The 137,693-nt window shown below is 53.3% G+C and overlaps 6 protein-coding genes and 1 long non-coding RNA gene across 26 annotated transcripts in view; 2 read left to right on the forward strand and 5 right to left on the reverse strand.

The window, feature by feature from the left end:
• Positions 1-6,091: 6,091 nt before the first annotated feature.
• Positions 6,092-17,172, reverse strand: LOC101683400. 13 transcript variants are annotated; one of them, XR_006603536.1, is made up of 7 exons: positions 16,968-17,172; positions 14,435-15,643; positions 11,135-12,730; positions 10,587-10,700; positions 9,926-10,218; positions 9,677-9,824; positions 6,092-8,658 (listed from the first exon to the last, which is right to left on the reverse strand). It is a non-coding gene; the product is annotated as an uncharacterized LOC101683400 (long non-coding RNA). The 13 variants fall into 13 exon arrangements; XR_006603534.1 differs by having other exon boundaries at positions 14,435-15,739; XR_006603533.1 differs by having other exon boundaries at positions 16,827-17,172.
• Positions 17,173-17,379: 207 nt separating this feature from the next.
• Positions 17,380-38,767, forward strand: SRP9 (signal recognition particle 9). Of its 2 annotated transcripts, none has more exons than XM_045069524.1 (3): positions 17,380-17,513; positions 22,300-22,368; positions 37,613-38,767. In XM_045069524.1, the coding sequence occupies exons 1-3, from the start codon at positions 17,442-17,444 to the stop codon at positions 37,715-37,717; spliced, it is 246 nt and encodes an 81-aa protein (XP_044925459.1). In that variant the 5' UTR covers positions 17,380-17,441; the 3' UTR covers positions 37,718-38,767. The 2 variants fall into 2 exon arrangements, with proteins under 2 accessions (XP_044925459.1, XP_004761960.1); XM_004761903.3 differs by lacking the exon at positions 37,613-38,767 and adding an exon at positions 26,315-28,575.
• Positions 38,768-39,804: 1,037 nt separating this feature from the next.
• On the forward strand, positions 39,805-74,209 carry EPHX1 (epoxide hydrolase 1). Of its 3 annotated transcripts, none has more exons than XM_013061139.2 (9): positions 39,805-39,900; positions 58,990-59,177; positions 61,506-61,686; positions 68,733-68,960; positions 69,480-69,609; positions 70,064-70,269; positions 70,981-71,089; positions 73,342-73,467; positions 73,796-74,209. In XM_013061139.2, exons 2-9 carry the CDS (start codon positions 58,995-58,997, stop codon positions 73,995-73,997), a joined length of 1,365 nt encoding a protein of 454 aa, XP_012916593.1. In that variant the 5' UTR covers positions 39,805-39,900; positions 58,990-58,994; the 3' UTR covers positions 73,998-74,209. The 3 variants fall into 3 exon arrangements, with proteins under 3 accessions (XP_012916593.1, XP_004761959.1, XP_004761958.2); XM_004761902.3 differs by lacking the exon at positions 39,805-39,900 and adding an exon at positions 46,097-46,240; XM_004761901.3 differs by lacking the exon at positions 39,805-39,900 and adding an exon at positions 46,114-46,232.
• Positions 74,181-100,878, reverse strand: TMEM63A (transmembrane protein 63A). Of its 4 annotated transcripts, none has more exons than XM_013061138.2 (24): positions 100,606-100,876; positions 97,520-97,702; positions 94,632-94,831; positions 92,959-93,038; positions 91,827-91,893; positions 90,922-90,959; positions 88,844-88,986; positions 87,530-87,581; positions 87,206-87,314; positions 86,687-86,757; positions 84,603-84,683; positions 84,282-84,405; positions 84,059-84,192; positions 82,569-82,706; positions 81,341-81,494; positions 79,353-79,459; positions 79,142-79,228; positions 78,653-78,715; positions 78,083-78,245; positions 77,635-77,740; positions 77,034-77,201; positions 76,302-76,417; positions 75,929-75,991; positions 74,181-75,277 (listed from the first exon to the last, which is right to left on the reverse strand). In XM_013061138.2, the coding sequence occupies exons 3-24, from the start codon at positions 94,815-94,817 to the stop codon at positions 75,152-75,154; spliced, it is 2,376 nt and encodes a 791-aa protein (XP_012916592.2). In that variant the 5' UTR covers positions 94,818-94,831; positions 97,520-97,702; positions 100,606-100,876; the 3' UTR covers positions 74,181-75,151. The 4 variants fall into 4 exon arrangements, with proteins under 4 accessions (XP_012916592.2, XP_012916591.2, XP_044925458.1 ...); XM_013061137.2 differs by having other exon boundaries at positions 94,632-94,844; XM_045069522.1 differs by lacking the exons at positions 74,181-75,277; positions 75,929-75,991 and having other exon boundaries at positions 76,313-76,443; positions 94,632-94,844; positions 100,606-100,878.
• A 2,430-nt stretch (positions 100,879-103,308) lies between these two features.
• LOC101689643 (left-right determination factor 1) lies at positions 103,309-105,333 on the reverse strand. The gene is given in 5 exon segments (XM_013061140.2): positions 103,309-103,492; positions 103,495-103,684; positions 103,995-104,082; positions 104,085-104,280; positions 105,187-105,333. Coding segments are annotated over 5 exon segments (687 nt in total). The 3' UTR covers positions 103,309-103,426.
• Positions 105,334-125,268: 19,935 nt separating this feature from the next.
• PYCR2 (pyrroline-5-carboxylate reductase 2) lies at positions 125,269-128,577 on the reverse strand. The gene is made up of 7 exons (XM_004761910.3): positions 128,335-128,577; positions 128,041-128,111; positions 127,405-127,584; positions 127,072-127,293; positions 126,782-126,874; positions 126,467-126,630; positions 125,269-125,975 (listed from the first exon to the last, which is right to left on the reverse strand). Exons 1-7 carry the CDS (start codon positions 128,399-128,401, stop codon positions 125,810-125,812), a joined length of 963 nt encoding a protein of 320 aa, XP_004761967.1. The 5' UTR covers positions 128,402-128,577; the 3' UTR covers positions 125,269-125,809.
• A 6,099-nt stretch (positions 128,578-134,676) lies between these two features.
• Positions 134,677-137,693, reverse strand: part of LOC101686117 (left-right determination factor 1-like) — a 3,530-nt gene continuing 513 nt past the window's right edge. Inside the window, exons 2-5 of one of the 2 annotated variants that reach the window (XM_004761913.3) lie at positions 136,806-136,848; positions 136,602-136,703; positions 136,119-136,361; positions 134,677-135,825 (exon numbers count right to left, since the gene is read on the reverse strand). In XM_004761913.3, coding sequence (XP_004761970.1) covers positions 135,462-135,825; positions 136,119-136,361; positions 136,602-136,703; positions 136,806-136,848 — 752 coding nt within the window. In that variant the 3' untranslated portion in view covers positions 134,677-135,461. Of the gene's footprint in view, positions 135,826-136,118; positions 136,362-136,601; positions 136,849-137,693 lie in introns of both variants that reach the window. The other variant, XM_004761912.3, reaches the window with a different exon arrangement.

The raw sequence follows: 137,693 nt of genomic DNA on the forward strand, positions 1-137,693 counted from the left end.
AAGATTTTCTTTATTTATTTGAGAGAGAGAGCACGCAAGTCAGGGAGAAGGAGAGGTGAAGGAGAAGCAGATTCCCCGCCAAGCAGAGAGCCTGACGAGGGGCTCGATCCCAGGACCCTGAGATCATGACCTGAGCTGAAGGCAGGCGCATTACCTACTGAGCCATCCAGGCACCCCCCATCACTGATCTTAAGCATGTCCTACACTTGGTCACTGAGTGAAGAGAGAACATGGCCAGTGCGTGGAGAGGCAGACTTCAAGGACAGCCCAGAAAACTGGCCCCAGACATTGTTTATCTCTTCTGACATCTCAGGGTCCTTTAAAAATCTCAACTTATCCATTTTCGCAGGAGTTCCTGGACCTGGAAGGAATCCCATATAATTACCCCGAGAGAGTGAGTGACCTCCTCAAGGTCACTCGCCAGGGTCAAGCGCAGGCTGAAAATAGAAGTTGGCTCCACGGTTACCTCTTTGTCTCAGCAGCTTCCTCTCTGTGTGGTTTTGGCAGAGACAGATCCCCCAGGCGTGACGCAGCAAGGGCAGCAGTCAGAGCGGCCTCCTTGGTCAGTGAAGCCTTGACCGGGGACTTTGGTCCCCTTGGCCTCCCACGGGCAGCTGATAGTTCTAGCAGCTGCCGGGCCCTCTCAGAGCGCTCAAAATTGTACTCCCTGACCTGCCTCCACCAGGCTGCTGGAGGGAGAGGAGACTGCAAACCCAGAGCAGCACGGCTCCCGAACCTCAGCCCTTCCTGCACCAACACACGCTTCTCCTCGCCGCCCCCCTGCACGCACACCAGCTCCTGGGAAGGAGCCCATCATTCCCTTGCCGCTTCCATAAGCAGGAACAGTCCTCTGCAGCCAGCCCCCAGCTCAGGCAAGCGTCCAGGGACCGAGCTGGCCACCGCCCTGTGTGTGACAGCGAGCACTCCCGTCAGGAGAAGAGCGTGTAACGAATCGCTAAGAAAACTCATCCTGTGTGCGTGTGCGTGCACGTGTGTGCAGACACCTCTCTGCTCTGCCTTTCTGGTTACAGAGCTCCTGGCTTTTACAACGATCACAGCTAATCATTTACAGAGGAGCCCCCACCCCCATCCCCACCCCCAGCCAGGTTGTCCTCACAGGGCGTTTGCCACCTCAGGCCCTCAGACGGGATGGGCAAGGCATGTATAAGTGGATGGGTAAGGCACAGCGACCTAAGTTGGGGTCCTCTCCTCCCTGAAGAGTGGTCTGAGGCGGGAGCACCAAAAGATGGGCGAGTCCGGACCGCCAGACTCCTCGCAGGGAGAGATGCAGAGCCAAGTGGGACTCAGATCAGGAAAGGACAAAAGGATAAACAATGAATTCCAGACCAAACTCAGGCAACTCCTATTGTCACAACACGCGTCTGGGGGGACAGTTTGATGAGCCAGCCTTTCTCCTCCTGGTGGCCAGAGGTCCCGGAGGTGAGATGGGAGGGCGGCCATCTCCCCAGGACTGAGGCCGGGAGCCCCAGGCTCAATTCCTAAGCCTCCATGTGTTGTGTTCTCTCCGCGCCATCAATCAGCCGCTGCCTCTATAGAAACTTCTGGCTCACACTTCCTGCTCGCAGGGCTTCATGTCCACTCATTATTACCTTCGTGCAGAGAATACTAAGCTCCATCTCCCTCTGGGTCTCTGCCCTCTTCTTCACAAACTTTGGCAGGACAGAGAAGACAAGTACATGGTGCTGCTTCCGGGAGAGAATGTACTGGACCACTGCTCTTTAAGTGTGCCTGCCTCTGGGTACCCTGGCTGGCTTTGTCAGCAGGGCGTGTAACTGGATCTCCACACCCCGAGTTAAAGCCCCACAAGGGGCTTCAAGCTTACTTAAAAAAAGAAGAGACGATTATGGAGAGGGTGGTTGGGTTATGGACCTTGGGGATGGTATATGCTATGGTGAGTGCTGTGAAGTGTGTAAGCCTCACAGACCTGTTAACCCTGGGGCAAATAATACATTATATGTTAATAAAATAATTAATTTTTTAAAAGATTTTTTTTTAAATCTTGGAAAAAAATAAAATTTTTTAAATTAAAAAAAAAAAAGGAAAAGAAAAATAAGAGACGAGAGATCGAAGTGGGCATGCCTAGTATTCCAGGATATGATTTTTAAACACTGGTTATTAATATTTATATCAAATAATAAGAGCTATTTACTTGCATTTTATATGCATTTTTTAAAGATTTATTTATTTTAGAGAGAGAGTGCACAAGCAGGAAAGGGCAGGGAGTGAGAATCTCGAGCAGACACCGGCTGAGCCAACTCTGAGGTCTCAACCTGAGCCAAAATCAAGAGTCAGACGCTTAACTGACTATACCACCCAGGTGCCCCATCCGTATTTTACATGACCTTCCCCTGTACCTTATTTCATCCAGTTACAGACACCATCTGTATAGGAAGCACTTTATTTTTGTAAACCACCCAGGGAAAACAAAACAAAACAAAAAAACTCGCATTGATTGTGAAATGCATCCTGATTTCAGAGACATTAAAATGTGAAAATAGGGGACTCCTGGAGGGCACAGAGGAGAAAATGGAGTCCGGGTTCTGGGAAAAGTTGAGAAGCAGAAGGGAACAACCTGAAGAAATTGTTTTATTTTTTTTTCTAACATTTTATTTATGTATTTGACAGACAGAGATCACAAGCAGGCAGAGAGGCAGGCAGAGAGAGAGGAGGAAGCAGGCTCCCTGCTGAGCAGAGAGCCCGATGCGGGGGCTCGATTCCAGGACCCTGAAGGCAGAGGCTTAACCCAGGTGTCCCCTGAAGAAATTGTTTTCTAAGCTACCAAGTATTTGAAGCATGCAGAGTGGTACAGAAAACAACGTATCCATCCACTGCCTGAGCTCTACCATCCTTTTGCTTTGTGGCCCTTCTAATTATTTTTTAAAAGATTTTATTTATTTATCTGATAGAGATCACAAGTAGGCAGAGAGGCAGGCAGAGAAAGAGGAAGGGAAGCAGGCTCCCTGCTGAGCAGAGAGCCCGATGTGGGGCTTGATCCCAGGACCCTGGGATCATGACCTGAGCTGAAGGCAGAGACTTTAACCCACTGAGCCACCCAGGCACCCTGTCATATATAGAGACCTAAAAATATTATGTAGGGATTTTAAATTGTTTATACACATGGTATAATAACATACATATCCCTTCATAATTTTCTTTTATTTCATTTAATATTCATATTATGTTTGGGAAATTCAACCATAATTATACATATATATTAGTATGTATTGTATTTATCTTGATGTCTATGTAGTATGTCCATATATGACTATGTCATTAATTATTTCCCCATTTTGGGGGGTTTCAGCTATTCCAAACAACACAGTAATGGGCATCTACTGTGTGATCAAATCTGTATAGGGTACCAGCCCGAGACTTTTTTATTTCTTTATTCTTAGTAATCTCTATACCCAACGTGGGGCTCAAACTCACAACCCTGAGATCACGAGCTGCCCACACTTCCTACTGAGCCCTCCAGGGACCCCACCCAAGATTTTTTTGAGGGTTGTACACTGAGAAGTAGACTCCTAGGTTGTAAGACATACAGGTTTCTAACAGACATTGCCAAGTCGCTTCCTAAGTATATGTTTTAAACTCTACATCTCCCCCATACTTCATATTGCCAGACTTTCAAATGCCTGCCCATCTATGGCCATTACTGTCTTATTCTCTACTTGGTATTTTCCGGATTACCTAGGAGGCGAGACATTGGCCATTCAAGTTTCTCCTTTGGGGAATGAAACTGGTTTGTCTACTTATTTTAAAATTTTATTTGTTTACTTTTTTTTTTTTTGGAAAGAGAGAGGTGGGGGAGGGCAGTGGGAGAGGGAGAATCTTAAGCAGGCTTCATGCATAGCAAGGAGCCCAAGGGAGGGCTCAGTCTCACGACTTTCAAACCAGGACCCAAGCCAAAATCAAGAGTCAGATGCTTAACCAACTGAGCCACCAAGGGGCCCCTGAAATTGCTTTTTATAATCTATGTCTTTTTCCTATGTGTTGGAAGGTTTGTTTTTTTTTTCTTTTTTAACTATTTTGTGGGAGTTGTTTATACATTTCGGGTAGAAATCCCTTGTCAGTTACATGTGTTCTAAATATCTTCTCCCGTCTGTGGTTTGTCTTTTAACACTAGTCACAGTGTCTTTAATTTTTCTTCTAATTATGAACATGTTCAATCTACCACACAAGTTGAGAAAACTGTAAAATGAAACCATATTATCCATCACCCAGACTCAAGTGTTAAAAGGTTTTGTCTCAGGTGTTTACCTCTTTTCTTTTTCTTACGTTTCTGCTAACATATTTATTATTTTCTTAAAGATTTTATCTCAAGGGGCGCCAGGGTGGCTCAGTCGGTTAACTCTCTGCCTTCCACTCAGGTCATGATCCCAGGGTCCCGGGATCAAGCCCTGAATCCAGCTCCCTGCTTGGCGGGAAGCCTGCTTCTCCCTCCCCCACTCCCCCTTTTTGTGTTCCCTTTCTCACTGTGTCTCTTTTTGTAAAATAAGTAAATAAATTAAATCTTTTTAAAAATTTTTATCTTTAAGTCATCTCCACACCCAACTTGGGGCTCAAACTCACGACCCCGAGATGAAGAGTTCTCCGCTACTCTGACTGAGCTGGCCAGGCGCCCCACCACTAAAGTATTTTCAGGTCAGTCCCAGACTGTAGGTCCTGTCCCTCCCACTTATGTCAGTGCCATCAGCAGAGCAGCAGATGGTTGGTAGTGATCAAACCACAATGACACCTGTTAACACTTACTCTTCGTATTACCTACTACACAGCGATTGTGGATATGTGGACCTTTTTTACTGGGCTTTAAATTTTTTGCTGCCAGACACAGATGTCCCATTGCCCAGCCTGCAGTGACGAGAGCTGTCCTTCTATGTGAGGACAACCCTGGGGGGAATTCTGTCTTGGACCCATCAGACTCTCCTTTTCCGAGAAGCAGCAGCCTTTCTACACCTGAAGGGACACGTGGGCCACTTGAGTCGCTATTTGTCTGACACTTCTGTTAGAAAGTAACTCTCAGGGGCGCCTGGGGGGGCTCAGTCAATGAAGCGTCTGCCTTCGACTCAGGTCATGATCTCGGGGTCCTGGGATCGAATCCCGCATCGGGCTCCCTGTTCGGCAGGCTTCTCCCTCTCCTGCCGCTCCCCCTGCTCATGCTCGCTCTCAAATAAAAACCTTTAAAGAGAGAGAGAGAGAGCCATCGACCTCGGAGAGGGGTCTGCCTGCTACTATTATTTTCCCACGCCTGAGGAGGAGGCCGTTGTGAGCTCACACAGGAAACTCTTCATACCCCTCCAGGAAGAGGGGAGCCAGAGAAGCCCCTGAGACTGCTCACTACGTGGGGTAGGCTGGGCTGAATCCCTCTGCCGTGTTTCCAGAATGAAAAAAACAGATGTTTACAGGGAGGGGGGGCGGTGGAGAGAAGGGCTTGAGTACAAATACTAGAACAGGGCTTCTCAAACATGTGTGTTCTGCGATTCCCTTGACTCGGCGGAAGTCTATGGAGTTCTCCCCATCCTGCTTAACACGGGAAAAGACCCCAAGTCACAGGAGCGGCCTTGGATAAGACACCAGTGAGGTAATGTCTGGTTTTCGTTAAATCTCCCCAATAGATTACTCACTCTTGTTAGATAAAAGGTAAAGAAACTATCGGGTTATAAACACAAATCCTGCGGAAAACAAGGCCCCCGCCCACGCCCCCCCCCCATCCTGCATTGGGGAGTCTTGGAGCTGTCCTAAGACCACTGGGGAACCCTCCTGACCTTTGCAAGCTCCTTTTCCCTGGGACCCAGGCCACCAAGGAGAAAGGGTATGCTCGTTCCCCACATGATCCCCTCTCAGTACAGGGGAAGTGCTAGCTTGCGGGGCCAGAGTCTTACCCTCTGGGCCTTCGATCTGGTGTCTGGCAGCAATTCCTCCCACCTAGAAAGTACTTTGCAAATTTTTAATTTTTTTTTTTTTAAGATTTTATTCTTTTGAGAAGGAGGAGCACAAGCGGGGGAGCAGCAGGAGAGGGAGAAGCAGTCTCCCCACTGAGCAGATAGCCCGATGTGGGACTCGATCCCCAGACCCCGAGATCATGACCTGAGCTGGAGGCAGACGCTTCACCAACTGAGCCCCCAGGCGCCCCTCTTTTTTCTCCCCTATGGAGCTCATATTAATCTGGCCCCAGCAGTGGGTCCAAGCCTGCACCACCCCCACCGTCCTGCCCAGGGACCGTTCATCCCGTCCACAGCTGCCCAGGGCTGGCCTGGCCCGAGCTTCTGTTCTGCAGAGAGTCTAACCAAGTGCCAGGGCAACCGACGACTTCCCGAAGGGTCCTCACTCACTGCCAAGTCCACCCACACGCTCTCTGACTCTCTGCGGTGGGGTCTTCGAAATGTCATTTCACAATGTCCTGGCCGACCTCGCCAGGACCTCGGGGCCGAGGCCGGTGATCCCATTAGCGTTGGCCCGGCTCCCCGAACGGGGCTCTGCAGCAGACTTCCTCCTCCCCCACATTGTTGCCAGGCCGGCTGGTCTGGAACCCAGCGGCAGCTCCAGACGGTGCAAAGAAGCTTCTCTGGGACGTGCTAAGGCAGCCCGTGAGGGGGAGCAAGCAGCGGGCTGACGCTTGGGCCTTCCCACCCCCCCCACCTCTTCCCCCTCCCCCTACACAAGCCGGCTGTGTACAGGGCAAGGGGGCCCTGCCACCCCAAGGGGCTGCTCTGGGGAGTGTTCCCTCAACCTCTGTGAGCACCCCGTTCCCAAGTCCCCTCCCCCACGAGGCTCCACAAGGCTCTCCCTGCTCCTTGGGGGTCCCAGACCCTCCACTGAGACAATTGACAGCCTCCCAAGGGGGCAAGAGGCTTTAGTAACCCGGCTAAACAGCAGGGAAATGCAGTGAATCCCCAGAGTACTGAGGGTCTGAAACCTGAGCAGACTACCTCCATCACCCCTGCTGGGAGCAGGGGTGCTGTGGCCAGGAGCTCGGCAGAGCTGAAAGTCACAATTAACTGGGGGTTGCACTGCGCAGGTGACAAGGTGATGGTTTTTTACATCCATTCTTTCCTATTGTCGGCCTGCGACTGCATCTGGAACACAGTGGATAGTGTTGCTTTCTCTTGCTCTCTCCCACTGAGGCTGGAAGGGAGAACACAATCTCCATTTGACAAAGGAACCAGCTGAGGCTGTAACCGTTTAAGGTTAAATAGGCACAGAAGGGGACCCCAGACTCAGAGCCAGCGCTCCTGGCCACACACATCCAGCCCCAGGATCCAGGACGCCTCTCAAGCCCTTCCTCCCACCCATCCTCCTAAACCTCTCCGCTGTACACCATCCTCACTGCTCCTAACCCCGGGGCGGGGCACTTGGCATCTGTTAGCCAGCCGGGTCCTCACAAAGCAGGAAGGAAGGTAGCCTGTTCTCACTCTGCGCAGGAGAAACCAGATGCCTATGGGGGCGGAGTGATTTCCCCAAAGGGTGCAGGGGCCGTCTTGCTCCCAGGTCCAAAGGGTGGGGGTCCCTCGAAGGCACTGTGTCTAGCACCCTGTATGTGCTCAGCAGGGTGAGTAAGCATCAGACACCGGGAAGGAGAGAGGCCGCAGAAGGCTGCTCCGCTGACCCGAGGCTTTCGAGCTCTACCCTGGCAGGAACTCCCTCCTCTGCTTTTCCCAAGACACGAAACAGCCACAGAACAGTCCACCCTCTGGGGCGCCCGGGTGGCCCGGTCGGCTAAGCGTCAGACTCTTGGTTTCGGCTCAGGTCACGATCTCGGGGTTGTGAGACTGAACCCCGCATGGGACTCCATGCTCAGTGCGGAATCTGCTTGGAATTCTCTCTCCCTCTCCCTCTGCCTCTCCCAATCATGCTTTCATGTTCTCACTTTCCAAAATACACAGACAAATTATAAAGAAAACAAAACCTCAAACGGTCTGGCCTCTGCCAGACTCTGAGCAACCAGCCCCTCAGAAAGCAGTACCAGGTCTGCAGACCTAACGCAGGGCTCCCGTAGTCCCAGCCCAAGGTCTGACTTTGGTCCCCGGGGTACACACTTCTGCGTCTGGGCCTAGAAGCAATGTGCTCCCCACAAAAGCTGGAAATGGGACGCACAGCTTCTATGCTGACGAGCTGAGGTGTAATCAATCTGGGGAGGCCTTCCCAGAAGGTCCTGGTGAATCAGCTGCTCAGGCTGGGACAAATCCAGAACATGCTCCCACAAAGGGCAGCGAGTTGCACACTGAGATCTAATATGAGCCATCTGGTCCGGAGGGACAGGGGCCTGGAAACCACCCCAAGAGCAAACTTCTCTGGGGGAAATGATGAGGCAGCTCTGCCCGGAGACAGAACCCTTCACTCAAGCCCTCTGCTGTGGACCCTGCTGGAGCTCCTCTGGGGAAGGGGCCAGAGTTGGGGAAATCCCGCTACAAAGGACCCCGCAGATTCGAAGCCCTAAGCTGTCTGGTCCCAGGCTTGGCCAGGACATGGGTGAGCAGGGCCTGGGGGGTAGGAGGGGGGTACGGAGGAACTGGTCACACCAGACACATGCGCCAGGCAAGATAGGACAGGATGGCGGGCCCTGATGGGGACGGCTCAGCCTTGGTCCTGGAGAACTTTCTTCTGTGTGTTCCTCTCTCATCCACAGTCCCTGCTGCCCTGTAAGGAAGCAGAAAGCCAACCGATTACCAGGTCTAATTATCTCCCTTCTGCCTCCTTCTGGCAGCCACCACCAAGGTTCTTGCCAAAACTTTGCTTCACCAACACCCTTAATCCGAAAGGTTCCAAGTCGCCGAGACAAGGCTCCGCAGGCTCAGGCCAGCTGCAAGATTTCCCTGACGCGGGAGAGGCCACAGGGGCTCGCTTCTGTCCCTCGAGTACCTTGGCCCCTGCATCGAGCCCCAGGAGAGGTGAAGGCGCTGGCCCCCTGGAACTGCAGGGGGCGGGGGGATGACACAGCAGTGATGATGGTCAGGAAGGGAGGAGGCATTCAGAGGCCTGTTTCTGCTTGCAGCGGTCAGGGCCTGCCGAGGGCTGCACCCAGGCCTCGGGGCGCCAGACGGCTGGGAGATGGGCCAGTGTTCTCCAGAGGACATTGGGAAGCTCTCTGGGTGCTGTACCATGGCATGGCCACATTTCCTTGCCCTTCCAAAGCAGCTGTCCCACCTCTGCCCTGTCAGTCTCTTCCTGCCCAGCTCAGGTGACCACTCACCCCTGAAGGAGGCCCCGCACCCTGCTCCAAGTTGCCCTCCAAATGGCCTGACAGTGGGGGTCAGCCTCCAACCCCAGCGGCATTGGGGGCCATGTGGTGGCAGGTGAGAGCAGGGAGTGAGGGAGAAGGTGGCCATCGCCTTAGCCCCCAACCCTGCAGCTCAGGGGACCTGGACCCGGTGCCCATCGCAGCGCAGTTCTGAAACCAGAGAAGCAGCAGGAGTGACTTGGGGCCACTGCTCAGAGAGCAGCAGGTACTTCGTGCTCGGGTACAGAAGGCTCTGTGGACCTGTTCTGTGCAGGCCCTGCATGGAGGGACAGAGGCCCACCAGCAGCCTGGGAGGCCCGCCATCAAACCCCAATGGGAGGAGGGAGTCTACACCTGGGACATGCTGGTGATTCGTCCCTGGAAGAAAGGTCTAGAAGCCAAGACGGACATGTTTCCCAGCCCTGACCCCCTGCGTACAAAAACTTAGCCATGCCGTGTCGACACATGGGCCTGAGAGGTCTCTGGGGATACAGAAATCTTCCTACTAACTGTGGTGGGTGGTAGTTTCTCCAGAGATCATCACGCTGGTCATGAAGGTCAGCACCTGCTGCCCAACCCCTGCATCCTGGAGAGAGACCACAAAGGCCAGCAAAGCTTAGCAGGAGCCTGAGCAACCGGATACCCCCGCCTTGCACCTGATCACAAGCAGGGACATTCTACACTCACCTTTGCACACTTCATCCCTTTCCTCTTTGGCGGGGATTGGAAGGCTGGGTCGGTTGGGAACGGGGGAGAGTGTGCCCGAGTGAGAGCAGGGAGCTGAGGGACACGGCTCCTAGATCTGCACCAGGAAGGGAACAGGACAGGCACAACTTCTCCTGGGCCTGAGCTTATCTTCTCCGTCTGTCCCTCTGGAGCTCTGCCCTCGGGGGGGGGGGGGTGTCTCTTTCGTCGCCCTCACTGTTGTAAAGGCTTCGGTTATCAGTGCCCTGCATCCTGCAGCCCCATGCGAAGATCCTCTAAAACAAGACACAGTCAAGAAGGGGTGAAATGGGACAGGAGCATGTTGCCCGCCGTGACGCCAGTGGTCACTACCCACTTCAGCACACTCTCTCCCAAGTGGCCATTCTGGGTGACTCTGCTGCTAAGCTCACTAAATTCCAGGTACCCTGACCTCCCCCTGGGGAAGGGCTGCACTTGCTCCCCGACAGCTCATCTCTGTGCCTTTGCTCACACCCTCTACATCCAAAAGCCTGGCCCTTCCATCTATAATCATCTGACCTTTGTCCTTGAACTCCAGCACCGCTGTCAGCTTTTTCAGAATCCCAGCTGCAGTGAATCGAGGTCTTGCCTGCTCAGCACCATTGTGTGACTGGATTATACATACCCCTCATTAGAGCCAGCCCTGAGTCCAGATGCTGCTGTTTCCGGGCTCATTCCTCACAAAACAGCAGTAAGTAGCCGTAGGCGCTCAAGAGTGTGGACTGACGGGACGGAAGGACTGAGGACAGACAGACACAACAGCTGGGATCAATCAGGAGGCCGCGGCCACCATCTCCCGGGCCACCCAGACAGTCTCCGAGGCACAGCTCGCTGCCGAGTGGAGATGTCATCTGATTTATTAATTAATACAAACACAGTTCATCCAAATGCTCCAGGGCATGGTTAGACAAAAAAAAAAAAAAAAACCCAGAACATTTTTAAAATGATAAAAATAACATTTACCAGCCTAGAAATAACTCCCCGTCCTTTCTTTCCAGCGCTGGTCCCCCTCCTGGCCTCTGGGGGGGCCCCTCCACCCCCACCAGCTGGTCGTCCCCTTTATCCACCGCCCTTCTTTGGTGATTAACAAACTCCTGCCGGTGCTTGCTAACTGGGTTAACGTGGTGGCTCTCCCGGCAGCCCAGCCCACCACACTGGCCACTTTCCCAATACCTGCCTCTCATCTGTTCCAGGCTCCCGAATTTGCAACAACAACCTCCATTGTCCCCCACATCTGGGACTTCGGGGTTTCAAGTGAATCTCCCTAAGGCAGAGAACAGAAGATGCTGCTATTTCTGTTTGTCTCACGGACAATGGGGCCATTCTCTGGGCCTTGGGCAGTGCAGCGGAACCTGAGCAGTGATGGGACTCGGGCCAGCAAGGGGAGCACACAGGGCTAAAATTCTGACCTTTTCTTCCCAGCTACTTGGGTTTGCATTTCATTCCAGTCAATTTCAGATGCAACTGACCAGCCAGGATCCTGGAGATCTTGAGGACGCGCCTTTGGCCTCCACCTCTAGAGCAGCCAGCAGAGGGCCTGGGCAGGTCTGACCCCGCCTGACCCAGGTTCCCCCAGAGAATTTAACATTGAGGGTGGTCTTCCCCAACCCCAGGGCTCAGTCAGTCATTGCCAACACCCAGGGTTGGGGGGAAGGCTTTTCTACCCTGTTGTTTGTGAGATGTTTTCATTCTGCTTGGCTGGCTGCTCTTGATCTCAGGGTAGCAAGTTCAAGCCCCACGGTTGGGCGTGGAGCCTACTTAGAGAGAGAAAGAGATCATTACCTACCCAATGGAAGGGCAGTGTCAGCGTTCTTGGACTGGGATGCACCTGGGATACCCAGAGCTGACCCGGGGTCCGTTAACCCTTAACTGTAACTGGGTTACAGATCTCACACTATCTGTAGTCTCTGAGCCCCTTCAGCCTGGCTCCTGGGAAGGAGTTTCATCCCTTAGAGAACCTCTCTATCTTTGCCACTCCAAGCCTGCAGGTCATCCTGCTGTCCCCGGGCCGCTCCCAGGACTTCGGACTACAGGCTCAGAGAGTGCAGAAGGTGGGCCCCTGGGGCCGCCCCGGGCTCCTCCCACGGACACTCCCGGGGAGTCTTGGCATTTTATACAGTCACACCTTCTATTGTTCTGTCCCGACCTCTGAGCCCTGGCCCCACCCACCCCGGAGGGAGGGAGTGCCTAGACCTGCCCAGCTCCACAGGGCGCCTCATGGTCCCCACTGCAGGGGCTCCAGGAAAGCCTTCAGCTCTCACGACTCGCCCACTCGCCCCATCCCGTCCCCTTTGCTCTCGCACTCAGCTCTGGGCTCACTGCAGCACTGGAGAGGTGCTCCTTGTCCTTAACAGATTCAGCTGGGGTTGGAAGTTCCTGGCGAGCACTTCCGTGCCTGGGTTGTCTCCCCAAAGGAAGTGTCGATTGAGCAACAGGCACCCAGAGGCACCCGCCACTCCCCCGCAATGCTGGGAGTCCGGCTGGCTCCCCGAGGGTGGGAGGGCCCTTCCTGCAGAGGCGTCTCCCGTGACTGTCTGAACACCACTGCCCCCCACTGGACACTGAGGGACGCGGCCGCCCTCGGGGCTCCTTCCTTCCTGGTTCTGTCCCCGGCTCCCAGCCTAACCCACTTCTCCGTTTCTCAGCAGCATCCTCTCCACTGATCGGTTTCTCGCCCAGATGTGTTGCTGAGACTTCCCGTCCCCCAAGAAGGTACGAGTGAACAAGGCTGCTTGAGTCCTGGCACACTGCAGGTCCCGTGAATACTGCCTGAAAACCAAGGCGACCCCAAGTCACTGGCAAGCCAACCACACCGTAGCCTGTTACTGAGATGATCAACACTTTTCCTTTGGGGAAAGATCAAGGGAAGGGAAAGCCCTCACATGCACCATAGGCCAGACTGCTCTCTCCTTCCCCATGACACTCTTCCTCTCTTCGATTATGGGGACTCCTTAATTTGCCTTACTATTTCTGCCCTGACCCCGTTAGCTTGTAAGTACTTTGTCCAGATCAATGACGGACTCATCTGTAAAGCACAGGTCCTCAACTCCAGGTAACAGGACAGGAGTGGCTTAATTTGCCAATAGCGACGGTAAAATAAACAAAAAAGAAGGTATCACACATATGGCCTATCCATTGCTTCGGTTTGCCGAGAAGTTAGGCTCATCTCCACAGATGGAACTGGGGTTAGCCCAGGGCCTGGCAGGCATTTAGTCACAGGAATCAGGCTTAGGGAGGAAGGTGACACTCAACAGAAATCTGGGAGTGGCACAGCATGGCCCAGGGATGAACTGGGGGTCGGGAGGTGAGCTTGAAGTCTAGCTCCTCAGGACCGCTGCTGGAGGAGCTGGGGAGCCCTTGGGGCCAGAACAGAGCCAGAGCAGTAAAGCCACATGGGGAGAGGGAGGACAAGGGAGAATGAGGTCAGACAAGCCAGGGCCCTGTTTTCAGGACGATGGGGTGGCCAGTGGCCTCAAGGTGAGTAATATAGTAAGTAATGTAGTCACTGCTGGTGAGTAATGTAGTCAAGAAAGGCTTGAGAGTCTGCAGGAGGGGTGACATGAAGGGAGATGGGGACCATCTCGGGCTGCCAGGGGGCCAAGCTCCGCTGCCAACGGGATCGATGGGGGATGGGGGGGACCCCCTCCCAGGACAGGAGAGCAACTGGGGAAGCAACCAGAAGCAGGCCAAAGGATAAAGGCTTTTGGTTTTGACCTTGCACCGAGCTTGGCCCCACCAACCCAGCTCCCCTACTTCACCAGTTGCAATTTCTAAAAACCAAAAGGAATCATATCAACTTCCTGTTGTGATTAACACATCCGCTGGCCTGCCACTTGACGGCCAATGAGGAGCAAAGTTCTGTGCCAATCTGGAGGGTATAATTTATTCTCCAATTTTTTTTTTTTAAAGATTTTATTTTTTAAGTCCTCTCTGCACCCAAACCCTAGATCTAGAGTCGCAAGCTCGATGGACTAAGCCGGCCAGGCGCCCCTCAGACTCAGTGTCTTTGTCACCTAGAAGGGAGGGTTGCACAGATCCATGACCCCTTGTCCAAAATCCTTGGCGGCCACGTGTTTTGGGGACGTCACAGCTTGCTGGAGTCCACAAAGGGAGGACGGCCATGTGGTACCCTGAGCTCCAGCCTGTCTTCAAACACACCAGGAGGGACAGAGACTCCACCATCCAATAGGTCGGGTCGTCTTCTACCAACGCAGTTACTAAGATACTTCGGTTTTTGTGAGCTTCTCCAATGTTCAGAATTGTGCTAAGGGTTTGAGAACCACCCTCTCGGGATCGTTCGAACGCCTAAACAAGACACGTGTGTGTGAAAAGGAGGCCAAGTGCAATGTAGAAAGGGTGCTCTCAGGGAACCTTTCTGAAGCCATTCCTCTACAGCTGGAAAAATAACCTGCTTTAGAGAATGCATGGAGCATAGCTGGGGATGCTGGAATGTTCCAGCACAGGTCCACTAACCTCTTGCTCATCCTGGGCTGTCTGTCTTCAGGCACCAGAGCTGGGCTGAGCAGAAGGGTGCAGGAACCCCCTCACCACGATAATCCCTGCTCGTGAAGCCATGGTCTCTAGGATACAGGGTCGAGGTCAGCCTTGCTCTTGCCCCGGAGAGGCACGTGACATAGGAATGTTCCTCACTAGGACAGAAGGCGAAGATGGCACTGTCTCATGTCCTACAGGCAAAAACCCTTCCTCCCAGAGGGTCTTTGGTCCACACTCTGCCCTCCGTCCCCTCACTGCTGTCCTGCGTGGCTCCTCCACCCCATTCTCAGTACCTGGGCCCCTGGCTCCCAGTCCTCTTCTTCACCCTATCCTCTGCCTGACTCATAGACGACGTTGACAACGAGCAGACAAAGTCAGCCTCCCCAGGAGCTACCGCTCCTCTCAAATCAGCTCTTCTTTTCTGGTTTATAAGCCTCAGACGCCCTCGACACCTGCTCCCTTCACCTCTCTCTTTTGACCCAATTCAAGACCCACCTACTTAGCCCAGCTCCTGTGATGTAACCCTTCCCACGCTGATGTATCCCTTCCCATGCCAGTACCTTCAACATTTCTGTTCCCTTGTCCTTCTGCCGCATCCACCCTACAAATCCCTACTACCTGTCTTTCGCACTGCAAGACCCAGGGTTCGGGATGGTGCTGGACATGGACCCCAAAACACACAGATCAGGGCTCTTCCAGGAGTAGGATCTCCAACTTCAACTGGGCCTTTGGCTCTGTTTGACATGCTATCTGCGTTTCCGGTCTGCTTCTTTCCATCATTTCTCAGTCCGGCTTTTCCACATCCTCTCCTCAAAGCTCCGAATCCATTTGCCCTCCTACAGACATCTGCACCTCCACATCACTCCCCTTTTCCTCCTTCCCCACCACCTCCAAGGCAGCCAGGAACCTCCTCCCATTCACACATCTCTGCCTTTGGTCGTCCCCTTTCTGTTCTCCCTGAGATCTTGCTTTCCCCTTTCCTTCTAGTTTTAATCCCTCCAGCTCTTATGATTCCTTCTCTGAAAGTTACCAACAGGCACAAACTCTTTCCATCTTAAAAAATAACTCTCTTTCGGGGCGCCTGGGTGGCTCAGTCGGGTAAGCATCTAACTTTTGATCTCAGTTCAGGTCTCAACCTCAGGCTTGTGAGTTCAAGCCCCTTGCTGGGCTCTACACTGGGCGGGGAGCCTACAAGAAAAAAAAAGAAAAGAAAAGAAAAAGAATACTCATGCTTCACCATTGTCTTCAGACCGTGTTCTGATCTCTTCCGTTTCCGACTGAGCTCTATCAAGAAGAGTATAAAGTAACTGGCTCTGCTTTTCTGCCCCTCCTGCATCTTTTCATCAATTCTACCCAGATCCCAGTCCAACTGTGGGGCTCTTCTGGCCCAGGTCACCAACGACCACAATCTACTGACTCCTTTCAGTTCTTTGTAATTGTGTACCCATCTCTCTGCCCCCTGAGATCACTGACAGTTCCTCCTTGGAACCTGCTCCTCCCCTCTCATCACAGACCCTCCTGCCCTCCTTTTATCCCTCTGATAACTTCTGTCTGCCTCTCTCTCACCCTTGTTCGTGTCGCTGTTCCCAGGGCTTGTGTTAGTCTCCTCCTCCCTGGAAGAAGGCTCCGTGATGCCCTCCCTATCTGCTGATGACTCCTATGTCTGACCTCTGTTGGAGTTTCCTATAGAGACAGAGGGCTCTACCCGCACGGTCTTCCCCAGCTTCCCTCGAGGCTGTTCCCTTTTCTTTGCCCTGTGCCCCCATCAGTGGCACCACAACTGCTTCCAGGCTTGGGCATCCCTCCGCTCTCTCCTGCATACCCCACCGGACTCACCAGTTCCATCCCTAATCTGTAAGCTCCTCTCCAGCCCCAGGTGAGTGCCCTAACTCAGATCCAAATTCCTATACCTGTAACTAGGCACCAGCACATTAAGGGGCCTCCCCTACCTTTGGATTTGCCCTATTTTCCTTCAGTCCGATAAAAGGCAGTGGACAGAACTCTAGAGTTGCAGAAAGCAACTCTAGATGGGTGATCATCCAGGATCAGGGGTGTGGGGGGGTTAAATATAAAGTAGCATAAGGGGTGGGGGGCGGGTTAAATATAAAGTAGCATAAGGGAACTTTTTGGCATTGGGCATACTGGTATGTGACTGCTGGGTCTACACACATGCCTGTCAAAATGCATCAGGCTGTACATTTAAAACCAGTGTGTTTGATTGTATGTAAAGTATACCTAAATAAAGGTGATTAAAGTCAGATACCCTTCCATGTCACCGCAGTGCCTGGAGAGCCAAGTTAAAATTTCTGACCCCTGCACAGGTAATTATGGGACCTCTTCCTCTTCCCCTAAACACCAGCCCACTGCGTACCCCTGAGACCTGGAAGGGGCCTCTCCGTCCCCGCCCTTCCGCGGAACATCCGCTGCTATCCTCGACACTAGGCTTGAGCCTCCGGGCGCAAAGGCTTCCCATGGGGTCCCGCGAACAGACATAAATGCCCATCGCACACACTTTCCGGTGGCGTCCTGGCGTTTCTGTCCCCTCCGCCCCGCTTTGGCTGCGGGCGTGTCAGCTGGAACCAGCCGGCTCCAGGGTTGCGTCTCCAGCACCTCCCATCCAGCCGCTGCGTCCTGGGCCTTTCAGGAAGGACCCCCGGGACAGCACCGTCGACTCGCTCCTCCAGACCTGAAGGGGGCACTGTAGCAATGTCGCGCCTGTCTCCCTCCTCTTGACTTCTCCCTGCGCGCTCCCAGAGCGGCTCGCTCGGGGCTCCGCCCCTCCTTGCAGCATCTCTCCTTCCCATTGGGCAAGGGCGGGCCAGGCCGTCCAATGGGACGAGGCGTTGGTGCGAGGAGGTGCCGCCATCTTCGGGCCGCTAGGCCCCCCGCACCGGTCTCTGGCCGTCAGAAGTAGGTGGTAGGTGGGCTGGGTCGCGCTGCCTGCGGTCCCCGGCCTCGTCCCCTCACTCTCCGCTGCGGAGCCACGATGCCGCAGTACCAGACCTGGGAGGAGTTCAGTCGCGCGGCCGAGAAACTCTACCTCGCCGACCCTATGAAGGTAAATCCCCGCGGGGCCGCTGTATCGGCCCCGGGTCAGGATGTCATCCCTTTGGTCCGCGCGGCCTGCGGAGCTTCTCCAGCCCCGCCGGGAGGTGCTAGGTGTGAGCGGAGACGGACCCTGCCAGGTGTCGTGGCTCCCACTGCCTCCTCCCGGAGGAGCGGCCGGACGAGTCCTGGAAACCGGGTCGTCGCCGGCCCCAAAGCGGCCCTGCTCTGCCTTCCCCGCCCCCAAGCCCTGTGGCCGCGGTAGGTTTACGTGTCTCTAAGGGCAGGGCTCCTCCCCCTGCGGCTGCGGCTTCCTGACCCTCGGTGGTTTCGGTGCCCTTTTCCTGTCCCGCTGTGGCGTATATGAGAAGGCTTGCACCCTTTTCTCGGGAGAATACTCTTAAAACGTAAAATGTTGGCGGACAGTTTAGGGGGCTCATTCGTGGTCCCCACAAAAATTATGGTGAGTAGATGCCAGAGGTTAGCTCCTTATTAAAGAGCAAAGAGGGCCCCATGACGGGAACTGGAGCATTCAGGTCTTCATTTTTCTTCCTCCCGAGTTTCTATTAATTTTGTTGTTCTATCCAGAGACTGTTTAAGTCGCTCCTTGTTAATTAAAAGTTTCGGTAGGTTTTTAGACCTAGATACCTAACAAGAAGCTGTGAAAGTGTTTGTCCATTCTTTACAGTAACATAATAGGTGATGACATGAGTTAGGTATTTTTGAAATCGAGTGTTTTGTGTATGACACGATTTCTAGCTCCTCCATTTGGTTGACGTCCTGTGTGTGCTGGGACATTTGTTTCTCCGTGCAGTGTACTGTGAGAACGATACAGGATTTTTGTCCAGAGGTACCCACACAGTACACAAAATATCTGAAAACATAGTGAAGAGTATAGAAGTTCACGTCAAGAGTAATCGTATTTTAATTAGTTAAATTTAATAGGGAAATGAACACGAGATAGTAATGACAGCATATTGCCATGAACAGAGCTTGTCTAGAATACGCAGGATCGGGAGAGAGCTTTTCCTCTCTTCACCTCACAGAAAAGTCCAGGGCATGAAAACTTCTACTGGTTTTCAACTCTTGATTTTTTGATAGGTGAGGGGCGCTTGACTAACAGTTTTTTTTTTTTTTTTAAAGATTTTATTTATTTATTTGACAGAGAGAAATCACAAGTAGTCGGAGAGGCAGGCAGAGAGAGAGAGAGGAGGAAGCAGGCTCCCTGCTGAGCAGAGAGCCCGATGCGGGACTCGATCCCAGGACCCCGAGATCATGACCTGAGCCGAAGGCAGCGGCTTATCCCACTGAGCCACCCAGGCGCCTTTGACTAACAGTTTTGTGGAGTGCCTTCTATGTGACATTCTACACTACGTATCCTCAGGTGTATAATTCATGTGAACAGTCAAAACAATCCCTTGAGGCAAATGAATAAATGGTCTTTGATACTTTAAATGGATTGCCTGGTCTCCAAGCGATGAAGCTAGAATTTGAACCCCATTCTCTAAACGCCAAGTCTCTGCTGTCTCTGCTAGAACTAAAGAAGAGGACTTTTGTCAAGACTCCTCGGAATCCATTTTGGAGAATTTTCTGTCCTCTCTCCCACCCTCTGAGCCTCCTGAGTACACCTGCCACCTTTTACTGTTCTCTTGCATTGCTCTCACTGGAGATGGTGTTCCTGCTGGACCATGTGATAACCTCTCAATCAGTCTTTCTGCCTTTTTAATCCCTCTTTTTACTCGTGCCACACTTGTCTAAAACAAAAATGGAATTCTCTCAGTTTTCTACTTAAATACTGGCTTTTCGTTGATTGCCAGGTAAAATCCAGACTCCCAGTCCACAGTCTGACCCTCTCCAATCTTTCTGGCTTTGTCTTCCCACCATATCCACCATCGTCTGTTCTAGTCTCATGAGGTTACAGAATTTAAATATTCATTCACACTGCTCCTTCAGTTTCTCTCCTACCCTTTTCCCTAAAAGAAAAAGGCGTGCATTGACAAAGCCATCTTTAGCAAGCTTTTTTACACTTCCCCTTCCCCCAGTTATAATGACTTGTTTTCTCTTTTAGCATTTTACCTGTGTATGCCTCTATAAAAGGACTTCATTCATGCTGTCTTGTGCTTGGTTATTTTGGTTGATGGAATTCAGAGTTCCTAAGAGAGCAAGAATCTTGATTGCTTTTTCTCCTTTTGTGGCGTCAGATAACATAGGTGCCCCCTCAGTTACAAAATAGACTCTCTTACAGTGTCATAGAGCTTTTAACTCCCACTTCCCCTCATGAAGCCAGCCATTATTCTTTCAACCGAGACTAAAGAGTTTACGTAGTTGTCATGCTTAACACATTTTTTTAAAAAGATTTTATTTATTTATTCGAGAGAGGGAGTGAGTGAGAGCACAAGTGGATGGAGGCAGAGGTAGAAGCAGACTCCCCACTGAGCAGGGAGCCTTAGGCGGCGGGCTCCATCCCAAAACCCTGAGATCCTGACCTGAGCAGAGGGGAAGTCAGAAGCTTAGTCGACTGAGCCACCCAGGCACCCCCATGGTTAATTAGCACATTTTAAAATTTCTGTTTGTTTCTGGAGAACTGAATTTTTTTTAACATGTAGAATTAAATAACCCAATATATAGAATCTGGTGTCTAAAGATAATCTAGTTGTAATTTATATAAGTGCTTTCTGAGTTCCTTTTTCTCCTTCACCAAAACAAATCTCTGACTGGTGTCCCCCCCACCACACACACACACCCAGTCCCAGGAGAGCAGAGACATAATGGGGAAAGCTGGAGAGTACAGCTCTTCATAAGCCCTTTTTCTTCAGTTTCCAGAATTGTCTCGAGGCTTATGGTTCTACATTGTGACCATTTTATTTTATTATTTTTTTTTAAGATTTTATTTATTTATTTGACAGACAGAGATCACAAGTAGGCAGAGAGGCAGGCAGAGAGAGAGAGAGAAGGAAGCAGGCTCCCTGCTGAGTAGAGAGCCCAACATGGGGCTCCATCCCAGGACCCTGGGATCATGACCTGAGCCGAAGGCAGAGGCTTTAACCCACTGAGCCACTCAGGTGCCCCATGACCATTTTAAAATTATGTTCCTGTTTTGGCTTTTAGATACTTCACATCTTTTGAAACAGCTGGTTATTGTTGTAGGTCAGCAAAAAATGGACTCTGCTGCACTATACTATTTTGAATCCATTATTTTAAAAAAATAAAATTGATGTTCCCAGAAGTGGTAAACCTACTGGGAGATGTTCTGTTCTAGATAAATCATTTTCTTGGCTCCCTAACTGGAATGCCGAACAGTGGAAGGTGTGTAGCACGGTGTTCAGTATAGGGATTGTTTTTGGAAAAGTCGTTGATGGAGACTTCTTTCCAGGACAGAATCCTGTTTTTCTGTCCTAATGCGTTGTGTGGTGCCGTGATTTTGCTGAATGCTTGAGTCCGATTCTACCTCCTGAGAGCCACAGGGAGGGGACAGCATGAACTGTGACTGCCGTACTTCCTGCCACAGAGATTTGGACTTGCACAGCGTAGTCTGCTGTTTTTCCTCCTACTTTTCCTTTCATTCTTCCGTGGTGGGTTGATATTGTAGGGAAGGAAAACCTCTTTTACCCTCTTAGATTTCATAGCTGGGGCCCTGCAAATTAAACTGATAAGGGACAGAGTAACAAGAAAGAAAACTCAACACATGTATGCAGTGTGCACGGAGTTTACAAAGTATTTGACTTGAGGAGATAGTTAGAATTGGGGCCTATGTACCGTGATCAGCAATACTGATGGAGTGTGGGAAGGAGGGTGGACTAAGGACAAGGGATTTGGAGATACTGTGGAGGGGAAGGTGATTAGTAGGGATTGTTCTGCAGATACGAGTCCTCCTTTTCCCAGGAAGGGAGAAAGGAGCACCTTTATTACTAGAAATTTTATGTCACCTTTACGAAGGTTAATTTATGTCCTGTTCTTTAGCCAGAAAGGGCAGAGAGCTAATCTCTGCTCAGAACAGTCCTTATGCCAAAGTGACATGTTTTGAGGAAACATGTTGTGATCCCCTTCAGTATATAGGTGGTCCCCAACTTACAATGCTTGGACTTTAGTTTTTTGACTTTTGGTACTGCAAAAGCAATATAAATTCAGTTGAAATTGTACTATGAATTTGAATTCTGATCTTTCCTCGGGCCACAAAGTAATTTCTACACCCAGTGAAGGGCTTGAACGAATAACCCTGAGATCCAGAATTGGATGCTCTACCTACTGAGCTGGCAGTGGGTTCATTGGGGGAATAACCCCATCATGAGTTGAGGAAGATCTGTATATTTGTGTCAGGGTGGGCAGAAGGAGAGAGAGAATCCCAAGCAGGCTCCATTCCCAGCACAGAGCCCGACATGGGGTTCAGTCTCACAACCCTGAGATCATGGCCTGAGCCAAAATCAAGAGTCGGATGCTTAACCGATTGAGCCACCCAGGTGCCCTGAGATCTGTATATTCTTAATGCCAAACCACCTTAAGAGTCTCACGGATATTCCCTGAATGTGGATGTGTTTTGGGGAATTTTCAGGATATCTCTTCAAACTGGCTGCAAATAAATATTGAACTTTTTAGTAAGTCCTTTTAAAAAGTGAATTATAGTAATAGGAAGGAACTAAAATACTATTCTCTACCTCATTTCAATAATGATGTTTACAGTAAAGATGTATGTAGATGTTTTGGCTATTCTAGAGGGATCCTCTTTAGCATACCTGAAGACTAATTATTTATGAGAAATGTCTTCTGACTTCACTGTTTCTAAATGTGTATTTTTATTTCAGGCCCGTGTGGTTCTCAAATATAGGCATTCTGATGGGAGTTTGTGTATTAAAGTAACAGATGATTTAGTTGTAAGTATACATTTTTATTTGTTGCATATTTCCAGATTCGTTTGTTTGAAATTGTTTACATAGAATTTATGCAGATTGCCCATTAGGATGCTTATTTTGCATTTCATTCCAAAGTCAGAAATCTCATTCTAGAAGCTACTTTTATAGACTCTTGGAGAAATAATGTAGTACGTCAAGTGTCATTTAGTAATTACTTCAGACCTTAAACAAAAGGAGTATACAGACTAAAACTAAAACTGGGGATGAGGGGATAGAGGTCTCCTTATGAGTGTATGGGGAGGAAATGGTGTTCGAACACAGCTTCATAGCTGCCTCCCTCCTTCCCGCCCTGCTCAGTCTTGTCCCTTCCGCACACCCCGTTACTTCCGGGACCCTCTGCCGCCTGATCTCCACACAGCGGCAGTTGTCCGCTGAACGAGTCTCCCGGCCAGCCCAGCAGCAGCCCTGTGCTTCCAAACCTAATGGTCTCAGCAGTCTGCACCTTACTGGACCTCCTGGCTGCTTCTCATACATAAAACCACTCTGGGGGAAATTGTTTTGGCATCTGTGGCTCCGTTTTATCTTCGTTTTCTTTTTCTGTGCTTGTCTTAGTGCTCTTTGCTAATAAATACCGGTTTCTCCAGAATTCTATCCTGGATCAGCTTTTGATACTGCTTCTGGAGCAGTCCATTCAGCCACAGTGCCCAGGACTGCTGCAGTCTGCTACAATCTGGAGACAAAATCTGTCTTCAGATTTGTACATTTAGGTCACATTTTTCTTTTGACTTCCTGACTAGCTCCCTGTTCAGCGTCCTTTCCTCGATGCTCCTCAGAATTAGCCTGTCCAGGATGGAACTCCTCATCACTTCTGAAACTGCCACCTCCTGTTTTCTAGTGCAATAGAGTCCGCCGTTTCCCGTTCTCACGTCCACTGGCCCCTCACGTGAAGAGCTTGTCTTCGATCCTCTGACATGCTCCGTGCTCTTTCCCAGGCACTTGGGAATTGCTGACTCAAGCACCCTGGTCTCATTTCCTGTCACAAGCATTCTGTCTCCACTGTGCCTCCCCTGAATTTAGGGTGTCATCCTCACTTGGCTGGCTGGCTAGATCCATCTCCCAAATGTGTCCCTGCTTCCAGTTCACCCTTTAGTTGTCTGGAGAGATTTCTAAAAGGCAGGTTTGGTTTAGACCCTGCTTAAAACCTTAGTGGCTCCTCGTCACTGCTAGTGTGACTGCAACCTCACATGCCCTCCATCTTCTGCCTTTCCTGCGTTACTGCGGGGCTCCTGTGACCGGGCGGGCTGTCTTGGGCCTCTGTGCCTCTGAGTGTCCTCTTCCCGTCTTTGCGGCATTGAATCCACGGCCGCCCCAGTATGGTGAGATGGGTGCTTATCTTTCAAAATCCAGCTGAAAGGAGTGCTTCTCTTGCTTTTCTTTTTGGCTCTTTCTGTGCTGTATTATAATTGTTTTATCATATTTGTCTTCTTAGTAGATTGTGAGCTTCAAGACAGTAGAGAGCAATAAAGTTCTTACCTAATGTCCAGTGACTAGCATGGTATCCAGACCCGGAGGTTACTTAGATAAATTCTTTAAAAAATTTCAGAGTGACCTTTTGTCTTTGCTCATATATTAGCTTTTTATATATTTGCGTTCCACGTTCTGTTGTGAGGTTGCGTGAATTCAGACTTTTAATGATTATCGTGTCTTCCAGGCACCAGTTAAGTTGGGAGTAACTGAAAACGTGAAAAATGGTGTCGTGTACTAGACTTAGAGTCAAGAGATTGGAATCGGAGTTTAGCCATTTACCACTGTCTCAGCCTTGGAAAAGTTCAGACCAAAGTTTGGCTTTCTGGGGCCCCGTTTCCTTATCTGTAAACTGCGGAGTGATGATCTGCTCCCCTGATCAGGGGGTGGGACATAAACCCCACACAGGAAGGTACTTAGCATTAGTGCTTGCCTCCCAGTACATCCGCGCATGCGCTTGAGTCTGGGGTGTTCACAGTGATGATTGTCTCCATCATCTCCATTGTGATGGGCACAGAGTGGGGAGGTTTATCTACTGAAGACAAGTTGGCGTGCCCTATTTTTAAGTTAGGAAAAAATGCAGAACTGATTTTAATACAAAAGGCTTTAACTCAAAATGATGACTTTTTGCCTCCAGTAATGATTAAACATAATTAAGGATGCATGGATGCCAGTATTGGGAGGAACTTTATGTCACACTGATGATTCCTGTGACAAGATCGAAATGTGAAAAATGCCTTCTGTGTTCTTTCTTAAATCTACTGAGAATTAGTCCATGTTTGGAAGGGGCCAAAGACACAACCAAATCCATTCTCCTAAATAATAAATTATCTGACTCAACTCTGACAGAAAAAAATCTGTTTCCTAATGACTCTTAAAAAATGTGTGCACTCCCCTTGCCAGTTCATCTTAATAGTTACTACTTCCTTCAGAAACTCAGTCTTAGGCTACATTTATTATTATCACTGTCTTTGACTTTTTTATAATCCCATTTATGCTTCATTTTTTTCTGATCCCACGACTGATTTATAATATTTTCTAGGACTTTGAAATCTTTTCTGTCAAACCATAGTGACAAGGTAGATAGATTCTCCCACAGCACATATACCGAAATTGGAATGTTGGAGACTATTATGGCCTCTTTATAAGATTGTTACACAAATTTCTACAGTATGTGGATAACAGTTTTAAGTGAGTGCCTTTTAAAGGCTAAATCAACTCAGACCAGTCAGGGATGATAAGATTGAACTATAGGTCACTCGAGTTCATGAATTTTTTTTTTTTTTTTAAGATTTATTTATTTGTGTATCTGAGAGAGGAGGGAGGGCCAAAGGGAGAAGCAGACTCCCTGCTCAGCAGGGAGCCCGACTTGGGGGGGGGTCCGACTTTGGGGGGTGGTTCGGAGTTCGACCCAGGGACTCCAGGATCATGACCTGAGCCGAAGGGAGTTGCTTAACAGCTAGCCACCCATCAGCTATCACCCTAAGCTGATGAATATTATTGTAGAATCATTCGTTTCTTTAAAACTCATGTGAACCCTTAGGATGGGCTAAAGAAAAATGCACCTTTTAATACAAAATAAGGGGGGAGAATTGCAGCTTAAATTTGATATTTTTGAAGACTCTAGAACAAATGGTTTTTGACAAACCACAGGCAGATCTTAAGCATGTATTTAACTTGGAGCAAATATTTAACTTAGAGCAAGGAAAAATTTGGTTTGGATTAAAAATTGTGAATACCTTCAAAAAATCAAAGCTGGACTGATTTATCTGGTTTAATTTAGACCATCACCAGCTGTGAGCAAGGGATGGTGGATTTTTTTTTCCTTAAAAAAGGAAAATTTTTAAATTTTCCCATCTCCCAATTTCACAAGTAGGGAAACAAGCCCTAATATTGCTGTGCTTTTCCCAGTATAACTCAGTTACTCATGACCAGATCCCAGGGAGAAAATAATCTGATTCCTAGCCTGGAGTTCTCATCAGACCCTACAGCAGGACTTAGCATGTTACTTAATTAGTCATTTTTTTTTTTTAAGATTTTATTTGTTTATTTGACAGACAGAGATCACAAGTAGGCAGAGAGGCAGGCAGAGAGAGAGAGAGAAGGAAGCAGGCTCCCTGCTGAGCAGAGAGCCCAATGCGGGACTCGATCCCAGGATCCTGAGATCATGACCTGAGCCGAAGGCAGTGGCTTAACCCACTGAGCCACCCAGGCGCCGCTAATTAGTCATTTTTGAGGAGCTTCAGAGTTCATTTAGTTTTTTGCTTACGGCAGTGGAGTTGGAAATACTAAAAGATACTAAAGGAATGAATTTTCGGGGGCATAGAAACCTTAACTGCCTTAGTATGAGGAAAGACTCCTATTTGTACCCAATCCTACATTTGCTACGTTGTTGATAATCTAGTTTTGCGTAGTTAATGTGTACTTTTAACATTTCTGACAGTGTTTGGTGTATAGAACAGACCAAGCCCAAGACGTAAAGAAGATTGAGAAATTCCACAGTCAACTAATGCGACTTATGGTAGCCAAGGAATCCCGCAGTGTTGCCATGGAAACGGACTGAATGGTTTGAAAAGAAGATCTGTCGTGTTCTTAGGAAGTAAATCTCTTTTGAATCTGAAAAAGTATTGGGAAAGAAAATACTTTATGTAACTGAGCTCTTCAGAAATGGGGAGATGATTTTTTGTACTTTTTTTTTTTATGTTTACTTTAGAGAGCTAGGAATGTAAATGCTTTCAGGTAGGAAACTTTTATTTATTTTTGGAAACTGAACAAATACATCTATGTTGGGAAATCTTTTGCAGGTTGATGTGGGACAAAATACATTAATTATTCTCTGGTAAGTTTGTTTCGGTAATTTGAAAATGAGATACCAGTGAAAGGCAGTTCTTCCTTTATTAAATTTTAGTTAATTTAATTAAAAGGCAGTTCTTCCTTTATTAAATTTAGTTAATCTATCTTTGAAAGAAAATTAAATGTAACTATTTTGCCAGATTGATATATTTCTTTTGGAGCATGAAATCTGTGCTGTTGATGACCTACAAACAAAATATGGTAACTGGAATTAATCTGTGCACAGCAGCATACCAGACTCTGTATGATACAGTGTGTAGTCTCTGTTCTGTCTGAAAGTGATCATGGAGGGCACCTGGGTGGCTCAGTGGGTTAAAGCCTCTGCCTTCAGCTCCCGTCTTGATCCCAGGGCCCTGGGATCTGGCTGCATCAGGCCTCTGCTCAGTGGGAAGCCTGCTTCCCTTCCTCTCTCTGCCTGCCTCTATGCCTACTTGTGATCTCTGTCAAATAAATAAATAAAATCTTTAAAAAATAATAATAATCATCATGGAAACAGTTAATGCTTTCCTTACCTAACACTTTACAAATTTGAACTGTGTTTTTGAATATAAGGGATTTGCAAGCAGAGACTTGCTTTGAATCTAGTTTTCAGTGCTTGGAAACAACTGCAGTTACTTTAAGTGCATGAACAGAGTGATCACTAGTGGGCTGAAAGCACTGTATACACAAGTGTTTGCCACAGATTTCCCATCTGCATTTTCCTGGAAGGGCTAAAGATTATTCAAACTGTTAAATCTTTGCATGTGTCTGTGCCTGCCCCCACTCCCCCCACTCGTTTCTCTCTGTATTTAACCAGGGTGTTAAGCCTGACTGTCATGGCTGTTATGTTTTCCATTAGGCCAGAAGGATGTTATTTGATATTTATCATATTGTAACCTTAATTTTACCACCTAAATGTTCACATGTTGCTTCCTACATTACAGTATTTTTTGGTTAGGAATTTGTCTTGTTGAGCAGCATTTTAATGTGAAAATTTCATTAGCCATATAAATTTTTGCATGTTTCAGAGAATTAAGTAAAATATTATATGAATATATTGTTTCTGTTGAAGTTTTTAAGTTCTCAAGAATATACTGTATTCATTTAGTCTAAAATGAGCCTGATGATGCTGTAAGTAAATTTTGTTTGTTGTTTTGTTTGTTGGTACTTTTCATTACATGACTTTCTCTGTTGATGGCAAGGTTGTTTTCATCATTAAGAGGAGTAACATCAAATAGTAAAGGGTATTTGGGGTTTGGGGTTGTGTCCCCCCCCACCCCCACCCCTGAATCAGTGGGATCACTGGAGGATTTTTGGCCTTTTTCTTTTTCATTTACGCCTTCTACTTACTAACACTACTTTATAAAAATAACCTGGAAGGGTGAGACTGGGATTGGGATTCCTCGGGTCCTTACAACTTAGAGCTTATAGCAGAGGGCGCAAGGCAGATAGCCTGTGTTACAGTATTGGCTCTGCTACTTCCTGATTCTGTGGTCTTTGGATACTTCTCTGAGCCCATTTCCTTCTCTGGAAATTGGGCTGACAACAGTACTTCTAGGACTTGAGAATCAAATGGTAGAGCCTATCTAGGTCAATAAATAGTAGCTGCTAGCAGTAGTAATTATATTTTTTTCAGGGGAAAAGGTGTACCTGGCTCTTAAAGTTTATTTCATAATTTTAATTGAAGGATTATTTAGAAATAACATCTGCTTTTTCTGCTGAGAGCTGTATCTTTTATTAAATGTCATTTTTGGCAGTTGGGGAACAAAATAGGACTGTCCCCATAAAGAGTGTTCTTATGTGGGAAGAAACTGAAATCCTTAAATCTAAAACTTCTGTTTGTGTTTGCACAAAATAAAACTATTAAGATAACTAATTTGTAAGTATCGAGTTTCTTAAAGTAAATATAAATAACAAAACCCCAAATCATCATATATTCTGAAAATTGCAGTGCTCTATACTCCCAATTTTTTTTTTTTACTTATGAAGTATTTTAGACACCCTAATCACACACACCCGGGTTAATTTTTAACAAACGTGTTTGTGATATGTTTGGTCAAACCCTGCTGACTCTCATGTAACCCATATGAAGTCACGGTAGTGATTGAGATTCTAGGTGTAGTTAGCAGTTAAAACAGTTTCATTTTGTTCTTCTAAGGACCCACTCTCCTTGGAGCGCAGAGTTCACTAAACATTGCTGTTAGGCTACATATGTTCTCTACTTAACCTCTTGGGGTACCTAGTCTGCCAGCTTTCTGTCTTAAAAATAAAAGGTCTCGTGGCATGTGAGTGGTTCAGTTGGTTAAGTGTCCCACTCTTGATTTCAGCTCAGGTCATGACCTTGGTCGTTGGATTGAGCCCTGCATTTTGCTCCATGCTTAAGATTCTCTCCCTCTCCCTCTACCCCTGTCCCACATGGGTTGCTTGTGCTCGCAAAAAAAAAAAAAAAAAAAGCGTGTGTGTGTGTATAAAGTGTCTTAGGCACAGCTTTAAGTCATTGATAGAGGCAGTGTTGGCAGCATTTTATAGTTGATACCTTCTGTTACCTTTAGGAAACTCTAAGATTAGCAATTGTATGATGCTAAAAGTCTTCAAAGTATTCTAAAACAAATTCAAAATGAGGGAAATATGAAATTAATTGCCCAAGAACAGTAAGAGGTCCTATCCTTTCTGCCTACTGAAAATAAAACTAAAAGCCAAATCCCTATATTCGTTGCACTCCTCCTGTTCATCTTCGTCAAAGATGGCCTTGTGGTAACTTGTCATCATATTCAGAATTACTTCTCTTGGAACAACAGGGAGAACGTTCCTTTTACTGCAGTTGAAATGTATGATAATGTGAGAAGAAAGTCAAAATAATTTCATTCCTCTTTCTTATATTAAAAGCACTAGTTGGGGGGTACTTGGCTGGCTCAGTTGGAGGAATGTGTGGCTCTTGGATTTCAGAGTCGTGAGTTTGCAACCCACGGTGGGGAGAGAAAATAAGCTTTAAAAGCACTAGTTGGACTGGTTTGCGATAAGGTGGAGCGGCCACTTGCCGCCGCAGCTCTTCTACCAGCTTCAGCTATGAGTGTGTGGACCTCCAAAAGAAAACAGCAGGTGGATTAGGGAAGAAGATGAGAGCTTGAAGTACTACTGAACCCAGGACGAGTCCACCCTCCCTCAGCGCCCCCGGTATCCCACAGCCTGAACTCAGCACATGGGAAAGCTGGAAGTGAGTATTGGAGTACAGATGGGCATAAGCCCTCTCAGTCTGGCTCAAGGAGTACAAGGGGAACTTCTAATACACCCAAGAGAGTGTAGAAATCTTTTGGTTTTTTGCTCTTTTGTGTTCTCTTACCATGCTACCACTTTGATCCCCAGCAGTCCCATCATGGTGGTAGCATCCGCTGTCAGCATTGGGAGCCTGTGGGAGCCAAAACGTGGGGAGAGGACCCTTCCTCTCCTGTACAGCTTTGTCTCCAAGAGGGTAGAACCAATCCCCATTGCATTTCTCTCTTTGGCCTCCCTCCACTTGGCCCTGGATGCAGACACAGTGTCAAAGTAGTCTTCTGTCCAGAGAATTAGAAATAGAAGGAACCCAAAAATACCAAAGGGATCACAGAGAGGAAGGAATTTCAGAAAGGGACCTCATTAAGTTGCTGATGAACCCCTGGGTCCACGGCCAAGCTGTACGTATGTGTGGATCTGATCCTTTTCAGTAGACCAAAGACTAATGAAGAGACCACCACCTAGATCCCAGCCTGGCAACTAGGAGGCATTTACATCCTGTAGATCCAGAAAGCGCTGCAGTAGTTTAGAACAGACATCCCAAACTGTTTTCTGAAGGCTGTGAGTCCAGTGTCAGTTTAGCTTTCAAAACCCTTGCCTTGGAACGCCTGGGTGGCTCAGTGGGTTAAAGTCTCTGCCTTCAGCTTGGGTCATAATCCCAGGGTACTGGGATCGAGCCCCACATTGGGTTCTCTGCTCAGCAGGGAGCCTGCTTCCCTCTCTCTCTCTGCCTGCCTCTCTGCCTACTTGTGATCTCTGTTAAATAAATAAAATATTTTTAAAAAACACACACAAAAAACTCTTGCCTGATCTTACACACCTGAAACTCATATAATGTGTTATGTCCATTTTGCCAGAATTTTTAAAAAATAATAAACTTTTGCCTACAACCTAGCCAGGTTGACTGCCTGCTGAAACAAAAACTCAGTATTTTCTAAAAATAAACTGAGTTTTTAGAAACTCAGTATTGAACTCTTGTTCAAAGAGTTTTGAACTCTTTGGATTTGAACAAGAGTTAGAGTTTAATGACAGTGTTCAAAATGTCAAGGATACAATCCAGAATTGCCTGGCACACCAGGAAATGGGGAAAACCTCAGCTCCTAGAAAAAGACACAGATATCACATGTTGGAATTACTTGACAAAGACGTTAAAGCAACTATTATAAAAGTGCTCCAGCAAATAATCAAGAACTCTCTTGTAGCCAATGGGAGGAAAAAGAACCTCTGCAAGGAAATAGAAGATATATATAAAAAGAACAAAATGGAAATTTTAGAACTGAAATACACAGTAACCAAAATGAAAAACTCCCTGAATAGTGTAGCATAATGGAGGAAACCATGAACTTGAAGATAAACCAAGAGAATTTAATCTGACCAGAGAAAAAGGTTGGGAAATGACAAAACAAAACCATGAGCAGAACTTCAGAGATCTGCAGGACAATAATAAAAGGTCTAACATTTGTGCCATCTGAATCCCTGGAGGAGAGGAGAAAGCATAATGCTGGAAAAAAATATTTGAGGAAATACTAGCTAGGAACTACCCAGTTTGGTGAAAAACTTAAACCTTTGGATTCAGGAAACTCACAAGATACCCACACCCAACAGAGTCGTAATGAAAACTGGACAATACTCTTGAAAGCAACCATTGGAAAAGCAATGCATTATGGGAAATAATGATTTGGATGACTGATCTCTCATCAGAAATGGAGGCCAGAAGGAAGGAGCACAACATTTTGAAAAGACTAAAAGGAAAGAACTGACAACCCAGAATTCTATATCCAGTGAAAATGTCCTTCAGGAACTAACTGAAAAGTCACTCTTAGATGAAGAAAAACAAAGAATTCATTCCCAGCAGACCTGGTCTAAAACAAACCACTAAAGGGAGTTCCTCAGACCGAAAGGAGATGACGCCATAACAAAAACAGAAACATTGAGGAAAGAAGGAAGAGCAACGGGAATAGTCATGATCTGGGTTAAAAGAATTAAACAGTTCTCTTGAGTTCTTAAAATACATTTGATGATAGAAATAAAATAAGACACCAATGGTGTTTTCACTGATGGAATACATAAGACATCAGTAACAAAGGGGGATTGTGGAAACTGTATGATAAAGTTTCTACAGTCCACTCAAAGTGATGAAATCTTGTTTCCAAGTAGACTGAAAAACTACATATGTGTATCCTCATCTCTCAAGCAACCACTAAAATAACTGCAAGTAGTTCTTTTAGTAGATAGATAAATGAAATACTGAAAAAAAAAAAAAAGACCCCAAGAAAGGCAAGAAAAGGTTATCAGGAATAACAACAAAACAGGAAACAAACACAAAACAATAAAATGATAGACCTAAAGGCAAACATATCAATACTTATATTAAGTGCCAATAGTCTATGCACACAGGAATTAAAAAAAAAAAAAACAAAACACTAGAACCAACTATATGCCCTTTACTTAACAGTTTATTATAAAATATATAAATCAGGGATGCCTGGGTGACTCAGTGGGTTGAGCCGCTGCCTTCGGCTCGGGTCATGATCTCAGGGTCTTGGGATCGAGTCCCACATCAGGCTCTCTGCTCTGCAGGGAGCCTGCTTCCCTTCCTCTCTCTCTGCCTGCCTCTCTGCCTACTTGTGATCTCTCTCTGTCAAATAAATAAAATCTTTAAAAAATAAAGATATAAATCAGGATTGATCAAATGAAGAAATACAGGATAAGGTCTGGAAAGATATAAAATGTAAGCCTTCCATGACCTTAGGGTTTATTACTCTCCTAGTGTGTTCATGAATGATTACAAGCGCAATCTTTGGCTGTCCATTATGTTCTGTGATGTAACAATGATTGAATCACTGGCCATGCACTAGAACTTGATCTCCAGCCACCCTTACCCTTCCCAGAGGATGGGCTAACCACCCTCCTTAGAGCCCTAATCCTCTAATTACACGGTTGGTCTTTCTGGCATGGCTAACCTCCTTCCTGAGTTACTTCATTAGCATAAACTCAGAGGTGGTCCCAGGGACCCACCATGAATAACAAAGGTACTTCTGTCACTCAGAAGACTGCAAAGATTTAGAGGTTAATTCCTGGGAACCTTGGTTTCCTGGAATAAAGACCAGAAAACTTCTTTACAATAAATCTCAGCTGTAGAACATTCACTGATGTCATACAGGAGACAAACCAGTGCAGTAAGGCAAGAAAAAGAAATAAAAGGCATCCAAATTGAAGAGGAAGAAGTAACTATCTGTAGATAACTTGATTGCCTACATAGAGAATCTTATGGAATCTACAAAAAAAAAAAAAAAAAAAAAAAACTGCAGAAACTAATAAGATTGCAGGTTACAAGATTAATATATTTCTATAATATATACAACTTTATATTCCTATATCTATTCCTATATATAGGAATATACTTAGAAGAAACATGGAAATTAAACTGAAAGTACATTTTTAATATCAAAAGATATGTACTGAAAGCTACAAATCATAGCTGAGAGAAATTAAGAAGACTTAAGTGAGTGATCTATTTTATTTACAGCTCAGAAGAATCAGTATATTAAAATGTCATTTTCCCCCGAATTGATGTATAGATTCAATGTATTCCCCAGTTAAAATCCCAGCAGGCTTTTTTGTAGAAATTGGTATTATGATTCTGAAATTCACATGGGAAAGCAAAAGAGCAGGTGGGAATAGCTAAAACATCTTTGCCAAAGGTGTGCCAAAATGTGGAGCTATAACTGCCTTTTTTCATGTCTTGCAAAGCTACCAGCATAAACCGCACCAGCATAAACGAGATCAGTGGAACAGAATACAGTCCAGAAACAGACCCACACATATAAGGATAACTTAAGTTACAAAGATCTAAAAGCAAGTCATGGAGAAAAGACAGTCTGGAGAAAAGACAGTCTGTTTAACGAATGGTGCCGGGATTCAATATTCCTATGGTTTAAAAAATTCAAACATTACCTCTACCTTGCACCATATGCAGATATTAACTTAAAAGATGAACTATGGATCTAAATATAAAACCACAAAACTTTTTTAAGAAGATTATTTATTCTGGAGTGGAGGAGAGAGGGAGAATCCAAGCAGACTCCTCGCTAAGCACAGAGACCAATGCGGGGCTCAATCGGGATCCCCGAGATCATGACCCAAGGCGAAATCAAGAGTTGGATGCTTAACTGACTAAGCCACCCACTCTCCCCTAAACCACAAAATTTATAGAAGAGAAAAGGAGGGAATCTTTGTGACCTCGGTTAGGCAAAGATTTCTTAATCTCTCTGCAATGTATTAAAAAAAAAATGGGCTTCAAAATTAAAATCTTCTGTTCTTCCAGAGACACTAAGGCAATGACAAGCCACATATCAAAAGAAATTATTTGTAAAGCATATGTGTGTGTGTATATATATATATATGCACACACACACACACATATGTATAAACTCTCATATAAAAGACTCTCAAACCTCCTCCCCCAAAAAAGTAAACAAAAGACCCTTGACTGAGGATGTACATGTGGCCAATAAACCCAAGAAAAGATGTTGAACAGTAAGTATTAGTTGTTAGGAGATGCAATTTAAGATCATGAGATAACACTCCGCAACTATTAGAGTGGCTAAAATTTAAAAGCTTGACTGCAACAAGAGCTGATAAGGACTTGGAGCAACCAGAAATCTCATATACTGCTGGTAGGAACACAAACTGGTATGACCATTTGGAAAACAGGCAGTTTCTTTAAAAATTATACATGAATCTACCATCCACACAAAGACTTGTACATGAATTTTTTTTTTTTTTTAGATTTTTTTTTTTAAGGTACTATTTTTAGGGACTCCTGTGTGGCTCAGTCAGTTAAGCCACTGCCTTCAGCTCAGGTCATGATCCCAGGATCCTGGGATGGAGTCCCGCAGAGCAGGGAGCCTGCTTCTCTCTCTGCCTCTGTCTGTCACTCTGCCTGTTTGTGCTGTCTCATTCTCTCTCTCTCTCTCTGACAAATAAATAAATCTTTAATTAAAAAAAAAGATACTATTTTTAGGGCCCCTGGGTGGCTCAGTAGGTTAAATATCTGCTCAGATCATGATCCCAGGGTCCTGAGATTGAGCCCTGCATCAGGCTCCCTGCTGCAGGGAGGGGATTCTGCTTCTCCCTCTGTCCTTACCCCTGCTTGTGCTCTCTTGCATGCACTGTCTCTCTCAAATAGCAAAAAAAAATTATTTATTTATTTATTTATTTTTAAATAATCTGTACACCCAACCTGGGGCTTGAACTCACAACCCTGAAATCAGGAGTCCCACATTCTACTGAATGAGCCAACCAGGTGCCCCAACTTGTACATGAATGTTAATCCTGGCTTTATCTGTTAATAGCCCCAAAGTGGGAATAACCGAAAGTCCACCAACAAGTCAAGTTTTGGATAAACAAACTGTGGTATATCCATACATAGCAATACCACTCAATGATGAAAAGGAGGAATAATTACCAACACTCACGACAACATCGATGAATCTCGAAATAACCCTGATTTAAAGGAACCGGGTCTATAAGTACATCCTGAATGATTTAATGTAGGTGAACTTCTAGCTGCAAAAACTGCAAAATAACCTAGAGTGACTGCAGGCAGAGGAGTGCTTTCCTTGGGGACCAGGGGCCAGGGAACAGAGGGGATTGCAGTGACACATGAGCACACTTTGCGGGCTATGGATATATTCACAAACTCCATCCTGGTGATGGTTCCATGAGCATTCACATACCTCAAAATAGGAAATTGCACATTCTAAATATTTGCAGCTTATTGTATGCCAATCATACCCCCAGTAGGGTGTTTTGAGGGGGGGGGGAAGGAGGAGGGCGGCTGGGTGTCACAGTTGGTTAAGCACCCGACTTGGTTAGGGTTAAGGTCCTGAGATAGAGCCCCACGGCAGTCTCCACGCTCAGCACAGAGCTCGCTTGTCCCTCTCCTTCTGTTCCTCCCCCTCCTCCTCGCATGCTCCTGCTCCCTCTCAAAGTAAAAATCTTAGTATATGTGCTGCCAAAGTGAGCACTCAAAGTAAAAATCTTAAAAACGAGCGAGAGCGCGCCACCATTCTCTGCAAGCCTCCAGCTGCCAGAGCTGAGTGATTTGCTGCCAGCTCTTCCTGGGCTGCCCCCGCCACCATCCCAGCGCCGCAGGGGTGTCCGAGGCTCTTCCCAGCCACCTTCCTCCCATCCCCCTCCCTTCTCCCGGTTCCCGCCATTCGTCTTCACTCTTCCTACTCCCACTTGGTGTGCTGTCTGGAGCACTGGAGTTTACACCTTCACACGTGTGTTGTGTGAATTCTGATTTTGCTCATTTTCCTGTTGAGTTGTCATTTCTGTAAGGGTTCTTGGGACTTTGGACAAGGTATTTAACCGGAGCGCCTCAATTTCCTCAGCTGTAATTGGCAATAAAAGTAGTATTTACCTCATGGGGCTGTTACAGAGATTAAGTGAGCATTTGGAAAGCACTTTAGACCAGTGCCTGGATGTTCATTAAAAAAAAAATAGGGGTGCTCTGTGGGGCCAGAATATCCTTTGTTGTGTGTGTTGCAACCGTTTTCGCCAAGCCTTGGTGTGTGGGAGATCTGGTTCCTTTCCTGTGGCTGCATCTCAAATGACCACAAGTTCGGTGGCTTGAAACAATACAAACGTATTCTCCTACAGGATCATGGGTCCGGAGTGGATCTTCAAGAGCTGGGGTAAAGGCATCAGTAGGGTTTGCTCCTGCGGGAGCGTCTAGAGGAACGTCTGTTTCTTTGCCTTTGCCGGCCCCCCGGGGCTGTCCTCATTCCCTGGCTCATGGCTCCACATCACATCACCTTCCCACCCTCTTTCTGTCCCGTCACCTCTGCCTCCCTCTCGTAAAGATCTTGTGACTATGTTTAATGCCGGCGCATCTAGTCCAGGATTGTGTCTCCATGTCAGTCTTATCTGCAAAGTCGCTTTTCCACATAAGGCAGCAAATTCACAGGCTCCGGGGATTAGGGCATCAGGGGAGCCATTGCTCAGCCTGCTACAGATAAGCTTTCGTCAGAGGCACACTACAGCCTTGGATGGTCGCCACTCACTGTCCTCCTCCACTCCTTTACGGATCGGGTCTGACCACTCTTCTTCACATCCATGCACACACAACTCACACGAACAGGGGAGCCGAAGCCTGTGAGGTCACCCTGGGCCAGTGAGGGATGGGAGCTGTTCCCCCCACTTTTCGTCCCCTGGGTGGAAAACTCTGAGACTCGGAACCTCCTCAGAAGGTTCCAGAGGAGCAAGCACCGGCCGCCCAGAGCAGTGGCCAAGCCGCCCAGAGCAATGGCCAAGTCGAAAACACATCCTCATGGGGCACCTGGTGGAGGCTCAATCAGTTAAGCATCTGACTCTTGATTCCAGCTCAGGGTGTGATCTCAGAGTGGTGGGATTGAATCCCACATCAGACTGGGCATTCGGCAGGGGAGTCTGCTTGAGATTCTCTCTGTCCCTCTCCCTCTGCACCCCCTCAGAAAAGAAAAGGAAACACCTCCTCATATCATCTTTTCCTCTCTTACATTTTCACCTCCTCACCCTTACTCCTGTCCCTGGGGTCACATCCCAAATAAGCTCCTTACATGCAAACCCTTGTCTTACACTCTGCTTTCAGGGGACCCTTGATTCGAGCAGCAACAACAAACAGCTCTTGGAAATGGAGAACGTGATCGCTGGAATGAAAACACAGAAATGTGAAGAGAAAAAAATACAGAAATAGCTCAGAAATTGAAGCCAAGAAGGAAAAAAAAGAGAGAGAGAAAGGATAAGAAAAGCAGCTCAAGATTTGGATAACAGGAATTCCCAAGAAAAGGAAAATGAAGTGGAGGAAATCATCAATAAGATGACCTAAGAAATATTTGCGGAATTAAAGGACATGAGTTTCCAGACTGGAATGGCCCCCCCTTGGTGCCTTGGACAGAGCATAAAAGTCAACCAAGTATGAAAACCAGTGATATTGGAATTTCAGAGTTGTGTGGGTAAAGAAAAGATCCTAGAAGCTTCCTGAGGGAGAAAAACGTTTTTAAAGAGGCTCTGGCATTAGAATGGCTTTGGACTTGGGGCACCTGGCTGGCTCATTTGGAAGAGCATGCGACTCTTGCTCTTGGGGTCCTGAAATTACTTAAGTAAATAAACTTAAAAAAAAAAAAAAAGACGACGACAAATGGCTTTGGACTATGTCAGCGGCAGTCCTAGAAACCAGGAGATCACAGAACAAGGCTATCACACTTCTGAAAGAAAATTCTTTCCATTCTGGAATGTTGCATTAGGTAACAGGAAGCATCATATAAACATGTTTTCCAGACACACTTAGATTATGTTTCCTGAAGTAAACCCCCCAATCTCAGTACCTCGAAAAAAGTTTAATTTTTTGCTCAAATTAGAGGGAGCTGTGGCTCCACAGTTCTGCTCCTACTCACAATCAACGTCTCGATCCTCCAGGATTGAGGAGGAAAGAGCAGAATCTCACAACAGCTCTCGAAGCCTCTGCTCAGATGTCATGTCCTTTTCTGTTGATCAGAGAAGGTGCCATGTCCAAGCCTCGCATCAGTGACCTGAGAATTATATTCATCTGCAGGGAGGCACTAGAGGTCACCAAGCAAAGGGCAGGAATCCCTGAGAACAGTAATCTACACGATGTCTCAAGACTTTACAAGAAGCAATCAGGGATGTGCTCCTCTAAAACCTTAAAGGATGGGGTGCCTGGGTGGCTGAGTGGGTTAAGCCTGTGCCTTCGGCTCAGGTCATGATCTCAGGGTCCTGGGATCGAGTCCCGCATTGGGCTCTCTGCTCGGCAGGGAGCCTGCTTCCTCCTCTCTCTCTGCTTGCTTCTCTGCCTACTTCTGATCTCTGTCAAATAAATAAAATATTTTTAAAAAATTAAAAAAAAAACAGCCCTTAAAGGAGTGAGCCACAGAAGAGGGAGAAGGGGGGATACAGGATGCAGACTCCTAACGGGAGACACCGAAAAGATCCCCAGGGCGAGGTGAAGGGCAGCCAGGCAGGGGAGCAACCAGACCAGGCGAGGCAGATCCCCATGAGGGTGGGGAACCCAAAGCAGGTCTCCCAAGGCACTTAAAAAAAAAAAAAAAATGAAATAGAAGGAAATCCAGCCTGAATGAATTTACTATTGAGGGGTTGGTGTTGAAGTAGGGGCTGACCCACAGGAAATCACACAAATTTCAAAAAGTGTTAATGTTAAGGGGAAACAAGTTAAACAAGAAAAGAAAATTAATCATAGTTCTAAAGATCAGTGCTGAATTGCCTTCAGAACAATGAAAACAGTGAATAATGATACCACTAAAATGATTTGGTGGACTTTGGGGAGGATGGGAGTCCAGGGAGTGATATCAGTTGAAGACAGCTAATCTCCGTATCTTTAGATGTCTTCAGTCTATGGTGCCGGAGATGTGAGTGGGAAAGCAAATGTAAATATACAAATACAGGAAGAATCCTCTAGAAGGGTTAAACCTGGTTTTTACTTTTTCAGGATAATGGGGGCTGGGGGTGGAATGGGGACAAGGCCTGAAATTGCTGTTGTCTTCAACACCTCGCAGACTCAGCTGATGCTTCAAATAACAGATTGAAACAAGAGGTTTAAATAAGAGCGCCTCCCCCCAATCTGTTCAGAATGGGAACAAAATTATTTTCAGTCAAGTAAGGCAGCGAAAAGATGCCGTGTCCAGTGCAGACCCCTAGAGGGCCCAAGAGAGCCTTTCCTGACTTGGAAGTCTGTGTACTCGGGGGCTTCACTTCTGTTGACCTCTGATCTTCACACAATTATATCGCTGATCCTTGCTCTTGAAGTCCTGAGAACAGGGTACAGTCAGAGAACCCGGGACACCTGGAAGAAAGTGGTCTGGAGAGTCAGTGTGAAATCGTCTAGAAGAACTTTGGGGATTGGTAAGTAATAACAAGTTGCATCTCTCCTCTCTGCATTCTTTCTAAGTGTGAAATCTATAGAAAATCTAAAATCACTTTCTATTAGTAGTAACTCAGTACATAGGATATATTACATATTATTTTGTCATTCCTGATATCCCCTTTGCAAATTGTCTTGTGTGTTATGCATGAGCAAGTTACTAGAAACTGGGGATTCTGTTTGGATTTTATTTATTGGTCGGTTTGTTGGTAACAACAGATGCTGACAGATGACTGGTAAATATACTTGACTATAAAAATGGTGAGACAACGCAGAGAAGAAACTTTCTATATAATTAATATTCTTACAAAAGTCTTTCTCTCTGGAAGGTTTTGTAAAATACCCATTTGGCATCCCCGCCCTTACGTCTTAATGTCCCAGTGGGTTTGTAATCTGTTCATCTTGCAGTAATGTGTAGTGGGCGTTATGCCCTTTGAGAATGTAATTGTCATAAAATGCAGGCAGGATCTGATGCAATCAATAAGCTTTCAATTGGTGCCTGGTAAAGGAATTTATCGGTAAGTATGGGGAGTGTCTGGATAGCAGATTGGGCGGGTCAGGAGCCCTGTGGTGAATGAGAGCCAAGGAAAAGCTCGCGTGAGAAGAGGAACAGCAGTTTGTGGGAAGTGATCCAAGCTTGGAATTGGCAAGAGCACCAGACATGCTTTGAAATCTTCAGGAAAAAGAAATGAATCTGGAGGGTCCAACCTCCAAAAACAGTACTTTTAAGTTAATTTTTATTTTTCTTTATTTTTAAAGATTTTAAGTATTTATTTATTTGAGAGAGAGACAGATACCCAGAGAGAGCATGAGGGTGGGGAACCCAAAGCAGGTCTTGATCCCAGGACCCCAGGACCATGACCTGAGCCAAAGACAGACACTTAACAGACTGAGTCCCCCGGGCATCCCCAAGCTAATTTTTAATTTTATCCCTGCACATGTTTTGTTGCTGTTTTTTTTTTAATAAAATAATCAGGGCTTGGGATAAAATAGAACAGGCCCCATCATTCATTTTTCTTATTCTACCTTCCAAGGCTTTTAGCATTTACTTACGTATTTTGAAATTACATACTTAACAATGTGTATTTCCAGGTTTGTCAATTTGGGACATTGTCTATTGATTTTATAGTAGATAAAGTCTATACACCTTGACCGTTCCCACTGCCAGTAGCTTCTTGTTAAATCAGTAATTCACACAAGCATGAATACTGCTCACTGCAGAGCCAAGCCGTGCACCGTGATTACTTTCTCTTTCCTGAACGACTTTCTGGTTTTCTTGTAATTACTCGATTTTTTCCACTTTGCTTATTTTTCCATGGTCCTTTCTTTAGTTTTTTCCCAAATATGCCCTCAGATCTGACAAGTGTCTATTCATATTATTTTCCCAAAAGTTTAATTCTATCAGTTAGTGGGTTAATTCCATCTTTTCCCTGGAGACCTGCCTCCTAGCACCTTGTGTAGCCTGCTACACACTTGTCATTAGGACCAGCAGCATCTCTTTTCTATCAGATCCCCTGCTCCTAGGGACCATATGTTCTCCTTTTGTAATTTTCAACCTTGTTTTGCTGGAGCACATCTGCTAGTTGCATCTCAAGAAAGGGTACATAAGAAGTAAAAATGGATTTTTAGCCCTTGCATGTGTCAACATGTCTCCCATTTGCCCTCATACTTCATTCTGGAATTCTCTATTGTAGATAATTTCCCTCCAACTTTTGAAGTCCTTGCATCACTGTCTTAGTGCATCAGTGTTACTATTAAGAATATTGCTGTTTGGGGCACCTGGGTGGCTCAGGCATTGGGCATCTGACTTCAGCTTGGGTCATGATTCCAGGGTCCTGGGCTCGAGCCCAGCATCGGGTTCCCTGCTCCGAGGGAAGCCTACTTCTCCCTCTCCTACTCCCCCTCTTTGTATTCCCTCTCTCACTGTCTTTCTATCAAATAAATAAAATTTAAAAAAGAAGAAGACGACTACTGTTTGTGTTGACCTCTTTACGTTTTACTTTTTCTCTCTAGGAGTTTCTAGGAGCTTATCTTTTCTTTAATATTCTGAAAGTTAACAGTGACTTGCCTTGGTGTAGTTCTGGCTTTTTATTGTGTCTTTTCAATCTGGAGACTCCTGTCCTTTGGTTTGGGAAATATTCTTGGGTTATTTCTTTAGTTACTTGCTTCTCTCTATATTCTTCTCTCTCTCTCTTTTTAAGATTTTATTTATTTGGGAGAGAGAGAGCAAGCGAGAGAGCTAGCCCGAGCAGGGGGATGATGGTGGAGGGGCAGGAGGAGAGGGAGAAGCAGACTCCCCGCAGAGCCTGAGCTCCCAGAACTCTGAAATCATGACCTGAGTCGAAGGCAGACATTTAACTACTGAGCCACCCTGGGTTTTTTTTTTTTTTTTTTTTCTCCCCTGCAGGACTCTTATTAATCTGGTGACTTCCCAGATTGGTCTTCTGATTTGTGTTCTGTTTTTCTGGGAGAATCCCTCGACTCTGTGCTGACTTTTCCATGAAAAATTTTATTTCCAACAGTGTTTTCTAACTGTAGGAATGCTTCTTTTGTCTATTGCCTCCTATTCCTGCTTCATAAATACAATTCATTTCTTATCTCTGTAGATATTAGTTTCTTCTGTTGCCTGCGAGCACTTTCTGTACCTTGCCTTTCATGTCAGAGGCGTTCCCCAAGTGTCTGATCTTCTAATATTTAGGACTGAGACAGCTGACACTGAAATCCAGTTGGCAGCTCCGGGAGAGAACCACAGACTGGCCTCAGTGGCGGGCACTCAGACGGGGAGCGAACCGCTCTCTTATTCTAGACACAGATCCTCCACTTCCTGCCTGGGGGTTATTACCCTGAGGCGGTGATCTGTGAACCCACAGCAGGAAGGGGCTGAGGAGGGACTCATAGTTCAGCTGGAACACTTCTACTCAATTCTGCATAAGCGAGTGCCTCTGAGTGGGAAGTCTCTCGGGTCAGTTTCAGAAAATAAACCCCTAACCTGCCGAGTTAGGCAGATCGGAAGGCTTGGAGTAGGAACCAGGGACAGGGAATATAATTTCTTGTACAGACCTTAATCCTTCTAGGGTTCCCCCCCCCAATTTTTTTTATCACAGTAGAACACATATGACATAAAATTTGCCATCTAAGCCATTTTAAAGATTTATTTATTTATTTTAGAGAGAGCGCAAGTGAGCAAGAGTGCACAGGGGAAGGGCAGCAGGAGAGAGAGAATCTCAAGCAGACCCCCTCTGAGTGCAGAACCCCATATGGGGCTCCATCGCACCACCCCGAGATCACGACCCGAGCTGAAACCAAGAGTCAGTCGCCTAACTGACTGAGTCACCCGGCGCCCCTGACCATTTTCAAGTGTACATTTAAGTGATACTCGGTTGATTCCTGTTGTGGGACAACCATTACCGCTATCCATCTGCAGAACGCCTTTCACCTTACAAAACTGAAACTCTCCTCCTGAAGCAATAGTGCCCCCTGTGGGTAAGTCTTTGCCTTGCATTCTTGCCCTGCAGGGACACTCAGGGTGTCCCCACACCTACCCACAACCCTGCCTTCAAAGGCTCCTGATGCCTTTAGCTCCTAAGACTTTGTTGAGCTATAAGGTGAGTGTTGGCAAACTTTTCCTGGAAAGGGCCAAATCATAAATATTTTAGGCTTTATGGGTAACTGCTCATCTCTGCTCTTATAGCCATAGACAATATGCAAACAAGTACAACCTCGTTCAGTAAAACTTGATTTACAAAAGTGAGTTGTGGGTCCTGTTCGGCCAGGGCTGCAGTTCTGGTTGTAGAAAGGTTTTTAGCTTTAGTTGCTTAATCAATCACCCTACTTTCCACCTTACAGAAATTTGACATCTCTCCTCTGCTCTTACCTTTTCTCTCATTCACTCTGTCCCTATGGGATATATAGCTTTTTAAAAAATCTCTCTGTAGTTATGTTCATGTTGTTTTCAGTAACTGAGATCAATGCATATGTTTGATCCACAATTTTTTAAAAAATGTTTTTGTTTGTTTTACTGCAGGGTGGGGGGGGCACATGGGGAGGGGCAGAGGGAGAGAGGGTCCTAAGCAGACTCCGGGCTGAGCGAGGAGTCTGACACAGGGGGTCTTTATCTCACGGCCCTGAGATCACGACCTGAGCAGAAACCAAGTGTCGGTTGCTTAACCCAGGTGCCCCTCCGGATCCACAAGTTTTTAAGCTTTTTATTTCAGAATGGTTCCAAGCTTCCAGTAAAGTTGCAAGAAGAGTATAAAGTTGTTACTATTTTGCAACATTTCCCTTATGATTCTCCCTGCATAGACAGACAGATAGAACCATTTCAGACCTGGTGTTCTATTATTCCTTAAATACTTCACTGTATATTTTTCTAAGATCATAAATACTGACTCAGGAGAAATTCAGTTCTCAAAATCAAGATATTTAATGTTTATAATCTGTTGTTTTATCTATAGACCTTCCTCAGATGTCCCCAATAAGTCCTTTCTAAAACTGTTCCCAGCCCAGGGCCCCATCCAAATAGAGCATTACAGTAGGTTTTCATGATTCGCTACCCCCTTCAGTGAGAAACAGTTTCTCAGTCTTGTTTTGTGTTTGGTGACGCTGACATTTTTGGAGATACAGGCCATTAGTTTCTAGAATATCACTTTATTTGGTATTGGATGTTTCCTCATGTGTGCATTTTTGACAAAAAGAATCTTGTTTCCTTGGTGGTGAATCAGGAACTGATCTACAAATTTTATTTAAAATCGTCCCTCCCCCAAGTTATTTTTCATCCTTCCTGACATCCCTGGAAACTCTCCAGAAGCTTATCCAGAGCAACAGCCTTTGTTCTGGTTTTTAAAAATACACAATGTATTCTAGAGGTCGCATTATACCCACTCTTTTGCTTCATAGACCTTTGGGTGGCTTTTGACAGAAAGCAGTGGAAATGTGACTGTCTGAACTTTGTCCTGCTGGCTCGGAATCAGGCTTTTTTATTTATGGACCGCCTGTATGCAGATTGCACTTTGAAATATCTTGCACTGTCTTAGATTGCATATCCTAATGGTGGATGGGTCATGTACCCAAGGAGGAGAATGTTAGCATACAGGAGTGAGCCCCGAGGTTACGATGTCGCTAATGTTATTTTATACAAAAATACCTGTTTTGCGGAAGTATAATTCACATGCCACACAATCCACCCTCTTAAAGTGTTCAAATCAGTAGTTTTCAGCACAGTCACAGGGTTGTGGCGGTGCCGTCACCACCAGGATCGAATTTTAAAATGTTTTCATCATCACTGCCGTTTTAAGAACAACAGCAAAATCGAGTCCTTTGATGAAATGGCCAGAGGTTCTGCTTGATAGATTGGAGGAAGGATGGGGGAGGGGAGGATGCAACAGAGGACAAATTTTGAACGAGTATGGAGATGCCCAGGACCGCAGGGTGATGGAGGGCTTTTGCAGGAGGGTGTCGAATGAAGGCTCAGGGGCACTGCACGTCGCATTCAGGAAGGCATCCTGTCCAGGGCTGCGGTACGAGCAAAGGCCCGGAGGCTAAGATGCATCCGCCGGCCAGAAGCAGCCCCTCTTCTCGAAAGGCAGAGTCCCGGGGCCGGGGTGAGGGGCCGGTCCCCAGCATCCCCCCCCCCCCCCCCCCGCCCCGCGACAGGCCCTCTGCCAGCTGAGGCCCGAGGGTGCCGGGCGTGGCGACAGCCACCTCCTGGGCGCAGAGGCGAGGCGCTGCGGGGTCGCGAGGAGGGAAGCAGGGCGGTCCACGAGCGGAGGTCTGCGATCAGCGCCCGTGGGACGAGTCAGGGAGCCCACCACCCCCCTTCGGGTCAGCACCGCAGACTCCAGTCCTCGCTCGGAAGACCTCAGAGCGGTTCCTGCCTCCATCCGAACGACTGAATTTGTTCTAAAGTTGCGCCGCGCTCCTGGCCCTCCAGGTATGCGAGGGGCAGCGGCAGTGAGAGGCCGCAGCGAAGAAACGGGAAGGACGCCTCTGCCCCCGAAGTCAGCCGACCCAGGGGCTGCCCCGAACTTCAAGTCCCTAAACGCCTCGGCTGCGAGTCTGCACTTCGAGGCGCCCTCTTCCCCAGCAAGGGCGCAGCCGGGGGCGGGTGACGCGACCTGCCTGGGCAGCTCCCGGAACAGGGGCGGGGCTGAACCGAGTCCTCCGCTGGCCGTGGGCCCGACCCGGGACCGCCCCTTGGGGGGCCGAGTCTGGGCGGGGTCAGCGCGGGGCCGCCGGAGCCTGCAGAGCCGGGGTCCGAGAGACTGCGCGCCGCCGCCGCCGCCGCAGGAGCCTGGGGGCCTGGGAGGCGACGACCGTAAGGGGGTGCGGGGGGTACGGGCGGGGGTTCGCGCGAGTTCGCAGCTGTGGGTTCGTGCGGGGGGGTGCGAGAGCGCGGGTTGGGGGCGCGGCTACGGGGGGCGGAGGAGGGGAGGATGGTGCGGGGCGCTGTTGCAGGGGGCTGACACCAGGAAAGTGTAGGGGCCCGGTTGCGGGGGTGGGGCGAGGCGGGGCTGCTGTGCGGCTCGAGGGGGTTGCGAGGGCGCCGCCTGGGGGCGCGGTTGCGGGGGGCGAGTGTGGGGCGCGAAGGATGAAGGGGGCGAGTGTAGGGGCACGGCTGCGGGCGCGGGCGGCAGTGGGACTTGCAAGCAGGTGACTCGCTCACCCCTCAGGGGCCCGCAGCTGCACGAGGACCGAGGGCTTGGCGCGCCCACTCCTCCCCCCTCCGCCCTCCCCTAACCTGGGGCTGCAGGTGCGTGTGGCTCGGGGAAGAGGCCCGGGCAGGCCCTGCGAGCGAGCTCCAGCGGGCGCACGGGGGCGGGGAGGGGGACGGCGGGGGTCCCCAAGCCTCTCACTCCCCGACAGTATTGCTTTCAGTGTGCGTCGCGCCCCCAGTGAAACGCTCTTGTTTGTCGCTGGAGTCCTAAAACCTGTCCCAAACCTCGCAGTTGAAGCGTGCTTTTCTGCCTCCTGGTTTTCCCCTCCCGCCCCTCTCTCTCCGCCCTACCCGCCGCCTAGCTAGGGGGAGGCCTGGGCTTGGAGTCAGAGCTCCAGCAATCCCGCTGGGCTGTTTGACTTCTTTCTCTAAAGCTGCATGGCCCACTTGCCCTCCCGCCTCCCAGGGTATAAGGCTTGAGCTCCGCAGAGCATGGTTTTGCCCTCCCGCCTGCCCGGCCAGACACCCCTGTCCCAGCCCTGGCAGCTCTGTGAGGGCTCTGCATCCTGCACCCCTGGTAGGTGGGGAGAGGGGAGGCCTGTGCATTGGACATCTCTGCCTCCCACCCAGCGCCTTTGCTTGGATGGATGAGCTCTTGGGGTAAGGGCTGAGGGCGTGGGCCTCCCCTGAGTGCAGCAGCGTGGACAGTAAACATTCCCAAGTGAGCTCCCAGCTCCAGAAAGTAACATTGTCCTCTCCTGGGTGGTGGCTCCCTTCAGGGCCTAGCACCACTGGGTCTGACTTAGCAAAAAGTTATAGGATTGTTCAACAGCAGTCCACCCCCCCACCAAATTTCCACACCTAGGATGACTATGAGGACTGGGGTGTTTCCCTGGGAAGTGTGGGCGGTGCTTAGGGACCACCCTCTGTCCAGGGCAGGAGGCTCCTCCTGGATCATGCCCTTAGGAGGCCAGCAGGTTTATAGAGGGAGAGGTGGGTCATGGAATAAACTCGTAAAATATAAGGTACCTTCAAAGATGGGGAAAACCTGGAGAGGGAAGGAATGTCAGGTGAAAGAGAAGCCTGGGTTGAGAGGTGACATCTGAATAACACTAAGAAGGTAGGAGTGGCAGATTGCCATTGAGGGTGACTGTGCACCAGGTTGAGGGAAGAGCAAAGGCCCTGGGGCAGGAGCGCTCCTGGCACAGATGAACTCTGTGTGTTCTGAGTGTGGGGCTGGCTGCCACCAAGGCCTTTGGTGTGAGTGACCTCTTGTGTAAACTGTACTGGCCCAGCTTGAGAGCAAGAGGACTCTGGAACTTTCTGCCACCTGCTCCCTTCTCTGCCCCCCTCCCAGTTCCAGGAAAGGAAAGACCTTCACAGACACACAGACAGTAACTGCTCAGCAGGACAACCAAAGTGAACCTCAGTGCCTTCTGCTCCAACCCATGTATACCCGTGAGCCTGGGACACCTGGCTGGTACCCACCTATAGGAGCGGGGTGTCTGGTCAAAGTGGCCAAATGTGCTTGGGGAGAGGGACCTGTCCCATGCTCCCACAGGAGCTTGCAGGGAGCCCCAGCCATGGACAGAAGAGTCTGACAGGCCCCAGGCTTACTAACTGCCCCCCGTCCCGCCCATGCACCCTGACTCTTCCCTTCAACCTCCTGACCCAGGCCCAGATCCGAAGACACACGGGGTACTCAGACTCTGTTCTTGAGTGCAGGTGCGCAGAGCTGCGGAGCACAGATAGGCGCACAGAATAGGAGGGGAGGGCCTCAGTGGGACCTGGGGGCCGCTGTTGAGGGACTGGTGCCTAGGACCCACACTCAGGGCCGGAGGGCGCACAGGGAGAGCAGGCAGTGGGGGCGATTCACAGGGCCCCTGGGAGCTCATGCCCAAAACCTACCTCCAGAAGGCCCTCAACCCCATCGTCGGTGATTCCGTCCTCTGACGGAACATGGTAGTTCAGAAGGAGAATTGGCACTGAAAGAAGAGGAGATGCGTGTCCTAGCTGTGCCATTGTGATGTCCCTGCCCTGGACCTCACCCATAATATGGAGGGGTTGGGGTGTTCAATGTGAGGGACCCTAGAGCATGAGTGTGTGATGACTGTGCGGGTAAGAAGTCCAAACGGACCTTCAGGAGAGGAAGCGTGTCTCTGGGGAGCAGTCAGTTTTGATGGGGTCTGGGGGGTACCCTGTGCCAAGTCCACAGGGGCAGCTGCAAGTGAAGTGACAGCTGTGGCCTCAGGCTGCGGGGCAAACCCTCAGACAGAGGGCAGGGTCTCGGGATTGAAGAAGTGTCCCTGCCCAGTCCAGCTTGCCCCCTGCAGTTACCACCCACCGGCCTGTGGGTTTTCCTGGGCTGGAGCAGGGGCCCCAGGGTGCTGTGTGGAGAGGGTTGGGGGTGCAGCAGTTCCCCAAGAGGGGACCAGGCTTTGCCGAGGATCCAGCCACCTGAGTTCCCTGAGGAGGGGGCGGTATGTGCTGCAGGAAATCCTCCCTCTCACCAGGGAGGGAACGCGCAGTCCCATCTTTGGTTACATGACCAAACACACTCCGAGCAAACCAAGTTCACACTGGGGTTTTCACTTCCCTCAAGGTGTGTTTGCCCTCCCGAGGGAGGTCACGGTGCACTCTTCCTCACCCTCGGAAGCCCAGCTGAGGCCTTCCCCCAGCCCGGCTCACACACCTGGTATGGTCTCCCCACTGTCTGTGTCCAGTGTGGGGCTGTGCTATCACCCCTCCCTCTCTGACGTGCTCCGAGACATTCCAGAAGATTCTGTGGCTGACCCATAAAGAGCGACCGTGGGAGGAACAGAAGGTCCCTGGATGGAGAACAGGAGTTTTTGCCGCCTTTACCTTTAGAGAAGATTGATAGACTGAATTCAGATGTCTTCTTGGTGGGTCCACACAGTGATGTGTGCAGGGAGTCCAACTCGCTTTCCAAGTCTTCAGGGAAAGTGGATGTACTTTTCAGCTTTCCCGGGTTTTTTGTTTGCCTGTGGCAGGACCTGTTTGCTGGACCATGTGGTCACTGTGAGGCGACAGGAATGGGCAGGCCCACCTGCCCCACCCCGGGGGAGAGCGGGAGGTGGCCATGTCCTCACCCGGGTCCGCACCTTCCTCCCTCCCTCAGAGGCTGCTTTGTCCACCAGGACCTTCCCCTGAACTCCAGAAGTATTTTTAGCCTTTTGCAACTTTTTGTTCCTTTATGCTACCCAGACATTGCCGCTAGCCGCTAGCAAACTGACCCCCACCAAGATACCAACAGCCCAGAACATTCCTGGACACCCTGACTCTCGTCCTTAGGGCCCCTCCATGAGGGGGTGCTGACCACATTCCAGAGGAGAAAGCAGCTTAGGTTACTCAGCGAGGCCTGGCCAACAGTGCTATCAGCTTACATACCATTGAGGAAGCTTCCAGACCAGGGAGCACATTGTTGAGGGCTGGCTGACCCGGGGACAGAGGGGAAGGAGCTCAGGTACGTGACTGACAGCATTTCAGCATGCATGGCCCACTCCTTGATCCTCCGGGATGGGGCTCTTCTCTACTCAGGTAGAGATGCCAAGTGTTGAAATCGCACACCAGGTAAATCGCTTCTTCCTCAGAGACAGCAAACTGTGCTCTGCTCGGGGCGTTTCTCTTGTAACGTAAGACCAGTGGAAAACTGGCCTGGTGTCCTAGGGCAGCCAGGAGTGGAGTGGGGCCTCGGGTGACACCGGCCACCAACACACTGATCCCAGCATGCCCCCCACCCTGCCGCCGCACTACCCACCTTCAGGCCTGTGTCGACGGGTCTGTGGGGAGCCCTTAGCTCAGCAGCCAGGTCTGCAGGTCCCTGGGCCCCCTCCAGAGGTGCTGGGGGTCAGCCAGCCCTGCCAGGGGTCCTCCCTTCTCCCACTGCGGCGGGGCCTGGGTGCCCCACACGTTCTGCCTTCCCTCCTCTGAGGTCCACTCCTCAGCTCCCCATCTTGGTCGGGGTAGCACTTCCACAGGGAAAGTGCTGGATTAGGACATGGGTTGGGGTCCCTCTCCTTGACCTGTCGTGTTCTGGGGACTTAAAATCCAAAGCGAATCCCTGGGTGGTTGCATCGCCCCTTTACCCGAAGTGACTCTTTGAACCCCCCAGTCCAGTGAGGCCTGGAGAGCGGGGGTCACTGGCCTGAAGTAGCATGGCTGGTGGGCAGCAGGGCCAGGACTGGAGGCCGGCAGCCAGCGCCTGACCACCGGCCTGCAGGCTCCTGGCGCCAAGAGCATGCCATCCAGCTGCCGCACAAAACAAGTCGTGTTCTGTCTGTCTGCGCAGAGGCATGAACAGAGAGTCAGTTTGGGGGTGGGGACACACACTCTGTGTCCAGTGGCGATGTGCCCCCATGCAGTCCCAGAGCAGGGCTTCCCCCACAAAGCCTGCACCCCGCCCTTGCATTCTGCTTTGTTTTTGCCTGTAAACGATGTTTTCTTTTCCCCTGGGTGCTGGTTCCAGGCTGCTCTTCCAGGCTTTGCTCCAGGCCTTCTGGGCGGAAAACAAGGCCTGGCTCTGGGGCAGGGGTGCAGGGCGTGTTGCTTGGCAGCTGTCCCGGGCCTCACTCATCCTGAGGCCCTGCTGGCCAGTGGGGTCCGGGGAGAAATGTCTGTGGAGGCAGAGGCTGTGTGGCTGGCCAGGGTATCCTCCCCGCCAGGCTTTCCTGCTCCGTCCCTGGCCATCCACCCCCCAGGGTGATCTCAGCCCCAGCGAGCAGGGCCTGGGACTTTCTGGGAATTTCGGGAAGCCCCTTTGCTGGGGCAGTGGCTGTGAGCAGTGCATTGGCGGCAGGAACATTCCCATTCTTCACGGCCAGCCCTGGAATGGAAGGGAAGCCATCTGTTTTTCCTTTCCACAGGGATGTTCCTTCTGGCTTCCTCCAGAGAGGCGTGGTGAGACTTGGGGGGGTGGGGGCGAGGGGCCCGGGCCTGGGGGAGAGCACAGAACCCTGAGCCCCACCTTTCTGTCTGGCCTGGCGTCACAGCAGACTGTGGTGCCACCGTGTCCCCCCTCACAGCCTCTGCCCCAGAGTTTTCTGTCGAGATGACTTCCCCCAGAAGGAGCTGAGGTTCTCCCTCTCATGTGAATGTGAGTCACAGTCAGGAAACCCTCAGCGCCATGGGGCAGAGGGCGGAGTCCTCCCGGGGAGGCAGAGCTGGGCCCCTCGGCCTCTGTTCTCAAAGAGAGCCTGGGATGCCCTGGGTCTGAGGTGGGGGTTGGGCCCAGAGAGGGCAAGGAAGGGAGAGATGCGCCGCTCTGACCACAGGGGTCTTGAAGGCTGAGCCGGTGTCCCTCTGTTCCAAGAGCAGCGGAAAGCTATTCGAGGGTTGAACCAAGGGAAGGGACATGAGCAGATTTGGATTTACAGAAGGTCCCTCTGGCTGCAGACGCTGTGGGAGGGGACTGGACTGGGGCTTCACTTTGGTCCAGGGCAGATAGTGGCAGAGGTGGCTTCCAGGCCATCTTGGAGATGGAGCTGCTAGAACCTGCCAACAGGTTCCATCCATGTGGGTGGAACGCCGGAGGGGGTTCAAGGTCATGGCATGGGCCTTGGGGGTGGCATGCAGAAGGTGCCTAGTGCCCCCCACAGTGAGTAGGAGCCCCAGAAGGAGACAGAGGCCTAGGGGGATGAGATCACTGTGCTGTTGCAGATGCCCCCGCAGAGGGTCCAAGATATTTGGGAGCCACTACATTGGCAGGTGGATGCTGGGATCTAGCTCAGAACCACATACGTGTCTGTCGCCCCTGCAGGAGGCAGCAGGAGCCCGGCGCCTGGAAGGGATGGCCCCCTTTGGGCACAGGACCCCTGGCAACCTGGCCAGCCTCATTAAACCATCTGTTTCACATTTCCACCAGGCCCGTGGCCTGCAGAGGCCTCTGGACTTCCAGATTGTCCTTTATCCCAATGGGGTCTCAGCCCCCAGGAAGTCACCGAACAGGATCCCTGCCATAGCTGCGTGACTAGGTTCTGAGTGCCTCTGGCCCAGAGCGGGCATCTGACTCAGCTGTTGACGCTGAGTCACAGGGAGGACTGTTGTCCTCCTTACGGGTTTTTGTGGTTTAAAAAATGTACGATAATGTTGTTTTTGAGAGGACAGTACATGCATTTGGTAAAGGTGATTTTTTTTTCAAAGTACAAAAGCTTATTGAGCACAAGACTTTTCCTCGTGGGGCGCATAGTGGCTGAGTTGGTTGAGCATCGGACTCAACTGCTGATCTCAGGGTCATGAGATCGAGCCCCGCACTGGGCTCCATGCTCAGCGTGGAGCCTGCTGGAGATCCCCTCTCTCCCTCGCTCCCCGCCCTGCTTGCATGGCCCCCCTCTCTCAAATAAATAAATAAATAAAATCTTTGAAAAGAATAAAAAAAGATCGTTCCCTCTTTGGGGCGGTCGCTGTTGCCAGCATCCGGGTGAAGTCCCAGACTGTCCATAGGGCATTGTGTCCTTTGGTCCATGTGGGTGGCACTGTTGGCCATGCTCTTCTGTTCTCACTTAACTGTTCATCAGGGAGATCTTTCCGGAGCCACAGATAATTGACCTTCTGTGCAGCATAAGGAAGAAGAAGCTCTTCATCTACCCTCAGGGTCTTCAGCTGGACCAAGAATTCAATTCACACGAGACAGATTAACCAGAAGAAAAACCTCAAAGTTTTATGACCTGTGCATGGAGGTCCAGTAGAGAAATTGGGGCCTGAAGAAATGACCAAGGCAGACAGTTTTTATACTTTCAAGACAAAGAGACAATCAACACATGATGAATTAACAGGATATAGAAAACAGGTGTCTGCAAGCCTCAATCTGTGGGGAATTCTAATTGGAATTTAGACACGGCAAGTAGATTAGCCTGTGTGTACCGCTTTCTCGACTCTCAAGTCCCCATCTCCAGTGACAAGGGTGTGTTTTTACTTCTTAACACAGGAAGGGTATTTTTCTTTTTTTTCTTTTTTTTTTTTTTTTAAAGATTTTATTTATTTATTTGACAGACAGATCACAAGTAGGCAGAGAGGCAGGCAGAGAGAGAGAGAGGAGGAAGCAGGCTCCCTGCTGAGCAGAAAGCCCGATGCGGGGCTCGATCCCAGGACCCTGAGACCATGACCTGAGCCGAAAGCAGAGGCTTTAACCCACTGAGCCACCCAGGCGCCCCAGGAAGGGTATTTTTCATTTGGGAGGTTTGTTTCCTGCTTTCAGGGGTGAACAGGAGGGTCTGAGGGTCCTCACACCGGCTGCTTCCTAAGTGACTTTTATTTAAACTCATCACCATGCTGAAGGGGCACATTTGGGCCAGCCGTCCCGTCCCTAAATTCATTTGATGAGTCCATGACAGCTTACTTCCGTCCCCAGCCAATGGACATTCAAATTGTTTCCGGGACGATGTTTATTCATCAGATACATCTCAGCCATGGAACACGAATGCAGCATTGAACCTTTCGAAGACTGAGCATTTGTTGTTGAGAATGTCCACAGGGGCAGGGGGATTGGATATATTTTGTTTTCTCCCTGACTTTTTCAATTAGTGAGGATGATGTTAGGCTTTCTATAATACAACGCTCAAAAGGAGAGTGGCTCAAACAATATAGAAGTTTGTTTCCCTGTCACATGAAGGAAGTTTGGAATAAGTCATCCAGAAAACTGGGCTGCTAGTGCCACAATCAGGGAGAACCCATCATTGCCATCATCATCCTAGCGCTAGCCTCTCTCTTCAAGATGACCTCACGACCCAAAATGGCTACCAGAGTCCAAGCATCACATCTGTATCCCTGGAAGCATGAAGGAGGAAGGGGAAGGGCAATAGGTACACACTTCCCAGCTGAGGCAGCGCTCTTTACACAGTCTGCCACACCCGTGTAGGACCCATGCACCCTTGCTCAGGTGTGCAACCCGAGAGGATGCCATGCACACCGTCGGCAGCGTGGATTTGCATATGTATTTACAAGTGCTTTCTGGGAGATGACAGTGAGGCGTCTTAGGACCAAACAATACACTAGGTTAATTTTCTTATCTCATTTTAAAGGACAGGTGTCTTTTCCTAATTTATACCGAGTACTGTCCAGGCCACAGTGGCTCTTTCCCAAACACACTTATGGCTCTTTGTCAGCACCTCATCGCTCCATCAGACAGAGCTGCAGGGAGGGCCAGGAAATGCAGTGTTCAGCTGGGCTTTGCCAATGAGAAGCAAAATTCCAAGAAGGAAGGAAGCAGAAGGGGGGGGCACGTTTGCTGAGTGCCCAACTCCCTCCAGGCAGCGGGGGCAGGGCGCTGAGGTTTCAGTAACCCGGCCAGGCCGCCTTTTTCTCCCACAGCCACAATGCGCCCACCTCCCCAGGCACATTTCCTCACCTTGCTCCCAAGTCCTGGCTTAGGATTTCCAGAAGGGGCATCTGAACGGCAATCCAGACTTCTGCATTAATACTCGTGGCATCGTCATGAAGAAGCTGCGGTTTCCAGGAGGCTAGGTAGGAACAGCTGGAACAGACAGAACTAGAAAGACTGCAACCTGAAGCTTGCAACTGTCAGTGCCTACGGTGGGCACAGATGTATATCTCGGCGTTCCTCGCCCGCACGTGCACTTTCCTACTTTGTCTCGTGAACTCCCGGGTAACCTTCAAAACTCCCAGCACCCATGGTGTCTGCTGAGCTCATCTGTGGTCCAAGAAGACTCTTCCAAGGCACCAATCCAAATCCCTTATTTACTTTAAAAGAATGAATGACTTCCTGGTCCATTACAGACCAAATTCAAGTTACAAGAAAAGAGTTGAGCTTTTAGTCTCAGTCCTTAAACGAATCGTCTGTTTTTAATACTTGGGTTTCTGCCCCAAGCATAACAGAAAGATGACTTCAGTTCAATTCTTAGAAGGATGTCCATTTTACCCATGCGTGCAGGAGATGGAAGCGCCTCCTTTATTTGACCTCGTGTATCTAAGAGTTGGCTTTGTAAGTCAGACCCAGGTAGGCAGGAGAAAACGAGTTCACAGCCCCATGGGCTTTCCTTGTCCCTTTCAAGTACTTTACCTGCAGTCCTAAGGTTACCGTATTGCCCAATTAGCTTCTTGATTGCAAACTGACCCTGATTTTTTTTTTAAGATTTTATTTATTTATTTATCTGAGAGTGAGGCAGAGAGAGAGCACAAGTGGGGCAGAGGGAGACTGATGCAGGACTCGATCCCAGAACTCTGGGATCATGACCTGAGCTAAAGGCAGCGCTCAACCCATGGAGCTACCCAGGCGCCCCAATGATTGATTTTTTTCCCCAAGTTGCATAAGTATGTGTTCAGAGCTTGACCTCAGAGAAGAATTTGGGAATTAAACTCCATATGATCTTGTTTCTTACCCAAGTCGTCAAGGTCCCTTTGAGCACGATCTCACATGACCATTGTCCTCCAGTTACTGTGCTAAAAAAGAAAGAAATCAGGCTGGTTTACAAGAAAAACTACATTTTCCTTATGAGGCAAGCTAATCACTGTTTTAGGAAGGGTACTCTGAGGAAAAAATGTTTCCACTGGGAAAGACTTCTTCCCCTCTGACCTCCCCCCCCACCCTCCCAGCAGAGCGTCAGGTCTGGGTTCTGGGAAAATGCATTACAACCAACACAAAGCGACGGAATCGGGTCGAATATGGATTTGGAGCTTTCAGAGCGTGCCTCCCAAGCTCGGGCGTCAGGAGCCCGCCCCATGAAGCTGTCGTGCTCCTTCTAGATCCTGAGACTTGTGACGTCTAAACGGTGGCTCCTGAACGCTGGTGTTTTGAGCGAGGCAGAGTGTTTTCTCCACTGGCAGGAGCGGGCCCCATGCAAGAGCTCTCCCTGAGGACGTGATGGCCAAAGAGACAGAGATCTGTCCCTGGGGGTGAGAATTGCAGCCTCTCAGGACAGATGGAAACAAAGAACGGCACCTGCCCCGGGCCGGGGGTTGCGGGTTGCAGACAGCCAGAGGTCCCCTCCCTCGTGCTGCCTCCATCCTCCCAAGCCATGTCCTTGGGGAGCAGACACTCCCCAACGGCAGTTTCCTGTGCATGGCTCTGGCATGTGGGAATCTCCCAGGGGCTCTGCCAGCCTGAAGATTGCACCAATAGGAAGGAATTCAGGGGAAGGAACACACGGGGCCAGAGCACCTGCTTTGAGCCAGGCCTGGTTTCCCCCAGGTTACAAGGCCACAGATGCTCAGAGTGCTTTGGTCACTCAGGATTTCAGCTACCAGAAACAGGAGAAGCTCCCTTTTTGTAAACCCCGAGATGTTCCAGTTCTTAAGTCAAGGTAGTCCCAGTTTTTCTTTTGGGGGGGAATCCCATGGAATGGGGGTTCTCCGGGAAGGCCAGACCGGGTCTCCGCAGACCCACAAGGGCTTTGTGTGTTACTTGGAGTGTGGTGGGCCTGGGAGATGGTGTGTCACCTCCCCAGCGCACTCCCACTTCCAGGAATTAGGCCATCTGTGACTTCCAAATCAGCAGGTCTTGCTGAGTAAAGAGTCAGAGCCCGGGTGGGTTCCCACACTCGAGGGGCAGCCTGCAGGCTCAGGGACCATGACTATGGCCGCACCAGGCTCCTAACAGAGCGTCCCTGCAGCAGTGACCCAGCGCACCCCGAGCTGTGTCGTGCACCTGCCTGAGCCCTTGCTCTCCACATCTCTTCCCCGGCTGGGCTGCATTTAGGTTGGGTCTGTATCTAGGGGTGATTTGCTGAATCACAGACTTTGTCAAGGTCCAGTTCTAGTAGATTCTGCCCCTTTTCCAGAGAGACTGTAGGCAGTTCTCTTGCAAGATTCTGGTTTATCCTTTACAGTTGGGATGGTGCTGTCCACAGCCCCCTGCCACCTTAGAGGGAAATAGAGGGGATTTAGAGCCGAAAAGGACATATTCCCTGCCTTCGAGAGGCCCACAGTTCCATCGTGCAGAGAAATCTTCCCTGAGTAACCAAGCACAGGGAGTAGAGGTGGTCTGGGGTGCATGTCAGTGCAGCTTGGGAACCTGCCTCCCCCGTTTACGGGCTCTTGGGGCTTGGACACACTGCTCAGCCTTCATTTCCTCAACTGCAAGATGGGACTATTACGATAATTAGATGAGCTAAATGATACGGAGTCACTCCCCCAGAGGAAAGCCCTCCCCAACACTGCCTGTCACCTGCCCAGACCATGAGCCCCCAGAAGCGAGAAGGCATCGGCCGGAGTTGGGGGGCAGGGAGGGGCACACACCTGTCCCCTACGTCAGTAGGATGGGGACAGCAAAGGGCATTTGATCTCTGCAGTGCTGAGGGAAGGGCAGGAAGGCTGAGCGATTTCTGGATGCCCGTGGACCAGGATTTCAAGGATAAGCCCTCGGTGGCCCAGCTCAGTGGGGTGGGAGCCAACCCCAGGGCCTCGGCCTGGCCCCAGCAGGTCCTTCAGCAAAGAGGACTTGGACAGCTTCTCAGGTTGTCCTAAGAACAGGCAGGTCTATAGAGACAGAAAGCGGAATTGTGGTTGCCTAGGGCTGATGGAAATGCTCTAAAATTGTGGCTCTGGCCAACTAGAAATCACCAGATCCTACACTTGAGATGGGCGAATTGTACAGCTTGTGAATGCTATCTTCTTCTCTTTTTTTAATTTTATTTATTTGACCAACAGAGATCACAAGTAGGCAGAGAGGCAGGCCCCCTGCTGAGCAGAGAGCCCAATGCAAGGCTCCATCCCAGGACCCTGAGATCATGACCCGAGTCGAAGGCAGAGGCCCAAGCCACTGAGCCACCCCGGCACCCCATGAATCCTACCTTCTAAAGAGGTTTTAAAATTACAGCTGAGATGTATGGCCTCATAACACTCCCCCATCCCACCAAGCCCCCATGCTGGTCCCTGCACCCATGGGGACCGGAGACCGCAAGGGGTGGAGCCTCCGGAGCCCAGCACTGCGTGGGGCAGTGGGGAGGGGGGCACTCACTAGGGTGGAGAGAAGCTTCCAGAGCCGAAGGCCCATTGGAGAACCAGAGAACCACGAGGCCATGGAAGGGCAGCCCCCACACCTGGGGGCTGTGGAGAAGCCGCCCTGCATCCATATTTTTCCAATTCTAAGAATGAATTTCATAGCTCAGTAGATGAGCTTACAGATGAGGCTTGTCTTTTTTTTTTTCTTGGTATTCAGTACTTCCCTGTGCTTATATTCTTTTTTTTTTAGGTCAGAAGTACATGAGGTCTGGGGCATCTGGGGGATTGGTGAGGGTCTGACTCCATCTCAGCTCAGAGCTTGAGCTCAGGGTCGTGAGTTCGAGCCCCACACTGGGCTCCGTGCTGGGTGTGGTGCTTACCTTAAAAAAAAGTACCTGATGTCTAGGGTGCAGTGGGAGACCAGGTGGGGACTCGGGGTCTCCAGCAGGGGGTCGAGGCGTGGCCGGGGGTCGAGGCGGCTGACGGACACTCCTGGCTCTTGCAGGAATCATGTGGCTGGAGATTCTCCTCACCTCCGTGCTGGGCTTTGTCATCTACTGGTTTGTCTCCCGGGACAAGGAGGAAACGTTGCCTCTTGAAGATGGGTGGTGGGGGCCCGGGGCAAGGCCCGCAGCCGCGGAGGATAGCAGCATCCGCCCTTTCAAGGTAGAGACCTCCGAGGAGGAGATCCAGGTAAGGCAGCTTCTGCAGGCGGGGCTGAGCAGGGGGGAGGACAGCGAGGCCCCTGCTGGGGCTCCCCCGCGGCGGGGACGGGCCAGGGAGCAGGTTTCCCGCCACTTTCCCCCCACTGGGCAGGTGCCCAGAGAGACATGTCCAACCTGCCCCCTCTGCTCACCCGTCCCCTCTACTCCTCCCTCCTCCGGCAGGACCTCCATCCCCTGCCCAAGTTCCAGCCACGCCCAGGTGAGGGGGTGGTGACAACTGTCCCCGGCACGTGCATCCAAGGAAAGGGAAAGCAGCTGCTTCCTCCTCCTTTGCACCGGGGGAAGCCCTGGGAGTGAGCTGACAGGAGAAGGCCAGCAGGTTCTCACCGGGGCTCGGGCAGAGATCCTGAGTGAGAAGAAGCAAGGCTGCGGTGATGTCAGATGCTGTCAGGGTCAGCATTTATTATATGCCTGCTTGGGGGGCAGAGGCTCGTGGTCATGTGCAGTCCCCGCGGTGACCCTGTAGGCTGAAGACTGTTGTCCCCTCTATGGACACATAGGGAATTGGAGCTTGGACAAAGCAATGGGCTCCAGGTGACCGAGATGATAAGCAGGATTTGGGCTCAGGTCCGTCCAACCCCAGAGTGTGCATCCCTCTCCCACACGCTGGAGTCTGGGGTGCCAGGTGGGGTGGGCTGCTGGCCCAGGAGGGTGAGTGGGACCCAGGGCAACCCTGCCCATTCTTGCTTTCATTCTGTGCATATTGGAGCACCTGCTGTATGCAGGTATGGTGCTGGGCTTCCAGAGAAGGGAGAAGTCCTGCCCGCCATTCACTCCCAGTCCCATAATCTAGAGAAGAAGTGGGCACACAGGGAAAGGAACTGAGGGTTTACTAAGGGTACATGCCGTATGAAGTGCCAATAAAAAGTAAGATTTCAGTGAAAAGCAGAAACTGGGCTACACCCAAGAGAAAGCAGGCTGAGGCTCCTTGGGGGGGACCGCCAATGCCTTGCTGTTCAGGACAGAGGCAGGGCCCCGAGGGTCACTCCTCTCGTGGGTTCTCAGACCCAGAGCTAAGACATCTGAAACCTGGGTGCTGGAGAGCTCGGGACACTGACCGAGAAGGCAACGGTTGGGAGGCCCCCTGAGCCGAGTCGGACAATGTCCTAGCCCGATGCTGGCCCAGCAGGCTTCCTGGTCTGTGCCTTGATCCCAGCGGAGTTACAGTGTTTCCCAGTGCTGAGTCTCCGAGTCTGCAGACCGCAGCCGTGGGACAACTCTGTCCTGCCGCCTGCTGATCCGGATAGCTTTTATGTGTCTCCAAATAGCAGAAAAACCACCCAAAAAAGAACACTGTCTCGAGACATGTGGAAATCACATGGCATGAGGGATTCCATGTCTGTAAATAAAGTTTTACCGAAACACGGCCGTGTCCGCTCGTCCGCGACTTGCCTGCTTCCATGCTGCAAGGACAGAGTGGACCAGGGGCAGCTTCAAAAGCCTAAAATAGGGACGCCTGGGTGGCTCAGTTTGTTAAGCGGCTGCCTTCAGTTCAGGTCATGATCCCAGCGTCCTGGGATTGAGTCCCACATCGGGCTCCTTGCTTGGCGGGGAGCCTGCTTCTCCCTCTACCTCTGCCTGCCACTCTGTCTGCCTGTGCTTGCTCTTGCTTCTTTCTCTATGACAAATAAATAAAATCTTAAAAAACAAACAAACAAACAAAAAAACCCTTAAAAAAAAAAGCCTAAAATAGTTACTGGCTGGCCTCTGACCAAAAAAGGTTTGCTGGTCCCTGCGTAAGCCTAGATAAATGAAAGATGGGTATCGTTCGTATGGTTAAAAATAGGGAAGAGTGAAGTAAAAAAAAAAAAAAATACTGAAGTCAAAGGTGAAGAACATAGGGGCGCCTTGGGGGGGCTCAGTCGGCTCAGTGGCCAACTCTTGGTTTCAGCTCAAGTCACGATCTGGGGGTCCTGGGATCGAGCCCTGTGTCCGGCTCCGCGTTTAGCAGGGAGTCTGGAGTTTCTCTCTCCCTCTGCCCCTCACCCCCTTATCAACTGAGGCGCTCTCTCTCTCTCCCTAATATATTAATTGTTTAACACGTGAATGACATAGGCTTTAGGAACAGCCACTGTTGTGGGAAACAAGGAGATTTCTCCTGGGGTCAACCTGACTGGCCGGGACGTACATCTGCAGACCGATGACCTCCCGTCCTCCAGCGGGATGGGAGACCGCTTTGCCTCGACCGCTCACGCTATCTTGTGGCGGCCAGCTGCACTCTGTCTTCTGGAAACAAACCTGCTTTGTGCTCTGCCCCCAACTCCTGTCTCTCCCCGGCTCCTGTGTTTTGCTCCAGGACTTACACCGGAGGATTGACAGGGTCCGTTTGACCCCGCCTTTGGAGGACGCGCGTTTCCATTTTGGCTTCAACTCCACGTACCTGAAGAAAGTCCTTTCCTACTGGCGGAATGACTTTGACTGGAGGAAGCAGGTGGACATTCTCAACAGGTACCCCCACTTCAAGACTAGGATTGAAGGTACGTTTGCACACCAGCCGCTGGGGAGGGCGGTCTGTTGTGGGAGCGGCCTTTGTCGGTGCAGGACGTGATGCGGACCCCACTTAGAAGCCAAATACCAGTCCTCCGGTGGATTTGTAGGGTCACCTTTCTGCTGGGCACAAAGATGCCGAATCCCCACCAATCTAGTGGGCGTGCGAGGAAGACAGGAAAACACATGAATCATTTCAAAGCCAAAGTGACACAGGATCTGGATAGAACAGCTGTGGAGAGGAGGGAGCAGAGGTCTGGGCCTGCCATGGCCGCGGGCAGCTCAGCCCGTCTTGAGGCCTCGGAGTCCGGGCTACTGTGTCCGCTCAGAGTGCTCGGCCCAGCAGGCGAGGCCCCGTGGAAGACTGCCCTTTCTGTCTCCAGCCCTCCGCCTTGCGTCCCTCCTGGGTGGCAGGTTGTCCCACAGCTTTTCCTGGAGGGAAGGTGCCTCTCAGATAGTCTTTCCCAGGTCACCTCAAGATCACTTGGGCTGAGGGAACTGTTGCCTCAGTGAAAAAGGTTTTTTCCCCACTTTGATGGAGAAATCGTTGAGACCCATCACGGTGCGAGGTTGAGGTGGGCAGCGTGATGGTTTCGCTGATGTCTGCTGTGAAGGACGGGAGGCTCCGCTAGCATCCAGTTGCTCCTACAGATACGACACAAAGACATAAAGCCCTTGTCTCCATGTGGCGAGAACTCAGGATTTTGCCATCCCTCCAAGTCCCACAGTGGGGTCGGCTACGAGACACCCCCGGTGCTTCCTTCCCTTACATGTGGGGTTTGAACCCTCTGACCACCCCCCTCCAGCTCTCCCACCCCCCTATAACCACACGTCTGATCTTTTTTCCTGAGTTTGTTTGTTGTTTTGTTTGAGATCCCACGTATCAGTGAGATCCTGCAGTGTTTGCCTTTCTCCGTCTGGCTTATCTCACTTAGTGAGATGAAGGCATCATGTTGTCACGGGTGGTAGGGTTCCCTCGGTTTTCATGGCTGAATGATATTCCATCGTGCACACGTGCACCACGATGTCTCTATCCATCCCTCCATCCGTAGACATGACTTCGCTACTATAAATAATGCTGCAGTGAACTTGGGGAGCGGATATCTCTTTGAATTAATGTTTTCATTTTCCCCAGAACGGGATTGCTGGGCCATATGGTCGTTGGGTGTTTCATTTTTTGAGGACCCTCCATCCTATAAATGGCTGCACCCATTTACAATCCCAGCAGCAGAGCATGAGGGTTCCTTTCCCCCGCATCCTCGACAACACTGGGTATCTCTCATCTGTGTCTTTTGATCGTGTCCATTCTGACGGGTGGGAGGTAACATCTCGTTGTGGTTTTGACTGGCATTTCCCTGAGCATCTTCTCATGTGTCTGTTGGCCGTCTGGGTGTCTTCTTTGGAGAAGCGTCTGTTCAGGTCCTTTGCCCTTGTTTTAATTGGGTGGTTTTTCTGCTACTGAGTTGGATGAATTCTCTCTGTATTTTGGAGATTAACCCGTTATCAAACACACGGTTTGCAGGTATTTTGTCCCATTCCACAGGTTGTCTTTTCACTCTGTGGATGGTTTCCTTTGCTCTGCAGAAGCTTTTGAGCTTGATGTTGTCCCACACGTTTATTTTTTGCTTCAGTTGCTTGAACTTTAGGTATCACATCCAAGAAACCATCACTAGGACCCACGTCGGGGGAGCTTTATGTCTCTGTTTCCTTCTAGGAATTCCGTGGTTTCAGATCTTACCTTTAAGTCTTTGATCCATGTCGGGTTAACTTTTGTGAGTGGTGTGAGGTAGGGGTCCAGCTCCATTGTTTCCCATGTGAATATCCCGGCACCGCTGATCAAGAGACCATCTTCTCTCCTGTTCAGCATCCTTGTCAAAGACTAGTTGACTGTACATCCCTGGGTTTATTAACAGGCTCTCAGTTCTGTTCCACTGGTCTGTTTGTCTGTTGGAAAAGCATGTCTTAACCCTAGGAAGATTTGGAATCAAACAGAAATGTTGGGGCCCCTGGCTGGCTTGGTCAGTGAAGTGTGTGACTCTTGATCATGGGGTTGTGGGTTTGAGCCCCACACTGAGTGTAGAGATGACTTAAGAATAAAATCTTTAAAAATAATAATAAAATGTCAACAGTATGGAGAAAACAATATTTGTGAGTTGAACTCAAAGGCTTAATAGAGAGCTAGGTCTCATAACTTTATTTTGTAACTTTAGTAAGGTGAGGACTAATTTTAAATATAAATTGGTTATTGCTGTGCCCCTTAGGGGACACTGATGTCTTCATCACGAGCCTCACAAGAGGACCTAAGCCATTTCCTCCACACTGAAGTATATACAGGTCCTTGTATGTGATTTCCAAAGGTTGCCTTTCGCATGGCTGCGCCAGAGGGCCTGGCTTCCTCACGGTGACTGGGATCGCCAGCTGTGCAGCCCCAGCTCTTCCCCAGTCCTATAGCCGGTGCTGACAGGCAGGCATCTCCTGGACCCAGGCATTCTGCTGGGCCTGGGGCCCCACGGCCAGGGAACTGGCTCCCTGCCTTTACTCAGGGGTGATGCCTACAATCCCAGCACAGGATGAGGGTTTCTGTGAGGGAAGAGGCTCTGGGAGCTTCATGAGCCCAACATACCGCCTGCAAGTGTGACAGAAGGCTTCCTGGAGGAGGTGGCGGCATGTAAGCTGAGACTGAAAGGATGAATAGGAATTTGCCACTTATGTGGGGAATGTGGTCCAGGAGGAGGGAACAGCATGTTCAAAAACCCAGAGGCGAGTGGCACTAAAGGGCTGCTCCCTTCCTGGCAGCTGCAGGCTGGAGAAAGTCTTGCCCCCCAGACATCATGGCACAGAACAGTGCAAGCTCCACAGGGACTAACTTCAGGCATCGAGTCATCCTGGGCCGCAGCCCACTGTGACTGAACCCGTGTGCGGGTCAGCCACGTCTCCTGGCTGGCGGCCTGACCCCGGCCCAGCCAGCCTTTGTGCTTCTCTTTCCCTGGGTCCCCAGCCTGCGTGGTCCGAGAAAGGCTCCCTCCTCCCTCCTCCCTCTGGCTGCTGCCATCCTCATTCATCCCGCAAGCTGACCCCTCTCTGGGGTCCTCTCTGCCCCTAACCTGTGTTCCAGGCTCTGCATTTGCTTCCCTGTCCTGTGAGGAGGCCTGGGTCTCCCTCCGGAAATTAGTCTCTAGCCTCAGAGTCTGGGGGTGAGCAGGTGGGGCCTCCAGAGGACTCAGGGAAGCCCACCCTGTCCCCCCTACCCCAGAGAAGACAGCATTGGTGAGTCCCTGGGGGGCCGAGGTTCAGGGCCCCAACTAGCTCGGCACTTTACCCTTCGTCTCCAGCCCCTGTCCCGGCTCGGGTCCTGGTCCCTGACCCCCTCCACTCATGTCCCCTTTGCTACCCAGCAGGAGCCCACCTCCTGGGCCTGGGGCAGCCCACAGCACCACAGACAAGTGGGGACACCTGGGGAGCAGGGGGCTTGCTTCCTCCGCCAAGGAAAGCCCCCTGTAGGGCAAATTAGGAAGTATGAGTTTTGAAAATTTTTCTTCATTTAAAAAATTCAAATGTATATACATATATATACACATATATATGTGTGTGTTAATTTATTTATCTGTTTGTTTATTTTAAAAGATTTTATTTATTATTGACAGAGGGAGACTCAGCAAGAGAGGGAACACAAGCAGGGGGAGAGGGAGAGGGAGAAGCAGGCCTCCCACCAAGCAGGGAGCCCGATGCGGGGCCCGACCCCAGGACCCCAGGATCATGAACTGCGCCAAAGGCAGACGCCTAACGACTGAGCCACCCAGGCGCCCTAAAATTCAAATATTTAAAATTCGAACAGTATACAAGGACACCGCCTCGGTCTCGCCCCTTCTCCTTCCCCGCTCCTCACCCCGGACAGCTTCCGCTCTCCTCACACGCGGGCCCACGTGCACGCCTCCAGCGACCACCCGTGCACACCAGCACACGTGTGGATGCGTGGGGCCGCCCAGCTGTGCACGCAGACGAGGTAGACACCCTCTCGCATGGTGCAGTGTGTTCCAGAGGAGGAGCGGTTACCTTCCAGAATGAACGCTAGAGCGGGCAACCTGGAGGGACACAAATAAAAAGGCTCGGAAGTGGAGTGTACGTAGGGTTCTGGTTTTGCTCAGAGAAAGTTATGATCTGTATTTCTTTAAAAAATCTGAGCTGGGGCCGCCTGGGTGGTACTCTCAGTTGAGCGTCCGACTCTTGGTTTCCGTTCAGGTCGTGATTTCTCAGGGTCGTGAGATCAAGCCCCAAGTCAGGCTCCACACTCCGCCGGGAGCCCGCTGGGGATTCTCTCTCCCTCAGCCCCTCCCTCTGCTCGCTCATGGCTCTCTCTCTCTCTCAGATAAATAAATCTTGAAAAAAAAAAAATTCTGAACTGCTACAGTCCAGAGAGTCTAAGGAGACATGACAGCAGACCATAACATGGGGTCCTGGATGGGATCCTGGAACGGGAAAAGGACATTAGGTAAAAACTCAGGACATCAGAGCCATAGTCCATTGTCTGTGTCAGTATTATTCAGTCTTTAGAAAAGAAGGAAGCCCTGCCCTAGATGACCACATGGGTGAACCTTGAGTACATTCTGTTGAGTGATATAATTCAGTCCTACGAGGACACATACTGCACGATCCCACGGATGGGGGGAATCCCCAACTGTGACGCTCTTAGAGGCAGAGAAGCGGATGGAGGGGCCGGGACGGGGAGGCGGGGAGACACTCGGTAATGGGCTTAGAGTCTCAGTTATGCCAGAGTAAGTTCTAGACACCCGCAGGCGCATCATGCATCGTGCTTGCAGTTGGCGGTGCCGGATGGCATGCGAACCAGTTTGTGAGAAGGGATTAAATGTTCTTCCTGCCAGAAAATTTTAAAAATAAAAATGTTTCTAAAACTAAGGAAATCTGAATAAATGATGGATTTTAGTGAAGTTACGAATGTATTAGTACTGGTTCGTTCCTTGTAACAAATGTACCAGACTAATGTAAGCTGTTAATGACCAGGAAACTGGGTGTGGGTTCGTGGGAACTTCCTGTACAGCCTCACTGTTGTTATATAAATGTGAAATTGTTCCATAAGGGTGCCTGGCTGTCTCCATGGAGCCTGAAACTTCTTTTTTTTTTTTTTTTAAAAGATTTATTTATTTATTTATTTATTTGACAGAGAGAAATCACAAGCAGATGGAGAGGCAGGCAGAGAGAGAGGAAGGCAGAGAGAAAGGAAGGGAAGCAGGCTCCCCGCTGAGCAGAGAGCCCGATGCGGGACCCGATCGCAGGACCCTGAGATCCTGACCTGAGCCGAAGGCAGAGGCTTAACCCACTGAGCCACCCAGGCGCCCCCCCCCTTTTTTTTAAGTAGGCTCCATCCTGAGATCAAAACCTGAGCTGAAACCAAGAGTCGGACACTTAACCGACTGAGCCACCCAGGCAGCCCGAACACACTAATCTTGACCTTGGGGTCATGAGTTTGAGCCCCACCCTTAAAAAAAAAAAAAACTGTTCCAAAATAACAAATTTACTTTTAAAAATTTGGAAAGACAACATAACGTTCTCTTCAGTTAGTCGTATTATGTGTGATTTTCCCCCTTTTGATTTATATGGATTTTCCATTTCTTACGATAAACATGTACTGTTTATGTAATGAATTAGCAGTGGCCCAGAATGAGAGCTGGTTGTGGAGAGCTGGTCATGGTGCGGGGTCCCACAGGGCACAGCAACGCAGGCTGTGTTTGCCTTTAATGCCCAGGCACTCTCCAGGTCACTTGTCTGGGAAGGGACTGCCCTCGGAGGGACTCCCGGGGGGACTGGAACCCATTCACACACCCTTGGCCTGGATGTGTTCGTAATGCTCAGCACGCCACTCAACCTTAAAAAAATGTCTCCACTTAAAAGAAGCTATGCTCTGAATTTATATCCCTTTTAGAAGTATTAGGAAGTTCAGAAAACACAAAAAAATTAAAATAATTGGGGACACCTGGGTGGGTCAGTCGTTCAGCAGCTGCCTCGGCTCAGGTCATGATCTTGGGGTCCTGGGATCGAGCCCCCCTGTCGGGTTCCCTGCTCAGTGAGGAGTCTGGTTCTCTCTCTGCCCCTACCACCCTCCTCTCGTGCTCACCCGCACTCTCCATTGCTCAGAGGAAGCTACTTTTTAGGTGTTTGTGGTCTGTCCTTCCAAACTTTAAAATGTATATACATGTGAGTTCATATACACACAGTCTACATATACACAACACACGTGACTGCTCAAATGAGATATTTGACTTGGTGATTTGCTTTTACCAATTGGCAGTGAGATGTTTTACATGTTAAATAAAAACGTATTTACACTGTCATCTTAAACAAACTTATCATATTCCAGTGTAAACCTATAATCTCTTTTAGCCTCTAGTGCTGGATAGACAGGGTTTTTTTCTCCCAATCTCTTTTTAAGATTTTATTTATTTGTCAGAGAAACAGAGAGAGAGAGAGCACAAGCAGGGGGAGAGGCAGGCAGAGGGAGAAGCAGGCTCCCCACAGAGCAAGGAGCCGGATGCGGGGCTTGATCCCAGGACCCTGAGATCATAACCTGAGCTGAAGGCAGACGCTTAACGATGGAGCCACCCACGTGCCCCTCAATCTTTTTTTTTTCCCCAAGGTTTTCTATTTAAGCGATCTTCACACCCAACACGGAGCTCGAACTTACAACCCTGAGATCAGGAGAGGCATCCGCTCTACCAACTGAGCCGGCCAGGCGCCCCTCCCCCAGTCTTCACAATATTAGGCAGCCTTGGCAAGTGCATGGCCAGCCAGCCCCAGGAAGGGCTCATGCTCCCATGCGTAAGGGCCATGGTCCCAGTCTGTACCTTGCAGGGCACCCCTGTGGCTGGAGCACCCAGTAGACACGCCGCCAGCATGGGTGGCCGCTGTGCTCAGTACCGTGGGGTGCTGCCCGAGCTCTGGGAAGGGGAGTACTGTGCACAAAGGGGGAGCCATGGCTGCAGCCTCGCCCATCCCCGTGGGCTGACTGTGCTCTGTCCCCCAGGGCTGGACATCCACTTCATCCACGTGAAGCCCCCCCAACCACCATCTGGCTGCACCCCAAAGCCCTTGCTGATGGTGCACGGCTGGCCCGGCTCCTTCTACGAGTTTTATAAGATCATCCCGCTCCTGACTGACCCCAGGAGCCACGGCCTGAGCGAGGAGCATGTGTTTGAAGTCATCTGCCCTTCCATTCCTGGCTACGGCTTCTCGGAGGCATCCTCCAAAAAGGGTACGGAGTGCTACTGGGGCCTCTGAGGGTCAGGTCTTCCCACAGGCAGGGAGCCAGCAGGGGCAGCTCCCTTTGGAGCCTGGGGGTAGGGCCCAGATGGCTAGCGCTCCTTCTCGGGTTCTCCTGGGGGGCGGGGGGGTGGAGGATGGGCAGAGCAGCTTGTCCTCAGGGGCCAGCACTGGCCTCGGGGCCTGCACTCCTGGGCTCTCAGGGGCTCCCCGCACTGGTTCAGGGTCACCTTTGTGCTTCTTGCGGATCCAGGCCGGCCCTCGCACAGCACAGGCCCCCAGAACCTGGCGGTGCCAGCCTGAGCCCACCGCCCCTTGCTGTGTGGCCGTCCACACAGCTGACCCTCTCTCCCACCAGAGGCCGGGCACACACACCAGGGGCCAGGCCGCTTTCTCCCCTTCTTGAGCTGCTGTTACCCCAGCCTGGGGCAAGGGCTGTGGGGGAGATGAGGAATTTCCTGGGAGCCCAGGGAGTGACCCTCCGTGACTCTGTGCTCTCCCTCCAAACCAGGCTTGAACTCCGTGGCCACGGCCAGGATCTTTTACAAGCTGATGCTGCGGCTGGGCTTCCGGGAATTCTACATTCAGGGCGGGGACTGGGGGTCCCTGATCTGCACCAACATAGCCCAGATGGTGCCGAGGTGAGGATCCCCGTCATGTGGGGGAGGTTGCCATCTGGGCAGGGGATCCACGTGGGCACCCCTTCTGAGCCTTGGTGCGTGCTCACCGGGGCTCACCCAGGCATATAGTGTCTGTAGGCCTGGGAGAGGGGAGTGAGGGCCCCCCCGTCACTCTGCTGGGCCTGGGGCACCTTGAGGTGGATTCTGTCCTGGGAGTCACAAGGGGTTGGGGACTCTGAGCCAGGTGCCCCGGCAGAGGGGGCAGGTAGAGGAACAGAAAGTCAGGCAGTGGAGCTTTCTGGAGGACCAAGCCCCGGAGGAGACCAGAACATTCTAGAAACTCTGTCTTTTTCTCCCCATCATGGGGCCACCCCAGAGGGGCAGGTTCCAGGAGGGCTGGCACCACAGCCAGAGGGCTCATCTCCCCTCCCCCAGCCCTGCATCAGCCTCACCCAGACCCTCTCTCTGCCCTCAGCCACGTGAAAGGCCTGCACTTGAACATGGCTTTCATTGTAAATCCTGGCATCCTGACCCTTCTTCTGGGACGGCGTTTCCCGCGGCTTTTCGGCTACACGCAGAGGGATATGGAGCTGCTGTTCCCCTTCAGGGAGAAGGTTTTCTACAGCTTGCTGAGGGAGAGCGGTTACATGCATATCCAGTGTACCAAGCCCGACACCGTGGGTGAGTGTGTGCTTCCGGCCAGGGGGCCTCACCCAACCCCATGACGCTGCTCGGGATGGGCAGAATCTCCTGGGCGGGATCCGAGCTCGTTCTCGGGCTGCAGTGCTGGGCAGAGGTCAGGCGAGGCAGATACCTGCTGGAGCGGACTCGGTGGGCCCTGGGGTCTGGACCCCTGAGTCCTGCACCCTGAGGCTAAGTTGAGCAGGGAGACTTGTGGCCCGGCAGCCCCAGGACTCTGGGGGTTGGAGGGGGTCAGGATGCATTTGGAACTGTTCCCCCAATTTGGACTTTGAGGCTGTTTCTTATTTTTTAAGAATCATAGCATATAAACTAAAAAACCCACCCTTTTTTTTTTTTAGTTTTTTTTTATTTATTTAAGTAATCTCTGTACTCAACATGGGGCTGAAACTCACGACCCTCAGATCAAGAGTCGCATGCTCTTTGGACCAAGCCAGCCAGGCACCCCAAAACTCCATCTGGGTCTCCTCAAACATGGGAAGCCACCCATGCCATGGAGAGACCCAGGAGCAGTGGGGACAGCATTTTTTTCTCCCTTTTTCTCAGATGAGTGTTCCAAGGCCAAGGGTCGAGTAGATAGGGGGTGCATGAGCGCCCCAGGAGCAAGGGCAGCACTATACCCCGACACAGGGCCCTGACTACTAGCTGGTCCCAGGCCCGGGTCAGTCCCTCCCTTGCTTCTCCCCACCCCAGGCTGCGCTCTGAACGACTCCCCCGTGGGCCTTGCTGCCTATATCCTGGAGAAGTTTTCTACCTGGACCAACCCGGAGTTTCGAGACCTGGAGGATGGAGGCCTGGAGAGGTGAGACCCTGCCGTCTAGCTGCCAGCCAGCATGTCCTACCTACGTCTGGGTGCCCCTCGGACCCTCGCCCTGGTGAATACGGCCCCAGTTCCTCTGGATGAGGGAGCAGAGGCACAGAGAGGCCTAGCGACTCTCTCCAAGCCTCATAGTAGAGCGGTCAGGAACGGGATACAGGGCTGGAGTATGTCTATGGTCCTTTTGCTAAACAGTCCCCTCCTCGGATCAGCGGGTCCAGAGGGCATCAAGCCCCCTTTATTGCCAAGAGGTGGGAGCAGCCAGGGACCCCTTCCCGCCAGAGCCTGCAAGAGCCCAGCATGGCCACCTGACTGTGTGCCCTGGGGAAGCCAGGCCTGGAGGCGACTGCAGGGAGCCTAGGAGTACGTGACTTCCTGGCCTGACTCTGGCCTGACTCGGGCTCCATCAAGGTCAGCCCTGACTCAGCTTCTCCAGCACCCATCCCTGTCTTCTTTGCTTTGGGGGCACACAGAGCACCAGACACAGTGCTGGGGTGGGAGTGGGGTGAGCTGGGGCTGGCTCCCACCTGGGACACGGGGACCATGTCGAGGCAGTGCTCTAGCCCCAGCACCTAGAAGGAAGCTTGAGCTCAACAAACACGCACTGGACGAATGAGCCCTGGCTGTTTGGAGTCCGGAGAAAGGAGGATCGGCTCCTTCTCTGGGGCAGGGAGGGAGTCGGGAAATGACAGGGAGAATCTATTTGATCGGGACCTTGCAGGGTGAGTGGGAGTTTGCCGGTGAAAAGGATGGAGGAGAGTTTAGGCAGAGAGAAGAGCAGAGCGAAGGTGGGAGGGAGAGAAACGCCAGGTGCTCTTGGAAAGACTGACTTTGCCGAGGATGGGGGCAGGAATGCGGGGGCCACACCATGAGCCCAAGCACGAGCCCTCGGGGTGGGATCCATTCCCTGCCCCACACTGGGCAGGGCCTGGCGGCACAGGGGTTCTACCAGCAGGTCCTTGGCAAGGAATGGCAGGACAGCTAGGGCTCAGTGGGGATGGGGAGGGGTGGGGGAGCGGGGATAGCCAGGGCTCAGCAGGAGTGGGGGGAGGCAGCAGCAGAGGGAGCAGTTTCTAGCTCCCCACCAGGCTGCAGGGATGCCCTTCATCAAGCAGGAACTAGGGAATGAGGAGGGGAGCCTCGGAGCGTCTGTGCCCATTTGGATGGTGGAAGTGTGCACATGGATTTGGATACAGACACACGTGAGCGTGCACGTGTGGGAGCACTTGCATCTGTGAGCGTGCATGTCCACTATGCAGGCTGCTTCCGGTGTGGACTTGCTGAGTGGGAGATGCCTGCTTGGTTAGGGACTGAAATGAGCAATCTGGAGCCCCAGGGAGGGGTCGAGGGGAGGAAATTACTTTCTCTGTGCTCTGGGGGGAATGAGCAGGCTGGGCAAGCAAACGGGGGGTGGGGGGCAGAGTCTGGTGGAAGCCCCTACCTGGACAAGGGTTGGCAAGTGTGGGTTGGCAGTTGCAGGGATGCAGAGAGGGGGGCAGAGGGGAGACAGGAAGGTAGGCCTGGGTGGTATGGACCCCAGACTGTGGGCAGGGGAGGGGGAGTGTCCCTGGAGGAGGCCAGTGAAGGGATGAGCATGGGAGGCGCAGCTCTCCGAAGCCCCCAGATCTGGAATCGAGCAGGGAAGGCAGGAGGGGAGCTGCTCCACAGAGCTGGTGTCCTCTGGGGTTTATGGACCATCAGGTGGGTCTGGGTGCCAGAATGCACAGGACTGATGGCATTGAAGGGGTATCATGGCAGTGGGGCAGGGGGCAAGGTGTGAAGCTAGTGGATCTGGGCGCATTGGGGGGCTCTTCTGGGAGGGAAGGCTGAGGGCTGAGAGGGGCGGAAGATGAGTAGGGGGAAGGCATTGGGGGGCAGAGGTGGTGGGCACCAGCACCTGGACAGGGGAGGCCATGGAGGGCTCCTGGGGTCTCTGGACACAGGGTAGCATGAGGGGACCCAGTAAGAGCAGGACAGAGCCCAGGTGGCATGTGGGGTTTCAGGTTTCCCTGTGCCCCCACAGTAAGAACCAGATGGCTCTTTCCTCCGCACGCGTGGAGCCCCACAGCCTGTGTGGGTTCCCATGCCGGGCGGGGAGGTCCCAGTCTGCCTGGCCTCAGGGATAATATGCACTTGCCTGGGCATCTGAGCAGGAGGCCGGGTGGCTGGGGGTCCCCAGGGCTCACAGCCTGAAGGCCGTGCCAGGCTCTGAGGGGCCTCCGGGGCTGCTTCTGCAGGAAGTTCTCCCTGGACGACCTGCTGACCAATGTCATGCTCTACTGGACAACGGGCACCATCGCCTCCTCCCAGCGATTCTACAAGGAGAACCTGGGCCAGGGCTTCATGGCCAACAAGCACGACCGGTGAGTGTGGCCGAGCCCGCAGCAGGTAGCCGCCAACGGGCCTCCAGGGCTGGGAGCAGCCAGACCACCGGCTCTCCACCCCCTGAGAGGCTTGACCCCCAGGGAGGGTCTTTGATGGCCAGACCTTGCAGCACAGCTGGCTCTTCCACAGAAGGAGGCTCCAGTGGGTTGGAATTGAAGAGGGTGTTTAGAACCCTGGGTCTGTCCTTTCCAGCTCCCTGTGGGTGGGCAAACAGACCCCTACTCCCCCGTCCCCAGTCCCCACTGCAGGGGACAGAAGGGGACCAGGATGCCACCTTGCCCGTCAGTGGGATTTCTCTCCTTCTAGGATTAAGGTCCACGTGCCCACAGGCTTTGCTGCCTTCCCTTGTGAGTTAATGCATGTGCCGGAAAAGTGGGTGAAGTTCAAGTATCCGAAACTCGTTTCCTATTCCTACATGGCCCGTGGGGGCCACTTTGCCGCCTTTGAGGAGCCAGAGCTGCTGGCCCGGGACATCTGCAAATTCGTGGGGCTGCTGGAGCAGCGCTGATGCGCGTGGGGCTGGCTGTCACCCACAGGTTCCCTGGCCGACAGCTGTCCTCCCCGCCCCAGGGCCCTCCCAAGGAGCAGGGAGACCCCCCTCTTCTCTTTGCAATGATGTATGCCCCACACCTGTCCCCCGCCCCTGCTGGCCCCCTGTTCACTGCCCCCCTCCAGCGCTCCCACACGCATGTCAGTGATGATAAATGATTCTATTCCTAAGAATGGCTGGAAGCAGGTGACATGGGCATACCCGTCCCAAATGGGGAGCCGTCCCCGTACAGCTGGCAGGTTGGGTCTGGGTTGGGGAGGGGGGGTCCCCACTGGAAAGGGCGGAACAGGCCCGGGCTGGGTGGGGGGCACCGGGACACTCCATCCCCTCCTCATGTCCCTGGCTGCCCAGAGTATGGGGCTGCTGTTGGGGGGGAGGGGGTGGGTGGCAGGGGGCCTGGGCTACCACCCACCTGGCCCCTGTGCCTCTGGCACCCCCTGGAGGCCATGGGAGGCTGCCAGTCCCCATCCCCACAGGGAGAAAAAGGAAGGGGCCACCTGTCCTTCCAGCCAGGTTTGCAGCCCACCCAGCCGGGCCAGGCCCACTGCCTGCCTGTTCCCACAGCAGCTCCCAGATCAGAGGGGGAGGGCTGGACACCAGCCATCGTCTGGACCCCCTCTCCAGCTGGGATCCGCTGCAGGCTTTTTGGTTATTGGCTAGTTGAGGGGTCTTCTGGGGCTGGGCAAGTCGCGTGTCCTCCCTCGTACCAGATTCCGTCACCACAGCAATGGGGCTGTGGGTGCACAATTCCAATATGGGATTCTGCCCCAAATGCCCAGGGACGGCATCCCAGCTACAGAGCTGGACGTTTGTGCAGGAGGGGGACCTGGAAATGAGCCGGGTTCAGAGCTGCTCAGCTCCCGTCCCCTCTGCTGTGGCCAGGAAGGCCAGTGCTCACCACCCAATGGCAGTCTCAGCCTGCCCCCTTGGCCAAGGGCAAGAACACCTTTCTGGTTCCATCGCTTAAGAGCAGCTGTGCTTAAAACAGGTGGGAAGTCATCCTGGGCTCGGCTGGGGCCTGAGTCAAGCCACCTTCCCGCCTGGGTCTCCTCTCCTGGCTCCGAGTCTGGCCCGGCAGCCCTCAGGCCTCCTGGTAGGCAGGTATGCTGTTGTCACTGTCCCCGGGGCCCTGGGACAGTCTCGCTGATGCTGTGGATGGCGCCATAGGTCTGCTGCTGCTGCGGGGACAGGGCTGTCCTCTCTGAGGACAGGCCGCTCAGAATCCGGGGCACGTAGGGCTGCCAGCAAACAGGGGAGGAGGGGCTGAGTGCTTGGAGCATGGGGTGCAGGGGGAGCCGGGCATGAGACTCTGAACCCGCTCCTCCCCTGCTTCCTGCTGCGAGGCCCCAGAGCCCAGTAAAGGGGACTCAGGCCCTCCACCTGTACTGCCTCCTCCCCTGTCTGCAGGGGCAGGTGACCTCCAGGAATGCATCTTTCTGAGAACACTCTCCCCACTGGGGCTGGTCTGAGGACAGACATACAGGCCCAGGGAAGGCAGGGACAGGAGAGAAGGCTGCTCTACCCTGAGTCTCTGGCAGGGACCCTGGGGGCCTCCCACGGCAGGCACTGGGGCCACCCTGTTTCCTGCACACTTTCGCAGCCACAGGCTACCACACTGCCCTGGGAGAGGCCTGAGTGCAGGGGGCATGAAACCTGCAGAGAAGGAACCAGGGGGTGGGGCGGCATCTTGGCCAAATGTGGCTTCACCGGCATCAGCAATCACTTCTGGAATGTGGCTTTACCAGTGCCGGTGAAGCATCCCGTGGGACTAGGGATTCCTTCTGGAACTGTGGCTGCCACATGATTGAGGCACTTTTGTGTGCGCCAGCCCCCCGGCCCTGCCCCAGGGAGCCCCCCAGGCTGGTGGCTGGGGAAAAAGGAGAACTTACCGTGAAGGCTGCTGGCCTGGGGGCATCTGCCTCACTTCCTCTGTCACTGGCAGAGTCCTCCGTCTGCAGATGACAGCAAAGACTCACCGTGATCAACAAAACCCATCTCCCTGAACCAGCAGCCTCGGAACAAACCGACCGTTACCACCTGGGATGACAGTACTGGCGGGCACCAAACTCCCTGCAGCAGGCTGGGGTCGCTGGCCGCTCGGGGGGTTGGGGGGAGGGGAGGGAAGCCACACATGGCACCCAGCCACCCATGCCTTCCCCATGTTTAAACAAAACATGGACAAGACTGCCCACAGGCTGGGCTGTGACAAGGTAGGGACTGCCCCCACCAGCTCCCCACCCACGTCCCCGTGGAACCCCTTACCCTGTAGTTCAGTGGGCTGAGGTGCTTGAAACATCCGAAGCAGGTGTAGGCCACGCAGACCAAGATGGTGAGCAGCACGACCAGGAGCGTAAACAGGGTGAGGGGGGCCCTCAGACCTGGGGACAAAGGGACGCCAGCCGTGCTGGGGGGGAGAGGGGCCACAGCTGGTGCGGCAACCACGTGGAAACTCTCCCGAGGCCAGGAGGGTGTCATCTAGCCAGGAGCAGCGGGAGAGGGACCCGCTGAACGGCTGGCTCATCCCTGGTCATATTTCAGGAGCTGGGACCCCAAGCCCCGCTTCCTTGCTGGGCCGGCTCCCTGGCAGCTCCATGCCCTGGGCTAGGTGGGATGGAGGCCCCCTCCCCCGACCAGGGCTCCCTCACAATCCTCCTGCCTTTTTCATAGGCTGAGAGTGGCCGCTTCTCCTCCCATGGGCCCCCACTTCTGCACTGTGCTGAAGACCTGGGCCCACCCGCACCCCAAACGGCAGCCTTCACCAGCTTGTCCTCTCTGGTTCAGGCCTTCTCTGTAAGGTTTCTCCACTGACATGGGGTCCCCGGGGTCCCCTGGGCTCCAGCCAGCTCTGGCCCTGCTGCCCCCACCAGCCCTTGTCCGGGACCCATGTTGCGATAGGGCACCCCAGTGAGGAATCTGACCAGCCGGTGTGCACGCAGCACCGTGAGCCCCACTCCGCTCCCCCCGCAGCCCGCCCTGGTCAGAAGGGCCCCTCACCCAGGCGCAGGAAGGAGAAGAAACAGAGCCAGAAGAGGCAGAGGATGGGCGCAGCCAGAGCCTGGTTCACGGCTGCCAGGTGGATCCTCTTCTCTAGCTTGGCCGGGAGGTAGGCAAAGTAGAGGTTGTGCCGGTCCACCATGTGCTTGAGCAGGATGTAGATGAGGCCTGCGGAGGTGAGGCTGTGAGCAGCAGGCCCGGCTGGGCCACCCCAGCCACAGGCCCACCACCTCCTGCTTCCCGGGACTGGCTCCGCAGCCTGCCCATTTGGAACCCAAGTAGGATGTCTAATGTATAAATATATACATGTTTTGGTGCCGAAACCTGGGAACCTGATGTTTACTTTAGTGGCAAGACCTTGGTCTCCAAGGTCAAACGGTCCCCAGTCCAAATCCAGGTCTGCTCCTCACTGCGTCCCACTTCATCGCTGGGTTTCATCAGCAAAAGGGGGACAGAAACCACACCTGCCTCGCAGCCCGTGTGGCACGTGGCGGTGAGATTCCGGTGGTGTGCAGCGGCACAGGCCTGGCTGAGTGCGGGCGGCCCACTGCAGAGCCGTTCCAGCAGAGGGTGAGCCAGCACCCCACCCCCAGCCACTCACCGAAGGGTGCGATAATGGGGCAGGTGATGCTGTAGGCCATGATGACCGTGAAGACACACAGCACCCACGCGTACATGGCGCCGAACTCGTACTGGAAGGCCTGGGTCTGGGTGGAGGGGTGAGGAGCTCAGTCTGGGCTGCCGGGGGACAGCGCGGGGACAACTTCCGAAACAGGAGGCGCACAGCTACTCCCACCTCTTGGGGATCCCTTCTGCCCTCCGCAAACCCCCAGCCTCCCTGGGCTCCCACCCAGGCCACCCAGGGCCACGAGGATTCGCGGGCCTTTTGGGTGTCTCTCATTCTGATCAGGGGTGCTCAGGACAGACAGGCAGTGACCCCAACCCGCAGGCTTGAGGGTCAGGCCCCCCATGGAGCCACACAGCATGGCACAGAGGCTGGGGTCCTGGGGGCAGTCTACATCCAGGCCCCACCCGCTGCGCCCCTGGACCTGCTTGACATTCCTGCGGTCGGCTGCCGTCTTGGCCATGAACATGCGGAAGGTGTAGAGCACCAGGCCTGGCAGCCGGAGCAGCTCCATCCCGTTGCCGATGAAGGCCGAGGCGATGACGTAGTTCACGAAGAAGGCACCCTGGTCAGGCAGGAAGACGCACCTGCGGGGCCGCCGGTGGGTGGGGGGATGAGCCGAGGCCAGGAGCCTCTCTCCCACCACGGAAGGAGCCTCCAGGGCTCATTGTTCCTCCCTCCCCAGGTGGCTCACTCTCAGGAATAAGTCTCAAAGAACGAACAAGACGGCCACTAATGGAGTTCCGCCCTCAGAGACGACCCACATTTAGGCACAGTTGGCACAGAGTGGATCCCCTCCCCCCATGCCCACCGAAGGCTCTGCCCGGGCTGGGAGGGGTGCTGGGGAGGTGCTGGGCCCCGAGGCCACTAGAGGAGAGGACTGTCCCAGAGTGTGCTCTGGACTACCCACCCCCCCACACACTGCCCCAGCCAAGCCCCCGGGAGATGTGTCCCAGGGACGGTGGCTCCCAAATGCGGCGCGGCCAACACCTACTCCAGCCTGATGTAGCCTTCTGAGGAAGTTTTGTCAAAGAGCCACCGGAAGAAAAAGTCCAGACTGGGGGGAAAAAAAAAACGAGGGCCATGAGAATTTCTGTCCAGCTCTCGCTGCACTCACCAGGCGTTTTCACAATTTTTCTGCTCAAAGCATCAGGCAGGACCTCCAGGTCCAGGTTCCTTGTCTAAGACGCCACTTAACTGCAGGGTAACTGGTCAGGCTGCTCTCCCAGCAACTCCCTCCCTTAAAACAGATTCTCCGTTCCCTACGAGGAAGGTCCGAGCTCTGTTTTGCTCTCAAGCTTCATTTAAGGAAGAGACCTCATCTCCAGAAGAATCTGTGAGCCCCACAGCACCTCGAGTGGGCAGGACGGGCGTGGATGTTGTCAGAGATGTGCGCGCCCCACCCCCAGACCATCTCCCCTCTACCGGGACCGGCGGAGGGGACCAACCAACGTGAACTCTCAGAGGTGGCGGCAGGGGTTACCTGGTGAGGCCCAGGGAAGGCAGGATCAGCACCATGAAGATCAAAAATATGTAGACTTTTGACATCATGATCCGGTTCTCTCCAGACCTGCAGGAAGCTGTAGGTGGGTCCTCCCAGCCCCCCAGGTGCTCCAGGTGCCCAGAAGGCCCCTGCTGGGAGGGGGAAACCCTACCCTGGGGGTGGGGGCTGGGCACTCGCGGTGCTCACTCACTTGGTCCAGTGAGACTCCAGCAGTGTGGAATAGTACACGACGGTGGGGAGCAGGGCTGAGAAGGACCAGAGCAGGAGGGTCGGGAAGAACTGGCTAATGATGGGGTCCTGGAAAACAAGGGCCACGGAGGAGACAGGTGGAGGGGCCATGGGCACCGTGACATCCCCCGGAGCCGACATGGGCCTTAGACGGGGTGTGTGTCCCATGACGTTGGCCGAACAGGCCGTAACCGGCCTGGACGGGAGTAAAGCTCTTCGAAGTGAAGCAAGGAACTTCACAGGCAGCCCCCATCGCCTCTGGGCCCCCTGATACACAACCAGCAGTGGCTGCCAAGGGAGGTGGGCACACCGAAGCCGGGCGCCTTGGGGCAGCCACCCACTCAGCCCCGCCTGCCCAGTGGGGACCCCATCCCGTGTGAGCTCACAGCACCCACGATTATCATCACATGGGCTTATAGACTCAACACTTTCCTTGATAAAATGAGCATAACCATAGAAAATCTGGTGAAAACCAAGTGGCATACTTCAGAAACTCGATAAAGGCCAATTTCTAGAAAATGCTATTGAATGAGGGGCACCTGGGTGTTACAGTCGCTTGAGATTCCAACTTCTGGTTTTGGCTCAGGTTTCACCTTAGGGTCATAGGATCGAGCCCTGAGTCAAGCTCCACACTCAGTGGGGTCTGCTTGGGATTCTCTCTCCCCTCTGCCCCTCCCCCACCTTCTCTCTCTCTCTCTCTCTCTCTCTCAAATAAATAAATAAATAAATCTCTGTAAAAATGTTACTGATAGGGTGCCTCAGTGGCTCAGTGGGTTAAGCCTCTGCCTTCAGCTCAGGTCATGATCTCAGGGTGCTGGGATCGAGCCCCACATCCGGCTCCCTGCTCAACAGGGAACCTGCTTCCCTTCTCTCTCTGCCTGCCTCTCTGCCTACTTGTGATCTCTGTCCATCAAATAAATAAATAAATAAATAAATGTTACTGAAATAGACGAGACTAAATTAACTACAGAACAGCCATGGACCATAGATCTGGGAGGGGTCTGTCCTCAGAATGGTGGCCAGTGTCTGCAGATCCCTGTTTTACTGTAAGAAACCCAAACTGGTTTATGGAGAACAGAAAAGGGGGCTCCGCTCCACCTCCGAAGAACAGGCCTTGGCCACACGTCCCAAGATCGGCAAAGGTATGAACATTTACCAGCTTTAATTCTAAAGCAAAACTGCTTATTGTTCGTTGTGTATTTCTTTATTCTCATACCACGTCAGGTAGGAGAGCTCCAAGTACACATAAGCTCACGGTGGGGCCAGCCCCGCAGCCCGAGAGGGTGCTGAGGCAGGTACTCTCACTCCAGCCGTTGGACGAAAATCCAAGGCTCAGAATTCACCAGCCAGCGACCGCACAGCAAGGACCAACCCCGTGTGCCTTCCCAGAGCGCGACTCACGGAACACCAAAAGGAATTGGAAAAAAGAAAAACAACTTAGGGTCCAGCAGAGCTAATTATGGGACACCAATGCCTTTTTAAGCAGATGACCATTTAGGGAGTGTCTGGCTATTTTTGATTTATCTAAGATTTTAAAACTTCATCGGTTTCCTATCTAGGCTCAATGGTTTTGTAACAAAATTATTAGATGCCGGAAGATGACAGGGACAACTGCCATCCCAATGCATGAAGCATGTGTCCCTCCTTTCTACCTGCCCCCCCCCCCAGCGCCCTTCCACACAGGAGTCAGCCACTGGTCTGGCCTGGGGGACACGTAGGGGAGCTGAGTTGTGTACAGGGGGCCATTGGCGAACCTGGAGCATGATGTGGGGATGAGGACAGCCTGGCAGAGGCCCTGGCAGGAGCGTCCACTATGCACCTGCACCGCTGGCCTCACGCCTGCTCAGAACCACTGCTCCCAGCTCAGTGCTGTCCCTTGGCTCCCGATCCGCCCACCACACCTTCTCGCCACCCTCCCCACAGCAGAGGCCTTGCAGCACAGTCACTCACGTTCAGCTCGTGGATGGGTTTGGTGACATTGAACTTGTCTATGGTGGACAGGATGATGGAGGGCGTGGTCAGGAAAAACAGTCCCACGAAGAGCGTGAAGTTGATACCCAGCCACTGGAACCACCAGCGGAAGCCCTGGATGGACAGGTTCTTCCTGCAGGGGGAGGACACAGGCCCCGGAGGCTTATCTCCCGGGCTCTGGCTGCCTGCTATGCCAGCAGCAGCCCCAGAGTAGGTGGGTCAGTGGGTCAAATTTAGACACAGCAAGACACCGAGCAGAGGACTCCGGTGGGGGTGCTTGTTTTGACCTCAGGGGTACAGACAAGCACTCTGTACTGACCCTTAGCTTCAGCCATGTCAGATCTGGGGTCCCCAGCCACAGCGTCAGGGCCAGAACCCACCAAAGAGGTCCCGTGAGCACCCAGGCAGAAAAACGAGGCTCTGGCCTAGGACTGCCAAGCCATGTCTGCAGTCCTGATGACTAGTTACACATCCTCCCCAGTGGGGCTAGAGCTGGGTGCAGGGACGGGGAGGCAGGGGACAGCAGGGCCTGGGCCCCACCCTGCCACAAACAGACAAACCACCCTAAGGTTGGTAAGCCCTGGGACACAAGGAGCAGAACTGTCGGAGGCTGGTAGAGATGAGCACCTAAACGTTGATCTCAGCAGGGGGAGGCAGTACTGAGGCCAACTGTGCTGGGCCTCTCCTGGCGCTCTCCTCACCCCTGCATCATGCTGCAAGCTCATTGATGGCCTCATGGACACAGCTCAGCTCCCCTGCATGTCCCCCAGGCCAGATGTCTGTCACCTGACTGAAGCCTGCACGGGACCAGGGCAGTGGATGGGGGATGGGGGACAAGAGCCAGAAGCTAGCCCTGCTGCTGAGCCTTGCAGGGCCCAGTCCCAACTAAGTAACATACTTGCATTTCAAAGATACTAAGTATGAAAAAGAGAAACATCTCAACTGATAAGTTGAGAAAAGTAACTGATCATGTGTAGAAATGATACTATTTTGGATAGCTGGGATTCATGGGAGTGAAGTCTAGGGCGTGGACAAGCCCTCCCCCGACCTGTCGCACACACACCACACCCCCCCCCCCCCCATGCCCCAGCACTGGTCCAGAGAGGAGCAGGGGCCACATGCCAGCCTCCCTGACCGCCAGCTCCCGCCCGGGCTTCCCGGTGACCCGGCAGGCCCAGCAGGCACCTTCCTTGTCCCAGGGGCTCACCAGCAGATGTCCTCGGGGTAAGTGGCAAAAGCCACTGTCCATTTGGAGGTGCGGAGCTCCCCGCTGCAGGAGGACGGCTGGGGCTCGCCTTTGCACCGCAGGCTCTGACACTTACAGGCATTGAAGTCCTTCAGGATGCTGCCAGGGAAAGCAGAAGTGGCCAGGGTCTGTATGGGGACCACGTACACACATGGCAGAGGGGACCCAGTGAAAGCGGGGGGCCCCAGGGCAAGGGACCTTGGCTTTATTAGTTTATTACAGGTGATGCTAAGAAAATCCATGCCTGGCACACTCTGGGGAGGATTCTAATCCCCAGAACAACCCGGTAAGCCAGGGAGGACTTCTGCTTCACAGATAGAGAAACTGAGGCTCCACCACCCAGCTGTGTGCCCCCTCTGTCTGACTGCCTCCAGGTCTTACAGACTTCAAGATAATACAGGTTATAAACTTCAGTCTCATTGTATCTATGATATTGCTAATATCATACCTACTAAAGCTGTTCACTGTAATAAAATTCAATCAAAAAGGCAGCTAGGTCAGACGGAAACATTCCGCTATTTTGGGTCATAATATTCACTATATGCTAGGGAAAAAACTTGCTCCAGTCTCCTCCTAAATTCCGTGCCTGAGAACCACTGCTGCATATATTTTTTTATGCCGTTGCACGGCCTCGATCTGCGGCTCTTCCCCGGGCCACTCCCTCTGCCAAACCCGCACACTGGCACACTGTGGGCACATCCTGCAGCCAGGCCAGGGTTTCACCAGCCTTCCCCCTACTCCCTCCTGCTCTGACACCCTCCCCAGGACAGCCACATCACTCCTTGCCATCTCCGTGCCCCCCACTCTTGCCTCAGAACACCCTCTTTACACGGGTCCCCTCCTGGCTCTAGCCTTGAGGCAGGGTCTGTTACTGGGTCCATGCTGCCCACAGAGAAGACAGGGGAAGGGGCATCTGTGTGGCCACCTGCTGTCACCAGCGCTCTCCTGACCCCGGGCACGGGACTGCTTTGGGAGCGAGCACCCCATGCCAGCCTACAAACTGCAACCCTCCCCAGGCCTCAGCTCAGCAACAGGGAGTTCCAGAGTGCCTGGTGGGGTGGTGGTGTGCATTTGTACACGGATGGGCATCCTGGGCACAGAAGAAGATCTGTGGTCCAGAGTAGACATCTGAAGGAGGGCAGCGTCTGTTCTGCTGGGCAGAACACTGGACAGAGGCAACAGGATCCCTGGGGCATCTGGTGAGAGCCCAGCAGGAAGGTAAGTCTGCGTCAAGCTGAGAGGGGCTCAGAAGAGTCACCCCTGCCCAGCCATCACACACACATGGGCTGGGATGACCGGGGGCGTGCAACGTCCCCAGCCACACCCAGGAAAGGAGATGGAATGCCACTAGCAAATCCAAGGGATGGGTTCCGTAGGACCACCTGCATCCAACAGGGACAGCAAGTCACCTGCAGGGGGACCAGAGTTGGCTGGGGAAGAGTCCCACTCACTAAGTGGCCATGGACTTCTCCTGGAAGGTGACAAAGGCCATCCCCAGTGGCCTCTCCTGGACCCGGCGCTCCTCCTCCATGATCCTCTCGGTCAGCCTGTCCTTCAGACGCGTGTAGTAAGCGATGGCATCCTCCTGCCGGCGGACACACCCCCTGGTGACCAGGCAGTCAGCATGGGTGTTGGGGACCACGCAGCGCACTCCTGCAGGGGCCGGGCCCTTACCCACTCACAGCCGGGCACTTCGCAGCAGCAGAACTGGCCACAGGGCCTGGGGTTGATCAGGGTCCACTGGCCTGTCTTTGCTCGTAGGCTCGTGTAATAGCTCAGGCTCTTCTCTGTCTTCTTCCTGCCGGGGGCACGGGGTGGGGTGGGGGGGCAGTGAGGGAACATCGGCCTCGGACACCAGCCGCCACACCACACCCAGTCGCCACCAGACCCGAGCAAGAGAGGGGCAGAGCCGCCCTCCTGCCTTCCCCAGGGCCAGCAGGAAGGAGGGTGGGGTCTCGGCAGGGGAGGGGGACCCTAGGCCAGTCCCCCTCTTACCTCTCCCTGCACAGGGACAGCAGTCTGGCCACGTTGTAGCACAGCTGGACGTCCAACACCTCACATGTGGGATACGCGTCCCTGTGCCCAGAAAGATGCCTGTTGGACAAGAGGACCCCCCAGGGCGGGGAGACCCCCCAAATCTCCACTGCTTTTATTTTTGTGCTAACAAAGACCTCTTTTCTCTTTGTCTTTTATCAATGGGGGAAATTTTTGAAATTTAATACAAAGAGGCCTTTTCTAAGAGTATGAAAGTCACTGCAAGTGACAGGTTTAGACCCTCATGGCTTTACATCAGCGGGTGCTTGTGGCCAAGGCTGGACACCACAGCTGACATTCTCCACCCACCCAAGGGAAGACATTTATCGTTGGCTCTAAGTCACGTCGACCTTGGACCCCTGAAGTTCTATCCAATCTGTGACCCTTTTGAAGGTCACAGACCTTTCAGGTTTAATGAAAGCAAAGGACCCTCAGCCCAGAAAATGTCTGCAACCTTATTAACCATCCTAGGAAGATTGTGTCTACTTATACGCAGGCTGTGAGCATCCTTGCCATTGACCAGGGACTGGTAGGGGCTGATTTCATCCTCATCGTAACCTGGGAGGTCTCATCCCCATTTTCCAGTTGAGGAAAATTGTGCTGGACAGGTTATAGGACCTGTGCCCCAGGCCACATGGCTAGTGACTGTCGGGAACCGCGATCTGCCTCTGGGCAGCCCTGCCGTACCGCGTGACCTTCCCTCCCCTGACACACATAATCCACCCCCACCATACGCCAGGCACACCTCCGGGTACATCTTTGTAGAGACAAAGCCCATGTCAGTCATTGATTTGAACAGCAGGACAAGCCTGGGTCCCAGGAAGATCACCGGGGAAGAGAACCCCAGCGTGAGCACCCCAGCCACAAGGCAGATGCCAGGTCGGGCCCCAGGGGTTGCTGCAGCCCTAGGTACCAAAAAAGCCACCTCAACTGGGAGAGCTCCGACCCAGGGTCTGCGTGGTAGGAGGGGGCTTTTCTTGGCTAAGGTTATACAACAAATGACACAATTGCCTTCCGTGCTGCCCAGCAGGGCCCCTCGGGAGCTGTTTCAAGGAACAGAGAAAAAGAACGCCAGTATGATGTTTACATAAAAGAGTACTTCTAGGGGCGCCTGGGTGGCTCAGTGGGTTAAAGCCTCTGCCTTCAGCTCGGGTCATGATCCCAGGGTCCTGGGATCGAGCCCCACATCAGGCTCTCTGCTCAGCGGGGAACCTGCTTCCTCCTCTCTCTCTGCCTGCCTCTCTGCCTACTTGTGATCTCTATCTGTCAAATAAATAAATAAAATCTTTAAAAAAAAAAAAGAGTACTTCTAAAATACTTGGAGCTGCTAAAGAGGTTAGTCAATAACTTGTAAACACTCGCTTTACATCTCTGCGTAGTTCTTCACAAATGGTGCTATGCTACATGGTCCTCTGCCCCAGCCCGCTCTACAGATTACTGACCACTGAGCTGGTGGGAGTGAGGACAGACTCCCTCACCTGCAGCCCAGGGGGTCCAGGGGCCTCTACACCTGCTCTGTGCCCCCCAATCCTGCTGCTTCACTGCTGACCATGCGCACACCTCCTCCCCACCCCATCACCTGCAAGAGCCCTGGGGCAGGTGCTCAGTGGGCGCTGCGGAGTTGGAGGTCCTGCCAGGGAGAGGTTGGACTCACTGAATGGTGAACTCTGTGAGGACAGGGCCCCGGACACACATGTCCCCTGCCCAGATGCCTGTGCATGTAAGAGCCCGCCCCCGGCCCTCCCCTTCGGAGACAAGCTCTGTCTCGGGCATCAGACTCCCCACAGCTGATGCTGAGGCGCCCAGGGGAGGTCATCTTCCTGGTGCTCTCCAGCTGTTTATTTGCCCCTACACCTTGGCCTCCCCTCTAGCTACTATGGTCACCTGGGGCAGCCATGGTGGCGGGCAGAGGACAGGCCAACCCAGCTGGAATCCTTGCATGCCACCAGCAGCCACGTGATGCCCGTGTGGCAGGGCCAGGCCCTGCTCAAGGTCTCCCAGTCCCCGGATAGGACATGGAGTGCTCCCCGAAGGCACTTGCTCACCGGAAGTGGTTCTCCACGGTCTCCTTCTTGGTGTCTCTCGGGAGGCCTGTGATGAACAGGGTCCGCCTCACCTGCCAGAGAAACACCCCAGGGAGAGAAGTCAGAGGGGCAAACCTGTCTGCAGGCAGGCGCCACTCTGCAGCCCTGTTCCAGCCTCCCCAAAGAACACAGTGGGAGCTCGGGAGGCTCAGGTGCCCTCCTGCCGCCTGGCCAAGGCCAGACAGCTGTCATTGCCACGGACCCGTCTTGCAGACTGCACAAAGAGTACCCTGCCACAGCAGTCCTGCGAGCCTCCCTTGCATGACAAGACAGGGAGAAGGAACCCAGAGAGGGTGAGTGACTCAAATGTGGTCATACAGCAGGTAAGAGGAAAACCCAGGCCTGGAACCAACTCACAGGCATTCCTGTGCCCCCATCTAGCTGTGGCTGACAAAGAGAGAGGGCTTTTCGCATAGGCCTGGGGCATCGCCAGGGGCACCGCAGGGCTCCAACTCCCCCGGTGCCCCCAGCCACACTCACCAGGCTCTCTTCCTTGTACCAGATGGACTGGGTGTGGTGCCGCATGAAGCCCACGGTGAGGATGAGGTAGAGGACAGCGAAGATGGTGTGCAGCCACAGAAGGTCATCGCTGGGGGTGTGCGGGGGGAGCACCACCTGCCGTGAGTGCTGGCTCCCCAGCCAGGGTGCAGGTGCAAGGACTGGGCCACACGCCCCAGCCACGGAGGGGCTCTCACACATCTGCCCACTGGCTAAGGACTCTCTGGCCGAGCCCGGGCCCCAGAGCCTGACTTCCCTTTGGTGGGTGCCCCCCCGCCCCCCCGTCAGCCCCCGCCCCATACTCACTTGGTCTGCAGGTTTGCTATCGTTGTCCTCCCAAAACTGTAAGGGTCTTTGTCTGCAGAAAAGGAAGACGCTTAGTCCCAGGATCAGGCTGGGGGAGGGGAACGGGGTCCAGTCACCTTGGTGTGCGGCCTCAGGCCCGTCAGAGGACCTTGACTGTCTGTCCAGTCTTTCCAAAGCCCCACCAACCAAGGCCTCTGCTGAACCGACAGCTGCTTCCCAACCCACCCCGTGGAAAAGTCAACGTTGGAATTCCTCTTGCTCGGAGATTTTAAGATTAAGGAATCTTAAAATCAGGGGCGCCTGGGTCACTCAGTCGTTAAGCGTCTGCCTTTGGCTCAGGTCACGATCCCAGGGGGCTGGGTTTGAGCCCCGCATCAGGCTCCCTGCTCAGTGGAGAACCTGCTTCTCCCTCTCCCACTCCCTCTGCTTGGTTACTCTCTCTCTCTCACTGTGTCTGTCTCTGTCAAATAAATAAATAAAATCTTAAAAAGAAAAAAGAAAATTTAAAATCACCCTAAGCTGGGCCCAACACCAAGCTGGGAATCACTGGGCAAAAGAAGTGCGTTCTTGGGGTGCCTGGCCGGCTCTGTCAGCAAAGCAAGCAACTCTTGATCTTGGGGTCATGAGTTGGAGCCCCAGGGCGGGTAGAGAGTTTACTTAAAAAAAATTTTTTAGGGGCGCCTGGGTGGCTCAGTGGGTTAAGCCGCTGCCTTCGGCTCAGGTCATGATCTCAGAGTCCTGGGATCAAGTCCCGCATCAGGCTCTCTGCTCAGCAGGGAGCCTGCTTCCTCCTCTCTCTCTGCCTGCCTCTCTGCCTGCTTGTCATCTCTCTCTGTCAAATAAATAAATAAAATCTTTAAAAAAAAATTTTTTTTAAAGGAAAAGGAAAAAAGTGGATTCATGATGGCATTTTGGAAGCTGGCTTCCTGCAGTTGCTGAGAAACATTGTTCCACACTCTGATTTTGACTTTGAGCATGACCAACATCTTCCAGATCCACTAATTACGGCCTCTAGATTGCGTGGGGGCAGGAGAGTGTAAAACACCCTCCAAAAGCTCAATTTGACAAATCTTGGGGTTTTAGTCCTCGAACTGGGACAGAATCAGAAATTGACATAGGGGGAGGGGACACAGCTATTGGCTGGGGGGAGGGGCGGGTTCTTCTCCAGACCTTGAGGCACAGGGGAGGGTTCCGGGAGTCACCTCGAGGACTCCTCACGTCTGAATGCCAGCAAGAGTCCCAGGGTTCTGCCCTATCACAGGGACACCTGTGGCTCTGCCCCGGCCCAGGTCGCACCAGATGAGGTGTCATTACCCAGCAAGTCGCCCGAGAGGTTGACAGGCAGGATGACGCACAGGGACAAGCAGCTGACCACCACCAGCAGGAAGATGATGTGTCTCTGGAAGGACAGGTAGTGGATGGCGTCCTCCCCACACCACTCCAGGATCTGGTCATCGCTGGCCAAGACACGCACATGGAATCTCCGTGAATGGCAGTGGCAGGCCCAGCCACAGCTGACCTCACCGGATTCTCGGGACCAGCCCGGGAGGTGGGTTCCCATCCCAACCCGGTGTTCTACCTACGAGGACACGGAGGCGCCACCAGCGTCCCCGGTCACACAGCTTGTGTGGGGACTCCGAAGCCTGCCCCCACGGCAGCACACCCGGGAGCCATCTGTGCACAGGCGAGGTGTGGAAACTCAGTGCCCACCACCGCCCCGCTGCTGTGAATAAGCAAAGCCACTGACAACGGGGCTGCTGGGGCTCTCCTCTTTCCCAGGGCTCCCTCGGGTCATCTGTGAGGCAGGGGGGAGCCGGTGCCGGAAGCATTGCAGGGCTCTCGGGTCCTCTGCCACCCCTCCCCCTCCCTGCATCCTGCTGGGGCTTCACAGGGCCTCCACCCTTTCCTGGGTCCCATATCTGAAAGCTCTGGCTGGCTTGGGGACCTGGAAAATTCCAGAGGCTGACAGCCAGACCTCTGTGCCAGGAGGCAGAAGGGGGATTTCCCTCTTTCCCACTCTCCAGACAGGGAGGTGCCCCAGGGAGCCAGGCTCCCGAAAGAGGGTGGGAAGGGTAGTGATGAAGACTCAGAACAATGAATGAGCGACGCTCATCCACGGTGTTTCTGGGGACGTGCCTCTGACTTCTCACTGGGAGAGGCAACTTTAATCTGAGGGGCCTCCTTGAATGCCCGCTGTAATGTTGGCCATGAGCAGCTGTTAGAATTTAGTTGTAGCCTCAAAAACGTCGAAGTGTTGTCCTTTCTGAGACAGGAACAGGAGAAAACTCCGGGGAGTGGACATGGGAAACACGTCTGACACAGTGTCACAGTGACAAAGCAGGATACACGGTGATCCCCGCGACAGCCCTCCATGAGAAACGTGTGTCCCTGCGCGCGGGGGGGTGGGGGACTGGAGGGGACACGGAACCAGAAAAACAAGGCATAGGGAGAGAATCCGGCCTCAGAGCCAATCTGCCCACTGCTGTTGTGGGTTACCATGGAAATGATGAGTCAGTGTCCTCTGCTGCTCCTCTGGGTGGTGGCTGGGGGGGGGGGTCCCCAGCCCAGGGGCGGGGGCATGGCCAGAGAGCAGCCAACCAAAGACCACACCCTGGGCATGGGGGGGAGGCAGGGAGTGGAGGGTTCTAGGCAACCTCAAATTTGTTCTCACTGATTCTTTTCCTTACGTGGTGGATTTTTTTGCGTGGAGTACGTGTGACTTACAGTGTCAGGAGAAATGTCTCCTAGTGACACGATTCTGCAGTGGCAGAGAAGGATGGAATTGGCAGATGCCCCTCTCCCACGTCATCCTGGGCCCCCTCCTATAGTTGGGGAAGGTGAGGCCCAGAGAGAGGGATGTCCCCAGCACCCCATAACTGCCACGTATCATCAGTTCTGAGAGGTCCTTCCCATATCTGGGTGCCCCCAAAGGATGCTCCCTGCGAATGCAGCAGACCCTAGCTGGATAGGAATTTTCCCGCAGCCCCCACATCTTAAAAACAAGGCAATTTTTAACCCAATGAGGTGAATGTACTAAAGCATCATTATTTCTCCTCTTTGCACCAAATTAGACACAGAAGCCTGCTGGGTAGAGCCTCTGGCCAGGCGTGTCCATGTTAGATACTAAGGAGGCATCACTCCCACCTAGAGCCCCAAAAATCAGCTTTTGTGAGCTCGTTCAGGGAACGTCCGGGACCCCCAATTCTCAGCCCCCACATCCTACTTTGGACCTGAGCTGAGAAGCAGCGAAGAGACCCCGTCTCAGGGTCGGGCCATTTTGGCCTTTCCTCCTCGTTGGTCAAACACGCAAAAACCTACCCGAGAAAGACAGTCAGCCAGACACCCCCACACACACACCCTGACACACAGGCCAGCCACTGCACTATACTCACTGCAGGCGGAAGATGGCGGTCAGCCAGGGGCAGCATCCCTGGAAATGCAGAGAACAGGGGTCAGCCATGAACATCTGTGTCTTTGGGAAGCAGATGTGATCATTGTCTGTGACATTAAACAACCCCCTAACCTCCCCTGGCGTGAAAGCATTGCTTTTGTTCCCAATTCAGCAAGCTACCGCGTGTCCCCAGAGTGACAGGGTCTCCATGCTCCCACCCCATGCCTGGAACACTTGTAAAAACCTCTCAAGCTTTGACAATTGGCAGAACCATACAGGCTCTAGGGACAAATGCTGAACTTGAAGAGAGAGCTGACAGGAGCTCAGGACAGCTGCAGAGAAGCTTCCGCAGGCTTCTGTTTGGTTGTCCGGAATGACAGGCTGAGACTCGGGACAGATGCAGGGAAATGAGCCTCGTGGATGGGACGGTCCCCCCTCCAGTGGGATTATGGAGGGAAGAGGGGGTCTGTAGTTTTACTGTCCATCGCATCTCTTACAGATAATCCCCCCTAAAGCTGGGCTGTCCCCTGGCTGGGAGACACACAGGTTTGGTCACCATCCTTTCAGGGCAACAGGGCTGGACAGGGCATGGTCCCTGCCCAGAGGTGGCTCAAACCAGCAGCAAGCCCTCAACAAATTGTCGCGCTTGTCCCTGAGTGTGATCACAGAGACGAGTGCTGGGATTACAGGGGATGTGGAGAGCCCCCTGCCGAGAGCTGATCTCGGCCCATGCTCCCCCGAGCTGCATCCTCCCTGTGCACATCCCAGTCTGGCTGGCTTGGGCGGTGTAGGGAAGAGCACCAGCACCCGCCACTCAGGCCGCAGGGTCCCGAGTCAGCTGATGGCGGCCCTCCCCTCCCCCGCCCCCGCCCCTGCCACGGCCGCACCAGTCCCTTCAATACCAACCAGCTCGCTTTCAAAATCTTGTTGCCCCAAAGAGGAAGATGAAGATAATCTCTGGAATCTGGACTCACTAGAAACACAAAAGGGAAGAACCACAGAAAATTCTTTCCCCAGGTCTACACTCCGCGTCCAGCATGCTGCCGCCTCTTCGAGCTCTGGGCCAAAGCCTCAAGCCCGCTGCAGAGCTGGCACAGGGTGTGACACGGCCCGAGGGATGTGCAGACAGGGCGAGGCCCACACCTGCGCACGAGAGTCGTGACACTCCACCTCACAGGGGACGAGGGCCCAGGGCTTAGGCATCAGCAGAACACCCCCGTACTCCATGTCCTGGGGCCCCAGCACTGCCACTCGTCCACATAAAGGGCCTCGGAGCATGGACGTGCGCGATCCATTTCCCCAGGTGTTAAATAGAACTCAGAACAAATGCCATATTCTGTCCGATCCACAGCACCACCAGCTGGCAAACACCAGCACCGAGGCCAAGGAGAAGGCAGGTGTCTGTGCCCCAACCCGCATAACAGACCGTGTTACACCACGGCCCCATGAGCAAGAGTGGCAGGGGTCGTGTGGAGAGCGCCCGAGGAGGCTGGGGAGGCGAGAGTCGGGCGCACGTGCATCTCCCCCACAGCTTCCCATTCTGCATCTGACATAGGATCCAGGCTGTGCGGCAGCAGCTGAGCTTGGAGAGGCTGGCACGCAGGCTTGGAGTCCAATCCCCCCTTGGGTGTCCTGAGCCGTCAGAGCCTAGGGTTGGGGGGTATCAGGCCAAGGGGGGCCCTGCTCCCCTACAGACTCAGCCAACACTGGCTAAGCAGGGCCAGCCCCCCATGCTGACCCCGCACAGGGACAGGGGCAGCTCCCTAACCTGCCTCGCCTCGTCCCAGCCCCAGACTAGCTCATTTCCAGAAAGAGACCCTTGAAAATACTCAAGGTCAGAAAGACAACTTCTCCCTGAAAAGCCCTACATATTCGAGGCAGCTGGGTTTCCTCCACAGCCTGAAGCCAACGGCTCCTGGAGCGTAGGCCTGGCAGCAAGTGCAATCTAGACTCAGCATCCCCCAGAGGCCGCCAGCCCGTCCCACAGATGGATGGGGGGACACACACACACACACTTGAGGTGACGTGTCCTCGTTACCTGTCAACTTCCGACACCAGTGCAATGCGGCCATAATCCCAGAATCTCCTTCTTATGATGGTAAACACCGAAATTAAAAACTAGAAAGAGAAAAGAACTTCTAGTTAGAAAGAGACAGCTGTCTTAGAGGCAAAGCCCATCATCCTAAATCCAGCAGAGCTGGGAGGGCCCAGAGAGTGTGTTGAGCTGCCCAAGGCCACACTGTGGCATGGTCGGTCTGATGCTCTGCGCACCCCCTTTGCCAGCGCCCATCCACACTGCGCTGGGCCTCCTGGGGCCCCCCTCGTCCCACACACCTGCCCCGTTCCCTGCTCTCAGGGCCACCGCAACAGCCACGACTTCCCCAGCCCGGACGGGCCTTCCTTGGCTCCTGAGCAGGAAGACAAGCCCAGACCCCGCAGCTGCCCTGAGGACCAGTCTCCCTTCCCTTCACACAGATGTGCATGTTTGATTCCCAGGTGCAGCACAGCCCTAGGCCAAGCGAGCAGCCGTCAGCCCCTCACTTGGTGTGTGGTTCTCCCGGACAGGCTGCGCCCACCGAGGACCTGCTGCTCTGGGGCCCTGGGCTCATCTCATCTCCCATCCTTTTAGCTGCCCTACACCTCCTCAGACCTGGGCAGGTCTCTCCCTGCTCCCACACAGGTTCCCTCCCTCCAAGTTCAGGGAGGCAGAGACAGCCATTTCCATCAACACAACCCTGCTGCCCGGTCAGGAGCTAAGCTTTTCAATGTGGGTTTTGTCTCCCTAAAGCCAGAACCCCACGGGGGCTGTGCTCCTGCTCCCTGAGGAATTAGCTCCAGGTGGGTGGGGAGTTGGCAACCGTCTCCAGAGGCAGGTGAGTCATGCCTTAGGGTAAACTTGAAGGCTGCTCAGGGTGAACTCCTGCCCCTGCCTTCTTGGGGTGTGGGCATCTCCCACGCACCCACGTCTTCCAGGCCCCGCCGGCTCCCAGGTGCACCCCAGAACATCCCATGATAAAAATCCACTGCCTGCAGACTCCCACCTCAGCCAGGCCCCCTCAGCCACGGCCACCTCTGTCCCAGATGTGTCTTCTTGGCCCGCTGCCCCCACCCATGTCGCACCCCATTTACTCCCATGGGTGCTGTCACGTGTCGGGAGAAGGTATCAGGAAGTGGGTAGGCCAAGGAAGGTGCACCTGACCCCAGCGCCTGCCCCCTGGCCAAAGGTGGGTTGGCACAGGGGAGAAAAGTCGTGTACTACAAACTGGGGGGGTTGGTTTGGGAATGGGGAGGTCTACACGAGAGAGAGGCCACTGTGTGAGCCAGCTCTGAGTAAGGGGGGCCTCTTCCTTAAAAGGCCCAGGACCCAGTGAGGACAGGAGGTGACGTTTCTAACCCGGGAGGTGCGGCCACTCTGATTTGAACCCACACCTTCTGTCCTCCCCTCTCATCCCTGAGGACACCCTCCTCCCGTGGGCCTCCCCACATGACGGGCCACTAACTCAACATCAAGGGCACAACCGCATGGGCTCTTTCCCTGCAAAGCCTGGCGGGATCTTCTCCAGAAATCCCAGAGGAAAGATTCCTGAACCCTGCTGTGCAGAGGAACACACGCAGGTCACAGCCACAGCTGGAGGGCTACACAGCGGGCATCCACACCCAGGTGTGCCTGGCTCCTCACCTGACCAGGGGGACGGGGGAGGGGCATCTCACCAGGAAGCAAATGACGTCTATGAGCAGGACGGTGGGGACGCCTCCAAAGGTGACCCCCTGCAGCACAGTGCTGTTCTTGGCTGAGTTGTAGCAGTAGGAGTCGTTGGGCTGGTCTCCGAGGCCCAGCCGCCCACGCAGGGACACCACCTCGGACTGCCACCGCTCCAGGGACCGGGGGCCGGTCATCGCGACTGTCCTCCCTGGAGAGAAAACCTGGGCCAACCGTCAGGGCGTGGGTGCCCCTGCGGTCTCCCGGGCTTGCGCTGGCGGAGCCCAAGGTGGGGGCTGGCAGCAAGGAGCCAGGGAGCAGCTGACACCAGGCCCCGAGCGTCCCGCAGAGCCCACGAGAATAGCTCCATTGTGGGGACCGTGTCAGGCGGGGGGAGCACTGGTCCGGGACACAGCCGGCAGCCTCCTGGAGCGGACGAATAGGAAGGAGGGGAAGGCCAGGGGCCACTGGGGCCGCCAACTAGAGCATCCGTGGGAGCTGCGGGAGCTCGAGAGGGCAGGCAGGGGACAGACAGGAGGGGGACAAAGATGGGGAGGAAAGCAGGACTGATCAAATAAGGGACACCCAAGGAGGCAACAACAGTGGATCCCCTGGAGCCACAGACGGGCCCCCGGCCCCACTACTCCTGGGCTGTCCAGCCGGGACCTCAGACACAGGCCATTCCATCCACTTGGAACGGAGGCTCGGGGCTCTAACGGAGCGAGAGCGAGTCAGCACAGAGTCGGCCCCAGACCCAGCCTCTTCCTGCAGCGCCACACTCCCCATCTGGCATGATGACAAGCGCACGTTAGCTCAGTGACGGCCCAGAAGGGGCAGCCAGAGGAGGCCGAGGCAGGGTGGGGAGCAGGGAGAGTTGGAGGAGGATGGGAGAGACGAGGGGGTTCCTCAGGGACCCCTGCAGCGCAATCCCAGCCCTGTCCTCTCACTCCCCCCGCCCCGGGTACCCTCGGTCTAACTGGAAGGCCCAGCATTAACAAAGCAAATATCACTCCTGGCTGGTTGTTGACCTTTCCTTTCTGAGGCTCCCGGCACTCCCGTGAAGCCAATGGAAACCTCCAGGGTTTGTCTACTGCCACCGAAGGCCCCAGAGTCGGTCCCCAAGTCCTGGCCCCCTTCTCATGCTGTCTGCGGCCGAAAAGCCAGCAGGAATCCTCGGCACCCCTTCCTCAAGCTCCCTCTGCCCCGTCGGGTGAAACTCATTTGTCCAGGGGTCCTGCTAGGTCTGAGATTTCTTTTTCTGTTTTTAAAAAAGATTTTCTTTCTTTCTTCCTTTAAGAGAGGGAGCTCATGGTTGGGGAGGGGTGCAGAGAGAGAGGGAGGGAGAGAGAACCTCAAGCAGACTCCGCGCTGAGCAGAGCGCCCGACACGGGGCTCGATCTCACAACCATGAGATCACGACCCGAACCAAAATCAAGAGTCGGACACTTCACCAACGGAGCCACCCAGGAGCCTCCAGCTCTGATATTTCTAACCTGCTACGGAAACAAAAGTCCTGGGGACAAGAAGAAAAGGTACAGACAACCCAACCAGGTGTTCGGTTGGGTGGTCTGGGAATGCTGCTCCAGTGTGTGTGGGCTGGCTGGGGACAGTCTCTCTCTCTCTCTGGGGACAGTCTCTCTCTCTCTCTCTCTCTGGGGACAGTCTCTCTCTCTCTCTCTCTCTCTGGGGACAGTCTCTCTCTCTCTCTCTCTCTGGGGACAGTCTCTCTCTCTCTCTCTCTCTCTCTCTGGGGACAGTCTCTCTCTCTCTCTCTCTCTGGGGACAGTCTCTCTCTCTCTCTCTCTCTCTGGGGACAGTCTCTCTCTCTCTCTCTCTCTCTCTCTCTCTCTCTCTGGGGACAGTCTCTCTCTCTCTCTCTCTCTCCTCTCTCTCTCTCTCTCTCTCTCTCTCTCTCTCTCTCTCTCTCTCTCTCTCTCTCTGGGGACAAGTCTCTCTCTCTCTCTCTGGGGACAGCTCCCTCCTCTCTCTCCCTCTCTCTCTCCTCAGGGGGACAAGTCTCTCTCTCTCTCTCTCTCTCTCTGGGGACAGTCTCTCTCTCTCTCTCTCTGGGGGGACTCTCTCTCTCTCTCTCTCTCTCTCTCTCTCTCTGGGGGACAGTCTCTCTCTCTCTCTCTCTCTCTCTGGGGACAGTCTCTCTCTCTCTCTCTCTCTCTCTGGGGACAGTCTCTCTCTCTCTCTCTCTCTCTCTGGGGACAGTCTCTCTCTCTCTCTCTCTCTCTCTCTCTGGGACAGTCTCTCTCTCTCTCTCTCTCTCTCTCTGGGGACAGTCTCTCTCTCTCTCTCTCTCTCTCTCTGGGGACAGACAGTCTCTCTCTCTCTCTCTCTCTGGGGACAGTCTCTCTCTCTCTCTCTCTCTGGGGACAGTCTCTCTCTCTCTCTCTCTCTGGGGACAGTCTCTCTCTCTCTCTCTCTGGGGACAGTCTCTCTCTCTCTCTCTCTCTGGGAACAGTCTCTCTCTCTCTCTCTCTCTGGGGACAGTCTCTCTCTCTCTCTCTCTGGGGACAGTCTCTCTCTCTCTCTCTTGGGGACAGTCTCTCTCTCTCTCTCTCTGGGAACAGTCTCTCTCTCTCTCTCTCTCTCTCTGGGGACAGTCTCTCTCTTTCTCTCTCTCTCTCACACACACACACACAGGAAGAGCAGGAAGGGGGTGAGGTGGCAGGTCCTAGGGCCTGGGAGGATCCCCCAGTAGGCCGAGCCACCTTCTGACCCCCGTAAGAGATTTGGCAATGGCTGGAAGATACGAGGCCAGAGCCATGGAGTTGGTGACTCTGAACAGAGTCCTGGAGACTCCTGTGGGAGGCAGATCCTGCGGCTCACCCAGCGGCACCACCCCACAGCAGGGCCTGGCGCCTGCCCCTCCCTCCTGCCCCATACTCACCAGCAGGGAGGACTGTGGGTGCGTCCCTCTGAGAGGTCCTCACTTGGAGCCGGCTCCGGCTTCGGCTCTGGCACACACAGAGGCAGCCCCAGCCGCCTCCCAGGACGCCTCGGGCCTGCTACTCATTTCCTGCAGGGCCTTCCTGACCCCAGGACCGGGGAGCACCAGCCTTCACAGGCTTCCCTAAGGTACACAGGTGGCCCGAGTCAGTGTCACGGCCTTCCCCAGCCTGGCACACTGCCCTGTGCTCACACCTGCCCTGAGTCTCTGAACTCAGACACCCACATGGCGCCTCTCGCTCTCCCCCCAGGGGGGCTCCCCCAGCCTGGTCTCCCCCCAGCTCCCAGAACTGGTCCTGGGCCCTCCTCTGGACAGCCTGCTCCTCTCTCCTCCTCCAACATCAGCAGCCTCTCCCTTCTTCTCCGGCTCCTGGAACTGCAGGGACCAGGGAGTGTCCCCCTATGAGGGCAGGGGTGGCCGTGGGCTCCAGGTTAGCCCCTGAGTCCAGGACCTCAGCGGGCGCCCAAGGGCAGCTGCTGTCTGAGGGTTAGCATCAGGAGAGGGAACACAGAAGAACAAACAAGGAAGCCTGAAAGCTGATGTGGGAAGAAACTGCAGTGGAGGGAAACCTGGGTGACTCAGTGGGTTGACCATCTGCCTTGGGCTCAGGTCATGATCCCAGGGTCCTGGAATCGAGCCCTGCAACTGGCACCCTGCTCAGTGGGGAGCAGTTTCCTGCGTCTTCCTCTGCCTGCTGCTTCCCCTGCTTGTGCTCTCTCTTTCTCTCTGACAAATAAATAAATAAAATCTTAAAAAAAAAAAAAATGCTCACAGAAGGAGCACTGTCCCTGGAAGCAGAGGGCCCACAGCAAGAAGCTTCCTGTGCTTCCCCTTCCCCCTCCCCCTCTAGGCACGCCTCTAAGTCACTTCCTCCTCCAGGCTGGGGTGGTTTTACAAAGTTGGGCAAGAGCTCGTGAGGCCAGCCAGCAAACACTGCCAGCCTGGGAGAGAGCCTCGAGGCACCTCAGACTATGGCCCTGCCGGGTCAGCCCCTTCTTGGGGGAGCGCCCAGGTGAGGACAGGACTTTGGAGGCCTGCCGTCCTCTCAGATCTTTCAGCTCCGTTGTGAACTGTCCCTGCACTATACACACGTCCCCTCCAAATTCTGCTGAAACATCACGGTGCCTCCAGAACCAGCCCCCCCCCCACTGCATCTTCCCGAACAGACAAGCAAGCTCTGACCCGACAGCTGGGGGCACAAGCACCACAGGGCAGCCCCACCTGGCTGGGACTGGTGGGGTGAACCAGGAAGTAGCCCCCATGTCCACGCGACCCAGTCTTCCCACTTATAGACCCGCTTAGGCGAATGCCTCATCCGTGGCTCACAGAGAGCTCTCTAGTAACCTGACGGTAGGAGAGGCCAGGGGAATAGCAGGTGACTCCGGCCCCCACCTCCAAGTGCAGCCCTTGTGCACCCCAGAATCTGGCCGTGACCATTGGGAGGAAGGGCTGAATCCAACAGCCGGCCTCAAACTTGCCAACACTAACCCACCAGCCACCTGAGTTGGCAGCCAAGGCAGCCAGGACAGGCCCAGGACCGGACAGGACAGGACAGCCCCAGGACAGGACAGGACAGGATGGTCAGCATCAGCACACCTGACCACGTATACCCTCCTTCCAGAAAAGCCAACAAAATGTGGCAGGAGGTTTGAGCCCTGTCGGGTCCTGTGAGAAGGCCCCATTCAAATTCAGGGTATTTTTATCAGCACAAACTTCCCGACAGCAAGACTACGCACAGCTGCAGCCCTTCAGCCACAGGACCTGACTCAGAGAGGCTTGCCCAGTGAACGAAACGGTCTTAAAGCCCCACCAGACAGGACCCAGGACCCTGGACCACTGTTTCTCTCCCTAAACACAGCCCGCCAGCCTCAGGGAGGCAGGGCACCCAGAAGAGCACCCTGAGTTCTGCACTTACAGGGCCTCTGTACCATGTTGCTTGGACAAGTGGCTTAAATGCTCAGTGCCTTGACTTCCTTCTCCATAAAATGGGGGCGATGATGTTGTTCCTCTTACAGGGCTGTTGGGAGGCCCACACCCGAGACAGTGCCAATGAAGCACTTAGCCCAGTGAGCACTCAAAAGGTCTGGGTTTTTATTCTAAGTCACTCCTCCAGCTAGTGGGGGACACAATGTCAGGACTCCCTCTAATGTTCAAGAGGGACCTTTCCTTGGGACACTAAACAAACAAGAGATTATTGTGAAGAGGAGGGGGCTTCTGCTTCTCTTCCCATTCTCCTGGAAGCAGCACACTTGGGACTCTGACAGGTGTCAGAGGGTGGGGGAGGGGGAAATACTGGTTGTTCCTGCAGGGAGGGATGATGGGGGAGTCTTTCCCCGACCCCGTGAGTGTCTTCAACCCCGTAGGTGCCAGGGCCTCAGAAGGGCCCCAACGTGTCCCCACACCCACCCCCGCTCCTGTCTCGTGCCCCGGCTGGGACTTGGGGAGCACAGCCCACCGGCCTAACCAGGAACCCCGGGCCCTGTGGACGCTGCTGGCAAGCAGCCCCGCAAGCCCGGCGGAGAAGGAAGCTGGCGGCCACTCGGTCTCCCGCCCCGTGGAGTCCTGCCCTTGAGGACACCGCGTGGGGCTAAACAGGGAGGCCAGCCCAGAGTCTCAGGTAGCCAGTCTGATCTGGTCCCCGACCCGGGCGGTTTGGTTTCCTGGCAAAACTCTCCTCACCCTCCCCAGCCCTGGGCCTCCCTCTGGGCATCCGCAGGGCCGCGGCAGGGGTCACTGAGGGACAGTCCCCGGGGCTTCCACCCCCGCCCAGCGGCGGGGGGAACTCGAGCGCCCGCCCCTTCCCAGGCCAGCCACGCAGAGTCGGAGAAAGAAGAGCCCCACCCCGCCCCCACCCTGGCCCCCGGCTGCGCTCCTCGCTCCCCGTCCGGGCTGCAAACTCGGGCTGCCTGGGACTAGACCCCAGGGGAAGGGGAGGGGAGAGGGAGCCTAGGGGCGGGCGCAGTCCGGAGAGGCTGTGGGCCGGGGACCCGACCCCCAGCTCCCACCCTGCGCCCCTTCCTCTCTACCTGCGGCGAAGGCGCGGCGTCTGCACCTGGCCGGCTGGGGCGGCGTCCCAGTCACTCAAAAGTTGCAAAGGGAAACTCGGGCGCCTCCTGCACATGCGCAGAGCCGCGCGCGCCGGCCCCATTGGCGGCCCCCACCCGGCCGCGCGTCACCCCGGCCTTTTCCCCGCCGGACCGCAGCCCCCCGGGAGGACGCGCGGCTCGGCTCCGGGCGGAGGTCGCAGGGCCGCTGGCGACCTCGGGGGCCCGAGCTGCCCAACCGGGTCGGGAGCTCCTTCTCCCCGGAGCGGGGCGGAGCGCACGGGACGGGAGGCAGGGACAGGTCCCGCGCCCTCTCTGGGTTTCCGTATCTGTAGCCCCGGGCCGGGGAGCCCGGAAGCCGGGGAGCCGGGGACCCTCGGAGCTTTCCCGTCACTACCCCTGGGGACCCTCTGGTGGACGCCCTGGCACCCCTCGGGCCTCTCCCACGTCTGAGCTCTCCTCTTTCACTGCCACGTTCAAGGCCTTCTCCGTTCCTCCCTGCCCCTGAATGGCCCGGCCTGTGGCTCTCTGCGGTGAGGTGCACGGGGTTGGAGCCGGGTGCATCTTCCTGCTTCTCCAACAGTTCCCTTGCGTCCCATCTGGACTCCTCCTGTTCCCCCTTCCCACCCCCACCATCCCAAACACTGTTATTTCCTGGAGTTTGCTTAGGGCCCCTGCACTCAGCCCTCCTGACAAGCGCCTGGGCATCTGTCCTCTCCTGCTGTTACCTCCTGCGGACAAGGGCCTCACAGTTAACCTCCCCCAAGCTCCTGCCCATGGTTGGCTGGACGACTATATCCTGCCCCCGCCACCCGGCGGCCATACCAGAGTTCTCGGACTGTCTACTGTCTTCCCATCCCTCACGCCCCCATCCTCATTCTTTCCCTGACTCAGTTAATGACACCACCACCTGCCTGATCTGAACTGAGGGGTCCCAGGAAGTGCTAGGCTCTGCCCTCTAGGAAGTTAGAATGGTGAAGCCACTGACCAAGGGGAAAAAGAGAGAGAGAGAGAGAGAGAGAAATGTCCGAATCTTTGATTTCAAAATTGCAGAGAGGAAAGGGATTTCTAAACTTGACTTTCAGTAGATGAAATTTATTTCAAAATCAAGAGAAGGCCAAGTGGGTCTGAATGTCAGTTCAGAAAGCCATAACCCCTTGTCATGTACCATCGGTGTGGCAGGTGTTGGTAAAAACACCATCTCCTTAAATCTCCGGTAGATGGTTGGGAGGCAGGGATTATTCTGTTGTGTAGGGAAGGAAATAGAGGTTTGGAGGGTACGGAATTCAGAGCTAATAAGAGCTCTGCACACTGTCTCCAATTCAAGATGTCCAGGCTGGGTTCAAAGTCACAGCTTATCAGTCCCTGTGACCAGTGCATTGGAAAAATGTCATATTAATTTTCAACATCTGCTCCCTTCATCTGCTTCCACAGCTAAAGGCTGACCTACAGCCTTAGAGTTCTCGTGATATTTTTCATCACAGACATTTTTATTTTGTAGCAAGTAGAGTTGAAACAAAGCCCACTCACTGTGTCCAGGAAGGTAAAATATCAACAGTGACAAAAGACGTCCGCTTGCCTTCTAGCAGGATGGGTGCCCTGGACCCTGAATGGCTTCAGTCTTAGCTTCCTAAACAACTGAGACCTTGACTGAGTCCTCTCTAGCTCCTTCTTGTTTTTCTAAGCACATTGACCTAATCCCCTCAGAACTTCCTGTTCCCTCTGGGTAACAGGTAAAATAGAGAAATACAGATGAAACCGTGTTTCACTTGTTAGAAGATGTCCTTACTATCTGGGTTGGGAATACACAACCCATACTTGACCCTAAGACAAGCCTAATCCACAGAGCTCAGCCCAGGTCCAGCAACAGAGCAAGGAAACAATGGCAATTTGGCTTCCTGCTCTTCCATTATAGAACTGACAGAGAGAAGTGCTTGGGATACCATAACCTGAACACAGAAGACCAGCAGGGGCTACCCAGTTGCCAGGGAGTCTTGACCCTGGAAAACCAAAATCAGGAGATGAGCTGAATGGACAGAGAGCTCAGTAGATGGCACAGAGCATTTGTCCATCAGCAGTAACCCCTAGCCCTGACACAGCCAAGTCCCTCGGTGGCTCCGCCCCCCACCTAAGGCTCCAGATCCCAGGCACCCGTCCCAGGAGCAGCCGCACTTCTGCACCCTGGCCAGCCTGTTGGGCCGGCTGACCACCTGGGGCCTGGCCCTGCCTCCCTCCTTGACGCTCACTATCATGGGCAGCGAGGTTGTTTCAGAGGCGATGCACTGCCGCGGGCCCAGAAATGGCCACTCCAAGGGCAGGGGCCGCGGGGGCTGCTGGCAGGCGCCCACGCACTTGTAGGCTAGAAAGCCCGGGGGCTCCAGGACCCAGTTCTCAGCCCACTTCATCCCCTGCAGGTCAATGTACATCTCCTGGCGGCAGCAGCGGGTGGCCTCTGTCACGGGCACCTTGGGGTCACAGCCGCCCTGAGCTCTGCGAAGGGGGCAGAGTAAGGAGAGGCAGAGGTCAGCGGGGGATGGGGTAGGGGGCGGGGCGGGGTGGGGCATCTGGGAGGGAGCTTTACCATCCTGAGCTGCTCCTTATGTTCAAAAGGCTGACTATTTGTGGCAAGGACAGGTCACTACCAACAGCCAAACAGTATATCACAAGTGCCACTTGTCCTGAGACTGAAGGACAATCTCCTGCGGGCACTCACTCCCATGGGCACCCTGAAATGTCCCACTTGGACTCAGCTGGCGTTCCCCCTGTGCACTGTGATCAGGGGTCCCCGGTGGGGTCCAGGCTCCTACCCGTAGGCCCCCAGGTCCAGCGTGTGCAGCTCCAGCTGGGGCTCACCCTGTTGCTCGCCCTGTCACATGCCCTTGGGCCTGGGAAGGCGAAACGCACCAGCTTGTGGGCGCCCGAGGCCAGCGGGCCCAGGTGCTCCCTGTGCACCGTCACCTGCAGGAGCAGAGGCTGGCAAGGCTGGCTCAGCTGCTACCAGAAGGTCACTGCCTCTGTCACGTCGAAGGCCTTCCAGCTGCTCTCAAGGAGGGACACCAGCCTGCGACAGGGCAGCGCTGAGATAGGGATCTGAGCTGGAGGCTAGGGGTTCCTCCCCCAGCCTCCCCTATCCTCCCTTGTGCTGGGGACCCCGTTCCCCCCTCTCTGCCCCCTCCCTTCCTGTCTCCTCCTCTGAGCTAGCACCCCCACTTCTCCCTCCCTCCCCTGCGCCCTGACTCTTGCCCCCTCCGCGCCCGCCCCCCCCCATCTAGGACTCCCTCCCCTCCCCTCACCACTGTGACCTCCACACACCCCCTCCCCTCCCATACCCTCTTTACCCCTGCCCTCGCCTCCCCATTAGCAGCACCCACCTGGAGTCCACCAGCAAGGTGCTGTTGGAGCTGTCTTCGCAGACCTGCAGCCACTCGACGGTGACGCAGGCACGGGTGCTGTACTGGACAGCCACTCATGCCTGCATAGCGGGACTCCTGGAAGAGGCGCAGCACGGCCGGCCCACACCAGGTTGCTGTTGGGGGGCATCCACCACTCCATGCTGAACACCAGCAAATGTGTGGAGGCCTCGGAAGCCAGCCACCTGCCTGCCACCTCTGGGGACAGGAACAGGGTCAGGAGGCCTCTCCAGTAGAAGGGCAGCTGCTAGAGGAGCAGGATCTGGGGCCAGCCAACAGCATTTCCCTGGGAATCCCCAGGGAGATCCCCAGGAATCCACAGGATAGGGATCTCTGTGGGGGCTGGGGCCTTAAGTGCACAGACATGCAGACTTCTGGTAGGTTTTGTTTGTTTTTTTGGTGGGTTTTTTTTTTTTTTTTAACTTTTAAGTAATCTCTATGCCCTGTGGGGGCTCAAACTCCCAAACTCCCATCCCCAAGATCCAGAGTCACATGTTCCACCTTCTGAGCCAGCCATGACCCCGGACCTGCAGCCTTCTTTGGACAAAGGACACAACAAAACTGGAGGGCCCATGGAGAGAGAGAGACAGAGAACCCTGCCACGGAGATCTCTGGTCACCAGCTGAGTGTCCTAAGAGGCAGAGCAAGAGCCCTGAAATCCCTTCATTTCCTTCTCATGTCCAGGGAGATGTCTCCAGCTGGAGGAACTGGCTTTTGTGGGGCCTGTAACCAACTTTTGCAGGGCTACTGACTCTGGAGGCCAGTGATGGGACAGGTCCCACAGCCCCCTCAGAGGCCCAGGCCATGTGTCCCCGACACCTGAGTCTCCCGGCCTCCAAGAACCCACCCTCCCAGCTGGAAAGCATCAGGTGTGGGTCCGTCCCTGGGCACTGAGGAGGGGCGCCCCAGCCCCACAAGCTAAGAGAGTGCAGGGCCATTCACCTCTCCACAGGCTGACCTTGAAAATGATGGAATCAGCCCTTCCCTCTCATCTCACAAGCTGCCCCCCACTCTGGGAGGGAATCAGAGCCGGTTCTCCCCGCCCCCCCAGGTTCCAGAGAAGCCAACAAGCTCAGAGATGTGGGGGGACTTTCTAGGGCAGGACAACAAATAGCAGAGGGAAGCCCCGAACCCCAGGTCCTTCCTCTCTTGCCTCGACCTTGGCAGTGGGGCAGCTCCTCCTGGGCCTGAGCAGCGGGGCGCTCAGGGCAGACAGAGACCCCCTCCCCGGGATGCAGCTGTCCTCACACCCTGGGGTCTCGTCGCCGTCGCCGGCCCCCTCAGAACAGTCTTCTCCCATCTTCGCCTGCCCTGCCCCCAGCCAGGACTCAGCAAGGTTGCAAGAGGGCCTCATCTTGGAACCTCTGGCTGAACCTCAAGAGCGGACCCCATGGCTGCGCTGCAACAGGGCCACGTACTGGGCCATCACGTGCGCGGGGGTGACCAGCTTCTCCACGTCGCCTGCGTCCAGGATGGGCGCCTCTTGGAGCTGCAGCTGCCGCAGCAAGGTGCTGAGGATGTGCTCCCCGCTTAGGGCAGCCCGGGGCCAGGGCAGGGCCCACAGCGCCCAGCATGGCCACAGCTGTGATAATTCAGCACCATTGGGGGTGTGTCCAGCAAGGACCCGTCTCCCCGTCTTTCTGGCATCTGGTGGCTGTTCACGGATTCGGAGATTAGACGTGGAAGCACCAGCCAGTGCCTCACTCACTCCAACCTCTGAGAGGAGACAACGGAGGCTCAGTGAGGTGACAACCTCCTGGAGTTCCCCCAGTCGCTGATGGCTACATGTAGCATCAGGCCTTCTGGCGGCCAGCCTGAATTCCTTCCACACCCTCCAGCTCTTTCCAGCCAGTCCTGCCGACCCAGGAAGCTGCGGGGCCGGCGGGGAGATACTCTGTCCAGGGGATGGGGCGGGTGGGGGGTGCATTCCGGGGTTTCCTGAGACTTCCTGCAAGGGCTGGAGGGTCTGCAGGTGCTTGGAGAGTTTTACTGGGGAAATGAAACACCTGGGCAGTCGCCAGGGGTCATGCTGCCACATAAAAGACAAGACACAGCTGGGGATGTACTTTGACTAATTAATTCTTTGTTGTTTATCTGAAATCTGGGTTTCACTGGGAGTCCTCTGTTTTGAGTTGCTGACTCTTGGCAGCCCAGGCCAGAGGCCCAAGAAAGCCAGTGCGGATTGGGAGATTTGTGACAATGGGCTGTGGCAGTCCCCACCCTTTGTCATGCAGAGGAAGGAACCCCTCATCCTTGTCTTGGACTTCTACCTGCTCTGGGTCTGGCTCAGATCTCCAGGGTGTCCCTCAGGCCCGAGATGGTAAAGAGCCCAGAGCCTCCTTTGAGAAATGTGAACAGTTTTCCTCCCAAGGTGTGGGGGAAGGTGAAGGAGCACTGTGAGGTCCCCAAAGCAGAGGGGAAGACCAAGCTGCGCCAAGGGGGGTGCACGAGGGCACCGTTGGGCTGTGGAACACAGCTTTGTGTGGTGAGTCCCTTTCCCTGGGAGCTCCCCACTGCACACCCCTGCATCTGAGCTCTCTTTCCCTATCAGCTGCTTCTTGGTCTCCTCGGATGTCCCCAGGACCCAAAGAAGGGGCAAAATCATCAATAAAATTTTGTTTAATTAATTGAAGAGAAAGGGAGGGAGGAAGAGGAGCTTCTAGAAGATCCTTCTTCAGGGCAAGATGTAAGGAAAGAGATGGGCTTATATGGGCATTTTTCTTTTCATGTACTTTTTATTTGGCGTTTTAAAAAAGCCTAATATTGCTAACACCTCCCCCCCCAAGAAAGAAAAGAAAGAGAGAAGGAAAGAAAAAAATCAGTCAATCTGGGTAGAATCCTATCACCTCATAGTGGTACGTTGTTTGTGAGTTTCTGAATCCCATTAAGTCTGGTGGTTCAAGGGGGAAGTCGGGAAAGCAGCTGCCCCCCTGGAGGAGGAGGCAGGGAGGCCAGGGCCGCTGGGGACAGAGGCCAGCAGCCAGCGGCGACAGCCCCACCCTCAGGGGAGGCACTGTGATTTCGGGGACAGAGCCTGTGTCAGTCCTGGGAAAGGGGGTGGCTGGGTCACCGTGCAACCACGTGTATCCACCCCGCGCCTGAGTATGCTAAGGCTGAAGGGAGCCCCCTCCCCCTCCCATGTGGCATGGACAAAGCACTGGGGGCTGGTGGCCTTGGTGGCTTTGGGCGGCTCCCCAAACATGGCAGCATGAATCCCAGGGTAGAGGAGCCTGGGAAGGCCCCATCTCTTCTGCCAGAGGTCAATCTGCTTCTGCTGCCAGCAGCCCTGAGGGGTGTGGGAACCCTAAGCCGGCCTCCTCTGTCACCCAGGCAGGAGCACAGGAGGGACAGAGTCCGAGGGATGGCTCAGGACCAGATGGCAGCCTCCCTGGGACTCTGGAGGGTTCTGATCGTGATCACCCCCACTTCCAGTCCCTCTTGCCTCATCCATCAGGTACTTAGGGGCTCAGAGATAGAAGCAAAACGGACAAAACTTGTCATGTGGGAGACAAATGGCCGAAGGGGGCTCTGCAGCCTTGGGGGGCTCCCTTCCTCCTGCCACCACTCCCTAGCACATCCCAGGCCACCCCCACCCCCATACATCCCCCCAAGTTCAAAGGCCCCCCCCCATGAGACAGCCTTCTGACCCCAGGAAGCCTCCAGAATCAGGCAGGCCAGCCCGGCCACCCCCGTCGCACCCGCACCCGGCTGCTGGGGTGTGTGTCTCGCTGGCCCACCACCTGCTTCCCCTTCCTCCCCCTCCTCCCCCTCCTCCTCCTCCTCAGTCCCACCCCCGCCACCTCTGCAGAGCTACCTCTTCTGCTGTAATGTTTTTCTTCCTTGCCCAACACTGGTAAAGCATTACCTACAATATTTTCCTTACTTGTCCATGTGAATGATCACTGGCCCCTGCACTCCTACCCCACAGACCACGGAGCTTCTAAGGGGCCACGTGTCATTCTGGGATCCTGGCCCCCCCCCCCCCCCCCCCCCCCCCCCCCGTCCTGTGGCCCTCTACACTGGGTTTAAAAAGGCTTGGGCTTCCTCCAGCAGTGGACAAAGCCTGCTTTCTACTCGGGGACTGGAGATAAGGCTGAAAATGTAAACATTCCCAGGGAAGGAAGCAGACCTTCTAGAGACAGAAATCTCTGGTGGGATTATACAGAGATCTCTGTTTAAACACAGATTGTAAAATTAAAATGTCATCACAGGATGCGTACTGCTTTGAAATTTGCTTTTTCGTGTCCATTTATTTCACGTGGACCTGTTTCCAGGTGAGTACTTTGTTTTTTAATTGCTCTTTAAAAAATTAAATGAGTGATCCATGAAAATGTTCTCAATGTCAAGAATCCCGTCAGAGCAAGGGCGCCTGGCTGGCTCGGTGGTAGGTGGAGCTTACAATGTTTGATCTTAGGGTCATAAGTTCGAGCCCCACATTGGGCACAGAGATGACTTAAAAATAGTAAATAAAAATAAAAATCCCAGGAAGGTGGAAGTCTGAAGAGAAAGAAGTGGGCGTTTCCCTTCCCACCTCATAAACGCTCACACACTTAGCTGCTCCAAACAACGCTTTCCAAAAACAGTCTCAGGGTTGTGCATGTCTGAGGTCTGAGCAGGCTCAAGCCAGAGTCTATGCTCAGGGGTCACATGGCTGAGGTCATGCTGTCTGCCGGGCAGGACACTGCTCTAAGCTCACTCAGGCTGCCTGCGGGGGTGCAGCTCCTTGGGCTGGAGGGCTGCACTCTCTCCCTTGCTGGCCATGGGCTGGTTACCCCTCTTGTCACCTTAACGGCAGCACCTAGCTCGGCCACTCTCTCAGAAGAGCACGGACTGCATGGCTTAAACGCCCAGAATTTACTTCTCATACTTCTGGGGGCTAGGAGTTCAAGTTCAGGGTGCCAACATGGGGGGTTCGAGTGAGAGACCCTCCAGGTTTGCAGACAGCTGCCTCTCGCGGTGCCCGCTCAGCACATAAGGGCGCAAATGCCATCAAGAGGCCTCCACTCCACCTTCATGACCTAACCACCTCCCAGAGGTGCCCACCTCTGAACACCATTGCCCTGGGGATTAAGGTTTCTGTGTGTGAATTGGTGGGGGGGGTCTCCAGGCGCCCCTAATCATTGAGTTTTAAAAAAGAAAGGACAGGGGTGCCTGGGAGGCTCAGTTGGTTAAGCCGCTGCCTTCGGCTCAGGTCATGATGTCAAGGTCCTGGGATCGAGTCCCATATTGGGCTCCCTGCTCAGCAGGGAGTCTGCTTCTCCCTCTGCCTGCTGCTCCCCCTTATGCAATCTCTCTCTCTCTGACAAAAAAAAAAAAAAAAAAAAAAATATATATATATATATATATATATATATATATAATCTTAAAGGAGGCTACGGTGTCAAGAATGGCAGAGTCTGCTCAGTGCACAGTTATAAAAATGACATTATAATAACAAATTATAATGACAATGTCAAAAAGAGGTATAGGCCATGATGACCGATCAGTAGTATTTGCATGGTGGGGAATAATACAACGTGTCTCCCTGCAGAGCATATCCCGTCTCTGGGAAGGGGAAAGGACAGCCAAGGAGTGGGAGAAGGAGCCTGGCAGTCTCTCATCCTGGGAATCTTTGAGTCTTGTACTGTGTGTGTTCATTGTAAAAAGATTTAAGAAACATTGTTAACTTAATTTTCTCAAAGGAAAACAGTGTAAAAATTAGTAGCACTGTGAAAGACTCCCACTCTTGATTAAGCACCTACTGGATACCAGGAGACAGTGCCACGCACTCTGCTGATATCTTGGTTAATAAGTGGAGCCCCTTGCAAAAAAAAAAAAGTACATTGTTCCCATTTTATAGCGAGAGACTCATACTGAAGACGGTAGAGAGTTCAGTTGATTACATACAGGTAGTGAGGGACGGCACAGCTCAGGGCTCACTCACTCTTGCCAGGAAGGAGCTGGAGGAACTGAAACTTAGGGAGTCTCAGGGAGCTCATCTGGAGACCCACACGGGCCCCCAGGCCTGGGGTCCGGGAGGCTGATGAGTGCGGGGGTGCTGGGACGGCACAGGGCGTCTCTGGGGCAACCATGGCAGGGCCTGCCCCAAATAGGAAGGGGACAGGAGCCTGCCTGGAGCCCCCCAGATGCTGCGCTCTGATGCAGATGTGAAGCCACTCCGGGGCTCCAACCTCACTGACCTCAGAGTCCCCTCTGGTTCTGAGCCCAGGCCAGGTCCAGCAAGTGGCCCACCCATGGAGGCTGAGGATGACCTCTGACCCCACGTGTTGTCATGGCCTCACCTGGCAGCCTGGATTCTGCCTGGGAACAAATCCTGGCTCCCCCTCACCTATCCCAGCCTATCCCAGCCCCCATCAACCTTATCCACCCAGACATCCTCAATTCCAGGCCCTGGGTCAGGCCGTACAGAGTCTCCTCATTCCCCCCTCTCCCCTGCCCCCTCCTGCTCTCCAGGACAGAGGATCTGGCTTTGGGATGACCTCCAGGCCCAATCCACAGGCTCCCACCCAGCTCCACAAGCTGTGCCTGACAAAGGGCTGTCAGCCCAGCTGTGGGCCCATCTGCCCATCAGTCTCCCAGGCCATACCAGCTTTCTTCCGGCTGATGTGGCCCAATTGTTTTATTCCCCAGCAAAACTCTTGAACCCAGTGGAATCCACATTCAGGAAAGGGCCTGTGTTTGCAGAGGGATAACAGGGCTGGGAGATCTCCCCTGCATCTGTCTTTACTGATCCCTTTGCTGGGTCTACACTCAATCAACCAGCTTGACAACAAGCACTTCACCATCTCTCTGACCCCTAGTCAGGGGACCTCTTCATGACACCCATGGCAGGACCCAGGGAAGGAACCCCCTTCTCTTTCCTCCTTGGTGGTCTCCTGTCTCTTGGCTGCAGGTGCCTCCAAGCCTACCACCCCACCAGGCCCAGAAGCATACATACATCCCAGCCCTTCTGTCCACCCATTCCCTTCCTTCTCCCACACCCTGCGGGGCCCCCACCCCGCCTCCTTCTTGACTGTCCTGCACCCTCCGGACTCAGCTCCCGGCAAGTCCCAGGGTCCTCACCCGCAAAATAAGGCTGTGACCATCTGGGACTGACCCTCCATCACTTGGTTGGGTGGTTGGGACTGCCACCTCCCCCTCCCCACTGCCTTTCCCACCCCCACAGTCCACAGAGGTCTCCAACAGACTTTAATCAGAGCTACTTGATTAATTAAATCCCTCCCCAAATCAACTCAGAACGGATCACAGACCTAAATATAAAATGTGAAACCATACGGTCGCCTGGCTGGCTCGGGCAGTAGAGCTCGAGATTCTTGATCTTGGAGTCATGAGTTCAAGCCCCAAGTTGGGGGCAGAGTTTACTTTAAAAAAATACGTAAAATAAGACAACTTTTTAAAATGCAAAACCATAAAACTCCTTGAAGATTAACAGGAGGAAATCTAGATGAACTTGGATTTGGAGGTGACTTTTAGGCAGAACACCAAAGGCAGGATCCATGAAAGAAACAATAAGCTGGACTTCATTACAATTAAAATCTGTTGTACAAAAGATACTGTCAAGAGAATGAGAAGACACGCCACACACTGGGAGAAAACATTCGGGAAGGATATATCTGATAAAGACCTGTTATCCAAAATATGCAAAGAACCTCGAAACTTCACAATAGAAAAAAAAAAAAAACCCAAAGAACCCAAATAAGAAAGCAGGCAAAAGATCCAGACACCTCACCAAAGGAGAGATACAGATGGTGAATAAGCATTCAAGAACAGGCTAAAGGTCACAGGCCATCAGGGAAATGCAAAGTAACACACCTCACACCACACGCCTATGGGAACAGCCCAAAGCCGGAACACTGACACCAGCAAATGCCCACGAGGATGTGGGAGCCACGGGAACTCTCCTTCATTGCCGATGGGGATACAAACAGGGGCAGCCACTTTGAGAAATGATTTCAGAGCTTCTCACAAAACTAAACATGCTCTCATGGTATGATCCGGCCATCCTGCTCCTTGGTATTTACTCAGAGGAGCTGAGAACTTCTATCCACACAAACACCTGCCTGTGGATGTTAAGGGCAGCTTTATTCATAATTGCCAAAATCTGTAAGCTGCCAAGATGTCCTTCCCTAGGTAAATAGATTAAAACAAAACAAACCTGTGGTCCATCCACACAATGGAAGATTAACCAGCACTAAGCAGAAATGAGCTCTCGAGTCATGAAAAGACATGGAAAAATCTCAGATGCATATTACTAAGTGAAAGAAGTCTATCTGAAAAGACCACACGTCAACCCCGTGACATTCTGGAAAAGGCAAGACTACGGGGATTATAAACAAAAAGATCAGAGGTTGCCAGTGGTGGGGGGGGTGGGGGGGGGAATGAGGGGGGGAGCATAGAGGATTTTTAGGGCAGTGAAAATACTCTGTATGATGTTTTAATGGTGGATACCCATCATTCCATGTCTGTCCAAACCCAGAGAGTGGAAATGATGGACTTTGGGTGACAATGATGTGTCTGTGCAGTCTCAGGCACTGTGACAAGTGCACACCACAGTGGGGTTGTTGATGGGTGTGTGTGTGTGTGTGTGTGTGTGTGTGTAAGGGAGAGGGTATATGGGGATGCCCTATACTTTCTGCTCAATTTTACTGTGAACTCAAACTGCTCCAAATAAAATAGTCTATTCTTGAAAAACAAAAAACAAAACAAAACACAAATATAAATAAAATAAAATAAAACACAAAAACCTCCAATAAATTCCTACTACACTTTGCATAAAACTTGAATATCTTACCTGAAAGCCCAGGCTGACCTGGGCCAGGGTCACCCTCCTGCCTCTGATCCTGGGGCTCCTTACTTGCTCCCTGACAGCCTGCCACATGGCTCTTCTTACGGTCCCCAAACCTGCCACACTGGTTCCACCCCAGGGCCTTTGCACTAGCTGGACCCTCTGCCTGCAAGGGGACCTGACCTTCGCAGGGTTCACTAATTCTTGTCAATCAGACATCACATCAAATGTCAAGTCCTCTGGCCCATTTATAAAATTCCTGTGTCCCTTCCTGCCCACCCCCACCCCACCCCCACCCCCCACCCCAGGCCTATCAAGATCTCTCTAATTATTCAGGTTTATCTTTCTCTTGCCGCTTAGTCCTATCTAAAACTATCTTCTTTATCTGTTTGTTTCATTGTTTGTGGACTACCTCCCCATTACGATGTAGATTATACCGGCTCAGTAACTGTCCAGCCAGTTAGTGGCTGTGTCCCTGTGCAGAGAACAAGGACCAGCTCTCATGGATACTTTATCTATTCGTTGAATGAATAAATGAATTAATGAATTGAAACAGGGGAGATTTAGCTCTGTGCAAACTTTACAAGCATCTCAGGATCTTTTTTTTTTTTTTAAGATTTTATTTATTTATTTGACAGAGAGAGATCACAAGTAGATGGAGAGGCAGGCAGAGAGAGAGAGAGGAGGAAGCAGGCTCCCTGCTGAGCAGAGAGCCCAATGCGGGACTCCATCCCAGGACCCTGAGATAGTGACCTGAGCGGAAGGCAGCGGCTTAACCCACTGAGCCACCCAGGTGCCTGCATCTCAGGATCTTAATGGAAAACAAGGGACATAAACTGGAGTTTCTTTCCAGCTCCAAAGCACTGGGAGGGAGAAGGGAAGGTTGGGGTTCTCCCTGGTTTGTCCGCATGAGATGCTGCAGGTTCCCGCCAAGGACAGGAGAGCCTCCCCAGGACCAGGAAGTGTTGGCTCCCCAGCTGCTGCCCCCTGCCGCAGAGCCCTCGTAACACCAGGCCCCTGCAGGCAGCAAGCCCTGGTGTGGATGGTAAGTGTCTGTACTTGTCCAGGACCCCCTTCCAGCAAGAAGCTCCCGGTCCACACAGTGACCCCAGTCGGCTCTGGGCTTGGGGGCTGACTCTGCATCTGCAGGAGGACCTTACTGGGAAGCTGAGCCCCACTCCATTTCCTCTCAGGAAAATAGCTCTTCATTTCAGTGTTGGTCTCTAGGCCCAGGAGAGGCTCTGACAACCCCCCCACCCCCCCAGCACTCTCCGGGCCCTTGCACCCCCAGGGCATCTCCAAGGGACAGGGGTGAACTGTCAGAGAAGCTTAGGAGATCCCCAGCTCTCACCTCAGCCCACCCCACCGCAGAGAGCCACTGGCTGGGGCTCCAAGCGGGGGAGGGGGGAGTAGAGGGGAGCAGAGAATGCCTTCATCATTACAGTGAAAGAGGAGAGCCCAGAGGTGGGAGAGGCCCTAGAGACTGCAAGGACGCCCACGTGAGGGTCAAGTGCTGCCTGAGCTTTCCTGATCAGTCGTGCAGGGAAAGCTACAAGAGGAAGCTTGCTCTACCTCGTTCCCATGGGGAAACTGAGGCCTGCTGAGGTCACCTTACTTGCTGAGGGAGGGGTCAGACTGGAGTCAAACCTCTGGGTCATACCCCACTCCCTCCACGTAGCCAGCTCCAGGCCGCAGGGCTCACTGCATGCACCCCTGCAGGCTCAGGGGGCTTTCCTTTGGGAGAACAAAAATCCAGTTACGAAACTGACTATTTCTGGCTCAGCCTGGGAGGCTCTGCTGCTCGGCTCTGCAATTAAGAATGGAGTGACATGGAAAGTGAGGGAGGGAAGGGTCCCCAGGGCTCTGGAACAAGCCTCTCATTTCCCGCAGGGGGCTTCAGCATCCTGCCCCGGGCCCCAGCAAGGGGATGGAGGCTGAGGGGGAGGTCAGAGGCCCCACCTCAGATCAAAGCACCAGGCTGCCCAGCTCAGGAGGGAGCACCCCCAGTGCCTTCAGATAGCGGACAGCGGTTGGCCCGATGTCGGCCTGAGCACCAGCCAAGAGAGCCTGCACAGGGCACAGGCAGGCCCAGCGTGCAGCCCAGGAACCTCTCTGGACAATGAGGGATTTGACCTGCACGGTCTTCCAGCAACTCTGATTCTAGACCAAGGAATCATCTAGGACGTGTCCCTGTTTTGTTTGGAGGAGTCTGTTTCTACAGTTGGGGATTTCCAGGGGATGTGTTAAGTTGGTGTTAGCAGCAACTGAGTAAAACAGAAGCATGCTCTGGGGTGTGTGTGTTGTGTGTGTGTGTGTGTGTGTATGTGAGGGTGTGTAAGAGTGCAATCCCTTCTCTGCCCACAAGTCAAGCAAGTTCCCCACTGAGCCCTGAGGGAAAGGAGCAGGCCCTCAGGGATCCCAGGAAATGTTTTTGTCTGGGTGTTAGCAGAAGGCTGGGTCCTCGTGCTGGGTCCCCCTGAGGGCCCCAGAATAACAAGGCCTGGCCTGTTCCCATGGTGTCCAGAGGGGAGCAGCTCCCCGTAGATTCCAGAATGGGCAGCCTGGGGAAGACCAGGAACAGAGCTGGAAACATCACAGCCCAGACCAGCAACAACCAGAGGAGCCCTCCATGGCTGCGCTGTAGTCTGGAGCGGGTCTGACAGGTGACTTTCCCGATGGAGGCGGCCACTGCAGCCGTGTCCTTCCCTCCCGAGTGGCTGTCCATGCCTCCAAGGTCTGGGATCTTGAGCTCCGCCTCATGCACCCAGCTCACCTGGGGCCTGCTCACTTGCCAGCCTAGGGGCTTCTGGTCCACCCACGTCCTCCCAGGTCCAGTTGCCCCTGCCAGGACGGCCCCTTCTGTTGCTCTCTGGTCTTTCTCTGCCCCAGCTTGTGAAGGGCTGTGTTGTGTCCCCCACCCCCACCCCATTCCCACGCTGCCGCTCTAACCCTCAGCGCCGGAGAATGTGAGTGTCCTTGGAGATACGGCCTGTGAAGAGGTAAGTGAGGTACAGTGAGGGGCTGTTGGTGGCCCTAATAGAATGGCTGTCCTTACAAGGTGAGGAGGTCAGAATGCAGACAGGGCAACCCGTGAGCACAGCAGGAGCGAGGCCTCTGGAGACGCCAGACAAGCCCGTCCCGCCCCTGCATCTCAGACTCCCAGCCTCCAGATCGGGGGGCGGGGGGGGGGGAGTGGGGGGGTGTGGGAATGGCACTAGATCTTCGGCCTGGCCAAGGTATTTTCGTGGACAGCCCAAGGAGGCAAGAACGCTGAGCTTCCCATGCCAATGCGCATGCGCACCAGCCCTACCCCCACCCCGTGCCCCCCACCTCGCCCTACCCGGATCCCAGCTCTAGTTAGGTGCCAGATTGCACCTCCACACCGCGCCAGGCTCCGTCCCTGCCTGCTCCCCGAGGGGTGGGGCTCCCCTCGGCAGAGCCGGGTGCACACAGTCTAGCTCTGCGTCCGCGAGCACACTGCGAGCCTCGTTCTCCTCGTTCTCCCTGCCTGGGAGGACCGGGGCAGGTTGGGTGCCAGGCCTGACCCTGGACTTGACCTGTACTTGGTGCTCTACGGTATCTGGCAGCTCAGTGAAGGGGTCCCTGAGCTGGAAGCCTCGACCCGCTTCCCCCTCAGCCCCCCAGCTCCTGTCCTCATCCAGGGATCTGCCGCCACTTCACTAGCCTGACCACGTCCTCCGAGCACCAGCGCCCCACCAAGCCAGAGTGCTTTACTGAGTACATGGGGTGAACTCTGTGTGTGCTGGGGCGGGAGTAGCAAGGGTGGGCAGGTTATCTGCACATTATTTAAACAAATTCAATTTTAGACCATCAGTTAAAACATAGGGAGTGTGGGGTCGGGAAGGGGACCTGAAGCCTTGAGACTCACAGCTCCTCAGCCACCTCTCCCACCTCTTACCTGGGTGCCCAAGAGTCTCAAGGCTTACAGAGTTTCTTTTTTAAAAAAATAAGTTTATTTATTTATTTATTACAGATTTTACTTATTTATTTGAAAGAGCACAAGCAGGGAGAGCAGCAGAAGGGGAGGGAGAAGCAGATCCCAAGACCCTGAGATCATGCATGACCTGAGCCCAAGGCAGACGCTTCACCCACTGAGCCCCCAGGTGTCCCTCCCCTTATCTTTCAAGACCGATCTGGTCACTCCTTGCCCAGACATTCCCTGGAATCCCCTATCTGCCCCCAGCACTCTTCCCCACCTCTGCACAGCCCATCCACCCTGTAGGATGGTCTCTTCTCTATCACTCTTCCCCACCAGGTCAGGAAGCCCCTTAGGGGAGGAAGAGATGGGTCTAGTTATAGCTGCTGCTCTGGCCTGGTACACAGTGGTGCAGACTGAGTCCACTGAAGCAGATGCTGTTTCTTACAGCTTTCCCTCCCCCACTTCCTCTCCCGCCACCCAGAGAGGGCTTGGTGGCAGCAAGGCCAGCTTCTGGCTCTGCCCTGCCTGTCCCCTGCCCCCCGCGAGGTCTCTGGGGCTGCTCTTCAGCTGGTCCGTGTTCACCAGGGCTGCCCTGGACGTCTCAGGATACTGACACCATCACATCAGGGGGCTTGGTGATTGAATGTTCTGTATTTCGTGTGCCCGCAAATGAGCCAAAATAAATACATATCAACTGGTAATCTCAGGTCTTCACCTCCTTTCCTCTGTATCTCCCCAGGGGCTCATGTTGGCTGCGGGCCACAGTCAGCCTGACTCGGTCAAATCTGTGGGGCTCACAGGGCGGTGCCTGGCAGGGGCCCCCCTTCCTCCTGAGGGTCGGAACCTCTAATCCTGAGGTTTGGGTGGGAGATGAGGACTTGCCACATTCAGAGAGGGGAAAGGGCAAGGAGAAGGTCTTTCCAGGGGAGGACATGAAATGAGCAAAACCAGGGTGGGGGTATGTCCAGATGGGGGAAGGTCTGGGGTCTGGACAGAAGAGCATCTTGGAGGGTAGAGGGGAGTAAGATTGGAAACAGAACTCAGCAACACCAGTTTGATCTCTATTGCCCTGAATTTTAAAAGGCAGGCGTTTGGGATGTGTGGCTGGCTCAGTTGGTGAAGCATGGGACTTTTGATTCCAGGGGTGTGAGTTCGAGTCCCATGTTGGGTGTAGAAATTATGTTAAAAACAACAACAGGGCACCTGGGTGGCTTGGTGGGTTAAAGCCCCTGCCTTTGGCTCAGATCATGATCCCAGGGTCCTGGGATTGAGCCCCACATCAGGCTATCTGCTCTGCAGGGAGCCTGCTTCCCGCCCCCATCTCTGCCTGCCTCTCTGCCTACTTGTGATCTTTGTCAAATAAATAAATAAAATCTTAAAAACAACAACAAAAACGAGGCAGGCTATCACTTGGTTTGAGAAGCAAGTCCAGAGCTGGTTGTGCCTGGGGAACAGGGGCCGTGGACCAGCACCCCCCCAACACCCTCCCCACCGCCTTCTGCTCCCAACCACAGCCAGACCCTGGCAAGTTCCTAGGTAAGCGAGCCCCCTGAGGTCGTTGAGGGATGTGATTCTCCAGGCCTCCTGAGCTGGATGACCCCGGACAAGCCCGGACACAGGGCTACTCAGAGTTGCAACCAGGGATGGGGGCAGCTAAGAGGTCACCTGCCTTTCTACTGGGGGCAGGGACGCTGAGGGGCAGGGGCAGAGGTGCATGGAGGAGGAAGATTTGAGCACTTCCCCCGCAACAGTCGCTAAGCTGCTTTGTCATGGGAATACATGAAATCAGGTACCACAGCTGGGTCTGGGCACTGGGCTGGATCTCCTGTCCCTGCTGGGGCTTCTCCCAGTGTAGGTCGGGGTGGGGTGGGGATGGGGGGTGGGGGGGGGTGCAGGCCGGGGTGTCAGCGGTTGGTGCCTGGTGCCCTCTAGTGGCGCAGCTGGGCAGTGGGGGACTGAGCCTGGAACCTGCCCCTTTGTCAGGGGCATTTAAGCAGGGCCACCTGCTGTCCCTGAGCACCTGCCAGTGAGACAGTGAGGGAAGAGGAGAGGACTTGGAACCTGAAGGCTGGGATTTTGGCCCCACCTGCCTTCGATGAGTGCCTCAGGTTCTTCATATGTGCGATGGGGGGTGCCCACGCCCTCCCCACTCGCACCCCAGGACCCTGGAGAGACTCCAGTGGGATTGATGGACGACAGCACCTTGTCAGTTCTAAAGCATTACTAAAGAGCAAAGCATTGTGCTCAGAGGAAAATAAGGGAGAGTGCAGATCCAGGGAACCAAGGACCAATGAAAGGCTGGCTTGGGGGAAGGAGCTGGGGGCAGAGGAGCCAAGCAGGGAAGCAGGCATCCCCAGCAGAGGTGGGGGTGGGGGTCTGGGCTCAGCGGAGACCCAAACATCCATGTACAGCAAAGGGAGCCTTCTGGGGACATTCAGGCAATGGGGCTGGAAACGGAAGTGGATAAATACTCATTTCTTGTTCATTTCTCATAATCCCAAAGGCGGGTAGGTCCATACTACCCAAACCAATCTACAGGTTCAAGGCTATCCCTGTCAAAAACCCAGTGGCATTTTTCACAGAAGCACAACGACCCTGAAGGGCCAAAGCCATCTTGGGAAAGACGAGCAAAGCTGGATATAGTCAGACTATAAACTATACCACAGAGTCAGGGGAACACAGCATGGTGTTAGCATAAGCACAGACACACTGGTGACGGGACCCGAACAGAGAGCCCAAAAATAAAGCCACAGACACATGGCCAATTAATTCACGACCAAGGCTGGGCAAGAATATACAATGGAGAAAAGAGTCTCTTCAATAAATTGTAGGAAAACTGGACAGCCACATGCAAGAGAATGACACTGGACCGCTTTCTAACACCAGACACAGAAGCTAACTCAAAATGGATTGAAGACGTGAAGGTAAGACCTAAAACCATAAAACTCCCAGAAGAAAGAACATAGATGGTGAACTTCCAGGTGTTGATCTTAGTGATGATTTTTTTGAATTGGATACTAAAAGCCAAAGCAACAACAGCCAAAATTAACAAACCAGACTACGTCAAGCTAAAGAGCTTCTGCACGGCATGGGATACCATCCACGGAGTAAAGGCGACCTACCAAATGGGGGAAAATATTCGCCAATCATATATCTGATTAGAGGAGAGGTCATATCCCAAATACATAAACTCACACAACTCAACAACAACAATAGCAAAAAAATGTTTGGTTAGAAAATGGGCAGAAGGTGTCAACAGACATTTTCCCAAAGAAGATATACAGATGGTCACCAGGTGCATGAAATCAGGCTCAGCGTCACTCATCACCAAGGAAATGCAAATCCAAACCACAGTGAGATGTCGCCTTGCACCTGTCAGAATGGCTAGACTCAAAAAGCCAAGACAGGTGTGCCTGGGTGGCTCAGTGTGTTAAAGCCGCTGCCTTCAGCTCAGGTCATGATCCCAGGGTCCTGGGATCAAGCCCCACATCAGGCTCTCTGCTCAGCAGGGCGCCTGCTTCCTCCTCTCTCTCTGCCTGCCTCTCTGCCTACTTCTCTGCCTACTTGTAATCTCTGTCTGTCAAATAAATAAAATCTTTAAAAAAAAAAAAAAGCCAACACAACAGGGGTTGGCAAGGAGGCGGAGAAAGGGGAGCCCTCGTGCACAGTTGGTGGGCGTGCAAGCGGGTGTGTCCACTCCGGAAAATAGGATGGAGGTTCCATGAGAAATGGAAAACAGAGCTACCTTGTAATCCAGCCCCTGCTGGGTATTTATCTTTTTTTTTTTTTTTAAGATTTTTATTTATTTATTTGACAGACAGAGATCACAAGCAGGCAGAGAAGGAGGCAGAGAAAGAGGTAGGGAAGCAGGCTCCCTGCTGAGCAGAGAGCCGGGGCTCGATCCCAGGACCCTGGGATCATGACCTGAGCTGAAGGCAGAGGCTTTAACCCACTGAGCCACCCAGGTGCCCCGCTGGGTATTTATCTTAAGAAAACCAAACCCCTCACTCAGAACGGTATGTGCACGCCCATGTTCACTGCAGCGTTATTTACAGTAGCCGAGTCTCCAAAATGAGAATCCACTCATTGACAGACAAATGGATAAAGAAGATGTGGGATAAATATAATGGAACACTACTCAGCTAAAAAAGAAGGAAATCTTGCCATCGTGGATGGACTTCAAGGGTGTTATCCTAAGTGAAGTAAGTCATACATAGAAACACAAATACCAGATGATTTCTCTTATCTGTGAGCAACAAGCGAGATCATAGACAGACTAGATTGGTGGGGGTGGGGGTGGAAGAAATGGGTGAACTTTTTCTTCAGTTTAAATGAATTGAATAACTTATATATTTTAAAGATTTATTTATTCATTTTAGAGAGAGATGGAGAGAGTGCATGGGTTAGAGGGGCAGAGAGAGAGGGAGAGAGAATCCCAAGACGCCTCTGCACTGAGCTCGGAGCCTGACGAAGGGCTTGATCCCAGGACCCCGAGATCACGACCTGAGCTGAAGGCAGATGCCTCACCGACTGAGCCTCACAGGTGCCCCCAGCCCATCATGATTCTTAAAGAGGAAAGGAGATCATGGATCTTGCAGACGTATTCCTGGGCCCAGCACATAGTCGCTTCAGACCGTGTGCAAGGTTTAGGTTGCAGAGGAGGAACTGTGGACAAGGAGTCTCAGCACAGAGCACCAGAGGCTGCGGAAACAGTGGAGACCACATCCCGCAGAGCTGTCACCTGCTGAAGGCCTGGCAGGCTGCACTTCACCTACTGTGGTCACCACCCCAGAGAAGGATGGGCAATTAGTGCTGTTTTTCTGTTTTAAGGACACACTAATCAACTGAAATCAAAACAGACTAATGACTTGCCTGAGGTCACCTGACCAGTGAGCACCAGAACCCAGGTCTTTGCCTTCTGCATAGCCAAAATTTACTAAGATGGCAGAAAGGAAACAATGTTTGCCATGATTCCACTGACAAGATCCTACATATGAAAATCCAGTGGAAAATGCACATATCTTAAAACTCAGGGGGGACCCATAAGCGAGAGGCCCATACACACCCACCTAAGATGACTTTGTCACGCCAGAGTCCAATTTCTCAGGTTTTCCGGGGCACCCACCCTTGAAGCACCCCAATGCATGGGAAAGTCTCTGACGTCCAACCACACCTCTCTCCAGCCCACCAAGTGCATTTCTGGTCAGCAGTGTGCTCAAGGGGGTGAAGACATTTATCCATGTGAGAAATGCTCTAAACTGCTAAAATGCTAAACTGCTCAGAAATTGATTTCCACCCCAATCCTATATATATATTTTTAAGATTGATTGATTGGTTGATTTAGAGAGCACGAGTTGGGGGGGCGGCAGAGGGAGCAAGAATCTCCAGCAGAATCCACACTGAGCACGGAACCCCACCCGGGGTTCAATCTCATGACCCTCAGATCACAATACAAGCTGAAACCAAGAGTTAGATGTTTAACTGACAGAGCAGCCCAGGCGCCCAAATTGAGAACTGCTTTGAAGTCGGTTTCCATCCTAATCCCTCTTTACCTAGATGTTCCTGACGTGCTTCCCTCCTACCTGAAGGAGCCCCATGCTATAGGAAAGGCTCTGGTGCCAAAAGGGAGGCACCCCCTCCGTAGGAGAAGCCGCCAGACAGAGTGGCCCCAACAGAAATTCACTAAGTGTTCCGCACACCCCAGCCAGCTGAGCACAAGCCCGGCGTTCTAGTAGTGCTTGGGAAACACTGCTGGTCAAACCCAAGCACGTGGGAACCTACCAACGGTGAAATACCAGGTCCAAAGCCAGGCTAGCAGGTGCACAGGGCCTCTACGCCCAACAAACCAGAGGCCTCCTGAGTTGTGGCAAGAAAGAGCCCAGCCCTCCACATAAGCAGAAGAGCTGTCACGCATTCCTTCATTCATCCGTGCCTGCCTGCATTTATTCCACTGTGTTTCCTGAGTGTGAAGCCCCAGGACCACGGGTGTGGTCTACAGCCCCAGCCTTCCCCTGTCCCCAGGCAGCACCCCAGCTGCTGGGGGAAGACAGACAGAAAAACAGATGATTAGCCCATTCTGGAGGCTAGCAGCACAGAAGGTGGGTGTAAGTGGAGATAAGACACAGAGGACCTATCTGTCTACTTTGGCAGAGGAAGCCGCTCTCGTGGCCAGAGCAGGGCGCACAGGACACACCCCAGCCCTGGCGGGCCCCCTGGGGCAATGTGTCCTGCTGGGGCACTGCATGGCCCAGGCAGCCTGGCAGCCCCCTTAAAAGTTGGCAAAATATATTTGGTGATAAGTGATTCCTAAGTCAGGGCAGTGGGAAACATTTCTAATGAAATGTCTTTGTCCTGTCCCGGCCTTCCTGCCATCCCCGCCCCGAGTACCTCTCTCATCGGTGTTTTGTGCACCCTTCTGGAGCTTCTTCATCCAATGTCATAGACCCCTGTCTTTCATGAAGATAGTGTGCCCTCCTCACTGGCTCAGACCTTGAAAAGAAGGGCGTTCTGTTTTCTCAATGCTCCGGATTCCACAGACTCACCATACATATTGCTGTCTATGTTCAGGTTTGTTGGTAAAAGAGAACAGGTCAAGATTTGAAGTGATTTGATTAGACAGCAGAGAGGCCTGTCTATACCCGCTGGACCAGTGAAGGAAGCACAGTCAAGGTCTCCAGGGTCCCTCTGAAAGCCAGGGAGCGTGCTGCCTAGTAACAGTCACACACACAGGGCCTGCCAGGGGAAGCAGGGAATAGTGCAAACATTTTTTAGTCTTTTTTTTAAAGATTTATTTATTTGGGGGTGCATAGGAAGAGGAAGAGTGAGAGAGAATCTCACGCAGGCTCCATGCCCAGCACGGGGCTGGATTTCCCAACCCTGAGATCATGACCCAAGCTGCAACCAAGAGTCGGATATTTAACGGACTGAGCGCCCCCCAGGTGCCCCCATTTTTTAATCCTTTCACTATGGAGCGGGGCTGAATATTGCCAGCAACGACCTAAAGTAAAAGAAAGAAAATCAAGTGAGAACCAGCTCAGCTCCGCTTCCCAGGGTAACTATTGGTAACCGTTGGGGCCGAGGTTGGTGCCCCATTTTATGGGACAGCGATATCGGGGTAGCAGCTAAGGCAGTCCTAGGGGTCCTGAGAGAAGCCAGCTGTGACGTGGGGATGGAGGCCCACTCTAGGCCCTGTGCTCCAAGAGTCCTGGTGGGCTGGGGATATGGGCACAGGGCAGGGCGCTGGTTACACCCTCCCTTCCTCTCACTCCCTCAGCCCTCTCTGCCCTGTTATCTACAGGTCCTGTGTCCATGTCTGTCCTCGGCCTCTGTGCAGCTCTGAGCAAGGAGAGTCTTGATGACTTGGCAGAAGGAGTGTTCTGCACGTACTTAACGGAGAGGCTGCACTGGCCTCGAATGCCAGCTCTTGATTCTGAAAGGGTTGCAGCCAGCAATCAGGTGTCCTCTAGGAGGCTCAGGCCACAGGCTTTCTACCTGGCCAGGGCCTGATACTCGGGGGCCCCCTTGACCTTACAGGAAGTCCCTGGCCCCTGGTTCTGACCGCCTGCATCCCGGTCCCAGCCCCAGGAACCCTCTCCTCTGCCCCTGGTGAGAAGATGGGCAACCCAAGAGGATAAGGCAGCTGCACAAACAGAGGAGGAAGCCACCAGCTTTGTTGTTGGCCATGCACCTGCCAGGCTTTGGATCCAGACAGACTGCCCTCTGAGCACTCCTCCCCTCACTTGGTCGAAGATGCTGAGGCCTGGAGGGGAGAAGCAGCTTAGCGCATTGAGCTGCTGCTCACAAGTGGGGCCAAAGTGCCTCCGGCTTGCCCCCAGGAACTCGCTGCCTGTGGCGTTGCCATCAGCCTCCTCTCTGCGTTTAAATCTGAGTCTTGGCCACTTTTTTCCCCACAATTTGCTAGTGGATTTATTTTTTTAATAGCTTAATTCCAGCCAGTTAACAGATGGCATTAGTTTCAGGAATACAATATGGTCACTAAGCACTTCCAGACGTCGTCCTGTACTCATCACAAGAGCGCTAGTTTCTGCCACTTTCAGCTTGGGAACGTTGAAGAAGTTACTGAATCTGGTCTCTAGATTTCACCTCCTATATATAGGAGATCCCCCTCCACCAGAAGGTTCCGGTGGGTTTGCAGCAAGACCTTATGGAATGGCTCGACAGAACATCTAGAACACGGCGGACCCCTCAAGCAAGTGGTGCTCATCCTTCCCCTACTAGCAGCAGTGGCAGCCTGGGCTCCCCGACTCCAAACCTGGGAGCCTGTGGGCGAGGCTCATCCCTGTGGGGCCAGTGACAAGTTCAGCCCCACGCAAAGCTATTGTAAAGCCCCTATCACATGGCAGGCTCTGCTCGCCCTATATAGGAAATCTAAGGATTGAAGAACTGGGCAGAGTAAGGCGAAGCTCAAGGGACTCTTGATCTCGGGGTTGTGGGTTGAAGCCCCACACTTCGAACAGAGCTTACTTTGAAAAGAAAAAAAAAAAGCAGGGTAATAAAAAATAAAACTTTTATTGAAGGAGCTAAACTTAACAGCGCTGAGTAACTTTTCCAAGAGGACACCTAGGAAAGTAAGAGTTAAACAGAAGCATGATCTAATTTCGTGCTTTTCTGATTAAGTGTAACAATTCTAAGTTGCCCGCTTCTTTTGCATTTATAATCCAGAGAGAAAAGTCCTTGACACGTTTCGTACCTTCGTACCTCTCTCCGCCCTCACCCGGCGTGAAGCGGACCCTGGCTCGAGCTCCGGATGGAGGACCCCAGCTGAAGATCTCCAGACCTTGCAGCCAGCGGGGCTCTGACTGGAGTCGCAGCCTCTCTCTCCCGCAAAAGGTGCGCAGGCCTGCCTCCGGCCGCCACCGTCACCCACCCTGGGAGCATCTTCTGAGGTGGACAAGACGGGAAACTAGCGCAGCCGGGTCTGAACAGATTTAAGGAGGTTTTACCATAAGGACCTGAAAACTGCCGGACCTGCCCTCTCACTGAAGGGTCCTCCTCTGGGCTCTGGTTCCAGGAGGGAGGGCAGAGGCCACCTCACTCCTTCTTGCCCCCGGGGGCCGGGCTTCTTGTCAGCAGCTTCCCCGGGCTGGAATGGGTCAGTGTGGACACTGTGGGGGATTCCAGCTTCACTCTGTCCAGGAGGGTCTTCTTGAGGGCAGCAGGGGAGACCTTTTCTTGGTCAGCCATGGACTGCAGCTCTCTGCCAACAAAGCCCGCCAGGGGTTGAAGGACAAGCCAGAGCTCTACATGGCTTCCTCATGCATGTAACCCCCAAGTCTCGAGGACTGGACACCACCCAAAATCAGAACCCCAAATCAAACACGCCCCCCGAGCTATGTGTGAGTGACCACACATGTGTAGCTCCATATGCTATCGGTGATCACAAGGACACACAGTTTGGACAGAACAGTTGGCGGGTCTCGAGTCACACACTTGTGCAGCCGCACCTCCACTATGCATCAGCGGCCTGGAAATCCTCTCTAGGCCATAACCTCCTCTTCTGTAAATGCAAGTTCCCTGCCCCCACAGGAACTGTGATAAGTGTTAAACAGAAAGGCCTGCAAAACCCTCAGTGAGACAGAATCCAATAATCCCTGCTTATGGACAGAGTCCAACACTGCTGAGGGACCAGAGACGGCAGGCTCCACGGGACGGGGCCCAGCCCGGGGGCACAGAGGGGGAGGGACTCACCGTGTGCGGATGCAGGAGGCCTCCACGGCATTGATGAGCAGGGAGCGGAAGCCGCCACTCTCTAGGAAGTGCAGGGCATGGATGGTGGCCCCCCCAGGGGAGCAGACGTTGTCCTTGAGCTGACCTGGGTGCTGCTCCGAGTCCAGCAGCATCTTGGCGGCCCCCTGCGGGAAACAGGAAGGATGAGAGAAAACAGCTTGGGCACCTTAGGACAGGCTTCTCCACAACCCCCTGCCCTTCCCCAGCCACTATCCAGCTCAGGGACCTTCCCCATCCCACACCCCAGTCTGGAACAAGTAGGCTGAGCATACTGACCAGCAAGGCCTGCGCCCCCAGGCGCACCGCCAGGCGCCGAGGCAGGCCCATCTTCACCCCACCATCAGCCAACGCGTCCAGAGCCATGAATGCCTGTGGAGACATTCACTGAGTCCTGGGGCAGCAGACACTCAGGGCCGCTCCCTGCAGTCTGCTGTCCCCAACAACAAGAACTAGCTCCAGAGGCTGGCCTCCTCCATCAGCTAGCTTCACCCCAGCGTGGGCAACACCCATAGCCCCAATCTGCCTGCCAGCCCATCCCACTGCCCTAGGTCCCCGCAGGGTCTCACATAGGCAGGCCCACTGCCACTGAGCCCCGTGACGGCGTCAATGAGGTCCTCTTCCACCTCCGTGCAGAAGCCCACGCTGCTCATGAGCTGCTCCAGGAGCTGCCCATCCTCCACCAGGGCGTGGGTGCCTGTGGCGTACACTGTGGCGCCTTCCCGCACCACCACCGGTGTGTTGGTCATGCAGCGAATCACTTTGGGGGCCGGCTGGAAGGCCATCAGCTTCTGGGATGAGGAGAAGACCCAAGTGAGTCACCAGGGCTTGCCATCCACCCGCTCCCCCCAACCCCCAAACAAGCACCACCTCACAGGGGCAACCGGGGCTGAGATGGGCACCTTTTCCACAGAGCTGATGGTCACTCCAGCAGCACAGGACACCACGATGTGCCTGGCCTGGACGTCCGCCCCGATCTCGTCCAGGATGAAGGGGATAATGTGCGGCTTCACAGCGAGGAACAGGACGTCACTGTGCCTCACCGTCTCCTTGTTGCTTCTGGTCAGGTTCACACCCATCTTCTGCGGGAGGAGACTGCCCAGCTCACAGAGCCGGGCAGCCTCACTTGGCCCAGGCCACCCTCCACCCCAGGAGCAGATGCACTCTGCCAGGGGCAGCCTGGAATTCCCTGCCCTGTCCCTGCAGAGTCTGCACCTACGCCCTCTATGGGCCACCGTGGCACGAAGTCTTCCCCAGTTGCTACTGGACAAGTGAGCTAGGTGCTGGGCAGGCACAAGCTTCCCCAAGGCAAGCAGGACGTGGCTGTCTCCCCTCCCCCCTCCCCAGTCCTGGGCCCCCGAGCACCCCTCTGCCGGGTAAGTTCCCCTGGCTGTAAACTGGTGAGATGGGAGGCCCAGGAGGGTCGGCCCAGAGGGCAGGGACGGTTCTGGGCGGAGGTCGGCCCGGGCCGGCGATCGGCACGGTTCGGCTCACCTCGGAGCCCCCACCTTGCTCCCCACGCCCCTGCGCCGCCCTACCCTGAGCGCGGACACCGTGGGCAGGTCCATTTCCGGAGAGCTGGCTATGATCTTGTGAGCGGACAAGATGCCTGCGGAAGACAAGGCTCGTCAGCCCGGCACCGCGGCCCCCTGGCTCCCGCGCTGTCCTCGGGAGGGAGGGCGGACCCACACCGATGCCCCACGCGGGCTCGCGGCCCCCGCTGCTCCATGAGCCCAGTCCCGCCCACCAGACGCTCAGCAGTTCAGGCTCGAGGGGCGGAGGGCGTCCCCGGACCCTGCTGCGGCCCGCCCCGCACGCCCCCGCACGCCCACCTGCGGCCGTGAAGCCCCGCGCCAGGGCACAGGCCAACTGGCCGGCGCCGATGAAGCCCACGCTCATGGCGGCAGGAACCTGCCCGGCAGCCGAGCAGGACACACAACGCCGGGCTGAGACACGTCCCAGTGAGCCGCACGCCCCGGAAGCCAGACCCAGGGAGCTGCCGGCAGCTTCCGGCCCGGCTCCCGGGACCCCTCCCCACTGCCTGCCTGGCGGGTGGTGCCGCGGGGCCTCAGGGGGGCCCCGCCCCACCCCGCCGGGAAGACCAATCCGCGGCAGGGAGCCCGGGCGGACCAATCTGTGGTCGCGAGCTCTGGAGAGGAGGCACCAATCCTAGGGGGGAGGAAGCCTCTGCCGGGAACTCGGGCGGACCAATCCGCGGCCGAGAACTCGGGAGCGGGGCACCAATCTTCCGGCAGACCGAGCCTCCGTCGGGCGGACCAATCCTCGGCCGGGATCTCGAGCGGACCAATCCACGGCCGGGGAGTCCGGCCGTGTGTCCGCCCCGCGCACACGGGATTGGCGGTGGGAACAACCTGCGGGGTGCGAGGCAGCCCGGGTCTCCGCCCTGCGGGCCTGCCTGGGACCACTTTCTGCCTTCGCAAGCCGGTGGGGCCCAGGGCGGGGATCCCGGCCGAAGACCGCTGGTGTTGTGTCTGGCCTGCCGGAGGGGAGGTCTCCGCAGGTCGCGGACTACGGGGTTGGATAGGGCCGGAGACTCGGACAGTCCCGGAGCGGCGGGAGCCCCCGCTGCCCTCCCCCTCCCGGTCTGTGGGGTGGGGGGCTCGGAAGCAGCCTGCACTGCACCGAACCTGAACTGCCCCTAAGAATCGGTCCTAACTAGGTTGGGGATCGGCCCCTTTCCTGAGCTCGGGAGCATCCGCGTGAACTGTAATCCACCCCGTTCGCACCGGAGACCCCCGCCGGCAGTACGGACCGCCCTGAGCTTGCCCTGGGAAGACCGCCCGTGACTGACCCCAGGACCATGGTGGACCTGCCCTTTGCTGCCCACCCTCACTCCCACTGACCTCGGTCCCTTTGCACTGGCTTCATGCAAACCTGCATGTTTTCAGCACTTGGGAGACCGCCTTTGAGACGCCAGTCGGCTGTCTTCCCGCTCTTGGCCTCACTGAAATAAACCCCTTTCCCGTTTCATCTCCACTCCTTTCTCTGCCTTTGATTTGGTGAGTGGTGAGTGGTGGACCCTGGTCCGGCTGGGACCGGCGGAACCCGGTGCTCGTGCCCCTCCGCGCCCCAGCTGCTGGTAGGACCCAGGCAAGACCGGGAGGCCTATGACTCCATCCCCCGAACCTTAATGTTCGCTATTAAGCAAAATAATATATTGATAACTTTTTCTGATTAGAAAAGGAGTTCATGCATATTGAGGAAAATGCGGGAAATACCAAAAAAACAGTCAAAACAGTCTCATAATCAAACTTGCTAGGGATAGTTTCTTGGAAACTTTTTCAGTGGATATCCTTACATTATTATTGTCTGTGCATATGTACTTTTCCAACCTTGGAAGTAAATGATATACATACAGTTTTGAAACTTCTACATGAGATATATAATAAGCATTTCCCAATGTCACTGAAAAGTTGTTTAAAACAAGATTTCTGTGACTACTTAGTAATCCATTCTAAGGCTACCCCACATTAACTATTCTCCTGAAGATCAAAATTAGGTTTATTGAGGGGCGCCTGGGTGGCTCAGTGGGTTAAAGCCTCTGCCTTCAGCTCGGGTCATGATCCCAGGACCCTGGGATGGAGCCTCGCATCAGGCTCTCTGCTCTGTGGGGAGTCTGCTTCCTCCTCTCTCTGCCTGCCTCTCTACCTACTTAAGATTTCTATCTGTCAAATAAATAAAATCTTTTAAAAAAATTAGATTTATTGATTCATTCCATAGATGTTTACTGACCCAGGTTCTGGGGGTCCAGCCATGAACAAAACAAAAATCCCTATCCTCACAAACACATCAGTTTTTCAAATTATTCAGGGATGCCTGGGTCGCTCAGTTGATTAAGTATCTGCCTTCTGCTCAGGTCTTGACCCTAGGATCCTGAAATCGAGCCTTGCGCCTGGCTCCCTGCTTAGCCGGAAGCCTGCTTCTCCCTCTGCCTATGCCTCTCTCTCTCTGTCTAATGAATAAATAAATAAAATCTTCAAAAAAATAAACTAATAAAAAAGTCATTCTTCTACTGTGAGAAAAATCTTTGTCTAACACTCTGATTATGTTCTTGATATCACATGTTTAAAGGCTCCCTGTGGTGGCCGTGATGACACCAGCATCTCAACAGTTCAAACTAGCTGAAGGAAAGGGGACTTTCCATACAGCCCTTGGGAAGGTACTGGGGAGCATGCCATCTGGAAGGGGCACCCGCATCAGGTAGAGACTGGGACTGGGGCCCCAGCACTGCCCGCATCCTTCCTCTTTCTCTGGTCTTTACTGGCTTCCATTTGGCCCTCCTTTCTGGTAGAAGAATCTTTGGCAGGCAGCGGGGAGGGTGGGAACTTCTGAATGCTGTCAGCCCCTCTGAGGGATGTTGGGCTCCCCATAGCCCGTTTGGAAGGCTGCAGGGCCCCCTTGTTTCCTGCCCCACCCCAGGAGGACCCCAACCTGGCATGACACGTGCTGTCCATGTCCAGCACCAGTATCCTTGGGCGCCCACTCTATCCATTTTACTCCATATGAACAGGCAAAGAGAAGACCAGAAGGAAAGAGGGGAAGCTCACCAAGCTTCCTGGACTGCCCACCTTCCCCTCTCTCCTTCTCCCTCCTCCTCCTCCTCCAGCTCTGTCAGCTGCTGCTGCCCTACCCCCAACTCCCTCCCTACTGTCCTGTTCCTCCCCCTCCTTCCTTCCAAAAGTGGATAACGCTGTCTTTGCTGCCTCCCCTTTTCAGTGTAACCTCCACCCCTCCCTCGCCACCCAAGGCCAGGCCTCCTAACTGGTCTAATTAGCGGCTCAAGGGTTGTAACAATGCTGGTGATCCAGGGAATGAGGGAGGATCCTGAACCGCTTCCAGCTTCCAGGGAATCCTACACCCAGTCCTCTTGACTCCAGTCCATCCTGACTTAGGGACCTCTCCAGGGAGGCACATTTTGCATGCATTTTTCTTTTTTTAAAAATTACACCAGTAACCCATGTTAATTGTAGAAACATTTTTTAATTTGATTAAATGAAAAAATGAATATTGCTTTTAATCCCAGCACCTAAAGAGATCCATTGTGACTCTTTGGAATGTAACTACATTCCCTTGTCCTATAAGCCAGGCACATCTTACACCTGATTTTTTTAAAAAAATATTTTATTTATTTATGTGATATATAGAGAGAGAGATCACAAGTAGGCAGAGAGGCAGTCAGAGAGAGAGGGGGACGCAGGCTCCCCACTGAGCAGAGAGCAGAGAACCTGATAAGGGGGGCTTGATGCCAGGACTCTGAGCTGAAGGCAGAGGCTTAATCCACTGAGCCACCCCGGTACCCTGATTTTTTTTTTTTCTTTTTAAGATTTTATTTATTGGAGAGACAGAAAGAGAGCATGAGCAGAGGTGAGGGGCAGAGGGAGAAGGAGAAGCAGACTCCCCACTGAACTGGGAGCTCGATGTAGGACTTGATCTCTGAGATCATGAACTGAGCTGAAGACCAAAGGCAGACACTTACTTAACCGACTGAGCTCCCCCAGATGCCCTTAAACCTGATTTTTTAAAAAACTTTTTAAATAATTTTTATTTTTTATTTGTTTAATTTTTAAAATTTATTTGACAGAGAGAGAGTGCGAGAGGGAACACAAGCAAGGAGAGTGGGAAAGGGAGAAGCAGGCTTCCTGCTGAGCAGGGAGCAGGATGTGGGCTTTGATCCCAGGAATCTGGGGTCATGACCTGAGCTCAAGGCAGACAACCTTGAGCCACCCAAGCACCCCTAAACCTGATTTTTTAAAAAGATTTTATTTATTTATTTGACAGACAGATCACAAGTAGGCAGAGAGGCAGGCAGAGAGAGAGAGAAGGGAGGAAGCAGGCTCCCTGCTGAATAGAGAGCCAGATGGAGCAGCGTTCGATTCCAAGACCCTGGAATCATGACCTGAGCCGAAGGCAGAGGCTTTAACCCACTGAGCCACCCAGGCGCCCCACTAAGCCTGATTTTTAAAAGAAGTACAGTGTTCATGTTGTATGTGAAAACATTGTAATTACACCTCGCTTCTAGCAGACTTGGACAGACCAGCTTCATTTCTGTTGTTGCCATAGAAACGCACTGCGAATTTTGCATCACGGAATGAACCTATTGCCTCACAAGCCGCAGGTCAGAAGTCTGGGTGGGTCCGGCTGGTTTCTCTGCTCTGGGTCCCACAGGGCACATCAAGAGGGCAGCCGATCCGGGTCCCTCCCTAGAGGCTCTGGGGGAGAATAGGCACCATGACGCAGGCACCGTGTGACTGTAGCCTGAGGTCCCCTTTCCTGGCATTCTCAGCTTCTGCAAGGCCCTCACATTCCTGTGCTCACGGTCCCCTCCATCTGCAGAGTAGCAACGGCAGGTCCCTCCCTTTTCATGGTTCAACTCTTTCTGGCCTTCTTCACTGCCTCTTGTTGGTTCCCTCCTCCTGGGAGCTCCCAGGTGTGATCTGAAGCCGGTGCCCAGACACGGCCGGCGGACAGGGAGGGACAGAGGAAAGAGGTAGCTCCAGATGGGTTGAACAAGCACAGGGAACTATATAGGAGACTTGTCTTGGGGGCCCGCTAGATGGTGGATCTCTGCCCACCTGCTCCTCACGGTTCTCAGATCGGCCTTAGCAGATGGGTTCCATCCCTGATGGTCCCAGCCCCACATCCCTGTCTCAAGGCTGTCCTGGAGGCAGCTTCTGGGCAAGGGCAACCAGAATCCACATTCCAAGGACAGGGGAGGGACTGAAGAGCTTCCCTCACCTGGGTCCAGCTCACGGGTCAGCCAGCACTCATATCTTCACATTGACCTTCCCTAAAACCTCATTTCTGTGCCTCCAGCAGAGAACGTTTTCTGCTTTGAAAGAATCCTGTGATGAGACTAGATGTACCTGGTCACTCCAGGATCATCTCCTTGTCTTGAGGTCGGTAACCTTAATCACAACTGCAAAATCCCCTTTGAAATATAAAATGACTGTCACAGGCTCCAAGGATAGGGAGGCATGGGTGTGTTGGGGGAGAAAACCCTGCCTACCACACCGTCTCCCTGTGCGGAGGAACTCATCCTTCCATTCTGAAATGAGGCCGATCTCCTGGATTTTTTAGATCACAGGAGATTCTGGGAGCAGGCCCACTCTTGCCCCTCATTGAATGGACTGGCTGGGAGCCCCCAGACCTTTTAGAGCCGCAGATAGGTCACTGAGTGCTGGTGGAACCCTTTAGAAGGTATGGATACCCTTCTTATAAAGAAAACAGTGGTCTCTCCTGGTATTCACAGCATCCTACCTGGAAGGGCTTCATTCAGACATCTTATGGGGGTGATCTAGGCCTTTCTGTCCATGCCAAGTCCTCTCCACTGCCTCCAACCGTACACTTGTCATGTTCTCAGATCCCACCTGTCCAGAGATGGGCTCCATTCTCCCCTCCACTAGTTCATTGTTATTAATTAGCTTTTTAGGTAAAAACAGAGCCCAAGAACTTCAATAGCCAAACATAGGGAAACCCAGGTGCCTGGAAAGGTTATGTAAGGATGCTGCCAGCTGTGGCAGCTTCCAGGTGACCTGGTCACTAACGCCCATGTCCTCAACAGAGCATGCTTATGGGGACGGGGGCGGCCGTGCAGTGGGAAGGAATGTTATAACCCATGCCTTGGCGTAGGGATTCAACAGATTTGCATTGTCCCTGCCTCAATTTCTTCATCTGGAAAATGGGAATCATAATACCTAGCTCAAGGAATTCGTTGCAAGAATTAAGTGACATAAGCTCTATAAAATTGCCTGGCACAGCACCCTGGCTTACAGTGAGGGCTCAGTAAGGCTTAGCTTGCTTGCCACACCATTGTCACCCCGGGTCCTGTCCCCATAACCACTGCCTGGGTGGGGGGGATTTTCTTCCAAAGAGATGGCATGTGTGAGTAATTGTTTACAATACTGGTTTCGTAGTGGGGGCGTGGAGAATCTAAGTGCTATAAATGAAAGCTTAATCTAAACCTAGTTATTGCCGTGTTTGGGGGTCTCAGTCACCCCCTCTCTTCACGTCATTATGAGATCTTGTCCCCGTCATTGCTCCCTTCTCTCTCGAGTAAAGGGTACCAGAAACTAAATGCAGAAACACAGAGCAAAACCATCACTTTATTTTGGAGGATTATCTACACTCAACTCTTTTGGCTACATTTTTAAAAAGTAAAGACACATGGGTTCTGGTGGGGAAAATTCTAAAACCATGGGGGAAATAATGCAACTATGCACAGGAAATGCTGGGGAATGGGGGCAGGGGGAGAGGTTAGGGCTCTCTGACCCCCAGAGCAATGACTCAGAGCTGATTCCCACCTTCTCCCTTTTAAGAGGAAAGGGTGACCCCATTGGCTTAAGGTCACAATTGTGACCCTGTTCCATCCAGAAACCAGGTGTCCTGACTCCCTGCCCACTGCCCCAGGTGGAAGCCCTTGGTCCTCCCTCCTAGCAATCTCTCAGGGGAGTTTGTTCACAAGAATCCTGAATGGGTCGGCGTTTTGGGGGAAAGGGTGTTCCTTTTTAGACCTCCTCCCTACCTAGGGAAACTGGGGGATTTTTTAAAGTTTTGTTGTAATTCCCATCATGTAGTAGAGTAAATCAGTTTGTTTCCCCAGCTCACATCATAGGGCACATTGTACCATAGTCAGCTGAGAATTTGCCAGAGAACAGAAACTCCCAGCAAGCAGTCTGTCTGAGCCGGCTGCATCCTATAACAAGGAGGCTGGGATTTCCTTCTAGAACTCAGCAGTCAGAGCTGCCTTAGTGACTCATGTAAGTGCTTAGGGTGGGTGATGGTGCAGAAGAGGACAAGAAATGGAAGAACGCGCAGGAAAGGTAAAACAGGGTGCTGAGTGGGCCCAGGGGTCACCTGCTAAGGAGGAAATTAACACCTATGTCAAGACCTGTTTCTGTGCACCTGTCCAGCCCGACACCTGGGTGGCTATGCCCCCCACCTAAGGCTCCAGCTTGCGGGGCACGGGTGCCCCGTCCCAGGAGCAGCTGCACCTCTGCACCCTCATGTTGGGCAGGCTGACCACCTGTAGCCTGGTCCTGCCTCCTTCCTTGACGCTCACGATCATGGGCAGCGAGGTCGTTTCAGAGGCGATGCACTGCCGCGGGCCCAGAAATGGCCACTCCAAGGGCAGGGGCCGCGGGGGCTGCTGGCAGGCGCCCACGCACTCGTAGGCCAGGAAGCCCGGAGGCTCCAGGACCCAGTTCTCAGCCCACTTCATCCCCTGCAGATCAATGTACATCTCCTGGCGGCAGCAGCGGGTGGCCTCGGTCACGGGTGCCTCGGGGTCACAGTCGCCCTGAGCTCTGCGAAGGGGGCGGGAGTAAGGAGAGGCAGAGGTCAGCGGGGGGCGGGGCGGGGCATCTAGGAGGGAGCTTTACCATGCAGCACTCCTTATGTTCAAAAGGCTATTTGTGGCAAGGACGGTTAACTACCAACAGCCAAACAGTACCTCACAAGTGCCACTTGCCCTGAGACTGAAGGACAATCTCCTGCGGGCACTCACTCCCATGGGCACCCTGAAATGTCCCACTTGGACTGAGCTGGCGTTCCCCCTGTGCCTTGTGATCGGGGTCCCCCGTGGGGCCCGGGCTCCTACCCGTAGGCCCCCAGGTCCAGCGTGTGCAGCTCCAGCTGGGGCTCGCCCTGCCGCGCTCCCTCGGGCCCCTGGGAGGCGAAGCGCACCAGCTTGTGGGCGCTCGAGGCCAGCGGGCCCAGGTGCTCCCTGTGCACCGTCACCTGCAGGAGCAGAGGCTGGCGAGGCCGGCTCAGCTGCTGCCAGAAGGTCACCGCCTCTGTCACGTCGAAGGCCTTCCAGCCGCTCTCGTGGAGGGACACCAGCCTGCGACAGGGCAGCACGGAGACGGGAGCCTAAGCTGGGCGTTGGGGGTTTGCCCCGGGGAGCCTCCCCTCGCATCCCCTGCGCAGGAGCCCCTCCACCCCCTCTCCCCCGAGCTAGGACTTCCCTTCCCTTCCCTCCCTCCTCTCCCCTCTCCTCCCCTCCCATACACGCCCCGCCCACGCTGCGACCTCCACACCCCCTCCCCTCCCATTCCCTCCTCTCCGCGTTAGGAATACCCACCTGGAGTCCACCAGCGAGGTGCGGTTGGAGCGGTCTTCGCGGACCTGCAGCCACTCGACGGTGACGCGGGCGCGGGCGCTGTGCGGGGACAGTCGCTCGTGCCTGCGCAGCGCGGCCCTGGGCACCGGCTCCTGGAAAAGGCGCAGCACCGCCCGCACCAGCTCGCTGTTGGGGGGCAGCCGCCGCTCCATGCTGAACACCAGCAGGTGCGTGGAGGCCTCCGAAGCCAACCACCTGCCCGCCACCTCTGGAGACAGGAACAGAGTCAGGAGACCTCTCCAGCACCAGGGCAGCAGTGAGGGGATCAGGATCTGGGGCCAGCCAATAGCAATTCCCTGGGAGTCCCCAGGGAGATCCGCAGGGAGGTCCCCAGGAATCTGCAGGATGGATGTGGGGGCTGGGGTTTGGCCTCAGGTGCACAGGCATGCAGTTTTCTGTTTTGTTTGTTTTGAAAAATATTTTTATGCTATTGAGAGAGAGAGTGCACGTGGGCCCCTCAAGGGGAGGTGCAGGGGGAGGGGCACAGGGAGAAAGAGGATCTCAAGTAGGCTCCCCTTCAGTGTTGAGCCCAGGAGGGCTCTATCTCAGGACCTGGAGATGATGACAACAGCCAAATTTAGGAGTCCATATTCAACCGACTGAGCCACCTGAGTGCCCCTAAGATTTTATTTTTAAGAAATCTCTATGCCCAGTGTGTGGCTGAAACTCACAACCCTGACTTCAAGAGTCACATGCAACCTTCGCTGGGCAAAGGGTGCACAGCAAAACTGGGAGGGCAGTCACCTCTGCCGAGTCTCCAGGCCTCCAGGCACCCGTCCTCCCAGCTGGAAAGCAGCAGGTGTGGGTCCGCCCCTGGGCACTGAGGAGGGGAGCCCCAGCCCCATGGAGCTGAGAGGGTGCAGTGCCATTCACCTCTCCACAGGCTGACCTTGAAAATGATGGAATCAGCCCTTCCCTCTCATCTCACAAGCTGCCCCCAACTCTGGGAGGGAATCAGAGCCGGTTCTCTCTCTCTCTCTCTCTCTCTCTCACACACACACACACACACACACACCCGCCCCCGTTTCCAGAGAAGCCAACAAGCTCAGAGAC

This window comes from Mustela putorius, unplaced genomic scaffold (assembly GCF_011764305.1).
Source record: "Mustela putorius furo isolate JIRA1106 unplaced genomic scaffold, ASM1176430v1.1 tig00003942_pilon_pilon_pilon, whole genome shotgun sequence".
NCBI lineage: Eukaryota > Metazoa > Chordata > Mammalia > Carnivora > Mustelidae > Mustela > Mustela putorius.

Excerpts from the sequence above, each read along its gene's own strand:
- TMEM63A (XM_013061138.2), bottom strand. The coding sequence starts at position 94,817 with ATGACCGGCCCCCGGTCCCTGGAGCGGTGGCAGTCCGAGGTGGTGTCC. Across the intron at positions 87,582-88,843 it reads CCTCTCGGGCGACTTGCTGG|ACAAAGACCCTTACAGTTTT; the intron begins GTAATGACACCT and ends CCTTTTCTGCAG. Across the intron at positions 78,246-78,652 it reads GAAGGCTACATCAGGCTGGA|GTGCGTCTTCCTGCCTGACC; the intron begins GTAGGTGTTGGC and ends GCGGCCCCGCAG.
- PYCR2 (XM_004761910.3), bottom strand. The coding sequence starts at position 128,401 with ATGAGCGTGGGCTTCATCGGCGCCGGCCAGTTGGCCTGTGCCCTGGCG. Across the intron at positions 128,112-128,334 it reads GCGGGGCTTCACGGCCGCAG|GCATCTTGTCCGCTCACAAG; the intron begins GTGGGCGTGCGG and ends TGTCTTCCGCAG. Across the intron at positions 127,585-128,040 it reads CCACGGTGTCCGCGCTCAGG|AAGATGGGTGTGAACCTGAC; the intron begins GTAGGGCGGCGC and ends CTCCTCCCGCAG.
- EPHX1 (XM_013061139.2), top strand. The coding sequence starts at position 58,995 with ATGTGGCTGGAGATTCTCCTCACCTCCGTGCTGGGCTTTGTCATCTAC. Across the intron at positions 69,610-70,063 it reads ATAGCCCAGATGGTGCCGAG|CCACGTGAAAGGCCTGCACT; the intron begins GTGAGGATCCCC and ends CTCTGCCCTCAG. Across the intron at positions 73,468-73,795 it reads ATGGCCAACAAGCACGACCG|GATTAAGGTCCACGTGCCCA; the intron begins GTGAGTGTGGCC and ends CTCTCCTTCTAG.
- SRP9 (XM_004761903.3), top strand. The coding sequence starts at position 17,442 with ATGCCGCAGTACCAGACCTGGGAGGAGTTCAGTCGCGCGGCCGAGAAA. Across the intron at positions 17,514-22,299 it reads ACCTCGCCGACCCTATGAAG|GCCCGTGTGGTTCTCAAATA; the intron begins GTAAATCCCCGC and ends TTTTTATTTCAG. Across the intron at positions 22,369-26,314 it reads AAGTAACAGATGATTTAGTT|TGTTTGGTGTATAGAACAGA; the intron begins GTAAGTATACAT and ends CATTTCTGACAG.